At 45.3% G+C, this 144179-nt stretch overlaps 1 long non-coding RNA gene across 1 annotated transcript; it reads left to right on the top strand.

The window, feature by feature from the left end:
* Nucleotides 1–24688: 24688 nt before the first annotated feature.
* On the top strand, nt 24689–133421 carry LOC134935583 (uncharacterized). Its single transcript, XR_010180268.1, has 3 exons — nt 24689–24735; nt 56822–56933; nt 132700–133421. It is a non-coding gene; the product is annotated as an uncharacterized LOC134935583 (long non-coding RNA).
* Nucleotides 133422–144179: the final 10758 nt, after the last annotated feature.

The raw sequence follows: 144179 nt of genomic DNA, 5'->3' as shown, positions 1-144179 counted from the left end.
TAAAACACTCTAAGAGGTTAGGAGACACAGTACGCAATTGGCGCAAAAAGTACCGCAAGGGTACGCCCTTAGCGTAGCAGACGCTGTGCACAGGGTGTGAACACAGGCGTCGCAGATACTTACAGAATTAAACTTTAATAACTATACCTTAAGGAATGTACTTATACTGTAAACCTTTGTGCAGTGATAATGTGTAGATGTAATGCAGTGTAACCTTGTTAGCTTAAAAGCTGTATGAGCGTCTGTGACGCTCTGAGAACCCTTTAGCAATATAATAAACACTCAAATACCGGTCTAAGGTTCTAACACCTTTAAGGGAGAGAATGAACGTTCAATTGCAAAAGAATACACAATACAAGTTATACACTACCAAAATAACATAAAATACCTAACCGAATTACTACACATAAAATACAATAACGACACGATTACATTTAAGGGGAAGGAGAGAGAGAATGGCTTACAACATTAATAAGAGACAAAATGTCTGCAGAGAATTTACACATGTGGGAATGATCGCTGCGCAGTTAGTCAATGCTGAGAACCTTTGTGTTGAGAAACTTGAGCTCACCCAGGCTGGCTGTCCCTATATACACATCATACAGCAACAACACAATGGTCCCTACAATACCGCATGGGACAGAAGCTAGACTCCATTTTGGGAAAAACTCCCATGATTCCAAAGTCTGTAACATATGGTTCAAAAAGGGAATGCCAGCAGCCATTTTAGATTTGCAAGTCCAAACACATGGCATTCTTTGCTACACCATAATCACATAGCAGAAGACATAAGACTCCACTATATTCCAAAATGTCTAAGCTTCAATATAATGCATATGTGCTGATTTTACAATTCCAAACCATCTAACTCACCTTTCACAATTTCAAGCCAACACAGTATCAGCCTGCTATTGCTACAAGCACATGACTACAGTAACAAAAGGAAGTATGTTTTGACTTCTAACCTTCAGCAAGATGCATCATGTAAAACTACTATAATCTGTTATAAATCACCATCCATAAATGTATACCAGAGATGCTATGCTACAGATTGTCTACTGTTCCAATTCATTACAGATTTCATAGAGTATCATCACAAACACCCAACAATCACACAACTGCACAAGCATCATTAACCTTAAGCCATTTGTATCTCCAAACTAACTATTCTATGCCAATCATTTCACAACTACTTTACCACAAACACATATTTAAACTATTCTATGCCATTAAGCCATGTGTATACAATACTTAGCCTTCGTAAGGAGATCAGTCCTGGTGACGAGCCAGCCATGCTTCTGGGTGCTAGGTAGCTGTGTGCAGCTACAGTACATCTGCCATCTGTGGTTTTGGGAGAGTGAGCTCTGATATTTCCAGTGGATATATCATACCTGCTTTCCAGCTGTGGGGGTGTGTGTTCCACAGGAAGTGTGTGTCTTTCACAGCATGTGGGCTAGCTGTATCAGTGAGCTGAGCTGGCCATGTGATCTTGGTTATGACACTTGTTTCAAATTCCTGTCTTGTGGGAAGCTATTGTTTGGCGAATACTGTCTCACTGTCCACTTTCAGTTGAGACAATGACATCTCAGCAATCATTCTTCTGGAGACAAACCCAGCCCCATTCGTAAACAAAGTGCCAGCCCTCTTCATTGAGTCTCAAAGCTTAGTGTAATTAAAGGCTATTGTATTCCGTCTGCGGGAAAGAAACTGACTGGTCTTAGGTGTAATTTATTCGGAATACAATTAATCTTCAATTACTATTCCTGTGCTTAACTATGCATAAGAACATGTGAAGCCCTCCCAACATGAAAGCTATTGTTTGGGGAATCTCTAAGGTCAAAGAGCCATTTTAAATATACCATACTTTGCTGAACTCAGGGGAATATTAACTTATAAAATACATTATTTTGATTAGATATGTAGCGATCGTGTTGCATGCTAGATGCGCACAAACTCTACCGTAAATGCGCACACCGTGCGCCTGTGACGGCGAGTGTGCGCACGCATGGGAGGGTCTGTGCACGTGCAGCGGGCACACGCATGAGGTGCATATATGGCAATGTGCAGCGTGATATTTTTCTGACTTTGACAGTCCACCCTTTGGCAGTCACCAATAACTGCCACTTCCTAAAACAGTTCAAAAAGAGAAAAATATATGTCATATGTAAATACATTTCTATGATTGGGTAAGGGAGGAGAGAAGAAGGTAGGAAAAGGGTATGACCTAGTGAGATAGCAGAAGCATGTGTGTATGAATCCATGTTTGGGGGGTCATGTATCATCGTGCCGTACGTGTTTTAAATCAAGCTTTGAGGTATTGCGAAGTATACATTTGAATTCCTTCTTATCCCGTATTAAGGGTCTGTGGATGGGATGTCAAACTTTACCGAGCTCTTTTCGGCTTTTGGTTGCAACAAAATGGGGGAGCACATTTTAGTTGATGATACATGAATGGGGGGGATATGTGAGTGCTGATATCTGTGCCTGTATTCCCTATCGACTATGTGTGTTATTACCTGAAGGTTGTAGAAATGAAGATAAAGAGCAATTATGGTAAATGCAGTCATAAACTATGTGAGTTTAATATACATTTGCCGATTGAGGTCTTGTCTTGTGTCTTGTCTTGTCTCGATGTACATGTTGACTGTAGTCTCCCGATGCTTTTGCTATAAACGGTGTGCAAAAAGCTTTTTCAATGTCCATAGACTTACAAAAAATGTTGGGCTAGCGTGAAGTTAAAGTTACTAGGGATATGGGGGGTCTATGGCATAGTCCATCAGTTGTCTGTGTAAAAGGTTGTCAAATTCTTCTTCCAAGCAGATGTCTTTGTACCTTGGAGGAAAACAAAGGAGAAACGGGTGAAAGAAACAGGTCGTGGAATCACCTTTTATCACAGCGTGGTTTCAATGGTTGGGTCGTAAATCAAATCAATTTTGTTATGCTATACAGTCATTACTTCAGGCGGTACTTTTTCAATATAACATAATCCCTCTGAGTTTGGGGCAAGCCGCTCATATGCCTTTCTCCCGCATATGAAATATGCATCATCGGGGAGAACATATGGGACTGAATATGTCATTACCATGTTACACATTTTCCATGTGAACTCTCCTAACCCTAATTCTCCCATCTGTTTAGTACACCTATCAGTTTGTACGATCTGTGCACAGTATCCTGGTGATACTTCTCCAACTCCCATGGTCCTACTTCTTAGGGTATACCTATATCGGAAATATTTTCCACTATCGGCTATGTGGCGTATGAGCTCTGTATCTGTAGGCATTCTATCGGCTCTATATGAAAAGGTCATGGTTTTGTTATTCCATGACACTTCCCAATTTCCCGGCTTTCGGGGATTGGAAATGTTAAAACACACTAAGGACCTATCCACATGGTATTGGTGGAGCTTCAAACTAGGAGGACTAGAGATATTAAACCTCTTGTCCACCGGTCTCCCACCACTTAACTCAAGTACCTCCCCTATCGTTAAAGGAAATGGTACTAGTCCTGGCTTGCTGTGACCTTGAGGTACTTGAGAGCATACCCAACAGTCTGTTTGGTTTAACACCTTAACCACCAATGAGTGATAGTCACCCAATGGATGCCGGTCCATGTTAATGTTAAAACTGGACTGACATTTCTTGATGCACCCATCCTCGACTAAGTTATCACAATGCCTACAGATGCAATTTTCTTCAGCTAACAATCCTTCACAATTCCTTCTATGGTCAATGCTACCAGATCGTTTTCTGATACTCGCCTTTGCTTGGTGATTATGTTGTTCTTGGAAATCTACGCCTCCATCTCTGTCATCAGAACCTTTCTGGATCCTTTCTCGACCTCACTGGTACTCTCACCGAAACAGACTGCTCTGGTCAACATCAGGGTCAACATGAAAACACGGATCACAGTCTCTTGAGGCGAGTCCATCTTACAGGAGGAGAAAGGAGAAATTTGTAATGGGGGTACAGGAAAACAGTTTGAGGGGGAGAGAAACTTGTTACGATAATTAGTTCTCTAGTCTTGTTGTTCTTCTTGTTCTGCTGTCATCTCAAAGGTGCTGTCTCTCAGTCTTCTAAACATTCTGGTGAAACAATATTTCTTCTAGCTCAGCGCTCTTTCTGTAAGGAGAATAAATCTTGCATTACCATTTGTCCAACTAATGTGTGACATACCATCTGTAACGTTATGAGAACATGAGAAAGAAGAGAGATAGAGAAAAAAACAACGAGAGAGAGAACCGTTCATATATATATATGCATCACATAAATCAACAATAAACAACAGAAAAAAAAAAACATTTTTCAAACATTTTTCAGGAGAGAAAAAAACATTGTCAGATCTTCCATTCACCATCAGGCTGTCACATCTACATGTCCAATGGTATCCTTGCATAGTCTCTCCCACCAGTATTTCCATACTCCACTCTTTGTATCTGGCCAGGATACATCGATGCTGGTAGGTCATACTGGGGTTAGGTAGACTTCTGCAAGGACCAAATAGCTATGTGATATTTGGGTCCTGCCGATGAACGTCAGAGATGGGGAAAAGAACATTTACAGGTAAATTACAACGTCTACCCGGCCGTCCTTGTGCCTGCAAGGAACTGACCTCCCATTTCATTAACTGTAACCTCAGGCTTACTATCAGTCCTAATGATCACCTTTCCTGATTGCATGTTACAGGTGCGGCCCAAACTCCTTCCTATGTGATCCCTGATTACAATTTGGTGTGTCATAACTTTGCTCATATCTTTGTCTAGGGGGTTTATATGAATTTGGTCTACTTCTTGATCTACAATCTCTTGCAAAATGACCTTCCTTCTGGCAATTATAACACCTTTTCACCTTTGACTTACCCACAGGGATCTGGGGCTTCTTTGTTTCCCTGTGCTTGATGATGTTTTGCTCATGCCCAACAGCGGAGTTCCTTAATGCAGTTACTGAGTTATTTCTCCAGTTAGGTAGAGAGGCTTGTATACTCGTTCTTAATACTTCCTTTAAACCATTTATTAACACATAAACTGCTACTTTCCTGTAGTGTACATTTGTTTTAATATATTGTGTTCACCCTGACAGGATTTTGTTCCATTATGCTATTTTGTGTTAACTCTTTGGTGTAAGATGCATTTGTCTGTGAGTACCATACAATACCGTACTTACCTGTTGACACGACCTCACCTGACCCTCCGTTAGGGGGTTCTGCTATTGCCTTTACCAACTTGGCCGTGTCCCTCTGGGTGTCTCGTATGATGACTGCTGGGTAGAGTGTTGACATCGTGTTGGTTTCACCTTCTCGCTGGTAATCCTGAGGGGAGTTTAACATGGGGTGCGTCTTGCACAGGTTAACATTTGTAATTTTGACACTTTCATTTTTATAAACATTATTACATTTGTTACTTTCATTCTTAATACAGTTACTAAGTGCATTTTTATCGTACACCATCGCGCCATTCTCTGCAGCCATAATCCTCTCCATTGCCATGTCTCTCCTCCCAGGATGAGAGTCAGATATGCAAGTTAAATTTCTTTGCATTTCACTTTCCTGTTGCCACAATGTTAAATAATCATAATGTCTAATACGCCTTTTTGAAGATTTAATCAGGCAAACTCTTCTCTTTAAATTTTGTAACACTTCTGGGTTAAAAGTACCTACCCGGGAAAACTTCTCCCCGTCATGCACAGTCATCCTTTCCCATTCATTGCATAACATTTCTGTGTGATGACCATCCTGGTCTGATTTCTCACACATGACCTTGCCGACCTGATTGATCGGTTTCAAATCAACCTGAACCTCGGTTGATCGCCCCTTACCTGAACAAATGGCCCCCATCTCTGCAGGTGCTGCTTTCACTACCTCTGACTTCAAATCAGGGTCTTCGGCAACCCTTACAGAAAACCAAGATGTCCGGGGTAAGGCTGCGGTGGGGGTTTTGCAACGAGGTCCGCCCACTTAACTCCGCCCACGCTGGCCAATACGGCGACCAAAGTTCCCAGAGGTTCCGTACCCAACCTAGGGCACCTAAGTACGTCTACTTGCTCGGGCGTGTGGGAGTGTCTTACCCTCCCCAGCAAGTGTCAGTCGCTGGAATGTCCCTGAGTGATCAGGCTACTTCCCTTAAAATAAAAAAAATTACACAAATCACATTAACAATGTGCAAGTAGCGTTCTTCTGAATTCAAGACACGCTAATGCACACAATCACATGCGGTACAATCGTATCTGCACACAAGCAACTAATCTTATGTGCGGAACGATCAACGGAATTGAAAATTTCGACTGCAAATTCCTTCAGCAATGAGCTTCTTTGGCCTATATGGGTCTCGCACCAACCCTCTTCGGTTGTGCTCTCTACTTCTAGTCTGCTGTACCTGAACCTCCTGTTCTGTGACCTCCTGGTCTGTTATGTACAGCAGACTCTACTGCTCATTAATATGTCGAGACTAACAAGGGACGCCTCCCAAGCCACCCCACGATATCACTCTCGCTGGTGTACCTCCTTCTACTGGCCTATGGTTCCCACTTCCGTAATAAAAGAGTAATCTTATATATACACACTCTTACATTCGAACACTCTTATTTCTGTACAGAATTCCTTTCATTCGGTATTAGCCTAACCCAGAAGAATTGCAATAGAGAAGGTTTTTTTCTTTTAACTTTAAACTTTTGGATTTGAGATAGATCTGTGTTATTATCGCGTTATTTCCTTATCGCCTACTAAACAATACTATCGTGCGGTTTGTATTATGTGGGTGTATCCGTACGCTCCGTTGCGTAATATACGCTCCTTGCGTCGACCCTTGTTGCGTACGCCCTGCCCTTGTAAGGACACGTGTACACAGACCAAGTACGTCCACAGTAACACACTACACGTTTATCAATGTGAATTATTTTTTAACAGTAATCATTCACTGAACACCACCCAAATCTCCCTTGTTTTCTAGGCGAGACTGTGTGCGTGCCTTTTACAATTATTCCCTTAAATATTACTTTTTATCTTTTAACTATTAATAACAACAAATGTCTCAGCACGTTATCACTAGTATGTGGCAATCAGGAGAATGATATGTGAAAATACACAGATGAAAATGCAATTCTAAATTTAATCTAATAACATACATTGATGTAAGCATACACATATAGATATTACATATATGTACCAATCACTATTCCTTATGTGAGACCTTATTCAGTGCTTTTTTTTTTTTAACTAACTCTGTAAAGGCGATTTCTTTCACTGCTGGGAGACAAAAAAAAAATCCAAAGGTTAATTTGCACTTCAATGGTTATCCTACACCAAGCAGAGTTAAAGCTCTTGAAGAGAGACAGTGACAAAACAAAAACAAAAACAAAAAAAACCACTACGTTTTATTTGTGTATTTCCTAAATCAAATATTTAATTTATTATTAACTTTTATTAAACTGTATCTGAACCACTTATGATTGACTATGATGTAGATTAAATAAATGCATTAAAAAAACTCATTAAATGATGATTTCTTTTTGACAATGGATGGCTGATTATTTCCTAAGTCAACTGAAAATCAGCCGCTTAGGGGAAAAAAAATTTTTTCCCCTTCCCAAGATGGCCGCTGCTCCTCCCCCTTCCACCTCCATGAGGTTTACACAAAATGGGGGACAGACCTTTTGTCACAAAGAAAATCATCATGCCAGCTCCTTTTAGTTATCACGCTATGCAGAGCGATTAAAAATAATTTTAAACCTATTTAAACAGACAAACCATCCAATCTGCGTGTGTAGTTGGCACCAAATAGAAATAAGAAATAATAAAACCAGATTTACAAAGACAATAGCTTAATGTTCCTACCTCTGGTTCCGGATTCCTTCAGCACTCCTTACTAAGTGAAGCAGACGCTTATCTGGTCAGCACTACGAGGGATAACACCTCCCGCCCTTTGCTGACCGATAATGTCTGCTAAAATTACCTAGTGCAGATATGTGAAGAGCGGACGAGTTCCCCAATTGATAAAGCCTATATATTTATCCTATTTAAAACACTCTAAAAGGTTAGGAGACACAGTACGCAATTGGCGCAAAAAGTACCGCAAGGGTACGCCCTTAGCGTAGCAGACGCTGTGCACAGGGTGTGAACACAGGCGTCGCAGATACTTACAGAATTAAACTTTAATAACTATACCTTAAGGAATGTACTTATACTGTAAACCTTTGTGCAGTGATAATGTGTAGATGTAATGCAGTGTAACCTTGTTAGCTTAAAAGCTGTATGAGCGTCTGTGACGCTCTGAGAACCCTTTAGCAATATAATAAACACTCAAATACCGGTCTAAGGTTCTAACACCTTTAAGGGAGAGAATGAACGTTCAATTGCAAAAGAATACACAATACAAGTTATACACTACCAAAATAACATAAAATACCTAACCGAATTACTACACATAAAATACAATAACGACACGATTACATTTAAGGGGAAGGAGAGAGAGAATGGCTTACAACATTAATAAGAGACAAAATGTCTGCAGAGAATTTACACATGTGGGAATGATCGCTGCGCAGTTAGTCAATGCTGAGAACCTTTGTGTTGAGAAACTTGAGCTCACCCAGGCTGGCTGTCCCTATATACACATCATACAGCAACAACACAATGGTCCCTACAATACCGCATGGGACAGAAGCTAGACTCCATTTTGGGAAAAACTCCCATGATTCCAAAGTCTGTAACATATGGTTCAAAAAGGGAATGCCAGCAGCCATTTTAGATTTGCAAGTCCAAACACATGGCATTCTTTGCTACACCATAATCACATAGCAGAAGACATAAGACTCCACTATATTCCAAAATGTCTAAGCTTCAATATAATGCATATGTGCTGATTTTACAATTCCAAACCATCTAACTCACCTTTCACAATTTCAAGCCAACACAGTATCAGCCTGCTATTGCTACAAGCACATGACTACAGTAACAAAAGGAAGTATGTTTTGACTTCTAACCTTCAGCAAGATGCATCATGTAAAACTACTATAATCTGTTATAAATCACCATCCATAAATGTATACCAGAGATGCTATGCTACAGATTGTCTACTGTTCCAATTCATTACAGATTTCATAGAGTATCATCACAAACACCCAACAATCACACAACTGCACAAGCATCATTAACCTTAAGCCATTTGTATCTCCAAACTAAATATTCTATGCCAATCACTTCACAACTACTTTACCACAAACACATATTTAAACTATTCTATGCCATTAAGCCATGTGTATACAATACTTAGCCTTCGTAAGGAGATCAGTCCTGGTGACGAGCCAGCCATGCTTCTGGGTGCTAGGTAGCTGTGTGCAGCTACAGTACATCTGCCATCTGTGGTTTTGGGAGAGTGAGCTCTGATATTTCCAGTGGATATATCATACCTGCGTTCCAGCTGTGGGGGTGTGTGTTCCACAGGAAGTGTGTGCCTTTCACAACATGTGGGCTAGCTGTATCAGTGAGCTGAGCTGGCCATGTGATCTTGGTTATGACACTTGTTTCAAATTCCTGTCTTGTGGGAAGCTATTGTTTGGCGAATACTGTCTCACTGTCCACTTTCAGTTGAGACAATGACATCTCAGCAATCATTCTTCTGGAGACAAACCCAGCCCCATTCGTAAACAAAGTGCCAGCCCTCTTCATTGAGTCTCAAAGCTTAGTGTAATTAAAGGCTATTGTATTCCGTCTGCGGGAAAGAAACTGACTGGTCTTAGGTGTAATTTATTCGGAATACAATTAATCTTCAATTACTATTCCTGTGCTTAACTATGCATAAGAACATGTGAAGCCCTCCCAACATGAAAGCTATTGTTTGGGGAATCTCTAAGGTCAAAGAGCCATTTTAAATATACCATACTTTGCTGAACTCAGGGGAATATTAACTTATAAAATACATTATTTTGATTAGATATGTAGCGATCGTGTCGCATGCTAGATGCGCACAAACTCTACTGTAAATGCGCACACCGTGCGCCCGTGACTGCGAGTGTGCGCACGCACGGGAGGGTCTGTGCACGTGCAGCGGGCACACGCATGAGGTGCATATATGGCAATGTGCAGCGTGATATTTTTCTGACTTTGACATTAAGTACCGGGCTGGAACTTTTAACACCAAGGCTGATGCCCTATCCCGTTCCTTAACGGCTTCGGATGAGGAGAATTCCGTTGAAAAGGCTTTGATTCTCAGTCCAGTTTCTATTTCAGCGGCTCCCACCGCGTTGGGCCCTCCTCCTGGAAGAATGTCTGTGCCAGCTAAATTTCGACCAAGATTGTTGCAGTGGGCTCACATTTCCAAGTTTTCCGGTCATCCTGGAGTTCAAAAGATGTGGGAATTTCTACGAAGATCTTACTGGTGGGACACTATGAAGAAAGATGTTCAAGATTATGTCAACTCGTGCCCTCAATGTGCTCAGCACAAAACTCTTCGTCTGCCTCCTGCGGGGTTGCTGCACCCATTGTCCATTCCTAAGAGGCCTTGGACCCATATCTCTATGGACTTTGTTACTGAACTGCCCCTCTCTAAGGGTCATAACACCGTCTGGGTAATTATTGACTGTTTCTCTAAGATGGCACATTTTGTTCCATTGACCGGGTTACCATCAGCTTCTAAGTTGGCCTTGTTATTTATCCGGGAACACTTCCGCCTGCACGGGTTACCTCTGGAAATAGTCTCTGACCGGGGGGTACAGTTCACTGCAAGATTCTGGAGAGCCCTCTGTACGGCCTTACAAATAAAACTCAAGTTTTCATCCGCTTACCATCCACAAACCAAAGGGCAAACTGGACGCGTCAATCAAGATTTAGAGACTTTTCTCCGTGTTTATCTCTCCCCCTCGCAAGATGATTGGGTGGTACTGTTGCCATGGGCCGAGTTTGCCCATAATCATCTGTACCACTCTTCGACTGGTGAGTCCCCATTTTTTATTAATTATGGATTTCATCCCCAAGTTCCAGAATTACCCATTTGTCCTCCGGAAGAAGTTCCTGCTGCAGCCTCTACTCTCCGGCACTACAGTCAAATCTGGAGTCGAGTTCATGCTAACCTCAAGAGAGTCTCCGGCCGCTATAAGTTCTTTGCGGATAGGAAGCAACGGGCAGCTCCTCAATACAAGGTTGGTGACAGGGTATGGCTCTCTACCCGCAATCTCAGTTTAATGGTGCCCACTATGAAGTTCGCTCCAAGGTTCATTGGTCCTTACCCAGTGTTACAAGTCCTAAATCCGGTTGTTTGCAAATTGGGATTGCCTACCCATCTCCGGATACCAGATTCCTTTCATGTCTCTCTTCTTCGCCCTCTTATTTTGAACTGGTTTCATTCCAAGTCCCCAAGGCCAACTTCTGCAGAGGCTGAAGATGGTACGGACTTTGAAATCAAAGCTATTCTTGACTCTCGCTATCTTCACAAGAATCTCCATACCTTTGAAAAAGTCACGTGATCGTGACGAAACGCGTCAGGACTCCGCCTCTAAAAGTACACCTGGTCCAGGTGATATACTGCAGTGCAAATCCAAATTGGTTTCCACTTCCATCTGTTTACCGGCTCATCACCACATAGGCTGCTGCCTACCTCACCGCCGCAACTGGTGACTATTACCGGACCTTTCTGTCCTCCGGCTGGAGGTTGTTGTTCATTTCCTTGCTGTGACGAGTGATTATCATCAGGCAGTCTGCAGATCTTCCCTCCGCTGTGCAGTACTTTGGGCAAAGCAGGATTGTTTTAGCTGGGGACGCTCGGCTAAATCTTTACCAGCCTATTCGGAGAGGTACCATACACTTCCAACGACTTGCCAGGTGACGTATACGAGATAACCATTTTGGGGATTGCACTATACTGAATTTTCTTCTGAACTGTAGAATCTGAACTTTTCCTACAAATATTTTTTCAACTATCAGCTCATTATCCTTGAGACAGTTACAGGTGTGTTTACATCAATTTTATGTCTATATTTTATAATTTCATGTAATTTTTATTAAACTTATTATATATACAGTACACGTTTGCTCTCTTCTATACTCAACTACTGACACACAGCGCAGCCATTTTCGTTGTTTTCTTCACAAGAATCTACAGTATTTGGTGGAATGGAAAGGTTTTGGCCCCGAGGAAAGGAGCTGGGTCAAGGATACTGAAGTTACGGCTCCCCGACTGGTGCGGATCTTCCATTCCAGACATCCAACAAAACCTGGAAAGTGTCCAGGGGCCACTCCTGGAGGAGGTGGTACTGTCACACGCCAGAGGCGGCGTTCGCCGCACTTACCCCTGCGTGCCTGCTGGTCTGTGTTGCGGCCTCCGCCTTCGGTGGGCCACGGGCTTCTGCATCTGGCTGGCGCGGCTCCCGGCGGTTCTCCAAGGCAGGGGCGCCGCCATGACACCCGGCATCACGTGGGCGGGGAGCAGGTGACGTCATCAGACTGTTCCGCCAATCCAGCGGTGGCGGGAGATTCAAAGTCAGACGCCGGACAGAGCCTCGGCGCCTGAGTATCGTCTTTTCCCCTGAAGTGGATGCCAGCGCTCTTGTTCCCGGCGAGAATCTCTGAAGTTGTACTCCAGTGTCTCCGGCATTTCCAGGTGCCAGTTCGCTGCATAGGTTCCAGCGTTCCCAGCGGCTGGTGTGTCTCTCTGCGGTCCAGTCACCAGTGCTCCTAGGAGTCAGCATGGGCTGCAGGCCCTAATCACCGTTCTCAAGTTCTACAAATTATCAGCGTCTAAAACCACTGCACTTAAGTTCTTCAAATCATCAGCGTCTCAATCACCGCTCTCAAGTTCTACAAATCATCAGCGTCTTAAGCCACTGCACTTAAGTTCTTCAAATCACCAGCGTCTTAATCACCGTTCTCAAGTTCTGCAAATCATCAGCGTCTTAAACCTCTGCACTTAAGTTCTTCAAATCATCAGCGTCTCAATCGCTGCTCTCAAATTCTACAAATCATCAGCGTCTTAAACCACTGCACTCAAGTTCTTCAAACCATCAGCGTCTCAATCACCGCTCTCAAGTTCTACAAATCATCAGCGTCTTAAACCACTGCACTTAAGTTCTTCAAATCACCAGCGTCTTAATCACCGTTCTCAAGTTCTGCAAATCTTCAGCGTCTTAAATCACTGCACTCAAGTTCTTCAAATCATCAGCGTCTTAAACCACTGCTCACAAGTTCTTCAAGTCATCCGTGTCTTTAATCATCGCTCACCAGTTCTTTAAATCATCTGTGTCTTTAACCACCGTTTACCAGTTCTTCAAATCATCAGTATCTTTAACATTGCTCACAAACCCTTCAATAGGCCTGGACATTCCCTCATAAGTTCCCTTTCTGCTATATGACATTGAGTTGCTCTTTTCCTGCAATAAAACTCTTCAATATTTCACCAAACCTTACTGTCAGAGTCCTGTATGAGGAAATCCTATATCAGGTCACCCCTGTTCCGGCCCAGTTGTGGTTCCATCGGAAGAATCCCCGAGTTCACAGCACCCCCAATCTAGGTCAGTGACAGCTTTCTGTCTTCCTGGCTGTTACTGGCCATCCTGCCTCTTTAAAATGCAGCTTACCTTGAGGAACGTGGTGCAGCTCTCACGGATGGCTTGCTGTGCCCCCAGATCATTCATTGGGGTTACCTTTCACTGGTCCCACCATGGGGAAACTCCTCTGCACTCCCCTCGGCTCCATTGCTGGTCAGAGTTGCTAGGCAGTGGTCCACCACACTGCCACCATTCAGCCTCCCGCTGTTCGTCTCACAACGCTGATGGAGCGGCACAGTTTTCCTCTCGCAGTGCAGCTCCTGTCACAGCCTATCCGGCTCTCCCTCTCTCACACATAAGCCGGCTCCTTGGCAGCACACACCTCTCACCTCAGAGCCATCTCCTCTCTCTTCCAACATGCTCCTCTGCTTCAAGTCCACAGGTCAGCCTGTTGCTGGGTCTCTTGATTTCACTGCTCTCTGAGTGCCTCCATTGAAATCCCCTGGGTCCTAATGCTCCCCTGGTAACTGCTGACATCACTAGGTAGGGGAAACAGTTGACCCCTGCAGTACTCAAGCTCGCACAGTTGACCCAGGCAGCGTTTACATCATAATGCAGGCAGCAGTCTCTTCAATAACAGACCTTGTTGTATCCAACTGACCCCTAGTTGAGCATAGTGTTTATAAGGAGCACACATGCAGGAATTACACCTACAGTAAAATAGGGCCCATTAAATTAAATGGTGCCAAAAACTATGCTACATGGAAGTTTGCTATGGAAATGCACCTAAAGCGGGAAAAGACTTTGGAAAGTAACAGGTGACAGTCCAAGCCCAGATGTTGTAGAGAGCCATGAATACCATAGACTTGATTGTGAAGCAACATGTATACTCCATAATTCTAGGGAAAATAACAGCTAGAGGCATGTGGACATCACTGCAAGAAGCATATTAGGATGGAGGTCTCATGAGGAAAATACATTTAAGGCATGCATTACGTAATACAAAGTTACATGAATGCAGAAGTATGAGTGATTATATAGGCCCTCATTCCGAGTTGTTCGCTCTGTAAATTTCATCGCATCGCAGCGATTTTCCGCTTAGTGCGCATGCGCAATGTTCGCACTGCGACTGCGCCAAGTAAATTTGCTATGAAGTTAGGATTTTTACTCACGGCTTTTTCTTCGCTCAGGCGATCGTAGTGTGATTGACAGGAAATGGGTGTTACTGGGCAGAAACAGGCCGTTTTATGGGCGTGTGGGAAAAAACGCTACCGTTTCCGGAAAAAACGCAGGAGTGGCCGGAGAAACGGAGGAGTGTCTGGGCGAACGCTGGGTGTGTTTGTGACGTCAAACCAGGAACGACAAGCACTGAACTGATCGCAGATGCCGAGTAAGTCTGAAGCTACTCAGAAACTGCTACGAGGTGTGTAATCGCAATATTGCGATTACTTCGTTTGCAATTTTAAGATGCTAAGATTCACTCCCAGTAGGCGGCGGCTTAGCGTGAGCAACTCTGCTAAAATCGCCTTGCGAGCGAACAACTCGGAATGACCTCCATAGACAGGATGATGTCTGTCTCTCAGCAGGTAATGTCTGATGGTGTACAAATAGCTGATGTAGAAATAGCAACAGCCATGCTTCCAAATCTAACAACAGAGTTTGACTTTTTAGTTGTGGCTGTAGAGACAAACACAGCAAAGATGACAGCAGACACAGTAAGAGCAAAGCTATTATAGTTTCAAGAACATCTGTCCTGTGAATCAAATGCTGAGACAACTGCATTAGAAGCAAACAGTGAAATATGGAGAAAATTTCAGTTCAAGTGTTATAATTGTCTCAAGATAGGTCACAAGGAAACCAACTGCATGTAGATAAAACTGAATACTGTGCAGAGCCAGAAATGTAACAAGAAAGATGAGTCACCCGAGAGTGTTACAGACAGTCACAGATTGTTGGTATATTGATTCAGGCACAGCAAGACATTTTAGCTGCAATGAGGAGTAGTTCACCTAGCTGAGTGTGATCCTATCAGAATCAAAGGAATTGGCAATCATATGTTAACATCAACAAAAGTTGGGACAGTGAAAGCTTGCTTGACAATTGGATCAAGAACAAAAGTCACAGAAATCCCAAATTTATTCTGTGTACCAAATATGGGAACAAATCTTATCACCATCAGTGTCTTAAAACAGAGAGGCCACAGTGTAGTTTTGCTAAAGAAAAACATGGCTCCTCCGGTGATGATGCTTCATTCCCTTTCCAAGAAAGATGCTAGTATTACTATTACTACTATGCATGCATGGCGCCATCTTATTACTGTGTATGAGTGACATAGTAGGAGATGGACATTTCCCCTTTATCTCTAAGAGACATACAACAATTATCCCACTATACCACATCTTCATCCATGAGACAGTCATCAGCTGGTGAGCTGTCTGAACCCCGCTCCACTTCATGCCATCAACCAGATGTACGCTTTGGCTCATATATTGCGTGTAAATCAGTCTCTGGTTCTAACCAGTGCCTCCTGAGCTATTTAATGTGAGTACAGCTGAGCCATCACTTATCAATAATAATAAACAATATATGCCCAATCCATTTACATTGTTTATTCAGAACAGCGCAGTGGCCTAATCACAACAGTCATCCCAACAGATGAGGTACTTGGACTGGCAAATGAGTCTGGCAATTGAACTGCTGATGAGGCAGCAGTCTGATCATACGAGCTGCCCAGACATTCAGTCCTCAGTGTGAAAACACTACATCCTAAGAACCTGCCCGAGTCAATGTGTGTATTCCAGAGCCTAATCAGAGCATTGTGGGCCATATTCAGAGATGGACACAGAAGATACAGCAGCTGTGTCTTTGGATATAGCTGCTGTGCGGAAATATGCTAGTGATACAGGAGGCATCTGAAAACCAGTGATGTGCGGTGGGGTGAGGCAGAGCCTTTCCTGTCATACTAACGTTTGTGCCAGAGTTTTGACTGTATAACGTATATGAAAAATACAAAGAATATGTTTGAAATATCTTCTTTGCATTATTCTAATGGAGTAAAAAGTCTATGGCAGGTGGGGCAGTGCCTCACCTGTGTATCCTTTCCACACATCTCTGATCAAAACTCACCAAATTTCCAGGAGTTTATACTGCTGCACCTGTGTATAATGCCCAGATGTACGCTTTGGCTCATATATTGCGTGTAAATCAGTCTCTGGTTCTAACCAGTGCCTCCTGAGCTATTTAGCTCACCGCACGTCCCTGCTGAAAACGCACCATCGGACATCAGTCAACTGGGTAAACCTCAGGTTACTGAGGACGTTCAAAGATGCAGCCACTGGCCTCGGATCGTCCAGAAAACGTGGCCAACATGCACCTGTGTTCTGTGACAGTCGCGCCCCTTACCCATCCGGGTCATTGCCATCCATACGCAATCCATCGGAGTGTCATGGATGGCAATGACCCGACACTACTGGACCCAGTAACGGAGGCTATGACTCCAATGTGTGACAGTCATGTCTGATGCTGTATTCTCATGTATATTGTATACCCGACAATTTGTTCGCGCTATTCACACCAATATATTTATTATTCTGCTTAACTGTACCCATGTAGTTATTATTATGCCTACTGTTTTCATGTGTATTATTTATGTCAGGCGGTATGGAATCTGTGGCGCCATACACGTAAACATTAATGATGATTATAGGTATCAGAATAGGTGGTTTGCCAGAATGACACTGTATGTGCTCCTTAATTTATTGCAAAAAAAATTGACAATATTCATTTTAAGTGAATTAATCTAATACACTGTTTAAAGAGATGATTTACAAGGCACCCGGCCACACCCTTGTGATTCACACAAAACTTGTCAGAGGTAAATGATGCTTAGGAGTTTGGCAGAAGACATAGACTTTGGCTGAGGTGGATTGAACAAATTCTCACAATACTTCAACACTTTTCATGTGGGGACAAAGTTTAGGAAGGAAGGTCAGTTACAGTTTACTTTACACCCACGCTCATGGCAGTGAGATTATCATTACTGTGCTTATCCGATGAGTTTTTATTTTGTAAATTGAGGGGTTGGATAGTGAAACAACAGGGTATTTATATTTTGGGTATAGTATGAGTTTCCGGCGGCCGGATCCCAACAACCGGTATACTGAATACCACCCTATATTTCTTCTGGCAGAATTGTCTAATTCTCATTTCTAACAATGATCATGTCTTTGGCAAAACATAACCACTGTTTTTCTCTTGTGGCATATAACTGTTCTTGATTTCTTTTAATAAATGATTGGAGTATTTAGATCATGGCAATTTCTACAATTAGATAAGCAATTAGATAAGCATGTGGCGTCATGTATAAGAATGTAGAAAAAGGCAGGGATTTTTTTCTGATGGTATTCAGTAGTATGAACTAACAGAACTTTTTTTGTTGTTTTTTGTGTAATTCCAAATATGTCCTGGAAACAGGAAACAATCATTAAAAGAATTAGTTGAATTTACATCTGCCTAATTATCCTAAGTTTTGAAGGTATAATCTACATACAGTATGTAGTGTTAGGTGAATAACGACATGTGCTAAATGAATACCAATATTTTTTTTGTAGAAAAAGAAGCAGCATTGCAGACCTATGTGGTAATTCAGACCTCATCGTAGCAGCAAATTTGTTATCAGTTGGGCAAAACCATGGGGGTCATTCCAACCCGATCGCACGCTGCACTTCTTCACAGCAGTGCGATCGGGTCGGAACTGCGCATGCGCGCGTGTAGTTGCCCGGCGACGGCTGTCACCGGGCAACGACGCCGGGAATGAGGATAGCAGTCGCAGCGGCGACGGCAAGAAGATTGACAGGAGGAAGGCGTGTCGGGGCATCAAATCCGGGACCTGCAACGCTGGATCCGTCACAAATGGTAAGTAGGTATAGGGCTGGTCCTTTTTACGTGAAACTTTTTTAGCACAGCAGGGTTGCACAAGCGTTCGCAGCCCTGCTATGCTAAAATACACTCCCCCATACCATAGGTGGCGTCAGGTTGATCGCACGAGCAGCAAAAAGTAGCTACGTGCGATCAACTCGGAATGACCCCCCCATGTGCACTGCAGGGTGGGGCAGATATAACATGTGCAGAGAGAGTTAGATTTGGGTGGGGTGTGTTCAAACTGAAATCTAAATGACAGTGTAAAAATAAAGCAGCCAGTATTTACCCTGCACAGAAACAATATAACCCATACAAATCTAACGCTCTCTGCAAATGTTATATCTGCCCCCCCTGCAGTGCACATGGCTTTGCCCAACTGCTAACAAATTTGCTGCTATGATGAGATCTGAATTACCCCCCTAAATAAGCTTCATCAGGAGTTGTGGTGCACTGGACTTCTTCTGAAGATAGCCCCATGTACAGTTTATAGTCTTGTTTATGTCGTATAGGGAAAAGCAATCCTATAAGAGTATTTGCATGAATTTACAAAGCAAAGAGATGCTCATATAATCACCATAATGTAGTTTGGACAATTAACACTCTTCACAAATCTTACAGAATAGCCCAGTTGAGTGTGAATGACCACAATGGAAGCTGAAGTGCCTAGCGCTGAATTACTATATATTGTGGACAAAAAGTAAATAATTTTTAGTAAGAGATTGAAAACTCCTTTTATGTTTTCTCATGAGGAATTAAAGCTCTAGGACTGGGATCTATCAAAAATCAATTTTTTTCATGGGGTTTGATGTATATTTTGCAAATGGTAAAAGGACAGATTAATAGTGAAGCAAATATGCCAATGACCATTTAATAAGTCATCTCATTACTAATCCACTCAGGAGCACAGTTTACAGCTTACCCAAGAAATGCCATGTATTTCAGCTCTAAATTAACTGTTTGGGGAAGTGTATTACATATACTGTGATATTTTTTGTTGTTGTTGTTGGTCTTGAAACCACAGCACATAAACTGCATAGAATGATCCAGCAGTTTGGTGGGTCACAGCGTAAGTCACTACCAATTTTCACCGATGTGTGACAGTTACAAAATTACTAAATTGTATGCGGCCCTGGCCCAAATTGTACGCGGTCTAGGGGAAGAAGCCATTATCAACAGGTTTATACCTTCTCCTTCCTTGTGTTAGACATATTTATCATCATATACTAATCAATCATACTATAGTACACTAAAAGGGTTATTCAGGTTGGATTGCAGGATCTGCAATCCTTTGTATCGCATGCTGAGGGCCACCCATCACAGGGCAAGGCCACCCAGAATGCTGAATGTCCTGCCCAGCGCCTGCGACCACAATTTAATTGCGGTCACAGTAACTGTGGACGACCCCCTTCCTCCGCAGCCCAGAAACGAAGACAAGTGGCCCGCCACCATTTTTTTCTCGGAGCAGCTGCATGTGACGTCACGCAGCTGCCCCAGAAACGCCACCGTCTCGCCCCCGTTTTCCTCGTCGCAGCCCGCCCTGCAAGTACATCTGTCTGTCAATCATGTAGAGGCGTTCACAGCCAATGCGATCGCATTGGCCAGGCCGCGCATGACGAGACCTGCGCATGTGCATCAGCTTGGGGAAAGGGGAAAATGACCTGAATAACCCCATATGTCCTAGTCAAGGGAATTACAGTTATACAAACAATGGGGGTAATTCCAAGTTGATCGCAGCAGGAAATTTTTTAGCAATTGGGCAAAACCATGTGCACTGCAGGGGGAGCAGATATAACATTTGCAGTGAGAGTTAGATTTGGGTGGGTTATTTTGTTTCTGTGCAGGGTAAATACTGGCTGCTTTATTTTTACACTGCAAATTAGATTGCAGATTGAACACACCACACCCAAATCTAACTCTCTCTGCACATGTTATATCTGCCTCCCCTGCAGTGTACATGGTTTTGCCCAACTGCTATCAAAATTCCTGCTGCGATCAACTTGGAATTACCCCCAATATGCATAATTTCCTTCCATCCACTTGCACACAGACTTTGCTCCAGTATATGTTTATACAGTACAAACCGCTATATACACATGATATAGCATAGGAACAATGATACTTATATCTGGAAGGCTTACACACAGATGTATCTTCATTAGAGATGTTTTATATATATTCTTGCTAAAAAAAAAATCTTCCATATCAAACTTCTGCATAATATAATAGTGTAGCACACGTTGTACAAAACATCATCTAGTTTCTGGTGTCCTAGGTTCCATACACATACAGTATCAATAGCTACTCATTCTTATATACTGCATCGATAACCTAACAATATATACATTTTATATAGGTATAAAAGCCCAGCACTGTTAGTGCTGGTTCAGCCAGGAGCAGGTCAAGATAAAGATAGTTAGTCTGTATAAACTGGAAACATTTATAAAGAACACAGTGCAATATTTTATATCATAAAAAAAGTTTGTTTCATTTGATTCTATCACACACAATGTACACATATATATAAAAAGAACAAACAAAATAAATTTGATAATATTGTTGCAACAGATAATAAAACTTCACAGCACTACTTGCACAGGTAATTAATCAAATAAAGTGGCTTGACTCCTGTGTTAGGACTGTGCACTTAAATTGGATCCAAATCCTGGGAGCAGTAGTTCACCTTATACATGATTACTGGCTTGGTGGTCAGTAGTAGGCATAGGCGTGCGCAGGACATTTTATTAGGGGGTGCACGATTAGAAGGGTGTGTTTAAGCACTGCCTATTGGGCATGTCTAGCGCCACCTATCAGGCGTGTCTACCACCACATATTGGCACTCAATGCAAACTAAATAATAAAGAGAATTGATGCACAGATATAGATAGATAGATAGATAGATAGATAGATAGAATCTGTTTAATATGTGTTAAATTTGTATATTTTATTACCATAGATTATATCCTAATCTCTCAAAATATATATTAATATTGAATTTGAACTTTTCCTCCTCCAACAAGAACGCTGTATTCTGTGGCGTTGGCACATGATGAGGAGAGAGAGCGTGGGTGGGAGCATGCATGCGGCATGACATCATCACGACACATCCCACAGGTTAGAGGAACTGGGAGTAGGATTACATCAGTGATGCTGCACCCATACAAATGAATGACAGCCAGACTGAGCGGAGGGGGTGGCGGGCGCTATGGGTGGGAGAACAGAAATGAGCACACTCGCGATCGCCGATACTGCAGCAGCAGCAGCCGTGTGTGAGGGGGTGACAGACATTAGGGGGTGCCTGTGCGCACCCCCCAGAGCCCCCCCCCCCCTCTGCGCACGCCTATGGTTGTAGGGACCCTTCCAATGGGCTTGTTTAGCACAGATGGCACAGTCCAATTTAAAGCTCTGGTCCTCCTCCACACTTTCGGCTCTTTCACTGCGGTGAGTTGCTCCTCTGAGCCATAATAGGTGTAAAGACCAAAGTCCAGTGTCACGGTTTTAAATGCCAAGCTCCTCCACCAACATGTCTCGCTGCATGTGTGTTGATAAAGTTGCGCACATGCAGCGAAACACCACCAATACCCACTTCCCAGCCCTTCAGATGAAAGTGTGACTTAGAAGTTCCGCAGCAACCACTTGCATTAAGTGCAACTAGGATGTTTCTTTGTTGTCATAGCATATCTGTATGTTGTTTCCATATTCCCATACGCTTCATGCAGCCAATTAACCCTTGGAAACATTTTACCCTTAATATGCATTCATGGGTAAAATCGGCAGCTAGTTATCCCTTTAATAGGATGTACTGTACTACTTCTCTTTTTCATGCTACACTAAAGGTGCATACACACTGGGCGTTTTTGCCCAGCGTGTAAGCAGTGATGATTGCTGACATCGCTGGGCTGAAAATCGCTCAGTGCACACACACTGAGAGATTTTCCCCTCTGCTCAGCGATGTCAGCAGGGGTGAGCAGCTTTCCACAGCAGGATGCTATGGAAAGCCGCTCACCCCGCCGTTCATCTACTGGTAATACCAGCAGATGAACAGCATCTGCCGACGATAAAGTGGGTCACGCATCAGCGCTCATCACTCATCGCCGGGCATACACACTGGGCGGTTTTGAGCTGAAAGCAGCTCAAAACACCAAAAGTGACCTGCTCTCAGCTCAAAATCGCCCAGTGTGTATGGGCCTTAAGAGGAAGAGGAGGGATTTTAATGCTGGGTATTATCTCACCTAATAATAAATAGTGTAACAAAACATTTTACACAAATAACATTTTTACAAGTTCCACATAGTTGCACTACATAATGAGCCTAATTCAGCAAGGATCGCAAAGCAGCAAAAATCGCAGAAAATGCGGAAAATCACAAAATCTGCACCATATACCACAAAAACTGACAAAAAAAAAATGCAAATTCTGAGACGAAGCAAAAACTGCATATGAAAAGTAGGCGTGTAGGGGGCGTACTAAAGGAATGGACTTGCAAAATCTACGAGCAGTGGCGTGTTGTGGGGTGTATGCTGATGTTCGGTGGGCGGTGCATACGCAATTTTTACAACTGATCGCACATTTATGGTGTGCAGTTTCTGAGTGACTACAGGTTTACTTTAAAATCTGCACAAGCTGACCTCAGTTGTAGACTATTGTATACTGCAATCATTGCTTCATTACACCCAGCTGAAGAAGCTCACACTGCTGAGCACAATTCACTTTATTCAGCTGTATTGGAACTTCTAAACATGTAAGGGAGCTTTAAACTCTGTAACATGTTTCTTTATAAAATATATGTTAGTAACCTAATTTTTTTTACACTTACTAACAATCGAGGTTTGACAACCACACTATTTTTTAAAAGCAAACGTTAATTAACATTTCCAAACATTTTGTTTTGTAGGATCTGCTTAATGTCTTTTAGCTTCCTAACAGGTTTTTAATGCTTTTTAAGCAACCAACACGTTTTTTTGTTGACAAAACATCCCCACATACTTTTTTTTTTCTTTATATATACAGGTATATATATATCGCTACACACGAACAGCAACACCATTTTTTTTTTTTGGCCCGGAAAGTAGGTAGTGCAATATTTGAGGTTAAAACACAGTTGTTTGTAAAAATTGCAAAAAATGCGTAAAATTGTAAATTTATACGCAAATAATGCGTAATTTTTTAGGTCTTCACAATATTTGCACATTTCACAAGCCCACCTTATTCTTGTAACATTAGTGTTGCTGTTTTTCCGTTTGGGCATGCTTTCGCAATTTTGCGAATGGTCGCAATTTTTGAAAATTTTTAATTTTTACAATCCTTACTGAATTGGCCCCTATATTCTTTTTCTGCCATCTCAGTTTTATACTGCTAAAAAAAGAAAAAAGGTTAATTTATTTCAACTGCAAGGCACATGCCTCACTCATTGGGGTAAATTTAGTATAGGTTTTAAAAATGAAAAGTGGTGATGTTGCCCATAGGAACCAACCAGATTCTATATATAATTTTACAGTATGCAATAGAGAAATGATAGACAGAATGCAGATACACTACGGGCAACACCACCAATTTTAATTCTTAGAATCTATAGTAAATTTACCCCATTGAGTGGTAATATTGCACTCTTTCAAAAAGCACTGGTGAACTCACTAATTGTCATTATAACGATCATAATGTTTAATATTTATCTTTATTGGGTGATTCTGCAACTCAGTGCTTTGCTATAAAGATATGCCTACCTACCAACTGGTGCTACTTCAAGATTTGGCTTGAAGTAGAGGACAAGAGCTGTTTTAAAAAAAAAAAAAATTCCCAGAGCAGCACACTGAAACCAAATGTATTATTATTTTTTTTCAAAACTATCCAAATGATGGAAAGCAAATAGTTTCAAACATACTAATGTTCTTTTATTTCAAACTACTTCTGATGCATATGAATTTCATTTTGCACAAGTGCACCTAGATTTCTGCTGAGCACATACTGTAGGTTTAAGGGTTAAGAGGGCCAAGACTGCAAAGCAGGCACACAATTTGTGATGCAAATGTATTATCATATCATGGAGGCATGATATAATTAGACTTCAGCGTTAAAATCGCCATGGCATAATTACTCCAAAATACTGCTTCCTGCTTTTTAAGAGCTGTACAGTAGTTTTTAATTACATCAAACAGAGCATATTGTTCTCATGGAAAACAATAAGGCTTTAGTTAAACTAAAAACTGATGCTCTCTAATTTAATTCCTTCCCCACCTGGAGCTAAGACAGCCTGTTCCAGCCCGTTTTTATATGCATTGGCTTTTTGGGATATGATTCTATTAAGACAGACATTCCCCGGGGACGCAAATGTGGCTGTTAACTCGCACAGGTAAATGGTAATACGGAGAAAATAATTATCTCTGCTAGAAAGTGTTCTAACTGAAGGACAAGCACTTGTGAATACTTTGCAGACTTCAGCTGGCTGTCTATGGAGTATATATACAGTATTTTCCATTGTGTATGTAAGTTTTGGACCTTTGTAACATGAAGCTGAAGATGTTCTCCATTAAGGAAGTTGTACATTTTATTCAGTACACTGCATATCAGATCAGATTGAAGCTCGTTGCCGAAGAGAGGGTCGTCTGATGGTTGAATCAGCTTTTCTTGTTGTCTACTTGTATATATATATAGGCTTACCATACTATCTCTTTAAACTGGGAGACTCATAAATTACAGAGATTCTGTGGATGGCTTACTTCAAGCCTAAATTTTAGCTTGTTTTAATCAACCACAGAACGTGTATATATACAGTGGTCGAAGTGGAAATTTTGAAGTGGGTGTATGGAAAGGGTGTGGTATTGAAAGTCGACAGTAACTAGGTCGACAATGTCTAGGTCGACCACTATTTGTCGACAGTAACTAGGTCGACATGTTCTAGGTCGACAGGTCAAAAGGTCGACATGAGTTTTTAATGTTATTTTGGTGTCGTTTTCTTCGTAGAGTGACCGGGAACCCCAATTAGTGCTTCGCTCGCCATGCTTCGGGCATGGTGCCTTCGCTCCGCTACCGCTTCGCTCGGCACAGATTACCGTTCCAATCGTAGTCCACGTGGATCGTTAAGTATGAAAAGGTTAAAAAAAAGAAAAAAATTGTGAAAAACTAATGTCGACCTTTTGACCTGTCGACCTAGAACATGTCGACCTAAAGACCCTGTCGACCTAGACACCCTGTCGACCTAGTTACTGTCGACCAATAGTGGTCGACCTAGACATTGTCGACCTAGTTACTGTCGACTTTCAGTTCGGATCCCGTATGGAAAAGTGAAGGCTGTAATTATGAGGTATGTGGCCACTCAAAAGGGGCATGTCCTTAAGTGTAGTGTAGCACACCATATACCCCTTATACACATTATGCACCACAATAGTAGGACCCCTTATACTATCTAGTTAGAGATGAGCGGGTTCGGTTCTCCGAGAACCAACCCCCCCCCCGAACTCACGTGTTTTACACGGGTCCGAGGCAGGCTCGGTTGTTCCCGCCTGACTCGGAAAACCTGAACGAGGCAAAATGTCATCATCCCGCTACCGGATTCTCGCGAGATTTGGATTCCATATAAAGAGCCACGCATCGCCGCCATTTTCACTCGTGCATTGTAGAGGGTACAGAGAGGACATGGCTATGTTCTCTCAGTGGCAAATCTCAATATCAGTGCTCAGTATCAGTGCTTATTGCTGCTCAGTAATACTAGTACAGTGTCTCTCTTGTGCTTCATCTTGCTGCTGTAGGGTGCTGTGTTAGTAGTGTCCTGTGACTGTGGATCGTTCATCATCATTCCAGTCACAGTGGTATCTGGGGGGTGACAATTCCAGAGTGCTTTTGTGCTGCTCCCTAATACTAGTACAGTGTCTTGTGCTGCATCTTGCTGCTGTAGGGTGCTGTGTTAGTAGTGTCCTGTGACTGTGTATCGTTCATCATCATCATTCCATTCACAGTGGGGTGACAATTCCAGAGTGCTTTTGTGCTGCTCAGTAATACTAGTACAGTGTGATAGAGTCAAATATTACCTTTGAACATAAGCTATATACTTATTATGGACTAAGTACGCAATTGGCGCACGGAGTACCGTAAGGGTACGCACTTAGCGTAGCAGACGCTTATCGTGGGTGCGACGCACGAGCGGCACGTACGCTCACTGACTGACACACTGTAAACCTTGTTAACAACGCACTGTAAGGGTATTCTTATACTGTAAACCTTAGTACTGTAATATTACCACAATGTAACACTTATTGACCTTGATAATATGAAAGCTGTTTGAGCGATTGAGACGCTCAGAAACCCTATTCAATAACTGGTGAAACACACAAGACCTGTTAAGGTTCCAACACCTTCGTAGAAGATACTTTAGTATAAAAAGGGGAAAAACAGTTACAGCTTATACACTACAGACCTAACATCAATATCTAAACAGAATAACAAGGAATAAATGTGGACAATAGCGAACGATCGCAAACAGAACAAACACAAAGAGAATAAAATGGCAAACACTTAAAGGATAACAAAATGAGAACGAATGGCGTACATAAAGAATAACAAAATGGCTACAGAGAAACTTACACACGTGGGAATGATTCACAAGCGCGTCCTGGACCAGCCCTCAGCCTTCAGTGTGAAAACCTTTGTAGAGAGAGTGAGTGCTGGTCCAGCAATGGTGGCCTTTATATACACAACATACAGTAACAATACAATGGTCCCTATAATCTTATAGTTCATTGGACACAGGAATGTGTCTCCGCATTATAACAAAAGGTCATAGGTGGGTTCGAACAGGTGGGCTGTGTCTGTTTCCAACTGCTCAGGTGGGAGGTATCCTCAGGATTCCCGCCGCATGGGTAATGAACAGCAAATACAGTAAATGTCTAGAAACTACTTTTAAACATAACTATATGCAGGAGCGAACAATCTCTTCCTAACCAACACCGAAATGTTACATTTAAAATACTCTACAGCTGGATACTAGACATCACCATTCTACCTTTGTCTGACCCTTCATATCATGCAAAGAGGAATTTCTCTGTCCAAGAACCGTTTACACTAAACATACTTTCTGACATTGTTAAGGGAAATACTATCTATAAAACACGCTGAGGTATATTTACTAAGGTCCCGATTTTGACCGAGATGCCGTTTTTTCATCAAAGTGTCATCTCGGTAATTTACTAAGCAAAAATCACGGCAGTGATGAGGGCATTCGTAATATTTTGGAAGTCCTAGGAAAAAATCACGAATCAATACGTCATCGGTCAAATACGCCTGCAATTTGCTAGAAATCGGGAATTTACTAAAAAGTGCAAAACACAAACACTGCCGACAATAGCCAAACACTGCCGTGCTAAAATACAAATCGTAAAAAAGTGCAAAAAAAAACCAGACCTGCTTTTTTATCCCGTGTTTGTATAGGCATGCACGGATCCATGAGATCCGTGCATGTTTTTCAGTGGGAGGGGGGGGGGGGGAAATGTTCTAAATTTTCTGAAAAAAAATTGCGTGGGGTCCCCCCTCCTAAGGCAAACCAGCCTCGGGCTCTTTGAGCCGATCCTGGTTGCAGAAATATGGGGGGAAAATGGACAGGGGTTCCCCCATATTTAAGCAACCAGCATCGGGCTCTGCGCCTGGTCCTGGTTCCAAAAATACAGGGAACAAAAAGAGTAGGGGTCCCCCGTATTTTTGAAACCAGCACCGGGCTCCACTAGCTGGACAGATAATGCCACAGCCGGGGGTCACTTTTATACAGTGCCTTGCGGCCGTGGCATCAAATATCCAACTAGTCACCCCTGGCCGGGGTACCCTGGGGGAGTGGGGACCCCTTCAATCAAGGGGTCCCCCCCCCAGCCACCCAAGGGCCAGGGGTGAAGCCCGAGGCTGCCCCCCCCATCCAATGGGCTGCGGATGGGGGACTGATAGCCTTTGTGATAAGTGTTTGATATTGTTTTTAGTAGCAGTACTACAAGGCCCAGCAAGCCTCCCCCGCAAGCTGGTACTTGGAGAACCACAAGTACCAGCATGTGGCGGAAAAATGGGCCCGCTGGTACCTGTAGTACTACTACTAAAAAAATACCACAATAAAGACATTACACACACACCTTGACAGTATAACTTTAATACATCCATCCACACCTCCATATACACATACTTACCTTATGTTCCCACGCAGGTCGGTCCTCTTCTCCAGTAGAATCCATGGTGTACCTGTTGAAAAAATTATACTCACATAATCCATGGTTGAAGGCTCCTCGGTAACTCCTTTTGTAATCCACGTACTTGAAAAAATAAAAAAACGGATACCCGACCACGAACTGAAAGGGGACCCATGTTTTCACATGGGCCCCCTTTCCCCGAATGCCAGAAACCCACTCTGACTGATGTCTAAGTGGGTTTCTTCAGCCAATCAGGGAGCGCCACGTTGTGGCACCCTCCTGATCGGCTGTGTGCTCCTGTACTGTCTGACAGGCGGCACACGGCAGTGTTACAATATAGCGCCTATGCGTTCCATTGTAACCAATGGTGGGAACTTTCAGGTCAGCGGTGAGGTCACTTTCGGTCAACCGCTGACCTGAAAGTTCCCACCATTGGTTACAATGGAGCGCATAGGCGCTACATTGTAACACTGCCGTGTGCCGCCTGTCATACAGTACAGGAGCACACAGCCGATCAGGAGGGTGCCACAACGTGGCGCTCCCTGATTGGCTGAAGAAACCCACTTAGACATCAGTCAGAGTGGGTTTCTGGCATTCGGGGAAAGGGGGCCCATGTGAAAACATGGGTCCCCTTTCAGTTCGTGGTCGGGTATTCGTTTTTTAATTTTTTCAAGTACGTGGATTACAAAAGGATTTACCGAGGAGCCGAAAACACTGGATTATGTGAGTATAATTTTTTCTACAGGTACACCATGGATTCTACTGGAGAAGAGGACCGACCTGCGTGGGAACATAAGGTAAGTATGTGTATATGGAGGTGTGGATGGATGTATTAAAGTTATACTGTCAAGGTGTGTGTGTAATGTCTTTATTGTGGTATTTTTTTAGTAGTAGTACTACAGGTACCAGCGGGCCCATTTTTCCGCCACATGCTAGTACTTGTGGTTCTCCAAGTACCAGCTTGCGGGGGAGGCTTGCTGGGCCTTGTAGTACTGCTACTAAAAACAATATCAAACACTTATCACAAAGGCTATCAGCCCCCCATCCGCAGCCCATTGGATGGGGGGGACAGCCTCGGGCTTCACCCCTGGCCCTTGGGTGGCTGGGGGGGACCCCTTGATTGAAGGGGTCCCCACTCCCCCAGGGTACCCCGGCCAGGGGTGACTAGTTGGATATTTGATGCCACGGCCGCAAGGCACTGTATAAAAGTGACCCCCGGCTGTGGCATTATCTGTCCAGCTAGTGGAGCCCGGTGCTGGTTTCAAAAATACGGGGGACCCCTACTCTTTTTGTCCCCCATATTTTTGGAACCAGGACCAGGCGCAGAGCCCGATGCTGGTTGCTTAAATATGGGGGAACCCCTGTCCATTTTTTCCCCATATTTCTGCAACCAGGATCGGCTCAAAGAGCCCGAGGCTGGTTTGCCTTAGGAGGGGGGACCCCACACAATTTTTTTTTAACATTTAAACTTTATTTATTTTTTTAACAAAGTGCACAATGAAGCCCAGCACGGATCTCTCAGATCCGGCCGAGATTCATTGTATTAAAGTCGGCAGTGTTTTACAAGTCACTCACGTAAAACACTGCCTAAAAAAAACGAATGACATCGACATCGGAAAACCCGAAAATGCAGAATACGGCAGCTTAGTAAATTAGTCGTAATCAATTCAAAAAGTTGCATATTTACACTTTCGATGTCATTCGTGATTGAACTTTGACCTCAAACGGGAAAACACGAATCTTAGTAAATTTACCCCGCTATGTGGGTAAAATATGTTATGATCGAGTCACCCGCTAGACGCTTACAAACTCTACCGTAAATGCGCATACACCACGCGTGATCGCCGGGGCGATCTTACGCAATTTGCGGATATGTGCACGCACGGCAGAGCTCATGCACGTGCAGCGGGCATGTGCATGAGGGGTTAGTACAAGGCATATGAATCAGGATATTTTTCGACTTTGACAGTCCACCCTTTGACAGTCAACAATAACTGCCATTTTCTAAACAATTCAAGCAGAAAAATATATATTACCATGAAATACCTCATTATGATTGGGAGTAGGGAGGAGAGGAGGAGGTGGGAAATGTATGACCTAGTGGGATAGTAAAAGCATGTGTGTATGAAATCCATGTCTGAGGGGTCATGTATCATCGTGCCGTACGTGTTTTAAACCAAGCTTCGAGGTATTGCGAAGTATACATTGAATCCTTCTCATCCCGTATTAAGGGTCTGTAAGTGGGCTAACAAACTCTACCGAGCTCTTTTCGGCTTTTAGTTCCAACAAATGGGGGTGCACATTAGTTGATGATACATGAAGCGGGAGAATATGTGAGTGCTAATATATGTGCCTATATTACCTGTCGACTATGTGTGTCACTACCTGAAGATAGTAGAGATGAAGATAAGAAACATGCGTTATAAATGCAGTCGTATGATTATGTATGTTGTCGTCTTTGGGTGTCTTGTTGACGTCTTGTCTGATGTCTTGTCTGATGTTTGTCTCTTTACTGTATCTTTGCTGTAAGTGGCAAGCAAAGCTCTTCAAGTGTCCATAAAAATTTACAGTCTCTAAAAGCTCATTAGGTGTCTGTGACACAGTTCATCAGTGGTCTGTATAAAGGGTCATCAAATTCTTCTTCCAGGTGGATGTCTTTGTACCTTGGAGGAAACCAAAGGAGAAACGGGTGAAAGAAACGGACTGAGGAATCACATTTTATCACAACATTGTCTCGATTGACGGGTCATAAATTAAACTAGTTGTTGTTACAATGCCCTCGCTCCTCAAACTCATCAATTTGGTTCTACGCTTGCAATTCATTAAAATCCGAACACATCTGAATATCAGACCAATCATTATGACAACTCCTAGGATACATAAGAGGAACTTCCCTACAGTAACGACAACATTTTGAGCCCATTCTCCTAAACCTGAGAACCAATTACGTGGGTTCAACCATGATACCCAGCCGGTTAGTTCATTACCCACAGAAGCAAGGGTAAGGTTGTGTCTCCTTCGGAACTCCTACTTCAATTGCAAGATATCGTCCATCTTTTGATCTATGACCTCTGTTGGGTCCTCAGTGCTGTTTGTGATATACGTACAACACTTCACTCCATACTGAGTTGCTAGGGTGACACAATACCCTCCTGCCACTGCTGTGAGGTAATTTAGAACCATCTTGTGCTGGATCAGTTCCGTTTTGTAAGCTTGCAATTCTCTCCCTGTATACCTGAAGGTGTCATCATACATCTCGGTGATATTGTCTATCAGGTTTGCTAGCGCGGTAATATACCTAAAATTTATAACTCCTCTGGCGGTACGGGTGATATCTAGCGCGAGTAGGAATTGAATCCCGGTGGATTCGTGGATCAAATCAGAGGCTGCATGCTCTGTCCTATCTATAAGGTGTCTCTTTACAATGTGTTCGTAGTGGGTGTGAGTGTAAGGAGCTTGAGCATTGCGGTGAACATCTTTCATCTTTTCATGGGTAATGGTCATTACTTCCGGTAACACTCTTCCAATGTAACACAATCCCTCTGAGTTTGGGGCAAGCCACTTATACGCCTACCTCCCACATATGAAATATGCATCATCGGGGAGGACATATGGGACAGAATATGACATCACCATATTACAAACCTTCCAGGTGAAAACTCCTATCCCTAACTCTCTCATCTGACTAGTACACGTATCAGGTTGTATGATATGCGCACAGTATCCTGGTGATACTTCTCCAACTCGTATGGGCCTACTTCCTAGAGTGTACCTATATTGGAAATATCTTCCACTGTTGGCTATTTGGCGTATAAGCTCTGAGTCGATGGGCATTCTATCGGCTCTGTGTGAGAATGTCATGGTTCGGTTGTTCCATGTCACTTCCCAATTTCCGGCTTTCGGGAATTGGAAATGTTAAAACATATTAGGGACTTATCTACATGGTATTGGTGGAGCTTCAAACTAGGAGGGAAAGAAATATTACATTTCTTGTCCACCGGTCTCCCACCCCTTAATTCAAGTACCTCATCTATCATTAAAGAGTATGGCACTAGTCCTGACTTTCTATGACCTTGAGGTACTTGTGAGCACACCCAGCATTCCGTTTGGTTTAAAACCTTACCCACTAATGAGTGATAGTCACTCAATGGATGACGGTCCATATTGATATTAATGCTGGACTGACATCTCTGGATGCACCCGTCCTCAACTATGTTGTCACAATTTCTACATATACAATTCTCTTCAGCTAACAATCCTTCACAATGTCTATTAATGTCATGGCTAACAGATCGTTTTCTGATACTCGCCTTTGCTCGGTGATTGTGTTGCTCTTGGAATTCTACGAATCCATTCTGATAATCAGAACCCATTCCAGATCCTTTCTCGACCTCACTGGTACTCTCACCGAAACAGACTGCTCTGGTCAACAACAGGGTCAACAGGAAAACACGAACTGCAGTCTCTTGGGGCGAGTCCATCTTACAGGAGGAGAAAGAGAAAGTTGTAATGGGGGAGAGAAAACAACTATGAGGGAAAGAAAACTTGGCGCGACAACCGCCTCCGATCTTGTAATTTTCTGTGCTCAGGTGCCGTGACAACAGTCCTGCCTCTCAGCCTTCCCGGAACAGACACTCCAATGATATGGTTTCCTCCACACTCTGTTCTATGTCACGGGCTTTCTCTGGGTCAGCGACCTTCTTACAGTAGGACGAGTGGACCCAAGTCTCTCTTTCGGCAACCTTCAATGCTGTCGTGCTGGTCAATAAGACTTGGTACGGTCCTTCCCAACGGTCAATCAGGCAACCTGAGCGTAGAAAATTCCGAATCATTACATAATCCCCAGGTTCAATGTCATGACAATTACTGTCTGGCAGATCAGGAATCACCAGCTTTAGATTGCTATTCTGATTCCTCAACTGCTTGCTTACCTTAACCAGATACTTTACGGTTACTTCATTGTTACATTTCAAATCATCCTGGGGGTCAATCATTACATGGGGTTGTCGACCAAAAAGAATTTAAAAAGGGGACAGATTAAGAGGGGACCTGGGAGTGGTTCTGATGCTGTACAATACAAGTGGCAAAGCTTCTGGCCACAACAATCCAGTTTCAGCCATTACTTTGCTCAACTTGTTCTTAATAGTGCTGTTTACTCTTTCCACTTTTGCACTCGCCTGTGGGCGGTACGGAGTATGCAGCTTACTATTAATTCCCATTAATTTGCACATTACCTGAAAGACTTCACCTGTAAAATGGGTACCCCTATCACTTTCAATTATCCTAGGGATACCATACCTGCACACAAATTCCTGCACAATTTTCTTTGCGGTAAACGTAGCGGTATTTGTGGCAGCGGGGAACGCTTCAACCCAATTTGAAAACACATCAATACAAACCAATACATACTTCAAATTTCTACAAGGTGGCAATTGTATGAAATCAATCTGTATTACCTGAAAAGGGCCGTCCGTTGGCGGAATATGGGATGGTTCTGTTGGTATTGCCTTTCCAATGTTCTTCCTCAAACAGGTAAGGCATGTCATTGCCCTCTTGCTCGCATGAGAAGAAAATCCTGGTGCGCACCAGTAGGCTCTTACCAACTTGCACATACCTTCTTTACCTAGATGAGTCAGCCCATGTGCCGCCTCCGCTAAACTCGGAAGGTATGCTCTGGGTGCCACTGGCTTACCCTGTCCATCTGTCCAGAGTCCTGAGGACTCCTGGCCATATCGTTTTGACCTCCAGACTGCCTTTTCCTGTGGCAAACACAAATTTTGCATTTCACTCAATTTCTGTGTGTTGACGGTATTGAATACCATCAGTTGTGTGATGTCTGTCTGTCTGGGGGTATTGGCTGCTGATTTAGCAGCTTCGTCTGCTCGGCTGTTACCAAGTGACACTGGGTCTTGACTGTACGTGTGGGCTTTACACTTGATAACAGCCACTCTGTCAGGTTCCTGTATCGCTGCTAAAAGTCTTTTGATGTGGGTTGCATGTGCCACAGGTGTGCCAGCTGCCGTCATGAAATTTCTGAGGCGCCATAGGGCCCCGAAATCATGCACTACTCCAAAGGCATACCTAGAATCCGTGTAGATATTGGCTGACTTTCCTTTTAGCCAATTCACACGCTCTGGTTAGGGCAACCAGCTCAGCAACTTGTGCTGAGTGAGGTGGGCCCAGGGGTTCCGCTTCTATGGTGCCTTTGTCATCTACGACTGCGTATCCAGTACACAAGTCTCCCGAGTCCGTCTGTCTGTGGCAGCTACCGTCAGTGTAGAAAGTAAAATCTACACCGTCCAGTGGGTTGTCACTGATGTCAGGCCTTGCAGTGAAATTTTGGGTCAAATATTCCATACAATCATGTGTGTCAGTGTCTGTACTAAATCCTCCTTCACCATTACTCTCATCCCCCACCCTTTGTGCCTGTCCAGGCACACCTGGGAGATACGTTGCAGGATTTAGTGCGCTGCATCTCCTTATGGTGATGTTTACAGGGGTCATTAGTGCTAATTCCTACCTTGTAAACCGTGCGGATGAGACGTGTCTGGTTTGGGCAGAATTCAGTAAGGCTGACACTGCATGAGGTGTGTGTATGGTCAGATTGTGTCCTAGCACTACTTCTTCGCTTTTACTCACTAGCAGTGCTATCGCTGCAACACTTCGCAAGCATGTGGGGAGGGATCGTGCTACCGTGTCTAGCTGAGCGCTGTAGTAGGCTACCGGCCTGCTGGCATCACCATGCTTCTGGGTTAAGACACCTGCCGCACATCCAGCACTTTCCGTACCGTACAGTTCAAAGGGTTTCCCATAATCTGGCATACCTAATGCTGGTGCCTGCGTTAGGCACTGTTTTAGTCTCTCAAATGCCAGTTCGGACTCATCTTTGTGCGAAATCCGATCTGGTTTGTTTGATGAGACCATCTCTTGCAAAGGTAAGGCCAGTATGGAAAATCCTGGGATCCAGTTACGACAGTACCCACACATTCCTAGGAACGTGCGAATCTGTTGCTGAGTCTGTGGCAGAGTCATGTTGCGAATTGCCTGTACTCTATCAGTGGTGAGGTGTCTCAGTCCTTGTGTCAAACAATGCCCCAAATATTTTACCTTGGTCTGGCATAATTGCAACTTATCCTTTGAAACCTTGTGTCCCGTATCGGAAAGATGAAACAGAAGCTGTTTCGTGTCTCTCAAGGACGATTCGAGTGAATCAGAACACAGCAGTAAGTCGTCTACATACTGTATTAATATTGATCCGCTCTCAGGTTGAAAGGATTGTAAACAATCATGCAAAGCCTGCGAGAAAATACTTGGGCTGTCAATGAAACCTTGTGGTAAGCGAGTCCAGGTGTACTGTACTCCTCTGTATGTGAATGCAAACAAATATTGACTGTCAGGGTGCAGGGGTACCGAGAAGAAGGCGGAGCAGAGGTCAATTACAGTGAAAAATTTCGCAGTGGGAGGGATTTGCATAAGGATGACAGCTGGATTTGGCACTACGGGGAATTGGCTCTCAACTATTTTGTTGATCCCCTTAGATCCTGCACTAGCCTGTTACCCCTCCCCCCGCTCTTCTTTACAGGGAAGATGGGACTATTGGCAGTGCTGGACGTCCTAACCAGAATGCCCTGTTGTAGCAAGCGCTCTATGACTGGGTAAACTCCTAACTTCACCTCTGGCATCAGAGGATACTGTGGGAGTTTTGGAGCTATCCTACCGTCTTTTACTTGGACTACTACAGGAGCTACATTTGCCATTAATCCAGTGTCTTGTCCATCCTTGGTCCAAAGTGACTCCGGTATCTGGGAAATCATTTTCTCTACCTTGGACGGACACCTATCTGTAACAGCAGTGTGTAACATTAACCTTTGTGGGGAATCTAGCATATCCTATACTTCCTGAGCGTGATTCTCGGGTATATCTAAGAACACACCTTCAGGAGTACAATATATGACACACCCCATCTTGCACAGTAAATCTCTCCCAAGTAGATTAGTCGGAGCCGATGCAGCTAGCAAAAAGGAATGCTTGGTCTGCAAAGGCCCTATCGTAATCTCTGCTGGTTTGCTTAAAGGGTAGTGTTGTACTACTCCTGTTACTCCCATGGCTGGAATTGTTCTACCAGTGGTCTTCATACCCACTGTTGAATTTATCACTGACTTGGCCGCCCCTGTATCTACAAGGAAAGGTAGAGATCTACCAGCTACATCAATTGTGACCTCGGGTTCATTTCCAAGGCTCGCAATTAATTTCACTGGCTGCAGACTACAGGTGTGGCCCCACCCCTATTGTGTGTGGTGACCTCCCCGCAGCGCGCTGGCAGCTACTACATGTGAAGGGGGTAACTGGGAATTATCAGAACCTTGCCAGTCTCTTCTTGGTGGGTACCTTTTTGTTTCCCCTGCATGTGGCTCATAACTCCGTCTCTGTGGTCCCTGATCCCAATTACGTGTGTCTTGTCGTTGTCTAGGGGGTTGGTATACCTTATATGGGTCGTTAAACATACAATTCCGTGCAATATGTCCTTCTCTGCTACAGTTATAACATTTTATTACATTTGACTTACCCACAGGGGTCTGGGGCTTTGGCTGAGGTGGCTTTGTTGTAAGGGCTTGTATACTTACTGCCATCAGCTTATCGCCCTGTGACTCCCTGTGTCTCATGATGTTCCGATCATGTTCAATAGCGGTCTCTCTCAAAGCAGCCACCGACAGACCTCGCCAACTTGGTTGAGTGGTCTGTACTCTTGTCCTTAACACTTCCTTTAAACCAGGGGTGGGGAACCTCAGGCCCGAGGGCCGTATAAGGCCCGCAGAGCCACTTGATCCGGCCCGGCCAGGCTTACCTAGCCGGGTGCCCGCTGAGATTTTGTTACTAGTAGACACCTGGCTTCCTACCCTCAGTAGCAGCCGGAGGCAGGAGCTGACTCCTGAGCTCCGGCTCTGGCAGTGTGCGTGTGCTGCTGTGCGGTGTTATGGGAGAGATGTCATGACTTCTCGACCATAGTTCTGAGGAGCGAGTGGCCAGGCGGAGGGCAACGGTCCGGAAGCAGGAGCGGGGATGGTGAGTATTGTGGTTTTTTTTTCTTTTAATGTGTGTGTAAGCGTCGCTACTAGGGGGCATATCTAATGGGGCATAACTGACTGGTGGCATATCTAATGGGGCATAACAAGTGACGGGGCATATCTAATGGGGCATAACAAGTGACTGGGGGCATAGCTACTGGGGCATAACAACTGACTGGGGGGTATATCTACTGGGGGCATAACTACTGATTGGGGGTATATCTACTGGGGCATAACTAATGGGGGCAAGCTCATTTTTAAGTTGATAATTTTTGTATGGCCCCAGAAGGATTTTATAAATATCCAAATGGCCCTTGGTAGAAAAAAGGTTCCCCAACCCTGCTTTAAACCATCCATTAACACAGAAACTGCTACTTCCCTATGATGCACATTTGTCTTAATGTCTTCTATTCCCGTATACTTAGCCATTTCCTGCAGTGCCCGATGGAAATACTCAGAAGCAGTTTCACCCTCTTTTTGTCTTATGGAGAAGATTTTGTTCCACTTGACAACAGCTGGGAAATATACTCCTAATTGCATGTTGATCTGCTTAACATTTTCCTGATTGTATGCATCTGTGAGAGGCATCTCTTCATCTAACCTACAATCAGTGATAAATCTCGCAGAGTCGATATTGGGGGGCAAACATGCCCTCAGCACTGTCCGCCAATCTTTGTTATTGGGTTCTGCGGAGTTACCTAGTTCTCTAACGAACCTTTGGCTTGCAACTAGATCTTGCCTAGGATCAGGGAATTCAGACATAATTGCTCTTAATTCTGTCCGGGAAAAGGGACAATGCATTGCAATGTTCCTGACGGGAGTGACTCCCGAAGTGTCAGTTTTCCCATTTGGGACCGCAATTACCCTGACAGGATTAAGTTCAATGACATCACTCTGGGTTGATTCTACAATATGCGGTGTAATTGTTTCTGCGTAGTGTACAGTGCCGTACTTACCTGCCGACACGACCTCACCTGTCCCTCCACTAGGGGCCTTTGCTACTCCTCTTACTGGTTGGGCCGTGCCCACTGTAGTCTCTGCTATGGTGGCTGCTAGAGAGAGTGCCGATATTGTGGTAGGCTCATCTTCCTGCTCGCAATCCTGGGGGAAGTTTAAGACGGGATACAACTTGCACGGGTTAGTATTAACATCAATACACTTATCTACTTTATTCTTATCACTAGTACATTTATTAAGTGCATTTTTATCATATACCAGTGTGCCATTCTCTGCAGCCATTTTCTCTCCTGTTATGTATGGTGGTGGTGGTGCGGTAGCTATCAGTTTCCTGATAGGATTGGAACTATCTGCTTGAGCTAATCCTCTTTGTATCTCGCCTTCCTGTTGCCATAACTGTAAATAATCATAATGTCTTATCCGTTGCTTGCCGGACTTTATTAGACATATCCTTCTCCTTAAATTTTGCAAAACCTCAGGATTAAAACTGCCTACCCTGGGAAATTTCTCCCCATCGTTCAGAGTCATACGTTCCCACTCATTGCATAAAACCTCGGCGTGTGATCCATATTTCTCACACATTATATACCTGGACGACCTAACTGGTCGCTGTACTAAATCAACCTGAACCTTGGTTGATCGCCCCTTACTTGAGCAACTGGCCCCCATTATTTGCGGGTATTGCTTTCTCAGCGAATTCCTACAAAAAACCAAGTTTCCAGAGGTAAGGCGACGGTGAAAGTTCAACGAGTGCCTTCACTCACTCTCGCCCACGTCGACCAATACGCCCACACACTGCCTTAGTGCTGGCGTACTCAACCCAGGGCCCCTGCAACCTGAACCTCTATTTACTGGGGCGTGTGGGAGTATGCTACCCTCCCCAGTAAGTATCAGTTGCTGGAGAATTCCTGAGTGATCAGCGAACCTCCTTAAAATAAAAAAACCTACACAAATCACGTTAGAATGTACAAATAGCGTTTATGATCCCGCAAAGCGTACGCAAATTGCGTAGTGGGTATCAAGGTAACAAACTAATGCACACAATTACATGCGGTACAGTCGCAATGCGTATAAGTAACTATTACTTATCCGCAGAACGACCAGTGGAATCGGTTGTTTAGGCTGCGAAACCTTCAGCCGGAGCGTATTCTCAAAACGGGCCTATATGGGTACTGCGCCAACTCCCCTGGGTTGCGCTCACTACCTCTGACCTTTCTTAAGTCAGGGTTTTCAGAACTTCATATATGTACTTTTAACGGATTTCTGACTTTTGCGGACCTCCTGGTCTGCTGTAACACTAATTGCTCCTCTTACCTTATGGACTTTTAACGTGAGATGGCCTTCTCCCACGCCACCACGTGTTCACTTCACGGGTATCCTTCTACGAGATCTCGATTTTTCTCAAGGTTCACACCAAAAAAACTTTACTTGCATACACACGCTCTTTCACTTCATATATACTTTGATTTTTCTGTACAGAAAATTTCTTTCATTCAGGTAACACAGGCTAATCCCAGAGGTAATGCAACGAGAGAAGGACCTTTTTTCCTTTAAACTAAATCTTGGAAACTGAACAAATTTGTGCTATTATCTTGTGGCTTCCGTATCTCCTACTAAAACAAATGCTATCGTGTGATTTGTATTTAGTGGGCGTATCCGTACGCACGTTGCGTAATTACGCCACGTGTGTAGGCCTTTGCGTTGTGTACACTGTCTCGCACTCGGTCAGAGACGTGTACACAGGCCAGATACGTCCGCAGTAACACAAATAACACGCTTCTATAAATGTAAACGATATTTAACTATAATCATTTACTAAACACCACACAGTTTCATCTGTATCAACCTTTTCAACTAGGCCAGGCTGTGTGCGTGCTTTACAATTACTCCCTTAAGTATTACTCTTTACTTTTAACTAAAATAGGAACAAATTTTCTCAGCACGTTATCAATGCAAATGGCAAACAGGAAAGTTAGATATGTGAAAGTGCACAAATGAAAATACAGGTGCGTTGCGTGGTTTGCGTGCGCAATGTGCGCCAAACAGAAATTAAAACAGTTTTAAAAGACAATAGCTTAACGTTCTTACCTTTCGGTTCCGGATCCCACCAGCATCCCTACAAACCAAGCGGAGCAGACGCTTATCTAATCAGCACTACCGTATCCCCAACCATAAACACGGATACAGGGGATACTACCTTCCCGCCCTTTGCTGATGGATAAAAGTCTGCCTGGTTCCGCTTGGCTGCGGATATGAGGAGGCCCGGATGATGCCCCCAATTGATAAAGTCAAATATTACCTTTGAACATAAGCTATATACTTATTATGGACTAAGTACGCAATTGGCGCACGGAGTACCGTAAGGGTACGCACTTAGCGTAGCAGACACTTATCGTGGGTGCGACGCACGAGCGGCACGTACGCTCACTGACTGAAACACTGTAAACCTTGTTAACAACGCACTGTAAGGGTATTCTTATACTGTAAACCTTAGTACTGTAATATTACCACAATGTAACACTTATTGACCTTGATAATATGAAAGCTGTTTGAGCAATTGAGACGCTCAGAAACCCTATTCAATAACTGGTGTAACACACAAGACCTGTTAAGGTTCCAACACCTTCGTAGAAGATACTTTAGTATAAAAAGGGGAAAAACAGTTACAGCTTATACACTACAGACCTAACATCAATATCTAAACAGAATAACAAGGAATAAATGTGGACAATAGCGAACGATCGCAAACAGAACAAACACAAAGAGAATAAAATGGCAAACACTTAAAGGATAATAAAATGAGAACGAATGGCGTACATAAAGAATAACAAAATGGCTACAGAGAAACTTACACACGTGGGAATGATTCGCAAGCGCGTCCTGGACCAGCCCTCAGACTTCAGTGTGAAAACCTTTGTAGAGAGAGTGAGTGCTGGTCCAGCAATGGTGGCCTTTATATACACAACATACAGTAACAATACAATGGTCCCTATAATCTTATAGTTCATTGGACACAGGAATGTGTCTCCGCATTATAACAAAAGGTCATAGGTGGGTTCGAACAGGTGGGCTGTGTCTGTTTCCAACTGCTCAGGTGGGAGGTATCCTCAGGATTCCCGCCGCATGGGTAATGAATAGCAAATACAGTAAATGTCTAGAAACTACTTTTAAACATAACTATACGCAGGAGCGAACAATCTCTTCCTAACCAACACCGAAATGTTACATTTAAAATACTCTACAGCTGGATACTAGACATCACTGTTCTACCTTTGTCTGACCCTTCATATCATGCAAAGAGGAATTTCTCTGTCCAAGAACCGTTTACACTAAACATACTTTCTGACATTGTTAAGGGAAATACTATCTATAAAACACGCTATGTGGGTAAAATATGTTATGATCGAGTCGCCCGCTAGACGCTCACAAACTCTACCATAAATGCGCATACACCACGCGTGATCGCCGGTGCGATCTTACGCAATTTGCGGATATATGCACGCACGGCAGAGCTCATGCACGTGCAGCGGGCATGTGCATGAGGGGTTAGTACAAGGCATATGAATCAGGATATTTTTCGACTTTGACAAGTGTCAGTTTTCCATAGTATCATCAGTGCTCAGTATCATCAGTGCTCAGTATCACTGCTCATTGTCTTGTGGTGCTCAGTAATACTACATAACTAATACTAGTACAGTGTCTTGTGCTAATCGTGCTGCTCAGTGTCAGTTCTCCGTAGTATCATCAGTGCTCAGTATAATCAGTGCTCAGTATCATCAGTGCTCAGTATCATCAGTGCCCAGTATCATCAGTGCTCAGTATCATCAGTGCTCAGCATCAGTGCTCAGTATCATCAGTGCTCAGTATAATCAGTGCTCAGTATCATCAGTGCTCAGTATCAGTGTTCAGTATCATCAGTGCTCAGTATCAGGCTCAGTATCATCATTGCTCAGTATCATCTCAGTATCATCAGTGCTCAGTATCATCAGTGCTCAGTATAATCAGTGTTCAGTATAATCAGTGCTCAGTATAATCAGTGCTCAGTATCATCAGTGCTCAGTATAATCAGTGCTCAGTATAATCAGTGCTCAGTATAATCAGTGCTCAGTGTCTTGTGGTGCTCAGTAATACTACATTACTAATAGAGATGAGCGGGTTCGGTTCCTCGGAAACCGAACCCCCCCGAACTTCACCCATTTTACACGGGTCCGAGGCATACTCAGATTCTCCCGTATGGCTCGGTTAACCCGAGCGCGCCCAAACGTCATCATCCCGCTGTCGGATTTTTGCGAGATTCGGATTCTATATAAGGAGCCGCGCGTCGCCGCCATTTTTCACTCGTGCATTGGAAAGGATAGTGAGAGGACGTGGCTGGCGTCCTCTCACTTTGTTTCAGGGGGCTGCATATCTTTATTCTGGGGACCAGCAGTATTATAAGAGGAGTACAGTGCAGAGTTTTGCTGACCAGTGACCACCAGTATTATACGTTGTCTGCCTGAAAAACGCTCCATATCTGTGCTCAGTGTGCTGCATATATCTGTGCTCACACTGCTTTATTGTGGGGACTGGGGACCAGCAGTGTTATATAGGAGGAATACAGTGCAGAGTTTTGCTGACCAGTGACCACCAGTATACGTTGTCTGCCTGAAAAACGCTCCATATCTGTGCTCAGTGTGCTGCATATATCTGTGCTCACACTGCTTTATTGTGGGGACTGGGGGCCAGCAGTATTATATAGGAGGAGTACAGTGCAGAGTTTTGCTGACCAGTGACCACCAGTATACGTTGTCTGCCTGAAAAACGCTCCATATCTGTGCTCAGTGTGCTGCATATATCTGTGCTCACACTGCTTTATTGTGGGGACTGGGGGCCAGCAGTATTATATAGGAGGAGTACAGTGCAGAGTTTTGCTGACCAGTGACCACCAGTATACGTTGTCTGCCTGAAAAACGCTCCATATCTGTGCTCAGTGTGCTGCATATATCTGTGCTCACACTGCTTTATTGTGGGGACTGGGGACCAGCAGTATTATATAGGAGGAGTACAGTGCAGAGTTTTGCTGACCAGTGACCACCAGTATACGTTGTCTGCCTGAAAAACGCTCCATATCTGTGCTCAGTGTGCTGCATATATCTGTGCTCACACTGCTTTATTGTGGGGACTGGGGACCAGCAGTATTATATAGGAGGAGTACAGTGCAGAGTTTTGCTGACCAGTGACCACCAGTATTATACGTTCTCTGCCTGAAAAACGCTCCATATCTGTGCTGCATTGTAGTATATAGTAGGAATACAGTGCATAATTTTGCTGACTACCAGTATATACTATATAGGAGTACGGTACAGAAGGCTACTGCTGTACCTACCTCTGTGTCGTCAAGTATACTATCCATCCATACCTGTGGTGCATTTCAGTTTTGCAGTTTGCTGACCACCAGTATATAATATATAGCAGTACGGTACAGTAGGCCACTGCTCTACCTACCTCTGTGTCGTCAAGTATACTATCCATCCATACCTGTGGTGCATTTCAGTTTTGCACAGTTTGCTGACCACCAGTATATAATATATAGCAGTACGGTACAGTAGGCCACTGCTCTACCTACCTCTGTGTCGTCAAGTATACTATCCATCCATACCTGTGGTGCATTTGAGTTTTGCACAGTTTGCTGACCACCAGTTTATAATATATAGCAGTACGGTACAGTAGGCTACTGGTCTACCTACCTCTGTGTCGTCAAGTATACTATCAATCCATACCTGTGGTGCATTTCAGTTTTGCACAGTTTGCTGACCACCAGTATATAATATATAGCAGTACGGTACCGTAGGCCACTGCTCTACCTACCTCTGTGTCGTCAAGTATACTATCCATCCATACCTGTGGTACATTTCAGTTTTGCACAGTTTGCTGACCACCAGTATATAATATATAGCAGTACGGTACAGTAGGCCACTGCTCTACCTACCTCTGTGTCGTCAAGTATACTATCCATCCATACCTGTGGTGCATTTCAGTTTTGCACAGTTTGCTGACCACCAGTATATAATATATAGCATTACGGTACAGTAGGCCACTGCTCTACTTACCTCTGTGTCGTCAAGTATACTATCCATCCATACCTGTGGTGCATTTCAGTTGTGCGCAGTATATATAGTAGTAGGCCATTGCTATTGATACTGGCATATAATTCCACACATTAAAAAATGGAGAACAAAAATGTGGAGGGTAAAATAGGGAAAGATCAAGATCCACTTCCACCTCGTGCTGAAGCTGCTGCCACTAGTCATGGCCGAGACGATGAAATGCCATCAACGTCGTCTGCCAAGGCTGATGCCCAATGTTATAGTAGAGAGCATGTAAAATCCAAAACACAAAAGTTCAGTAAAATGACCCAAAAATCAAAATTAAAAGCGTCTGAGGAGAAGCATAAACTTGCCAATATGCCATTTACGACACGGAGTGGCAAGGAACGGCTGAGGCCCTGGCCTATGTTCATGGCTAGTGGTTCAGATTCACATGAGGATGGAAGCACTCATCCTCTCGCTAGAAAACTGCAGTGCCACTCCTAGATGGGCCAGGTGTTTGTGTCGGCCACATGGGTCGCTTAGCTTAGTCACACAGCTATCTCATTGCGCCTCTTTTTTTCTTTGCATCATGTGCTGTTTGGGGACTATTTTTTTGAAGTGCCATCCTGTCTGACACTGCAGAGCCACTCCTAGATGGGCCAGGTGTTTGTGTCGGCCACTTGGGTCGCTTAGCTTAGTCACACAGCTACCTCATTGCGCCTCTTTTTTTCTTTGCATCATGTGCTGTTTGGGGACTATTTTTTTGAAGTGCCATCCTGTCTGACACTGCAGTGCCACTCCTAGATGGGCCAGGTGTTTGTGTCGGCCACTTGGGTCGCTTAGCTTAGTCACACAGCTACCTCATTGCGCCTCTTTTTTTCTTTGCATCATGTGCTGTTTGGGGACTATTTTTTTGAAGTGCCATCCTGTCTGACACTGCAGTGCCACTCCTAGATGGGCCAGGTGTTTGTGTCGGCCACTTGGGTCGCTTAGCTTAGTCACACAGCTACCTCATTGCGCCTCTTTTTTTCTTTGCATCATGTGCTGTTTGGGGACTATTTTTTTGAAGTGCCATCCTGTCTGACACTGCAGTGCCACTCCTAGATGGGCCAGGTGTTTGTGTCGGCCACTTGGGTCGCTTAGCTTAGTCACACAGCTACCTCATTGCGCCTCTTTTTTTCTTTGCATCATGTGCTGTTTGGGGACTATTTTTTTGAAGTGCCATCCTGTCTGACACTGCAGTGCCACTCCTAGATGGGCCAGGTGTTTGTGTCGGCCACTTGGGTCGCTTAGCTTAGCCATCCAGTGACCTTGGTGCACCTCTTTTTTTCTTTGCATCATGTGCTGTTTGGGGACTATTTTTTAAATCTGCCATCCTGTCTGACACTGCAGTGCCACTCCTAGATGGGCCAGGTGTTTGTGTCGGCCACTTGGGTCGCTTAGCTTAGCCATCCAGCGACCTCGGTGCAAATTTTAGGACTAAAAATAATATTGTGAGGTGTTCAGAATAGATTGGAAATGACTGGAAATTATGGTTATTGAGGTTAATAATACTATGGGATCAAAATGACCCCTAAATTCTATGATTTAAGCTGTTTTTGAGGGTTTTTTGTAAAAAAAAACCCGACTCCAAAACACACCCGAATCCGACAAAAAAATTTCTGAGAGCTTTTGCCAAAACGCGTCCGAATCCAAAACACGGCCGCGGAACCGAATCCAAAACCAAAACACAAAACCCGAAAAATGTCCGGTGCACATTACTAATACTAGTACAGTGTCTTGTGCTGCATCTTTAACGACAAATGTAAGCAACCGTGCGCACCCTCTTGGTAACCTGGTGACAAAAGATGGCAGATTTAAATACCACAATATTACACTATTCCCTTCTTCTGCTGGGATTTCTAGTGTTTTAGTCCAAATATAGTCTCAACAGATGGACTCAAATGTCAGTAATCTTGTTCCTCTAATCTTGATTTTCTCTTTTCTCCCGATGGGAAACCAATTCCATATGGACCCAAAAAAAATTTGAAAAGAGAGGAGAATATAGAGTAGTATTGTTTTTATTCAATAAATTCACAAAAGTATTATTAAGTGTTTCCCACAAAAATTATAATAAAAAAACTGAGTCTCATATACAGTATCCACCACAGACTAGGCTAAAATGCGTACCGGATTTCGTGGGGTGTCATGCAATGTCCACCCAAAAAGGCATATTCATACACCAAGGATTCCCCTCGATCTCTCCAGGTGCTGTATCCGTCTCTGGATCTGCAGTATCCAGGAAGTTCAATACCGGTTCAATGCAGTCTCCCCAATCAGATCACCAGGTGATCTGATTGGGGAGACTGCATTGAACCGGTATTGAACTTCCTGGATACTGCAGATCCAGAGACGGATACAGCACCTGGAGAGATCGAGGGGAATCCTTGGTGTACGAATATGCCTTTTTGGGTGGACATTGCATGACACCCCACGAAATCCGGTACGCATTCTAGCCTAGTCTGTGGTGGATACTGTATATGAGACTCAGTTTTTTTATTATAATTTTTGTGGGAAACACTTAATAATACTTTTGTGAATTTATTGAATAAAAACAATACTACTCTATATTCTCCTCTCTTTTCAAATTTTTTTTGGGTCCACATGGAATTGGTTTCCCATCGGGAGAAAAGAGAAAATCAAGATTAGAGGAACAAGATTACTGACATTTGAGTCCATCTGTTGAGACTATATTTGGTCTAAAACACTAGAAATCCCAGCAGAAGAAGGGAATAGTGTAATATTGTGGTATTTAAATCTGCCATCTTTTGTCACCAGGTTACCAAGAGGGTGCGCACGGTTGCTTACATTTGTCGTTATTGTCTTGTAATTTTTGGTGGTTGGGATCACCTTAGCCACTGTTGCTGCACTTTTGAGTTGGGGCGCTGTTTTTTGCAAACTTGTATTCTATTGTGCTGCATCTTGCTGCTGTAGGGTGCTGTGGTAGTATCCTGTCACTGTGCATAGGTCATCATCATTCCAGTCACAGTGGTATCTGGTATCTATCTAGTGGTATCTAATTCCAGACATTACTGCCGTCTAATTCCAGATATGTTACTGGCACATATTTCCACACATTAAAAAATGGAGAACAAAAATTTGGAGGGTAAAATAGGGAAAGATCAAGATTTACTTCCATCTAGTGCTGAAGCTGCTGCCACTAGTCATGGCAGAGACGATGAAATGCCATCAACGTCGTCTGCCAAGGCCGATGTCCAGTGTCATAGTAGAGAGCATGTAAAATCCAAAAAGCAAAAGTTCAGTAAAATGACACAAAAATCTAAATTAAAAGCATCTGAGGAGAAGCGTAAACTTGCCAATATGCCATTTACGACACGGAGTGGCAAGGAACGGCTGAGGCCCTGGCCTATGTTCATGGCTAGTGGTTCAGCTTCACATGACGATGGAAGCACTCATCCTCCCGCTAGAAAAATGAAAAGAGTTAAGCTGGCAAAAGCAAAGAACTGTGCGTTCTAAATCACAAATCCCCAAGGAGAGTCCAATTGTGTCGGTTGCAATGCCTGACCTTCCCAACACTGGATGGGAAGAGGTGCTCCTTCCACCATTTGCACACCCCCTGCAAGTGCTGGAAGGAGCACCCACAGTCCAGTTCCTGATATTCAAATTGAAGATGTCACTGTTGAAGTACACCAGGATGAGGATATGGGTGTTGCTGGCGCTGAGGAGGAAATTGACGAGGAGTATTCTGATGGTGAGGTGGTTTGTTTAAGTCAGACACCTGGGGAGACACCTGTTGTCCGTGGGACGAATAAGGCCATTGACATGCCTGGTCAAAATACAAAAAAAAAATCACCTCTTCGGTGTGGAATTATTTCAACAGAAATGCGGACAACAGGTGTCAAACCGTGTGTTGCCTTTGTCAAGCTGTAATAAGTAGGGGTAACGACGTTAACCACCAAGGAACATCCTCCCTTATACGTCACCTGGAGCACATTCATCAGAAGTCATTGACAAGTTCAAAAACTGTGGGTGACAGCGGAAGCAGTCCACTGACAACTAAATCCCTTCTTCCTCTTGTACCCAAGCTCCTGCAAACCACACCACCAACTCCCTCAGTGTCAATTTCCTCCTTAGACAGGAACACCAATAGTCCTACAGGCCATGTCACTGGCAAGTGTGACAACTCCTCTCCTAACTAGGATTCCTCCGATGGATCCTTGAGTGTAACGTCTACTGCTGCTGGTGCTGCTGTTGTTGCTGCTGGGAGTCGATCGTCATCCCAGAGGGGAAGTCGGAAGACCACTTGTACTACTTCCAGTAAGCAACTGACTGTCCAACAGTCCTTTGCGAGGAAGATGAAATATCACAGCAGTCATCCTGTTGCAAAGCAGATAACTCAGGCCTTGACAACTATGTTGGTGTTAGACGTGCGTCCGGTATCCACCGTTAGTTCACAGGGACTTAGAGAATTGCTTGAGGTAGTGTGTCCCCGGTACCAAATCCCATCTAGGTTCCACTTCTCTAGGCAGGCGATGCCGAGAATGTACACAGACGTCAGAAAAAGTGTCCTCAGTGTCCTTTAAAATGCAGTTGTACCCATTGTCCACTTAACCACGGACATGTGGACAAGTGGAGCAGGGCAGACTAAGGATTATATGACTGTGACAGCCCACTGGGTAGATGTATTGCCTCCCGCAGCAACAACAGCGGTGGCACCAGTAGCAGCATCTCACAAACGCTAACTCGTTCCTAGGCAGGCTACTCTTTGTATAACCGCTTTCCATAAGAGGCACACAGCTGACAACCTCTTACGGAAACTGAGGAACATCATCGCAGATTGGCTTACCCCAATTGGACTCTACTGGGGATTTGTGATATCGGACAACGCCACCAATATTGTGCGTGCATTACATGTGGGCAAATTCCAGCACGTCCCATGTTTTGCACCTACAATTCATTTGGTGGTGCATAATTTTTTTTAAAATGACAGGGGCGTGCAGGAGATGCTGTCGGTGGCCCGAAGAATTGTGGGCAACTTTCAGCATTCAGCCACCACGTGCTGAAGACTGGAGCACCAGCAAACAGTCATGAACATGCCCTGCCATCAGCTGAAGCAAGAGGTGGTAACGAGGTGGAATTCAACACTCTATATGCTTCAGAGGATGGAGGAGCAGCAAAAAGCCATTCAAGCCTATACATCTGCCTACGATATAGGCAAAGGAGGGGGAATGCACCTGACTCAAGCGCAGTGGAGAATGATTTCCATGTTGTGCAAGGTTCTCCAACCCTTTGAACTTGCCACACGTGAAGTCAGTTCAGACACTGCTAGCCTAAGTCAGGTCATTCCCCTCATCAGGCTTTTGCAGAAGCAGCTGTAGAGATTGAAAGAGGAGCTAAAATGGAGTGATTCCGCTAGGCATGTGGGACTTGTGGATGGAGCCCTTCATTCGCTTAACCAGGATTCACGGGTAGTCAATCTGTTGAAATCAGAGCACTACATTTTGGCCACCGTGCTTGATCCTAGGTTTAAAGCCTACGTTGTATCTCTCTTTCCGGCAGACACAAGTCTGCAGATGTTTAAAGACCTGCTGGTGAGACAATTGTCAAGTTAAGTGGAATGTGACCCGCCAACAGCTCCTCCTTCATTTTCTACCGCCACTGGAGTTGCCAGGAAAAGGATAAAATTTCCAAAACCACCCACTTGCGGTGATGCAGAGCAGTCAGGAGCAAGTGCTGACATCTGGTCCGGACTGATGGACCTGCCAACGATTACTGACATGTCGTCTACGTTCACTGCATATGATTCTGTCACCATTGAAAGAATGATGGAGGATTATATGAGTGACAGCATCACTGTAGGCATGTCAGACAGTCCGTACGTATACTGGCAGGAAAAAGAGGCAATTTGGAGGCCCTTGCACAAACTGGCTTTATTTTACCTAAGTTGCCCCCCCTCCAGTGTGTACTCCGAAAGAGTGTTTAGTGCAGCCGGTCACCTTGTCAGCGATCGGCGTAGGAGGTTACTTCCAGAAAATGTGGAGAAGATGATGTTCATCAAAATTAATTATAAATTCCTCTGTGGAGACATTTACCAGCAATTGCCTCCAGAAAGTACACAGGGACCTGTGATGGTGGATTCCAGTGGGGACGAATTAATACTCTGTGTGGAGGAGGATGTACACAGTGAAAGGGGGGAGGAATCGGACGATGAGGATGAGGTGGACATCTTGCCTCTGTAGAGCCAGTTTGTGCAAGGAGAGATTGATAGCTTCTTTTTTGGTGGGGGCCCAAACCAACCAGTCATTTCAGCCACAGTCGTGTGGCAGACCCTGTCGCTGAAATGATTGGTTTGTTAAAGTGTGCATGTCCTGTTTATACAACATAAGGGTGGATGGGAGGGCCCAAGGACAATTCCATCTTGCACCTCTTTTTTTATTTATCTTTGCATCATATGCTGTTTGGGGACTATTTTTTTAAGTGCCATCCTGTCTGACACTGCAGTGCCACTCCTAGATGGGCTATGTGTTTGTGCCGCCCACTTGGGTTGCTTAGCTTAGTCATCCAGCGACCTCGGTGTAAATTTTAGGACTAAAAATAATATTGTGAGGTGTGAGGTGTTCAGAATAGACTGGAAATGAGTGGAAATTATGGTTATTGAGGTTAATAATACTATAGGATCAAAATTACCCCCAAATTCTATGATTTAAGCTGTTTTTGAGGTTTTTTTAAAAAAAAACACTGACTCCAAAACGCATCCGAATCCGACAAAAATCCGAAAGGATGGTTTTGCCACAACGCGTCCGAATCCAAAACACGACCGTTGAACCGAAACCAAAACACGAAAAATGCCCGCTGCACATCTCTATATCTAGTACTGATGAACCTTACACATTATACTACATGGAATGATCCAAAATTCACATTATGCCACACACTGTGAGCCAAAATTCACATGGAATAAGCCAAAATTCACATTATGCCACATGGAATGAGCCAAAATTCTTACGGAATGAGACAAAATTCACATTATGCCATACAGAATCAGGCAAAATTTACATTATGCCACACAGTATGTGCCAACATTCAGGGACAGGGAGAGTGACAGCAGGGACATAGGGACAGGGAGACTGACAGAGGGACATAGGGACAGGGAGACTGACAGAGGGACATACAGTAGGGACAGGGAGAATGACAGAGAGACATAGGGACAGGAAGAGTGACAGCAGGGACAGGGAGTGTGACAGAGGGACATTGGGACAGTGAGAGTGGCAGCAGGGACATAGGGACAGAGAGAGTGACAGAGGGACAGGGAGTGACAGCAGGGACAGGGAGAGTGACAGAGAGAAAGACAGCAAGAACACACAGTAGGGAGAGAGAAAGGCAGCAGGGTAAGATTACCTAATGAGCAGCGGCGGTGCGGAGGAGGCTGTGGTCGTCAACGGCAGTGCGGTTGCTGAAGAGGCTGTGGTTGGCGGCAGTGAGGAGGAGGGGGCTGTGGGCAGCGGCGGTGCGGAAGAGGAAGCTGTGGGCGGTTATGCGGAGGAGGCTGTGGTCCGCCTATGACCACCACTATTTTAAATCTTCCGCAGACTGGCAGCCAAGAGAGCTCCAACTGGCCGAATTTGAAATGATTTATATATATATATATATATATATATATATGAGAACAAGCAGTATGAGCGCAAATACCAAGGTAAAAGTTTTTTAAAAAGTCCCGTGGAACTACAAGTCCAAGGCTGGACAAGAAACAATGTTCCTCAAAATCACTGACAGCCAATATTATTTGGTAGAAGAAACCTGTCAGTGCGCACTTCTGGGACTTCCACCCGAACGGGTGGTAGTCCTGCCAAGAAATTGAAGAAGCAGGTAGCGCCAATAGTGCATTAAAAGAGTACAGCAATTTTATTTAAAAATCCAAATCGGTAACAAGTGTGAACCCGTACCATGGATTATTTGTAATCAGAGTCCTAACCGCCATTAGCCCTTGTTCATGGGGTATAGAAGTATATAGATTGCTGACATCTATAGTGGCCAGTATGCAATTCAAAGGAACTTCTGTAATCCTTCCCAATTGAATTAATAAATCTGTTGTGTCCTTAAGGCAAGATGCTCTGGCTTGAATGCACGGTTGTAAATGAAAGTCCAGGAAAATGGAAATACTTTGATAGAGAGAACCACGTGCAGAGATGATGGGTCGTGCTGGTGGATGGCGACTGTCTTTATGGATCTTCGGTAAGGAATAAAGGACCGGTGTTACAGGGAATGGAGTGGTTAATGCTGCCCTTGCTGGAAAACATGTCTGTCTGTGAGCACCCACATCTGACTTTCTTATTCTAAAGGAACATACCTTTTACTGGATTTTTTTCACTTCTTATGGTGCACGTCTCGTTTTATTCCCCGCTGAGGGAGCCGTGAGTGCCGCAGACTGTATGCTATGTTTGGAGACATCCTTGCTGGGGATGTTATACGGAGGGCACCGGCCTTATTTATTTGTATTGCCTAGTATGGAGTGCTGCTGACTACTGCAAATACTATTATGACATGCTGCCCTTGCTGGAAAACATGTCTGTCTGTGAGCACCCACATCTGACTTTCTTATTCTAAAGGAACATACCTTTTACTGGATTTTTTTCATTTTTTCACTTCTTATGGTGCACACCTGTTTATTTTGCACATTGGCACTTTAAATATATGTGAATCTCTTTGGAAGCAACTTTTGACATATATTCTGGGATGGCCACTTCTAGCAATGCAGGAGTGGATGCCCTCATTGCGGCAATTGAACTGTCACAGGGAGAGACGTTCAGCTACTCTGACACCGATGCTGCCAAGATATACTTTAAGGATAACCTAATTCCATCTGGGGAAAGTGTGGATAATATCCAATTATACAGAGAATTATTGAAGCTCAAACGCAAAGAACAAGACTACCATTATCATGGAGTCACTCTATCCGATTACCACAGGGAGGGTAAAATCCCTCGGGGCTTTCGCATTAAAAATGTCCCCACTATTGGGCGCTTCAATATCCAATTCTGCAAAAAATGGATATCCATTTTAAATAAATGCTCATATGATTTGATTCTTCTAGTGATAGAGGAGGTCACTCGGGAGTTAAATACCATACGATCAAAGATTGAAACATTTGAATACTCACATAAAGTTACCTTAGAGGCGGATACCGCGAATGATTGGTATACCAAGATTAATGTACAGATAGAAAAATACCGTAAGGATTTAATTCAGTACAAACGCAATAAGCTTGAAAAGGTGAATAATGATTACCTCAAACGTCAAGTATACCCATGGATTTCTGGCACCCAACTTAATCGGGGTCCACCACGCAGGCGACCATATAACCGCTATAGGGTTACACAATTAGATACTGAAACATCTACAGATGGATCTGCCTCCCAGAGTGAAAATGATCTCCAAGATAACTTCCCAGGTCGACCCCCTTTAGGGGCACGCAACCGCGCACAGTTGGCAGATCCCGACGGCGCTACACGAGGAGGGGTGGGCAAAGGCAGAGGCAAAGGGATAGGTCGAACCCCTTACACCCGACGGAAATAATGTTCAACCTGTCAGACAGAACCTTCTCTCCGATGGAGAAAAAAATCTTATCCAAAGGTCTTAATTTCGTTCCTACGAATAGAATCTATCCCTTCGAATGGAAGGTGGAACAGTTCAAACTGGGTCGTCAACTTAGGGTTAAAGAATACTTTAACTCTAACTTGCCTGTGAACAACACGACTACACCGTTACCCTCTGCCCTACGTAAAAGGTCCAAATTTGACCCATCTTCACAAAATCAAGCTATACGCACCTACTGTAAAACTGTGGACCATCAAGTACAGCATGATATTAAAAATGAAACACCAGGTTATTCAAACCTTTCTAAAAAGGAATGGGAGACGTTACTGCAAATGAGTAAGTACGATGATGTCGTATTTCGCCCGGCTGACAAGGGGGGAGCCCTTGTAGTCCAGAACACTGCGGACTATGTGGCCGAACTAGATCATCAATTAAAGGACACTCTAACTTATCAGAAAATTACTCATGATCCAACTGCCCGCTATAAGCGAGAATTAGATCCTATTTTAGTGAGAGCACTCAATGATGGCTTACTAACAAAAGAAGAATGTGAAGCATTAACCACTCCATTCCCTGTAACACCGGTCCTTTATTCCTTACCGAAGATCCATAAAGACAGTCGCCATCCACCAGCACGACCCATCATCTCTGCACGTGGTTCTCTCTATCAAAGTATTTCCATTTTCCTGGACTTTCATTTACAACCGTGCATTCAAGCCAGAGCATCTTGCCTTAAGGACACAACAGATTTATTAATTCAATTGGGAAGGATTACAGAAGTTCCTTTGAATTGCATACTGGCCACTATAGATGTCAGCAATCTATATACTTCTATACCCCATGAACAAGGGCTAATGGCGGTTAGGACTCTGATTACAAATAATCCTGCCTATAAAGGTCCGGATATTGATCTCTTCATGGAATTATTAAAACTTACTTTACAGCGCAATTATTTTTTATTTAACAATCAATATTTCCTTCAATTGCAAGGTTGTTCCATGGGCAGTAATGTTTCCCCTTCTGTCGCTAACAGTTTTATGTTTCAGGTGGAGGATCAATTATTCTTTTCAGAAGAAACAGTTCGTTTAAATGTTTTGTTATATTTAAGGTTTATAGATGACCTGCTGGTCCTTTGGACGGGCACTCGGGAGTCCCTTTCTGCCTTAATTGACACACACAATCATTCCACTACTCCGATTAAGCTAACTTACAATATTGACTCTGAGAGTGTCAATTATCTAGATGTACAGATTAAGATCTGTGATGGCAAAATTACCACCAATATGTTTGTGAAACCCACAGACCGCAATAACATCTTACTCCCTTCCAGCCACCATCCTAAAGCATTACTTAGTGGTCTCCCTTACTCACAGATGCTTAGAGTGAGAAGAATTGTGAGTGATGAATCTAAGGTTGAGGCATCCCTCGATACTATGATTGCTAAATTTATTGAACAAGGGTACCATCTAGCTGAGTTAAATATTTTAAAAACCCGGGTTCTAAATACACCATGTTCACAATTATTGGAGCCAGGAAAGAAAAAAACCCATCAGGATAAATTCATCTGGGTCAATAAATGTAACACCCTTAGTAATAAAATTAATCGAACGAGCAAAAATTTTTGGCCCATAATCCAATCCGATCAACAAACACCCGCTTAATGCCAGCTTACAAACGCGGGCGTAACCTGCGTGATCATTTGGTGAAAACTAATATTCAGTTTCCCCCACATTCCTCATTTACATCTAATCCCTCGTCCTCCTTTCTGAACCCTTTGAAGGTTGGATGCTTTAAATGTCTTGGCTGCACCACCTGCAACCATATGATTGTTGGCAATAGTTTTTGCCATCCATACACTGGAAAACGGTATAAAATCCGCCATAGATTAACGTGTTCCACAAAGTTTGTCATATATATGTTAAGTTGCCCTTGCGGCTTACATTATATTGGCAAAACTGAATGTACATTTAAAGAAAGGATGGCAGGCCACCGGGCTTCTATAAGAGCTGCCCTGTCCACTGGCAAAAGCGACCAGCCGGTCGCTCGACATTTTCTAACCGCCAATCATTCTTTAGCGGTTTTGAGACATCAAATTATTGATCACATTCCCCCCCTTAAACGTGGAGGTGATAGGGGGTTAATTCTCTTGAAAGCAGAGGCCCGTTGGATTTTTTTGCTGGACACCCTTTCACCCAGAGGTTTAAATGAACACTCTGGGCTACATTGTTTTCTTTAAGACCTACAAATTAGCCATTATGTCTCCATCTAATGTATCCCATGTTATAGATGTTACATCATTACAGTACAGTATTTATTTACTAATATGGGCTTGTTATTATACATTTATTTTGATATATTTAGGATAACATCGGATTAATCTGCAGATGTCACCTATATAAATATGAAGAACAGTGATGGTCAACAAACATGGATATATATCTTAAATTACTGCCTTTGACACATATGTGTATAGTCTTGCTGCATTAATTGATAGTATCCTCTAGGAGTTACTTCTCAGTCACATGATTTTTAATGCCGATTGTATGTCTTGTTTCTTTCACTTTAACAGCTCATTATGCTGTTTTCACTTACAGGTGTAACGGGGCTCTCCGTGACGCAGCGTCTGGCGCGGCACTGTGACGTCATTGTTGATGGACGTGAAGCGGGCGGACGGCGGGCGCCATGGACGGCCTCGATGGTATATAGGTATGTTATGTAAGCATTGTGTTATATGTCCTGATGAAAATGTTTTATTCACAACATTGAAACGTTGACTCTCTCCGTGACTTCGTCTCGTTTTATTCCCCGCTGAGGGAGCCGTGAGTGCCGCCGACTGTATGATATAGATAGATATATATATATATATATATATATATATATTAGTGATGAGCGGATTCGGTTTTACTCGGTTCTCAAAACAGAATCTTATTGGCTATCCGAAACACGTGACATCCGTGAGCCAATAAGATGCCGTTTTGAGAACCGAGTAAAACCGAATCCGATCATCACTAATATATATATATATATATATATATATATATATAATCCATCTTCATCTGCTACTATGTGCTGAGTTGTAGCTGTGGCGGGGTATATATATATATGGTGCTACTGTGCGGCGTAATTTGAATAATGGAGACTACTGTGCACCATTATATGAATTGGTGTTATTTTGTGGCCACACCCCTTCCCCATGAAGCCACGCCCCTATATATTTTTGCAAGCGCCGGTGGCGCGCACTGCCGCCGTTTTACATTAAGGGGGGGGCGCCGATTCCCTTTCTTGCTCACAATGCTAAAATGTCTAGTTACGGCACTGGTTGTAGCTAAGTGAGCATTGTAACGTTCTTATTTAGTCCTGGGGGTTCTGGATCTGCAAAGTTGTAATAGTCTTCTTAGCTACTGTTTGGTCTTATAATACCTTGCTATAATGCTGTTCTAATGCTACAGGTTCGGTCTAACACACCCAACATTCTAATATTCAGATGGTATGTTGGTAACCTTTGAACTTTGGAAAGCTCGGACATGCATCGACTTGATGAAGCCCTGTGGATGTCCTAGTTCTAAAGCTCTAATTGACCATAGGTAGGCCTAATCCTGTAAACACTGTAATGCTTTGATTGCATAGCCATAGAAATCAGAATGAATACTTGTGAAAACACTCATAAGGCAGGAGACATATAGGGACAAATTCAATTAGGCTCAAAAACACATTTTCGCGCTAAAAACCACAAATTTACTACAAATCACGAAATGCGCCTATCCAATTGTCCGCAAAAATGGATTCACAGTAATTTTACCGCAAATTTCAATTCACCACCTCTGAGCAAGTGATATACTTGGGAAAAATCCCTATTTTAAGTTAAAAAGTCGGGATTTAATTATTTTTAATTGGAAAATAATGACATTTCCTTTTTGGGGTGAAAACACGCAAAATTATAGAAATCGGGTTACAAGGTATGGGACAGATATATTGGGGTGATTTATCAGTGGGACAAGTGTTTATAGACTTGCAGTTGGGAGTAATCGGTCTGTTTTCACTTTTTTTTTTAAAAAGTCCTTAAAATGGCCCAAATATATACTTATACCCATTTTTATGTAACCCAAATTAATTTGTATCACCTTTTTTGCTGGAATTTTTTTTTTTTTTAGCTTTCTATCATTTCTTTACATTTTTTAAAATATTTATAAAACAGCCATTTGACCCAATTTAAGTACCTGAAATTCTTTAATTCTAACCAATAATAAACTTCTATATTGTTATCCGATGTCAGTTCAGCTTTTTTTGGAGGGTGCGGTACAGGCAAATTTACCCATTTTTCACTGCTGGCCCCAATTTTCATGGTAATCCCGTTCTTGCGAATTTGCAATTGAATAGACAAATCGCAGGAGCGCACATTCCCACAAAAAGCCCATTCTTGCAGTAAACATGCAGTGACAGCTGCGAAAATGGCAATTTTGCGTCAAATTGAATTCGACCCATAATAGGCTATTTTGAAACATGACATCTATGGGCCTAATTCAGACCTGATCGTAGCAGCAAACTTGTTAGCAGACGGGCAAAACCACGTGCACTACGGGGGGGGGGGGGGGAGATATAATATGTGCAGAGAGAGTTAGATTTGGGTGGGGTGTGTTAAAACTGTTCGCTCGTTGACGATTTTTGCTATGCTGTTAAATGCCCATGCGCATGGTACGCAGCGCGCATGCGCTTAGTTATTTCGTGCGGTGCTTTTCAGTCGCACTGCTGATCGGTGAGTGATTGACAGGAAAGGGGCGTTTCTGAGTGGTAACGGAGCATTTTCCGGGAGTGTACTAAAAAACGCAGGCGTGTCAGGCAAAAACGCGGGAGTGTCTGGAGAAACGGGGGAGTGGCTGGCCGAACGCAGGGCGTGTTTGTGACGTCAAACCAGGAACTAAACGGACTGAGCTGATCGCAATCTAGGAGTAGGTCTGGAGCTACTCAGAAACTGCAAGGAATTATTTATTAGCAGTTCTGCTAATCTTTCGTTCGCTATTCTGCTATGCTAAGATACACTCCCAGGGGGCGGCGGCCTAGCGTTTGCAATGCTGCTAAAAGCAGCTAGCGAGCGAACAACTCGGAATGACCACCACAGTTTTGCCCATCTGCTAACAAATTTGCTGCTACGATCAAGTCTGAATTAGGCCCTATGTACCAAACTTAACATAAGTATAATAGGGGTGCACCTTGAAAACCTGTGGAACTCTCCTTTCATATACTTTAATCTACCACAACGGTGGCAAGTGCTTTGGGTCCACAGCTGCATCTCATTCTGCTTTCCTCTATTGCATGTGGTATTGAATCCTACTCCATTTGTCCGGCACCCAACATCTGCAACAATACGGTAAACTATTTGATGCCTCCTTCTGGATGGGGCTGCATGGGCTGCTGTGAAATGGGCACTACAGGTGCTATTTTTGTAGGAAAATCGGTTCAGGGACTGTGGGCGGGGCAGTGGTGGGTGGTTATGTGGGTGGGGCTACAAAAGAGGTGGGGCATCAATTGGTGGATGAACTTTTTTTAAACACATAATGTGCTATATATACACATACTGCCCCCATTAGTGCCACATATACACATAATGCCCCCAGTAGTGCCAGATACACAATGCCCCCAGCAGTGCCAGATACATACTTCCCCCAGCAGTTCCTGTTACACAATGCCCCCATCAGTGGCAGTTACACAATGTCCCCGGCAGTTCCAGTTACACAATGCCCTCGGCAGTGCCAGATACATAATGCTCCCAGCAATGGCAGTTATACAGTGCCCCCAGTAGTGCCAGATACACAATGCCCCCAGTTGTGCCAGTTACAAGATGCACCCCAGTGCCAGATCCATAATGACCCCAGCAGTGCCAGTTACACAATGACCCCAGTAGTGCCAGATACACAATAACCCAAGTAGTACCAGTTACACAATGCCACCAGCAGTGCCAGATCCATAATGACCCCAGCAGTGTCAGTTACACAATGGCCCCAGTAGTGCCAGATACACAATGCCCCCAGTAGTGCCAGTTATACAATGCCCCCAGTAGTGCCGGATACACAATAGCCCAAGTAGTACCAGTTACACAATGCCCCAAGGAGTGCCAGTTACACAGTGCCCACAGTAGTGCCAGATACACAATGCCCCCAGTAGTGCCAGTTACACAATGCCCCCAGTAGTGCCAGTTACACAATGCCTCCAGTAGTGCCAGTTACACAATGCCTCCAGTAGTGCCAGTTACACAATGCCTCCAGTAGTGCCAGTTACACAATGCCTCCAGTAGTGCCAGTTACACAATGCTCCCAGTAGTGCCAGTTACACAATGCCTCCAGTAGTGCCAGATACACAATTCTACCGGTATAGTGCTAACCTCTGTTGTTGTTGTTGTTGCTGCTGTCACCGATTCCCGTGTCTGAGGGGAGGGGAGGTGAACACAGTGCAGCGCGCATCTCTCCTGCCCCTCACTGTGTCCCATCTCTGGTGGCCATATTAAGCAGCCCGCATCGTCACTGCCATGAGTATCACAGCCAGGGCCGTTTCTAGACAATTTGGCTCCCTGTGCGAGATTTCAAAATGCGCCCCCCCCCCCCCCCCCCATTGGTATTAAAAAAAAATGCGTGCCCCCCCCCCATATAGCCAGAAAAAAAGCATGCGCGCGCCGAAGGCGCGCACTCCCGACAAGGCTGTGTGGCCTGATTAAAATGGGCGTGGTCTCATTTCAGTGGGCGTGGCCTCGTCTGATATCACACCCACCACAGGGAGAAAAAATAAAAATAAAAAAGTCCCCTTTTTACACATTACACCAGGCAAGTGTCCCCATATTACACAGCGCGGCAGGCAGGTGTCCCCATTTACAAAGTGCGGCAGGCAGGTGTCCCCATTTTACAAAGTGCGGCAGGCAGGTGTCCCCATTTAACAAAGTGCGGCAGGCAGGTGTCCCCATTTTACACAGTACGGTAAGCAGATATCCCCATTTTACACAGTACGCAGGCAGGTGTCCCCATTTTACACAGTACGCAGGCACGTGCCCCCATTATACACAGTACGCAGGCACGTGCCCCCATTTTACACAGTGCGGCAGGTATCCCCATTTTACACAGTGCGGTAGGTATCCCCATTTTATACAGTGCGGCAGGTGCCCCCATTTTACACAGTGCGGCAGGTATCCCCATTTTATACAGTGCGGCAGGTATCCCCATTTTATACAGTGCGGAAGGTATCCCCATTTTATACAGTGCGGCAGGTATCCCCATTTTATACAGTGCGGCAGGTGCCCCCATTTTACACAGTGCGGCAGGTATCCCCATTTTATACAGTGCGGCAGGTATCCCCATTTTATACAGTGCGGCAGGTATCCCCATTTTATACAGTGCGGCAGGTATCCCCATTTTACACAGTGCGGAAGGTGCCCCCATTTTACACAGTGCGGCAGGTGCCCCCATTTTATACAGTGCGGCAGGTGCCCCCATTTTACACAGTGCAGCAGGTATCCCCATTTTATACAGTGCGGCAGGTGCCCCCATTTTACCATTTTACACAGTGCGGCAGGTGCCCCCATTTTACACAGTGCGGCAGGTATCCCCATTTTACACAGTGCGGCAGGTGTCAAGTGGGGAGAGAGGGAGAGAGAGAGAGAGAGAATACTTACAACTTGCCGCTCTTCGGGTCCCGCGCGCCGGCCGCCTCCTCCGTCGATGGTTATCTTCTCCAGTCCTCTCCTCCCTCTCTCTTCCACCCGAGCGCTCCTGCTCGGGGGGCGGGGCTTCGCGGAATGACGCGTTTGCGTCGTGACGTCACGACGCAAACGCGTCATTCCGCAAAGCCCCGCCCCCCGAGCAGGAGCGCTCGGGGGGAGAGAGAGGGAGGAGAGGAGTAGTCACGAAGTGCCGCGGCGGGCGCCCCGTGCGGTTGCACGGCTCGCCCGCCGCTAGAAACGGCACTGATCACAGCCTATACCAGGGCTGGGGAACCTTTTTTCTACCGAGGGCCATTTGGATATTTATAAAATCCTTCGGGGGCCATACAAGTCTGCCCCCGCGCGCGCCAAAAAATGGGGGTGGCCAGTTAAAATGGGACATGATACACATATGCCCCCAATAGTGCAGTGCCAGATCCACAATTGCCCCCACAGTGCCAGGTATACAAATGCCCCTCACAGTGCCAGGTATACAAATGCCCCCACAGTGCCAGGCATACAAATGCCCCTCACAGTGCCAAGCATACAAATGCCCCCACAGTGCCAGGTATACAAATGCCCCTCACAGTGCCAGGTATACAGATGCCCCCACAGTGCCAGGTATACAAATGCCCCCACAGTGCCAGGTATACAAATGCCCCTCACAGTGCCAGGTATACAGATGCCCCCACAGTGCCAGGTATACAGATGCCCCTACAGTGCCAGGTATACAGATGTCCCCACAGTGCCAGGTATGCAGATGTCCCCACAGTGCCAGGTATACAAATGCCCCTCACAGTGCCAGGTATACAAATGCCCCTCACAGTGCCAGGTATACAAATGCCCCTCACAGTGCCAGGTATACAGATGTCCCCACAGTGCCAGGTATACAGATGACCCCCACAGTGCCAGGTATACAGATGCCCCCCCCCCCGTCCCACTTACCGCTCCTTTCGGCGGGTACACGGAGGAGAGCGCGGCTATGTTGGGCGGTGGTGTGTAAGACTTGAAACCAGCCGCCGGTTTGAGAGCCAATCAGAGCTCGCGGACCGGCAGCCGCGGCTCCTGATTGGCTGCTGGTCCGCGAGCTCTGATTGGCTCTCGAACCGGCGGCTGGTTTCAAGTCCTACACGCTGCCGCCGCTGCCCGACAGTGACAGCTGAGACACGCTGCCGCCGGACTGTGCGGCGGCGTGTCTCACTGAGAGGAGCGGGTGGGCCGGACCAAATGGCTTCGCGGGCCGGAGGTTCCCCACCCCTGGCCTATACAATCACTGGTGCACCCGCTTCCTCTGTAAGTGATCGTGGTGGCTTGCCCCTTCTCCAAGACCAGCCACCTGTGTGCTGCAGCTGAACCATCCAAAGAAGTCATTCTCTTCTGCTGGACTTGGCCAGCAAAATTGCCCCAAAAGCATTCCCCCCACCCCCCAACCTATCCCCTTGCTCCTTCCCCTCTAACCCTTTCAAACTGAGCGGAGAACCCGAGTTATTGCTGGGGCATGCCGGCGTGGGTGATGTAGTATAGCGAATAAGCGGATGTAGTGTAGTGATGTAGTGCAGTGTATAGGGGGATGTAGTGTAGTGTTGTAATGCGGCATATAGGTATATATACTGTAGTGATGTAGTGCGGCATATAGGGAACGTACAGTAGTGCAGCATATGGGGGCATACGTGGGCATGTCAAGTAGACGCTTTGGCATTTGGGGAACATGTTGCTGTGGAGGGGGCATGTCAGTAAGACACTGTGGGCATTTGGGGCACACAAGGGGGGATGTGGGGAAACTGCTACTGTGGAGGGGCACAGGTAATCATTACAACAAAGTACTGTCTCTTTTTTTTTTAGTGGGGCAGCCCAAAATCATATTGTTGCCCCTGGGCCCACTTCTAGCTAGTTCCACCACTGTTCACCACTCTTCAGATCCTCGGACATTTTTTTTTTTTTTTAAAGGGGTAATCACTTACAAGGCAAAATCATGTCTTGTAAGTGATGGCAACTTTAAAAAAAATTCTGAGATTAGCCAGCAGCCTGCACCTTCGGCGATCTCGGCATCCATTACATCCTGCCGTCAGTGTTTGAAATGTAATAGAAATGTACTGTAGTTGGTGCTCTTGGGCAGAGATGCTGCATCTTGTGGGAGTGCTGTGGCCATGATGCTGAAAGTGATTATAAACTGTACAAAGACGCTTTATCGCTCTGACTGAAGGCCATATTCAGACTGTGGGCCAGATGCATCATCGCTTGGAAAGTGATAAAATGGAGAGTGGAAAAGTACCAGCCGATCAGCTCCTCACAGCCATTTCTGCTGCGGGCTCCACTGGGCTCCACAAGGATAGACATTGGGGTGTAGAGTAGGATCTTGATCCGAGGCACCAACAGGTTCAAAGCTTTGATTGTTCCCAGAATGCACAGCGCCGCCTCCTCTATAACCCCGCCTCCCTGCACAGGAGCTCAGTTTTGTAGTTGGTGCTGCAGTAAGCAGGCACATAACAGAGGGGCTGCTCCAGGCAGCCCTAAGAAGAGCTTTTTTTTGAAGAAAAAAGTGAAGACTTCAAGGGCAGCAGTGGTGGTAAATGTCAGACGACATTCACTGCGGCAGCTCCAGCTCCAGCTCTCCCCAGCGGCGCTGTACACTCCCGAGCCCTGGTTGCCGGGTAACTACAGCAGGAGGCTCCGGTTTTCTTCACAGTCAGGCACACACGACTGGGGCTCTCCGGGATCGCATGGCCGCACTTCAGGAGGTGGTAAGTGGGTCCCGCTTGCGGGACCCAGTCTTTATCGCGATCCGGCGCGGTCAGTGGGAGGCGGGCCGCGCGCGCTGGCGGTGGGCACTGTGGCAGTACAGGCGATCCTATTAGCTCACCAGGGCATGGGTGTAGGTCAGGTTTTCTCTCTAAACCATTTTCAGTAGCCCACAGTACCCGGTGGTTCTGCCAGCAGGGGGATAAGGCTTAGACCTGAAGCCCCAGCCCCAGGGCGCCATTTCCCGCAAATGTTCCCGCCCTGGAGCTGCATATCTGTCTCTCCCTCAGACCCTGTCAGTGTCTGGGCGCCATTATCTCTCAGCTTCACTGTTCCTGGGACTGCTTGGGCAAATCCTCCTGTGTAAAGCCGCCTGGTTGTCAGTGCTGTGACTTTACATGACATTTAAGTATTCTACCTGCCTTTTTAGACAGTGCTAGTTAAGAAAGACTGCATTTAGTCAGGGTTTTCTAGTACAATTACCCTATGATATACATCCAGTTCTTACTGTGCAGTGTTATATCTATTGACTACATAGCTATATATAAGCTAGTCCAGTGCAGTATTATTGTTAGTAATAACCTCTGCATTGTACAAACTGTGACTATATGTGTGTGCATTAGATAGCTGAGTGGTGTCCATTTCGTGTCTTTCACTCAACTTGCTATCCCTATATTCTATAACCTGAGGGGGCTTGGTGCGCCAGGTTTTATATTGATATAGGATTTTCACAAAGAAATACTTTAATACGTATTTTTCTCTGTGATTTAGTCACCATATCTCTCCTTTATCTCTCCTTTATCTCTGCTGGTGCTGACTACACTGCGCAGGGGTTTGGGCTAGAGGTATTGTGCTGCTGATAATTGTACTGTGTTACCTGTTACTGCAAGTTATATCATGTCTGCTTCTGAGGGTAATGGTTCTGGGGCTGAACACACTACAGGTGTTGCTGAAGCCACAGACCCCTATGAGGAAAATATAGCAGCTGGGGGCTCTGGTTCTGGGGGCTCCTTGCCCCCAGTGGGACTGTGGCAATGGGGGTACATAATGACCCACCATGGGCCGCTTTTTCCATGCTTCTACATACGCTAGTTAATAAACTAACACCCCCTATGGGACCCCCTATGCCGGTACAGCCGTATGTGGTCCCTGCAGCTAACCCGCCGTGGGCGGACGATTTATCTGCTCAATTGAGGAAGTTGAACCAGTCCCTGACTACTAAAAAGTCTGACCATCACTTGCCTAAGCCCAAGGGGTCCTCTAAGCGAGCTCTTGTCTCCTCACAATCCACTTCTGTCACTGACACCTCGTCTGATGAAGACGGCACTTGCACTGACCCCACAGGTTCTGATTCGCCTCTCCTCTGCCTTGGTCACTGCTTCCCATGCACGAGTTCAGGATTTTGCCCGTGCTGCACCCCTTCATTGGAATGCGCTCCCCCGCTCCATTAGACTCTCCCCGACCTTGCAAAGCTTCAAACGGGCATTGAAAACCCACCTATTCATCAAAGCGTACCCCTCCAATGCATAACCTAGTCCTTAGGCTGCTCCTCCATCCCCCTGCCCCATGCCTTGGACATCTCTGCTTTGCTCGCATACCACCATCAGGCTTACCTGCTTGCACCTCATGTCATCTGTCTGTTGCCCCTCCCCACTAGATTGTTAGCTCTTCAGAGCAGGGCCCTCTTTCCTCTTGTCTAAACCCTCTTCTTGACACATTTCACTCAGCGACCATCTTTACCTGCTTTCTCTCCTGCTGGTAAAGGCTCATCTCTATCTATGGCCGCCAGCCCCAAGTAGTACAATGATTACTCCTTCGCTACTTACATCTAAGCTGTATTATGTTTTGAGAATTGTGTTGCTCTTTGTTACCTGCACTCCATTTTTGTTATTTATTTACTGTTATGCTAAGTTTTGTCTCCCTGTACTGTCCTTTGTACGGCGCTGCGAAACACTTGTGGCGCCCTATAAATAAAATGTAATAATAATAATGGGGAGGATAGTTCACATGTGGATGTTCCTGATCTTTTGGAGGCTATTAAGTTGATTCTGCAGATTACGGATGATCCCGAGCCATCCGTCCCTCCTAAGAAACCAGATAGGTTCAAGCGTCAGAAGGTGGTTAAACAAGTTTTACCTCACTCTGACCACCTAATTGATATACGTCAGGAACCCTGGGAAAACCCGGGTACGAAGTTTGTGCCTCAAAAGAAGATGCTGGCTCGCTATACCCTCGCACCAGAGCTGTCTAAGAATTGGGAAACGCCTCCTCCAGTAGACTCACATGTGGCTAGGATGGTGGTTTCCTCAGCTTTACCTGTCACTACCGTCACATCTCTAAAAGAGTCTACGGATAAACGTGTGGAGGGTTGTCTGAAAGCGATTTACACCCTCACGGGTGCTGCACAAAGGCCTACTATTGCAGCAACATGGGCTGCAGAGGCTAATGAAGCATGGGCCTTGGAGTTAGAAGCTGAAATCTCTTCTGACCATGCTAGACAATGCTTGTCATATATTGTCACAGCTTCTCGCTATATTAAAGAGGCGGCTTCTGATGCCGGTATCCTAGCAGCCAAGGCCTCTACTACATCAGTCCTGGCTCGCCGGATATTGTGGCTGAGATCCTGGTCTGTGGATCTGGACTCTAGAAAAATCCTGGAGGTACTCCCTTTCAAGGGAGATATTCTGTTTGGGGAGGACTTAAATAAGATGCCTGTCTGCCAAGTACCGCTCGATCTGTGTCGAAGGCTAAAGGTACTTCCTTTCGCCCCTTTCGTCCTTCAGGTAAAGCAAAAGGTCAGGCGTACAACAAGCAGGCCCGCACTTCCAAACCTGGTAAGCCAAAGCCAAAAAGAGCCTGGGCGGCCTGTCAGCCAGCTTCAAAAACCGATAAGCCTGCCGCATGATGGGGCGGGCCTCCCCCTGGAGGATCCCAGGGTGGGGGGCCGGCTTCTAGGGTATACCCAGGAATGGTTGAAGACTACTTCAGATGCCTGGGTACGGGAAGTCGTCACTCGAGGTTACGCCATAGCCTTCAAAAACCGACCCCCTCATAGATTTTGCCGAACAGACGTCCCGTTGGACCAGACAAAGGCAAACACTCTACATTCGGTGGTACAGACCCTCCTGGATACAGGAGTCGTAGTACAGGTGCCTCTTGCGCAGAGGGGCCAGGGGTACTATTCTCCGCTGTTTCTAGTCCCGAAACCGAATGGGTCCTCCCGGCCCATTCTCAACCTCAGGGCATTGAACAGGTTTGTGAAGATTTCCAAGTTCCGTATGGAAACCCTTAGCTCTATAGTTCTGGCCTTGGAACCTGCGGACTACATGGTCTTGCTGGACATACAGGATGCTTACCTGCATATTCCTATAGCAGAGTCACATCAGCAATACCTCAGGTTTGCGATTGGCAACCTCCATTACCAGTTTCGGGTGTTACCTTTTGGTTTAACTACGGCTCCACGAGTCTTCACCAAAGTTATGGCGGTGGTGACGGTGGTACTCCGCCGTCAAGGGGTCAGGATACTGCCGTATCTGGACGACTTGTTAATCCTGGCAGATTCCCCAGAAATTCTCCTGCGTCATCTGGATATGACTGTCCAGTTTCTACAAGCCCATTAGTGGCTCATCAACTGGAAGAAATCCTCCCTGGTCCCTGCTCAGAGCATGGTGCACCTGGGAGCGCTATTGGACACTCACAACCAGCGGTTGTTCTTGTCTCAGGAGAAAGTCCTGAAGCTTCAGGACAGGATTCGTTGCTTCCTTTCTTGTCCGCAAGTGTCAATACATTCGGCGATGCAGGTGCTGGGCCTCATGGTATCAGCATTCGACATGGTGGAGTATGCTCAATTCCATTCTCGCCCCCTCCAGAAGCTGATTCTAGCCAAGTGGGACGGCCTGCCTCACCAGATCAGGTCTCACATGATCTCATTGACTCCGGAGGTCCGTCTGTCACTGCTCTGGTGGCTCCAGGACCGACAACTGTGCAGGGGCCGTCCATTCTGGATATCCAGCTGGGTCCTGTTGACAACAGATGCCAGTCTAAGAGGTTGGGGTGCGGTGCTGGAGCAACACTCCCTTCAGAGTCGGTGGACCAAGGAGGAATCCCTCCTCTTGATCAACATTCTGGAATTGCGGGCGGTCTTCAATGCGTTAAACCTGGCCCAGCATTTAATTCAGAACCGTCCTGTTCAAGTACAGTCAGACAACGCCACCACAGTGGCTTACATAAATCATCAAGGCGGCACTCGAAGCCGTTTGGCAATGAAGGAAGTCTCATGGATTCTACATTGGGCGGAACGCCATCTACCGGCCATATCGGCAATATTCATTCCGGGAGTCCTGAATTTGGAAGCTGACTTTCTCAGTCGTCAGGACGTGCATGCCGGCGAGTGGGGCCTCCATCCAGACGTGTTTCAACTCCTAGTGGAAAAGTGGGGCCTTCCAGACGTAGATCTGATGGCGTCTCGACACAATCACAAGGTTCCGGTCTTCGGAGCAAGGACAAGGGATCCTCAAGCAGCATTCATGGATGCGCTGGTGGTGCCGTGGAGGTTTCGGCTACCGTATGTGTTCCCTCCGGTGTCACTCCTGCCCAGGGTAATTCGGTAGTTCAAGCAATAAAAAGGAAATCTGCGGGGGCGTGGCTTGTGGCCTGAATGAGAGGACGTGTCCCTGGGCAGCTCCTGTTGTATCGAGCCCCTATAACACAATAAAATAGCCCTCACGTTGCCTACACCACCTCTATATAATTCCATATTAATCCCTACGACTGTGGACACTTGGGGAGCGAGTTGCGGAGCCGGAGCACAGGCCTGCCCTGTGCTTGCAGGTTGCAGCCCTCCCTAGGAGATGAACCCGGGACCTCAATTTATCTCCTCCCCCGCCCGAAAGTGATCGATTCCGGCCGCTTTAAAAAACGTACAGGAGCTTACCCCGCTGCCCTGCTGTGTGCCCCTTGCCTGGGGAGACCTGGACGGGAGGCCGAGGTGAGCACGGGAGCCCCGGGAGCGGCAGGGCCGGAGACGAGCAGCGCTACGGAGGTCCGGTGGCGGCGGCCATATTGGATGTGGCGTCTGTCGGAAGTCAGGCGCTGCATCGCTGCGAACAGCCGGCGGGCCGCGAAAGTATCAGAGGCGGTCTGGCTTAGGGCGCTGAGGAGACCAGGAGCACCGGGCTAGCTTGGACGCACGGAGGCAAGGCTGTGAGAACCCGTGGGGAAACACACTGCACATTGCCGACGGCGGCCATCTTGGAGGTGGAAGGACAGGCCCCTCTTCTCTGACCTGTGCTGCCCCTGCTGGAGATATATGGAAATAAGCTCCTTGCTTTAACAGCTCTATCTCAATTGTTTTAGCAGTCCAGACCATTAACCCTGCAGAAGCTGTTATACCTTTCTATATACTCAAGGAAAGGGGTGTAATAAACCGGGACGCTCACCTGGGGATCCCTCTCACTGATTTCACAGATAAATAGGACCTAGGTCCTGTAAATGATGTAATATTACGGATGCCTGACTTCCCCCTCACCCGGACCAACTGTTGAACACGTAACATCCAAGTGGACCATTCTTGATACCAATCCTTAAACGGACGTTTTAATCCTACCAGATATTATGAGCAGAGCGAACACCAGAGCAAAAAAACCGGGAGCTTCACAAGATATCACGCAACACTTCTCACGCCGGGAAAAACTGTCTGAATCTTCGTCTCCATCCTCACCGATGCCTACCCCCAATATGGATCAGACAGATGCACCCTCAACCAAGGCGGACATTCAATCCCTTCAGAACATGATCTTAGACCTTAAGAACTCTTTCACGACAGCTCTCCAGTCAGCGATCGGGGAAATAAAATCGGATATGGCGGCTCTAGACTCCCGCACAACCGCGCTGGAATCACGGGAAGACCACCAACAAAATTTCCGCAAACAAGTGGGCGAGGACATGAGCTACCTATCCAGCGAGCTGGAACTCCTTAAGGATAAAGTTGAGGATAGCGAAAATCGCGAGAGACGGAATAATTTACGCGTCCGCAATATCCCCGAATCGGTCTCAGCATCCGAACTGGAACCATACCTTCGACGCTTGTTCCTTCACTTGGTCCCGTCGCTTACGGATTCTGCCATCTCGATAGAGAGAGCGCACCGCGCCCTGAGACCTAAACCGAAGGATTCGGATCCTCCCCGCGATGTTATCCTCCGGTTTCTGTCCTTCAAGATTAAAAATAGTATCACACTGGCGTGCAGGAATTCAACCACAATTTTATTCGAAGACTCCCGGATTCAGATCTACCAAGACTTGTCACCGGTGACCATTGCTAAATGGCGTGACCTGCGCCCCGTTACCTCCACACTGCGCGACAATGGTTACAAGTACCGCTGGGGTTTTCCTTTTCGCCTCATTGTGGAGATTGATGGCAAAGTTCACACCATCCGCTCTCCTGATGAAGGGGACAAGCTGCTTCGAAAGCTGCAGCTGTCCCCAGCTGCTACTTCATAGATGTGATGCTCCTTACGTTTACGTTTAAATTCTGTGTTTATGTAACGTTTAGTATACTTGATTTTGTCCTCAACTTTGCTCAACTGCCATGTAATCCATGTTTTAGATACCGTTTTTGTACACTAACGACCCTTTTACCTTTTTCACACAATGTTCCTGTTGGCGGATCTTTATACTTCACGTATTGCTGCGATGTTGTTTCGCTGGTCTGGTCGGCGGGACGGAGACACGGCCCTGTGGATGGGGTTCTGGATTGACTCCTCTTCCGACGCCATGGAGCCTGTCTCTGGCCGTCGACCTGCTCTGCGACTTTACTGTATGCTCTAATGTTATTATTCTATTGATACTAGCTGAAATATGATCATTTTTTCTTTAGCGCTTTGTATCTAGGATGTTCCGCCCCAGTGTTAAGTTTCAGTTAGCTACATGACGGCCCAGTCTTTTTATTTATTAATGGTTTCGGGTGGGGGACGTCAGTGCCCTGTCTTGATACATCCTCCCCCGACTCATAGGGATCAAAGGTACATTTAAACATAGTGGGTTAATACCCTCTTTTGCTACACTGCATTTGTATCCCGCAAGTGAGCTCTTTCTTTTTTCTAGAGCTCAACCTTGGCAGCCGAGTATCCTGCCTACTGGATACTACGTCTGCTCTTTTCTTATTTGTTTCTCTTTCTCCTATTTTCTTCCTCTCGTAGGTCCCCGTTACAGTACCATTGCAAGTTGACATCTCTGTATTCACAGACGGATAGACCTAATTATTAAATATTGTTCGTATATAGTAATATACATTTCCATTTTTCCCTTTCTATTTTTCCTCTCTGTTCTTCTCGTCCACCCTAGCAGAGTCCGAGTTCCTAAAGACTTCCAGCGAACCACTCCCTCTCTTGTTGCAACCATGCCATTAACATGCCTGTTCATTAACGTCAAGGGACTGAATACTCCCCAGAAGCGCTCTCATCTCCACAGATCTCTTAAAACATTAAAAGGTGACGTGATTTTCTTACAGGAGACACACTTGAAATCGGACTCCCACCCCTCCCTGACATCTAAACAATTTCCCATGGCCTGGTACTCCAATCACACAGCAAAAAGACATGGGGCGGCCATCTTAGTAAGAGGGTCAGTCCCTTTTCAATTCCTAGATTGTAAACGCGACAATGAAGGAAGTTATATAATGGTGAGAGGAAAAATTGGACACGAGGAGGTTACCTTGGCTAATCTGTACTCTCCAAACACTGCCCAATCTAAATTCTTCCGTAAGTTTTTTCACGACCTTTACTCATATAGACGAGGCAAAACACTTGTCGGAGGCGACTTCAATATGGCTCTCACAAACATGGACAGATCCGGCCCTTTGCGTAGTAGTCAAACCCTAAACTCCTCAGTATTACACAGGAGCATGGCCGAGGCTGGTTTGTTCGATGTATGGCGTTTCCTTAATCCGACCACCAGGGACTACACTTTTTATTCCAATCCACATGATGTGTACTCTCGGATTGATATGTTTTTAAGTTGTGCACCTCTTTCCCGGACCGCTTGCTCCTCCTCGATAACCCCCCTTACCTGGACTGATCACGCAGCATTAGTTGCGACATTTGACATTTTTGATATCCCTGACGGTAGACCGACATGGAGACTTAACGAGACGTTATTAAAGATCCCTAAGTTCCAAGACTTAATTAAAACTTAGCTTCGGGAATACTTCACGGTTAATGTAGAAAGTGATTGCAGTATAGCCACTATATGGGAAGCCCATAAGGCGGTTATCAGGGGATCCATTATCCAATTTGCATCCCGCCGTAAGAGGAACCGGGAAAACCAAATTGCTTTGTTAACAGATAACATTGCAACATTGGATCAGGAGCACAAACGCACACGCTCTAAAAAAACTCTAGCCGAACTTTCTAAAGCACGTGATGGCCTACAATCACTTTTGGCGGAAAATGTCGAGTGCTCACTTCGATGGGCTAACCAATCGTTTTACGACAAAAGTAACAAAGCACACACTTTGTTGGCTAATCGCTTACGTGCCAAAAAGGCTAACCAATGCATCCACTCTATTAGACAACCCTCAGGTAACATTACTTATGACCCCAAAAAAATTAATAGTGTCTTTTTTGATTATTATAAGACACTTCATAACCTTGATCCCCCGTCCGACCCCTTAGCACAAGCAAACCAGACACAACAATATCTAGACACGTGCGCTCTCCCTCGGTTAGACGAGGACGCTAACTCTGCTCTCAATGTTGATATCTCAGCTGAGGAAATTGAAGCTGCACTAAAAACCCAGAAGCCTTCTAAAGCACCTGGCCCGGATGGATATCCGATGGTGTACTATAAAACCTTTGCCCCTCAACTCATTCCTCACATGGTTTCCCTGTTTAATAAAATACTACAGGGTACATCTTTTCACACTGACTCCACGACGTCCCGCATTATAGTAATCCCAAAACCCGGAAAGGATCCGTCGCATTGCTCAAATTATAGACCCATATCTTTGATAAATACCGACCTCAAACTTTTTGCCAAAATACTGGCATCACGCCTAAACGCTGTGCTGCCATCATTAATAGATTCTGATCAAGTGGGATTTGTTCCTGGCCGCCAGGCCTCAGACAACACCAGACGTATTGTTAATTTGATTCATCAAATAAACTCGACGAAAACACCAGCGATTGCTTTGGCACTAGACGCCGAAAAGGCATTTGATCGCATCTCTTGGCCCTTTCTGTTTTCTACCTTATCCGCATTTGGCTTCCGGGGTCATTTCATCTCAGCAATAGCGGCTCTCTATTCTAACCCCTCATCAGCGGTCCTGACCAACGGCTTGAGCTCACCTCGAATTAGCCTGAAGAATGGTACTCGGCAGGTCTGCCCCCTCTCACCCCTACTGTTTGCTCTATGCATTGAACCTCTTGCGGCCCGAATTAGACTTAATACTGACGTTGGGGGCATTACAGTGGGACAGAACTCGTATAAAATATCTTTGTTTGCAGATGACGTGTTCTTGACTCTTTCTAACCCTCTGATTTCTCTCCCTAACCTACAGAAAGAATTACTCTTATATGGTTCTCTCTCTGGTTACAAAATAAACCACACCAAATCCGAGGCCCTTACATTTAATGTTCCATCCCATACCCACTTGATTTTAACTTCCTCTTTCCCCTTTCTTTGGAGACCTTCGGCTATCAAATACCTTGGCATATTTATTACTAAATCCTACACCAGCCTATATCAGGCTAACTATGTTCCCATGATTAAGACTCTCACTCAAGATCTAGATAAATGGGACCGTTTATTTGTTTCATGGATCGGACGGATCAATGCCCTAAAAATGAATCTCCTCCCTCGTATTCTTTACCTGTTTCAGACCATTCCAATAAGGGTGCCCCGAGTGACTTTGGCTTCCCTGCAATCACTGTGTAACAAATTTATTTGGGCTCATCGTAAATCTCGATTGCGACGAACACTGTTGACTAAGAGTACCACCACAGGCGGTTTGGGTTACCCTGATCTTCAGGCCTACTTTAACGCCTGTCACCTTAACCATATAGTGTCCTGGCATTCCCCCCAAGGGAACAGAAAATGGGTCGATATTGAGAATGCAATATATCAAGGTACCCCCCTCGACTCTCTTCCATGGATTCCCAGGTCATGCAGACCAGCCTCGGCCTATTCAGTCCCCACGATTAAATTCACCCTTGGACTGTGGGACAAACTCCGCAGCACCCACAATCTATCTTCATACCCCTCACCCTTATCACCCATTTGGGATCACCCTGCCTTCCCCCCAGGCTGCGAACGAAGAATAGCGGCCCCATGGCAATCCCAGGGTGTCACGAGATTTATCCATGTTAAAGGTCACTCAGCACCGACCTCGTTTGGGGTTTTTCAGGAACGCTTTGGTATCCCATCCTCGTGTCACTACCATTATGTCCAAATTCTTAGCTTCCTCAAATCTCAGCTTAAAACTACCCCTTTGAAACCACCCACCTCCTTTGAACATATGTGTTTACTTTCAACTGGCAAAAAGGGGAATATCTCAACAATATACAACTCAATTTTGGCTCCAGACACCCCTATCCGTGAATCCCATGAATTAGCTTGGGAATCAGATCTCTCCCATCCGTTGGAAGATGATCAATGGGAGGAAATCAGAATGCGCATCGCTAAAGCCTCTATTAGTGTGGCACTTAGGGAAACATGTTATAAGGTCTACACCAGGTGGTATCTGGTTCGCACCGAGTTTCGCTAACATCTACATGGGTGACCTCGAACAGGCTCTGATCTGGGAGGGCCCATACTCTGCGAACCTGGTCCTTTATTGTCGCTATATCGACGACCTGTTTTTTATTTGGAAAGGTGATGATAACACAGTTATGAATTTTGTTGATTTTTTAAACACTAATGAATATGGTTTGTCATTCACTTGTACACATCACTCCTCACGAATCAATTTTTTGGACGTAACAGTGGAGGCGGTAGAGGAGAAACTCATAGTATCATCCTATAAAAAATCGGTTGACATCTGTAGCTATATTCCGTATACGAGCAACCATAAGAAAGGTTGGCTTAACAACGTACCTAAAAGTCAACTGTTCAGGATTAGACGTAACTGTACATTAGATTGTACCTTTGCTGAGCATGCGGAGAACTTGATTACCTCCTTGAGAGAACGTGATTATCCTGAGGATATATTAGAAGAGGCCATAGCCTATTCACAAACATTAGATAGGAGAAATATCTTTAAAACTACTAATACACAATTATCTCATATGAACCCAAATGAGAAAGAAGGTTCACGTATTACTATAGCATGTGATCCTCCTTCATTCATTGAAACAGCTCCTGAGGAATCTAGATCTATTAGCAACAATAATAACAAAAACCAAAATAATAATAAAAAAGATAATAGTGAGAATAAAACTCAAAAAATTAATCACTATAATCTGGCTTTCAAATCAAAATTTAATGTAAAAGCAAACAAAATTTCTTGCATAATTAAACGTAATTACAAACTATTGTTGACCGATCCAATATTAAATACAACTCTCCCTGCAAACCCTACGATTATTTTTAAAAAAGCTAAAAATCTTAGGAACATATTAGCTCCGAGTTTCTTTAAGAGATCTTCTGTTAATATTGAAAGGAGTGAACAACTCACACTAGTGGGCCCAAAAGTTGTGGGCTTCTTTAGATGTAATCATAATAGATGTACCACATGTACTCATGTGGTCAATAAAATTAAACACATTTCTCCGTTTGGATCAAGTACAGACTTTAAGATACAATCCTTCATAAATTGCAATACACATTTTGTAGTTTATTTGTTACGCTGCTCATGTCAGATGCACTATGTAGGGCGAACCACTATGGCACTGAAGCTGCGCTTTATGGAACATAGAAGGAATATCCTTAAGGGATATATGAATCATAGTGTTTCACGTCACTATGCAGAAATTCATTCCAGTAATCCAGCTTGCCTCCAACTCATTGGCCTTGAACAGATTAAAATCACCCCTAGAGGTGGAGATAGATTTAGAACTCTATGTCGTCAGGAAGCTGCATGGATCTGGAAATTACAGACTCTGAAACCCCAAGGGTTGAATGAAACCATAGATCTTGAATTAATTTAGCTATATTTAGCGGGTTCAGTTTATTTCATCTTTTTCTGTTGAAGTAAAGAATCATACATGAAGATTGGTCCATATTCCTTTCTCTCTTATTATTTAAAAATTTTTTTTTTTTTTTACCATTATTTTTTATTTTTTATTTTTTATATATATATATTTTTTTGTTGTTCGTATTTATTATATTGGTTACCCATTTATTGCTATCTACCATACTGATGGAGAGGATCTGCGGGGTCTGAGACCATGACTGCGAGCAGACCTGGCGCTGCCGCTATACTGCTAGTGACGCGCCAGATTTTTTCTGCACGCTAGTCTGGCCACTGACCCATGCAGCCAGTCCTACTTTAGTTAATAGATTACAGGTGTAATTACAATAGCTTAGATGTTGATATGATGAAGATACTATCCTCTAAAACTATAAAACTATATAGCTATAAAACTATAAAAACAACATTATATATATTTCTTTTTCTACATGTTTATATGTGTGAAGTGTCTTTAATTCACATTTTCCCATGCTATAATACTAAGACTTGAGCTTATAAAGATAGCAATATGAAGAGATGTGTTGTGTAGATATTTCTTTACACTTGGTATTTCACATGATTTATGATAGGCTTTTTTAGTATAAACATTTATAAATAAATAATAAAATTGAGACCTAATAAACGTATTGTCTACTATAATATGCTATTAACAACATATAGCACTTAATTTACCATATGTGTATATATGCTTGTATATTCCTTTTCCCCACTCATAAGTGGGAGACTATTAATGGATAAATGCTGCAGCTGCTGAAAGATCTTTTAATATAGCTGCAGCCTCATGGGATTAAAATGATTCTATCCGCATAACAGAAATATATTTATATTTTTATTTATGTTGTTTTTATTTATGACAAACTGATAGCCATAGGATTGATTTTAAAATATATATTTTTTGAATTAAATGTCTAATTAAAAACCCTGTGACACGTTATCTGTGTATGAAGACTCTGATTTCAGAGCACCTGTTGAGCCTTCACACTCACCTGTTTCTAATGATTTTAATGGGACAAGGTATAAAACAACCACAATTGTGCTCAGAGAAGAACACTCTGCCTCTTGAAGAAGCCGCCTGAGGTGCGGAGAAACGCGTTGAGGGTACAGAAGTAAGGGCCACACTTGACCATTAAGTGTCCCACGGAGCACGACATCCATCACTTTCAGCCGTTTGTTACAAGTTACCGGTGAATGATCCAGCCTGTGATTCAATCACTCCACTCTAACTCTCCTTGCATTTGGAACATTGTTACCTCCTGCCCGGCCGGGCGTCGCTCAGCAAGCTGGAGGATCTGTATAGTGATCTAATACAGGCAACTGGTGCTGCACAGAAAGAAGTGGCTTTCATCTGAATATACCGCTGACGGATGTCTCACCCATGCACAGGGTGATAACAAGCGGTTTCTTAACCATTTATCCCGTACAGCAAGAGATCATTACGTCTCAGTGAGTAACATTAATCGGCTGGTTTATTTTGCTCCAAGGAAACACTATTTAAATCTGGACACCTTTATGGTCACAAACGCTAATTACATCAGTTTACAGGACTTCCTTTTCATTTAAACTGTCTGATATGAAATTAATGTGAGAGATTAACCCTATCTTACAGAGACGGGTTCTCCTGCATATTAGTGTCCCTTTCACTTATTTATACACTTTATGTGTGAACTATAAGGTATAATACCTCAGTTATATGCTCTGTGTAGTGTTGTGTCTTTTAATCAGTTTGTTATTGGTTTTATGTTAATAAATTGTGTTTTTATCAACATCACTGGTACCGTGCGCCTACTTGGTGATTTTGTTTTAGTTCCCTCCAGACTTCACTCCATCTTCCCCACGACATCAAACCTGTGTTGGAGACTTTGTGGAGAGGAGGGCACCTTTTTTCACATATGGTGGACTTGCCCCTCTATCCGCCCCTTTTGGAACACGGTTGGAGCACTTATTGCTCAAACCTGCGGGCATAACCTAGATCTCTCCCCTGAAATTGCTTTGCTTCACGCCCCCATACCGTCACTACCCAAAACCCAGGACAAGCTTACCATGCAACTTTGCATGGCGGCTAAATCACTGATCGCTAAATGCTGGAAAGATCATAAACCACCCTCCAGGGCTGTACTGTTGACCAAGATTAACTACATAGCCAATATGGAATACATTACAAGCCTAAGGAATAACACTGTGGCTCAGTTCCACAACACCTGGTCTCCTTGGTACCTCGCACGCTCTTTAATGATGCCCGGACTCTGCTAATACTGCTTACATTACTATTACCTCTAGCACTTCATTTATCCCTCCCTCAGTTATCAATAAAGAGGACTGTTCCCAACCTCTTGCTTCCCTTTAAGTAACTTTCTCAACGTTCCTCCTCTATTAACTTTCGTTTTCTTGTTTCTTCTCTCCTTTCCTCCTCTTTTTTCTCTCTTGCTCCCACTCTCCATAGGATTATACTCTGTTTTGATATAGAATTGATCCGATAAATGAAAAATAAGATGAGACTGATCAAGTACACACTCGGACTTACACAGGGCACATATTGCTAATACCGGATAGCCTATATCACCATAGAACTGTCTTTATTAAGCTGGTATAATGTGTACACCTGTTATCTTCATGTTCATTACCTCACCCTGTACAACTTTGTTATTGATACTGTTTTGATTATCGATCATTCTCAATAAAAATTCTAACTTTAAAAAAAAAAAGGAAATCTGCTTCTCATAGCTCCAGCGTGGCCCAGACAGCACTGGTTCTCAGACCTGCAAGGCCTATCGTCAGAGTGTCCAATTCTACTTCCACAACGCCCAGACCTCCTCGTTCAGGACCCCTGTGTCTACCAGGACCTATCCCGGCTGACTTTGACGGCGTGGCGCTTGAAGCTTCCGTCTTAAGGGCTAAAGGGTTTTCTGAGGCGGTCATTCAAACCCGAAAAACTTTACTATAGGGTCTGGCATTCTTACTTGTTTGGTGCGCATCTAACAATTATGACGCTTCCAAGTTTAGTATAGCCAAGTTGTTGGCTTTTCATCAGCAGGGCCTGGACTTAGGCCTGCGTCTGGCCTCCCTCAAGGTTCAAATATCTGCCTTGTCGGTGTGGTTTCAGAGAAAAATTGCGACCTTACCTGATGTGCATACCTTTACTCAGGGTGTGTTGCGTATCCAACCTCCATATGCCCCGCCTGTGGCTCCTTGGGACTTGTCGGTGGTTTTGGAGGCGTTACAAGAGTCTCAGTTTGAACCTCTTGGTTCAGCTGATCTTAAGTGGCTTTCCCTTAAGGTGATGTTTCTGCTGGCTATTGCCTCAGCTAGAAGAGTGTCGGATTTGGGTGCCTTGTCCTGTAGTTCCCCATATCTGATATTTAACCGCGACCGGGCGGTTCTTAGGACTCGTCCCGGATACTTACCTAAGGTGGTTTCTTCGTTCCACCTTAACCAGGAGATTGTAGTTCCGGCACTTGTTTCTCCTGATCTGTCTTCCATAGAGAGGTCTTTGGATGTGGTACGGGCTCTCCGTATCTATGTGAAGAGAAATGATTCTCTCTTTGTGCTGTTTGGATTTCACAAACGGGGCTGGCCTGCTCACAAGCAAACTTTGGCAAGATGGATTAGAATGGTGATTGCACATGCTTATGTGAGGGCTGGCCTATCGGCTCCTGCTCACATTATGGCCCATTCTACTCGGTCTGTGGGACCTTCTTGGGCTGCCCCCCGTTGTGCGACCCTTGAACAATTGTGCAAGGCGGCTACGTGGTCATCTGTGAACACATTCATAAGGTTCTATGCCCTCGATACTGCTGCTTCCCAGGATGCTTCCTTTGGACGCAGGGTTCTTGAGCCCGCTACAGTGCGTCCCCTCCCATAAGGAACTGCTTTAGGACATCCCCAATGTCTATCCTTGTGTACCCCGCAGCAGAAAACGAGATTTATGGTAAGAACTTACCTTTGTTAAATCTCTTTCTGCGAGGTACACTGGGCTCCACCAGGTGCCCACCCTGACGCACTTAGCTTCTTTGGGTTGGTATGTCATTAGCCGCTGACACTTCTCTTGTCGTGAGAGTGTGGTGTATGTGGCTACTAACCGTTGTCGTCTCTTTTCCTGCTACTGCATTGGGCTGGTTAACTAAAAACTGAGCTCCTGTGCAGGGAGGCAGGGTTATAGAGGAGGCGTTGCTGTGCATTCTGGGAACAGTCAAAGCTTTGAGCCTGTTGGTGCCTCGGATCAAGATCCTACTCTACACCCCAATGTCTATCCTTGTGGAGCCCAGTGTACCTCGCAGAAAGACAAAGGTAAGTTCTTACCATAAATCTCGTTTTTTCAAACACAGCATGTAACATGGCAGTTAGGAGCTGATTGGCTGGCACTTTTTCACTCTCCATTTTATCACTTTCCAAGCGATGATGCATCTAGCCCAGAGAATCTGCACCTAGCATAGGACCTAAGTGTGGTCAGTAATATGGATAGTGACAGGGCCGGCTCTACCATTAGGCAGCTTTAGGCGGCTGCCTAGGGGTGCCGGCCACTGAAGGGCACCACTGAATTCATCTTGCAAAAAAATGAAGGATGTCTCTGTATGCGGTTCAGTACTGAACTTTCAGATGAAGGCATGGAACACAATAAGGAGCATACAAATATATGACGCCAGAATCCCGACAGCTGAGATCCAGAATGAATGCTTGGGAGGGTTAGGGTTAGACTGCAGGGAGGGTTAGGATAAGGATTAGGGGAAAGGTTAACTAATGTCAATCAGAATGTCCGTATTATAATGGTCGGAATGCCACTGTTGGTATTCTGACCGGCGGCATCGCATACCCAACCCCAATTTCTCTAACGTCCTAAGAGGATGCTGGGGACTCCGTAAGGACCATGGGGAATAGCGGTTCCGCAGGAGACTGGGCACAAAAGTAAAGCTTTAGAACTACCTGGTGTGCACTGGCTCCTCCCCCTATGACCCTCCTCCAAGCCTCAGTTAGATTTTTGTGCCCGAACGAGAAGGGTGCACACTAGGTGGCTCTCCTGAGCTGCTTAGTGAAAAGTTTAGTTTTAGTTTTTTTATTTTCAGTGAGACCTGCTGGCAACAGGCTCACTGCATCGAGGGACTAAGGGGAGAAGAAGCGAACTCACCTGCGTGCAGAGTGGATTGGGCTTCTTAGGCTACTGGACATTAGCTCCAGAGGGACGATCACAGGCCCAGCCATGGATGGGTCCCAGAGCCGCGCCGCCGGCCCCCTTACAGAGCCAGAAGACAGAAGAGGTCCGGAAAATCGGCGGCAGAAGACGTCAGTCTTCAACAAGGTAGCGCACAGCACTGCAGCTGTGCGCCATTGCTCTCAGCACACTTCACACTCCGGTCACTGAGGGTGCAGGGCGCTGTGGGGGGCGCCCTGAGACGCAATAAAAACACCTTGGATGGCAAAAAAAATGCATCACATATAGCTCCTGGGCTATATGGATGCATTTAACCCCTGCCAGAATACATAGAAAAACGGGAGATAAGGCCGCCGATAAGGGGGCGGAGCCTATCTCCTCAGCACACTGGCGCCATTTTCCCTCACAGCTCCGTTGGAGGGAAGCTCCCTGGCTCTCCCCTGCAGTCACTACACTACAGAAAGGGGTTAAAAAAGAGAGGGGGGGCACTAATTACGCGCAGTATTAGATACAGCAGCTATAAGGGGAAAAACACTTATATAAGGTTATCCCTGTATATATATAGCGCTCTGGTGTGTGCTGGCAAACTCTCCCTCTGTCTCCCCAAAGGGCTAGTGGGGTCCTGTCCTCTATCAGAGCATTCCCTGTGTGTGTGCTGTATGTCGGTACGTTTGTGTCGACATGTATGAGGAGAAAAATGATGTGGAGACGGAGCAGATTGCCTGTAATAGTGATGTCACCCCCTAGGGGGTCGACACCTGAGTGGATGAACTGTTGGAACAGTGTCAGCTCTGTATAAAAGACAGTGGTTGACATGAGACAGCCGGCTACTCAGCTTGTGCCTGTCCAGACGTCTCATAGGCCGTCAGGGGCTCTAAAGCGCCCGTTACCTCAGATGGCAGATATAGACGCCGACACGGATACTGACTCCAGTGTCGACGGTGAAGAGACAAATGTGACTTCCAGTAGGGCCACACGTTACATGATGGAGGCAATGAAAAATGTTTTACACATTTCTGATAATACGAGTACCACCAAAAAGGGGTATTATGTTCGGTGAGGAAAAACTACCTGTAGTTTTCCTGAATCTGAGAAATTAAATGAGGTGTGTGATGATGCGTGGGTTTCCCCCGATAACAACTGATAATTTCTAAAATGTTATTGGCATTATATCCTTTCCCGCCAGAGGTTAGGGTGCGTTGGGAAACACCCCCTAGGGTGGATAAAGCGCTCACACGCTTGTAAGGGCTCTACCCTCTCCTGAGATGGCCGCCCTTAAGGATCCTGCTGATAGAAAGCAGGAGGGTATCCTAAAATGTATTTACACACATACTGGTGTTATACTGCGACCAGCAATCGCCTCAGCCTGGATGTGCAGTGCTGGGTTGGCGTGGTCGGATTCCCTGACTGAAAATATTGATACCCTAGATAGGGACAGTATATTTTTGCCTATAGAGCATTTAAAAGATGCATTTCTATATATGCGTGATGCACAGCGGAATATTTGCCGACTGGCATCAAGTCTAAGTGCGTTGTCCATTTCTACCAGTAGAGGGTTATGGACACGACAGTGGTCAGGTGATGCGGATTTCAAACGGCATTTGGAAGTATTGCCTTATTAAGGGGAGGAGTTATTTGGGGTCGGTCTTTCAGACCTGGTGGCCACGGCAACAGCTGGGAAATCCACGTTTGTACCCCAGGTCGCCTCTCAACATGAGAAGACGCCGTATTATCAGGCGCAGTCTTTTCGTGGACAAGCGGGCAAAAGGTTCCTCATTTCTGCCCCGTGACAGAGGGAGAGGAAAAAGGCTGCAGAAATCAGCCAGTTCCCAGGAACAGAAACCCTCTCCCGCATCTGCCAAGCCCTCAGTATGACGCTGGGGCTTTACAAGCAGAATCAGGCACGGTGGGGGGCCCGTCTCAATGAATTTCAGCGCGCAGTGGGCTCACTCGCAAGTAGACCCCTGGATCCGTCAGGTGATATCTCAGGGGTACAAATTGGAATTCGAGACGTCTCCCCCTCGCCGTTTCCTAAAGTCGGCTTTACCGATGTCTCCTTCTGACAGGGAGACAGTTTTGGAAGCCATTCACAAGCTGTATTCCCAGCAGGTGATAATCAAGGTACCCCTCCTGCAACAGGGAACGGGGTATTATTCCACACTGTTGTGGTACCGAAGCCGGACGGCTCGGTGAGACCGATTCTAAATCTAAAATCTTTGAACACTTACATACAGAGGTTCAAATTCAAGATTGAGTCACTCAGAGCAGTGATTGCGAACCTGGAAGAAGGGGACTACATGATGTCTCGGGACATCAAGGATGCTTACCTTCATGTCCAAATTTACCCTTCTCACCAAGGGTACCTCAGGTTTATGGTACAGAACTGTCACTATCAGTTCAGACGCTGCCGTATGGATGGTCCACGGCACCCCGGGTCTTTACCAAGGTAATGGCCGAAATGACGATATTCCTTCGAAGGAAGGGAATTTTAGTTATCCCTTACTTGGACGATTCCCTGATAAGGGTAAGATCCAGGGAACAGTTGGAGGTCGGTGTAGCACTATCTCAGGTAGTGTTGCGGCAGCACGATTGGATTCTCAATATTCCAAAATCGCAGCTGGTTCCGACGACTCGTCTTCTGTTCCTAGGGATGATCCTGGACACAGTCCAGAAAAAGGTGTTTCTCCCGGAGGAGGAAGCCAGGGAGTTATCCGAGCTAGTCAGGAACCTCCTAAAACCGAGCCAAGTCTCAGTGCATCAATGCACAAGGGTTCTGGGTAAAATGGTGGCTTCCTACAAAGCAATCCCATTCGGCAGATTCCACGCAAGAACTTTCCAGTGGGACCTGCTGGACAAATGGTCCGGGTCGCATCTTCAGATGCATCAGTGGATAACCCTGTCACCAAGAACAAGGGTGTCCCTCCTGTGTTGGTTGCAGAGTGCTCATCTTCTAGAGGGCCGCAGATTCGGCATTCAGGACTGGGTCCTGGTGACCACGGATGCCAGCCTGCGAGGCTGGGGAGCAGTCACACAGGGAAGGAATTTCCAGGGCTTATGGTCAAGCCTGGAGACATCACTTCACATAAATATCCTGAAGCTAAGGGCCATTTACAATGCTCTAAGCTTAGCAAGACCTCTGCTTCAAGGTCAGCCGGTGTTGATCCAGTCGGACAACATCACGGCAGTCACCCACGTAAACAGACAGGGTGGCACAAGAAGCAGGAGGGCAATGGCAGATGCTGCAAGGATTCTTCGCTGGGCGGAAAATCATGTGATAGCACTGTCAGCAATTCCGGGAGTGGACAACTGGGAAGCAGACTTCCTCAGCAGACACGACCTCCACCCGGGAGAGTGGGGACTTCACCCAGAAGTCTTCCACATGATTATAAACCGTTGGGAAAAACTCGACAGGTATTGCGCCAGGTCAAGGGACCTTCAGGCAATAGCTGTAGATGCTCTGGTAACACCGTGGGTGTACCAGTCAGTGTATGTGTTCCCTCATCTGCCTCTCATACCCAAGGTACTGAGATTGATAAGATGGAGAGGAGTAAGCACTATATTCGTGGCTCCGGATTGGCCAAGAAGGACTTGGTAACCGGAACTTCAAGAGATGCTCACGGAGGATCCGTGGCCTCTACCTCTAAGAAGGGACCTGCTCCAGCAAGGACCCTGTCTGTTCCAAGACTTACCGCGGCTGCGTTTGACGGCATGGCGGTTGAACGCCGGATCCTGAAGGAAAAAAGGCATTCCGGATGAAGTCATCCCTATCCTGATCAAAGCCAGGAAGGATGTAACCGCAAAACATTATCACCGCATTTGGCGAAAATATGTTGCGTGGTGCGAGGCCAGTAAGGCCCGACGGAGGAAATTCAACTGGGTCGATTCCTACATTTCCTGCAAACAGGAGTGTCTATGGGCCTGAAATTGGGGTCCATTAAGGTTCAAATTTCGGCCCTGTCAATTTTCTTCCAAAAAGAACTAGCTTCAGTCCCTGAAGTTCAGACGTTGTAAAAGGGGTACTGCATATACAGCCTCCTTTTGTGCCTCCAGTGGCACCTTGGGATCTCAATGTAGTTTTTGGGTTCCAAAAGTCACATTGGTTTGAACCACTTAAATCTGTGGAGTTAAAATATCTCACATGGAAAGTGGTCATGCTGTTGGCCCTGGCCTGGGCCAGGCGCGTGTCAGAATTGGCGGCTTTATCCTGTAAAAGCCCTTATCTGATTTTCCATTCGGACAGGGCGGAATTGAGGACTCGTCCTCAGTTTCTCCCTAAGGTGGTTTCAGCGTTTCACCTGAACCAACCTATTGTGGTGCCTGCGGCTACTAGGGACTTGGAGGACTCCAAGTTGCTAGATGTTGTCAGGGCCCTGAAAATATATGTTTCCAGGACGGCTGGAGTCAGAAAATCTGACTCGCTGTTTATCCTGTATGCACCCAACAAGCTGGGTGCTCCTGCTTCTAAGCAGACTATTGCTCGTTGGATTTGTAGTACAATTCAGCTTGCACATTCTGTGGCAGGCCTGCCACAGCCAAAATCTGTAAATGCCCACTCCACAAGGAAGATGGGCTCATCTTGGGCGGCTGCCCGAGGGGTCTCGGCTTTACAACTTTGCCGAGCAGCTACTTGGTCAGGAGCAAATACGTTTGTAAAATTCTACAAAATTGATACCCTGGCTGAGGAGGACCTGGAGTTCTCTCATTTGGTGCTGCAGAGTCATCCGCACTCTCCCGCCCGTTTGGGAGCTTTGGTATAATCCCCATGGTCCTTACGGAGTCCCCAGCATCCACTTAGGACGTTAGAGAAAATAAGAATTTACTTACCGATAATTCTATTTCTCGTAGTCCGTAGTGGATGCTGGGCGCCCATCCCAGGTGCGGATTGTCTGCAATACTGGTACATAGTTATTGTTACCAAAAAATCGGGTTATTGCTGTAGTGAGCCATCTTTTCTAGAGGCTCCTCTGTTATCATGCTGTTAACTGGGTTTAGATCACGAGTTGTACGGTGTGATTGGTGTGGCTGGTATGAGTCTTACCCGGGATTCAAAATCCTTCCTTATTGTGTACGCTCGTCCGGGCACAGTATCCTAACTGAGGCTTGGAGGAGGGTCATAGGGGGAGGAGCCAGTGCACACCAGGTAGTTCTAAAGCTTTACTTTTGTGCCCAGTCTCCTGCGGAGCCGCTATTCCCCATGGTCCTTACGGAGTCCCCAGCATCCACTACGGACTACGAGAAATAGAATTATCGGTAAGTAAATTCTTATTTAAATATCCCTACCAGACCCCATATACAGTATTATACAGTATATAAAGAATAGACAGCACTCAAGGGCTTTTACAGTGAAAGTATATTGTGAACCAAGTCACAAAATTTTGTGACCGTATGTGACCTTATATTGTGACAATATATTTATCACTTTAAAAGTCCTTGAGTGCTATCCCTTTTCTCTGTATATGTATAATGATGCAATTCACCCCAGTCCACTTAGTGGCCACCTGCATCTCTCATCCGAGAGGTGGTGGTGGTGGGGTTTGTAGGCTAACGGGTGCTATGCTGAAGCGTTGCCTAGGGTGCAGAGAGACCTTGCACCGGCCCTGGATAGTGAAACATGCACACAGGTTTTTATCAAGATTCTGGCCCTCATTCCGAGTTGTTCGCTCGCTAGCTGCTTTTAGCAGCATTGCACACGCTAGGCCGCCGCCCTCTGGGAGTGTATCTTAGCTTAGCAGAATTGCTAACGAAAGATTAGCAGAATTGCTACTAAATAATTCTTTGCAGTTTCTGAGTAGCTCCAGACCTACTCACAGATTGCGATCAGCTCAGTCCGTTTAGTTCGTGGTTTGACGTCACAAACACGCCCTGCATTCGGCCAGCCACTCCTCAGTTTTTCCAGACATTCCCGCATTTTTCCCTGACACGCCTGCGTTTTTTAGCCAACGCCGTGAAAACGCTGAGTTGCCGCCCAGAAACGCCCCTTTCCTGTCAATCATTTACCGAACAGCAGTGCGACTGAAAAGCGTTGTACGAACACCAGCAAATCTACTAAGTTTTGTGTTAAATAACTTAGCGCATGCGCGCTGCGTACCATGCGCATGCGCATTTAGCAACAAATCGCAGCATAGCGAAAATCTGCAACGATCGAACAACTTGGAATGACCCCCTCTAATTTAAATACTAAAGAACAGTAAAATTAACTAATCTCGGGAAACGTTATAGAAACTAGTTATTACTTGGTATGTACAGTACAAATTAAATTGGGATTCTGTTGTTAAATCATATCCTTATCTAGCTCTTCAGTTGTACATTACCTTTCCACTTCAGTCTTAGAAGAAAATCATTACTTAAAGTGTGTTATAATTGATCATCGTTATTTTACACACAAAAAAAGTAATATACGACCCATTTTGGCCCTTGAAAACAGTCTTCAGCAGAGTCGCTGTTCCCACACAGGCACAGGTCTGGAAACCTGATAAAGATATATCTGGTATGGTGCATTAAGCGTGGAATTTAAATGGTTCTTACATATGCCAAGTCATTTTCTCTGGAACTTGCAAAGGGACAATGATGTTTAATAGTCTCCAGAGATAGGCTTTGGCTTGTGCGAGTGAAGGGTTTGCTCAGTGTGGCTGCTTCTGCTGCTAATGGAGGTCTGCTCCGACACTGAAAAGGTGCATTGTATTCCAGGTGATTTATATTGTAATTCTGAGATGGATATAAGGCGTCCACCTGATAAAGACCTAAAGTAACAGACGGGGAGCGGGCAGACAGGGGAAGATGAGATGACAGAGCCACAGATGATCTGAAAGCAAGTTAAACTTCACCATGGCACTTCGAAAGGTTACACATATCCAATTGAAAAAAATAAAAAAACAGAACTTAAACAATGGAAGATCAATTACAAAGTGGTCACACAACTTAACACAATCTATAAAGCTTTAAATTGCAAATTAAAGCAGTGCTGTCCAAGAATACACATGTATAGGCAATTAAAGCAGTGCTGTCAGTATACACATGTAAAGGCACATTTCTAACTATGGGCTGTTTAAAAAATATTGTCATGCAACCAAGCCTGCTAAGGTGTACAGGAAGTTGGCGGTCATCAAAACATTGTGTAGGTGCTCATGCATACTTGCCTACTCTCCCGGAATGGCCGGGAGGCTCCCGAAAATCGGGTGACCCTCCCGGCCCCCCGGAAGAGCAGGCAAGTCTCCCGGAATCAGGGGTCCCCCTGCCCGTCCGCCCACTTGGTGTGTAAAGTGGGCGGTCCGGGCAGTTGATGACGCGATTCTTGCTGAATCGCGTCATCATAGCCACGCCCCCTGCAGTGTAATGCCGGGGATCGCGGCATTACAGAGCGGGGGCGTGGCTTAAAGGATGTGCCACTGTAACCCCGCCCCCATCCCACCCCTGCTCCACCCCCGTCCCGCCTCCGGTCCACCTCCCCACCTCCTCCCCACGTCACAGCCCTCACCTGCCCCCATGCTGAGCCGACCTGGCTGCTCTCTCCCGCAGAGAGCAGCCAGAATGTCGGCATGTATGTGCTCATGAGGCTGCCCTGAGTCTATACCAATCGGGGCTATACCTAGGGCACCAGCACCCTGCAGCCAGCCGCACCAGGCACCTGCAGCTTCTGGAATAGGGATGGCCATTGACCATAGATGATTTAAAATCATCAATGGTTTATGGCCGATGTAGAATACTTTTGCCATCAATGGGGGAGACCCAGATGGTTGCCCTCCAACGATGGTAAGACATAACCAAGTTTTATTTTTTTTAAATGAGGTGCTGGGACACAGAGCATAGCTTCGCCTCTGACACATTAGAAGCAACGCCCCTTGTTCTGATTGGCCCAAGGGCCAGTCAGTGAAAGAACAGGGAAGACCATCAATTGTGGAAATCATTGATAGTCATCAACTGCATAGTTGGCAGCCATCGATGGTTACCTGTCATATCATCATCAATGGCAGCAACACACCGATGGCCATCCCTACTGTGGAACTGCCCCGACCCTCCTAAGAACGCTCCGGGCAGTGCTCTACTTCCTAGAGCTGGTGGCCCCGCCCACTAGGTGTGACATCAGGGGTGTTGTTACTGCATTTAACAAAAATCTGTCGATATGATCAGTACAAGCTGCCCCAGAGTGATAGTGGCATACTTGTTGACATTTTTATTATGTCCTAATTGGGTGGTTAAGAGGCTGCATCAGCCTTGTGTTATGTGTATTGGTTTCTATACTTCCTGCAAAGCTAAACCTCGGTATTATGTTAATAATTTCTGTAAAATGCCTAGAGTCCTTGTGGAGAAAAGGGCTATAAATAAAATTATTATTATTATTACTCTCCCAGGAGTCGAGGAGAGCTCACCGAAATTTCTGAGTCTCCCAGAGATTCTGGGTAAAGTGGTCAGGTATGGGAAAGGATTAACAAACCAATTGACCAGGCCAAATTCTGCAGTTGTGCGCATGCAATTTATTCCTGCCAGGATTTGCTATGACCAGTATATTAACATGCTATTTATTAAATGATCTGGAAATTAATAAAGAGGTGGACAAGGGAAAGTAGGAATATATATTTTAAATATAGTATATTTTTTTATGGTGTATGTGTTTTTTTAACACTAGTTTTCTATGTGACACTACAGGTACTTATAGACCCTGTATGTCAGGGCATGCTAATGCATGTAGTTCTCCAAGCACCAGTAATCTCTGGCAAACAAAGGTTTGCTGGCACTTGCTACTGTTGGACTAGTAGTGCCACATATAAAGAAAAATTAGATTAACTTTTCTCACATTATTGCATCAATATCTACCGGTCAGGGGTGTTTGATGGAACTCAGTGGTTCAAGCATGGGGCTGTTTTTTTTTTTTTTAATAAGGGTTTGGGAGGGCACATATTTTTAATGAACATTGATTTTAACCCCAGGGGTTAAGCACCCACAAGAGCAGAGGTTCTCAAACTCGGTCCTCGGGGGCACACACAGTGCATGTTTTGCAGGTAACCCAGCCGGTGCACAGGTGTATTAATTACTCACTGACACATTTTAAAAGGTCCACAGGTGGAGCTAATTATTTCACTTGCGATTCTGTGAGGAGACCTGCAAAACATGCACTGTGTGTGCCCCCGAGGACCGAGTTTGAGAACCTCTGCACAAGAGAGAGACAGCATTACTCTACTAGGCCATAGCATGCTCCAGCTTTCCCACATTCCACCTCTTGAGGTGTATAGGGATGTGAGTCAGGGATATGCAGAAAACCTAATATGGACAGGACATATGCAAAAACAAAAAACAGCCCCAAATACAACACTACAATCTATAAAGTTGTTAGCAATTTTGGACCTAATTCAAGGTTGATTGCAAAATCAAAATCTTCCTCTAATGGGCAAAACCATGGGGGTAAATCCGAGTTGATCACTCGCTGGCAACTTTTTGCAGCGCTGCAATCAGATAGTCGCCACCTATGGGGGAGTGTATTTTCGCATTTGCAAGGGTGCGAACGCTGTTGCAGCCGACGGCACAATAAAGTTTTTTGCATTTTCTGAGTAGCTCTGGACTTACTCAGCCACTGCAATCACTTCAGTCTTTTGGGTCCCGGAATTTACGTCAGACACCCGCCCTGCAAACGCTTGGACACGCCTGCGTTTTTGCAAACACTCCCAGAAAACGTTCAGTTGACACCCACAAATGTCCTCTTTCTGTCAATCACCTTGCAATCGGCTGTGCGAATGGATTCTTCGTTAAATCCATCGCCCAGCACTGATCCTCTTTGTACCCATACGATGCGCCTGCACATTGCGGTGCATACGCATGCGCAGTTTTGCCGATATTTAACCTGATCCCAGCGCTGCAAAAAGTTGCTAGCGAGCGATCAACTCGGAATGACCCCCCATGTGCAGTGCAGGTGGGGCAGATAGAGTTAGATTTGGGTGGGGTGTGTTCAAACTGAAATCTATATTGTAGTGTAAAAATAAAGCAGCCAGTATTTACAGAAACAATATTATAACCCACCCAAATCTAACTCTCTGCACATGTTACATCTGCCCCACCTGCAGTGCACATGGTTTTGCCCATTAGAAGAAGATTTTGCTTTTGCAATCAAGCTTAAATTAGGCCCTTTGTCACATAGATTTGTACACACATCTGTTTTGTGTTCCATTCTTGGGAAAAGGTCCCGCCATATTACTCATCTGATCCCTGGCAATTAATGTGCCCACTTCATTGCATTCTAACACCACAAATTTTATATGCTCTTGTTTTACTGTAATCTCACCTCTAATCCTTTAATAAGAGCAACAGAGTTTACAGTATAGTGACGTGTCTCTACAGAGAAAGTTTTATAGTATCATCTCAAGCATCTTAACCTTCTTATGGCTGGAGGGGATCTGGACAAAATGACATCTCCGTACTCATGGTTGGCTGGGCTTAATTTATCAGTAGCCCCTAAATTTGTATCATCAGAAGGAAGGTTTTGGGTGATATCCAATTACCTGCGGTACATTACTGGGGGTAATGATATCGTCCGGGGCTATCCTATTAGCCCCGATAAACCAGCACAAGCGTGGCTTATTGGGGATTGTCACCTGCCCCAGAGTGGTTTCCCTGCGCCTGCTTTTCGGGTCCTCAGCGGTGAAAACAAACAGGTTTCCCTGAACCTGTGTGTTTTCGCACAAAAAACTATATTTTTTTTATGGGAGATCTACTTGGATACCACGTAAAAAAAATATCGGTGAAGCATCAGAAAACCCCCGGTTTTCACTCCTGATGCTTCATGGCAGGTAATAAGATAATGCTCTTTATATTGAAATAGAATAATTGAGAACATCGCTGCAGTTAAAGAGTGACTACAATCACAAAGCACCTACTTCCCACCTGAGGATTACAAGATTTACTGTATAACACCAACCTGTAGCCAATAAGAGCCTAAGGGTACGTACACACTAGGCGATATGCACCTGCTATATTGTCCGAACCTGCGGATTGGACGATATATCGTTCACATCGTCCAGTGTGTATTAAGTATATAATTAACGATGCGCGCTCCCGTGTGTCGTTAGCAGTTCTTAAAGATATTGTACAAGACGGCATGCCCCTGGATGTGGGTGCATGCCGTCACTGACGAGAAGCAAACAATATTGTTCAGTGTGTATAAACGATATAGGTTGCGCGGGGGATCTTGCACAATGGGGGTAATTCCAAGTTGATCGCAGCAGGAATTTTGTTAGCAGTTCGGCAAAACCATGTGCACTGCAGGGGAGGCAGATTTAACATGTGCAGACAGAGTTAGATTTGGGTGTGGTGTGTTCAATTTGCAATCTAATTTGCAGTGTAAAAATAAAGCAGTCACTATTTACCCTGCACAGAAATAAAATAACCCACCCAAATCTAACTCTTTCTGTACATGTTATATCTGCCTCCCCTGCAGTGCACATGGTTTTGCCCAACTGCTAACAAAATTCCTGCTGCGATCAACTTGGAATTACCCCAAATGTCACATCTTATGTGACATCGGCAAGTGTGTACCCAGCCTAAGACTGCACACAAGGCTAGATTAATCAGTAACCTGATAAAGTATATGTTTACAAAGGTAGAGCAATCGGCAGCCTATAAGAGAATTGCAAGATCACCATCCTACTTCCAATGAGAGTATAACCTATAAGCAGTTGGAACAATAGAAACTTGTAAATGTAATTAGGCTAAACAATAGAGATGAGCGGGTTTGGTTTTACTCGGCTTTACTCGGTTCTCAAAGCGGCATCTTATTGGCTCACGGATGTCACTTGTTTTGGATAGCCAAAAGAAAAAATCCGGATAAAACCGAACTGGCGTTAATTCTGGCGTTAAATCCGAACCCGCTCATCTCTACTAAACAGTAGCCAATTGGAGCTGAAATGAGCATGTAAAGTTATCGACATGCCGGCACCTGTATTCCAGGATCGACATATCCATTGTGCAACTTGGTTGGGTTTGTTGGAATTCAGTGAGTCCAGTTGCTATAAAAATATAGTAACATAGTATTTGAGGTTGAATAGAGGCAAATTGCCCATCGTGTTCAACCTGTTTTAAGTTGTGATGATTCTACATACTTGCTAAATAATGTTTTATGACTAGTTAGCTACTATAACTCATGTTACCCCCGGATTAACCACGTTGATATTTTAAGTATTTAAGTATTATAACCTTGGATAGCTTTTTCATTCAGAAATTTATCCATTCCTTTTTTAAATCCAATTACAGAGTCCGCCATTACCACCTTCCCTGGCAGGGAATTCCACATCCTGATTGCCCTAACAGTGAAGAACCCTTTCCTCCGTTGCGTTCGGAACTTTCTCTCCTCCAGTCACAGCGAGTGCCCACGTGTCCTAAACTGTGTTCTTTTAATAAATAATTCCTCTGATAACTCTTTGTGATGTCCCTTTACATATTTGAAGATACACTGTATTAATAATATCTCCTCTTAGGCGCTTCTTTTCTAGTGTATACTAGAGATGAGCGGGTTCGGTTCCTCTGAATCCGAACCCGCCCGAACTTCAGGTTTTTTACACGGGTCCGAGCAGGCTCGGATCTTCCCGCCTTGCTCGGCTAACCCGAGCGCGCCCGAACGTCATCATCACGCTGTCGGATTCTCGCGAGGCTCGGATTCTATCGCGAGACTCGGATTCTATATAAGGAGCCGCGCGTCGCCGCCATTTTCACACGTGCATTGAGAGTCATAGGGAGAGGACGTGGCTGGCGTCCTCTCCGTTTAGAGAAGAGAGAGACACAGTATTTTGGGGAGCATTATTAGGAGGAGTACTACTATACTGTATACTACTATACTTACTACTTGCTGAAGTGATATTTATAGATTAGATAGTGTGACTGTAAGTGTATTATCTGACTTGTGGGGGAGACACTGACAGTGGGGAGCAGTTAGAGTCTGAGAGCAGGACTCAGGAGTACATATAACGTACAGTGCACACTTTTGCTGCCAGAGTCAGTGCCACACTGCCATTGTTGTGACCACACTGACCACCAGTATAATAATATATTTTGTGATTGTCTGCTTAGGCCTCGGAGTACTAGTTGCAAGTTGCAACGTGACCTGAAGTGACCACCAGTTTAATAATCAATCACCACCAGTTTAATATATATATATATATATATATATATATATAATTGTATATAATATATATATATATATAATATTGTATACCACCTACCCGTGGTTTTTTTTTTTTCATTCTTCTTTATACATACTACTATAGTAGCTTACTGTAGCAGTCTGCGGTGTTGTGCTGACCTGACAGTGTCCAGCAGGTCCGTCATCGGTCATTACATAATAAATATATATAGTACCTGTCCGGCTGCAGTACTAGTGATATTATATTGATTTCATCTCATTATCAATAATTTATCATCCAGTCTAGACTCTATATTAGCAGCAGACACAGTACGTTAGTCCACGGCTGTAGCTACCTCTGTGTCGGCACTCGGCAGTCCATCCATAATTGTATACCACCTACCCGTGGTTTTTTTTTTCTTTCTTCTTTGTACATACTACTATAGTATAGTAGCTTACTGTAGCAGTCTGCGGTGCTGCTGAGCTGACAGTGTCCAGCAGGTCCGTCATCAGTCATCATTACCTAATAAATATATTATCTACCTGTCCGGCTGCAGTACTAGTGATATTATATATACATACATATATATATTGATTTCATCTCATTATCAATCATCCAGTCTATATTAGCAGCAGACACAGTACGTTAGTCCACGGCTGTAGCTACCTCTGTGTCGGCACTCGGCAGTCCATCCATAATTGTATACCACCTACCCGTGGTTTTTTTTTTCTTTCTTCTTTGTACATACTACTATAGAGTATAGTAGCTTACTGTAGCAGTCTGCGGTGCTGCTGAGCTGACAGTGTCCAGCAGGTCCGTCATCAGTCATCATTACCTAATAAATATATTATCTACCTGTCCGGCTGCAGTACTAGTGATATTATATATACATACATATATATATTGATTTCATCTCATTATCAATCATCCAGTCTATATTAGCAGCAGACACAGTACGTTAGTCCATGGCTGTAGCTACCTCTGTGTCGGCACTCGGCAGTCCATCCATAATTGTATACCACCTACCCGTGGTTTTTTTTTTTCTTTCTTCTTTGTACATACTACTATAGTATAGTAGCTTACTGTAGCAGTCTGCGGTGCTGCTGAGCTGACAGTGTCCAGCAGGTCCGTCATCAGTCATCATTACCTAATAAATATATTATCTACCTGTCCGGCTGCAGTACTAGTGATATTATATATACATACATATATATATATTGATTTCATCTCATTATCATCCAGTCTATATTAGCAGCAGACACAGTACGGTAGTCCACGGCTGTAGCTACCTCTGTGTCGGCACTCGGCAGTCCATCCATAAGTATACTAGTATCCATCCATCTCCATTGTTTACCTGAGGTGCCTTTTAGTTGTGCCTATTAAAATATGGAGAACAAAAATGTTGAGGTTCCAAAATTAGGGAAAGATCAAGATCCACTTCCACCTCGTGCTGAAGCTGCTGCCACTAGTCATGGCCGAGACGATGAAATGCCAGCAACGTCGTCTGCCAAGGCCGATGCCCAATGTCATAGTACAGAGCATGTCAAATCCAAAACACCAAATATCAGTAAAAAAAAGGACTCCAAAACCTAAAATAAAATTGTCGGAGGAGAAGCGTAAACTTGCCAATATGCCATTTACCACACGGAGTGGCAAGGAACGGCTGAGGCCCTGGCCTATGTTCATGGCTAGTGGTTCAGCTTCACATGAGGATGGAAGCACTCAGCCTCTCGCTAGAAAACTGAAAAGACTCAAGCTGGCAAAAGCACCGCAAAGAACTGTGCGTTCTTCGAAATCCCAAATCCACAAGGAGAGTCCAATTGTGTCGGTTGCGATGCCTGACCTTCCCAACACTGGACGTGAAGAGCATGCGCCTTCCACCATTTGCACGCCCCCTGCAAGTGCTGGAAGGAGCACCCGCAGTCCAGTTCCTGATAGTCAGATTGAAGATGTCAGTGTTGAAGTACACCAGGATGAGGAGGATATGGGTGTTGCTGGCGCTGGGGAGGAAATTGACCAGGAGGATTCTGATGGTGAGGTGGTTTGTTTAAGTCAGGCACCCGGGGAGACACCTGTTGTCCGTGGGAGGAATATGGCCGTTGACATGCCTGGTGAAAATACCAAAAAAATCATCTCTTCAGTGTGGAGGTATTTCAACAGAAAAGCGGACAACAGGTGTCAAGCCGTGTGTTGCCTTTGTCAAGCTGTAATAAGTAGGGGTAAGGACGTTAACCACCTCGGAACATCCTCCCTTATACGTCACCTGCAGCACATTCATAATAAGTCAGTGACAAGTTCAAAAACTTTGGGTGACAGCGGAAGCAGTCCACTGACCAGTAAATCCCTTCCTCTGGTAACCAAGCTCACGCAAACCACCCCACCAACTCCCTCAGTGTCAATTTCCTCCTTCCCCAGGAATGCCAATAGTCCTGCAGGCCATGTCACTGGCAATTCTGACGATTCCTCTCCTGCCTGGGATTCCTCCGATGCATCCTTGCGTGTAACGCCTACTGCTGCTGGCGCTGCTGTTGTTGCTGCTGGGAGTCGATGGTCATCCCAGAGGGGAAGTCGGAAGACCACTTGTACTACTTCCAGTAAGCAATTGACTGTCCAACAGTCCTTTGCGAGGAAGATGAAATATCACAGCAGTCATCCTGCTGCAAAGCGGATAACTGAGGCCTTGACAACTATGTTGGTGTTAGACGTGCGTCCGGTATCCGCCGTTAGTTCACAGGGAACTACACAATTTCTTGAGGTAGTGTGCCCCCGTTACCAAATACCATCTAGGTTCCACTTCTCTAGGCAGGCGATACCGAAAATGTACACAGACCTCAGAAAAAGACTCACCAGTGTCCTAAAAAATGCAGCTGTACCCAATGTCCACTTAACCACGGACATGTGGACAAGTGGAGCAGGGCAGGGTCCGGACTATATGACTGTGACAGCCCACTGGGTAGATGTATGGACTCCCGCCGCAAGAACAGCAGCGGCGGCACCAGTAGCAGCATCTCGCAAACGCCAACTCTTTCCTAGGCAGGCTACGCTTTGTATCACCGCTTTCCAGAATACGCACACAGCTGAAAACCTCTTACGGCAACTGAGGAAGATCATCGCGGAATGGCTTACCCCAATTGGACTCTCCTGTGGATTTGTGGCATCGGACAACGCCAGCAATATTGTGTGTGCATTAAATATGGGCAAATTCCAGCACGTCCCATGTTTTGCACATACCTTGAATTTGGTGGTGCAGAATTTTTTAAAAAACGACAGGGGCGTGCAAGAGATGCTGTCGGTGGCCAGAAGAATTGCGGGACACTTTCGGCGTACAGGCACCACGTACAGAAGACTGGAGCACCACCAAAAACTACTGAACCTGCCCTGCCATCATCTGAAGCAAGAAGTGGTAACGAGGTGGAATTCAACCCTCTATATGCTTCAGAGGTTGGAGGAGCAGCAAAAGGCCATTCAAGCCTATACAATTGAGCACGATATAGGAGGTGGAATGCACCTGTCTCAAGCGCAGTGGAGAATGATTTCAACGTTGTGCAAGGTTCTGATGCCCTTTGAACTTGCCACACGTGAAGTCAGTTCAGACACTGCCAGCCTGAGTCAGGTCATTCCCCTCATCAGGCTTTTGCAGAAGAAGCTGGAGACATTGAAGGAGGAGCTAACACGGAGCGATTCCGCTAGGCATGTGGGACTTGTGGATGGAGCCCTTAATTCGCTTAACAAGGATTCACGGGTGGTCAATCTGTTGAAATCAGAGCACTACATTTTGGCCACCGTGCTCGATCCTAGATTTAAAGCCTACCTTGGATCTCTCTTTCCGGCAGACACAAGTCTGCTGGGGTTGAAAGACCTGCTAGTGAGAAAATTGTCAAGTCAAGCGGAATGCGACCTGTCAACATCTCCTCCTTCACATTCTCCCGCAACTGGGGGTGCGAGGAAAAGGCTCAGAATTCCGAGCCCACCCGCTGGCGGTGATGCAGGGCAGTCTGGAGCGACTGCTGATGCTGACATCTGGTCCGGACTGAAGGACCTGACAACGATTACGGACATGTCGTCTACTGTCACTGCATATGATTCTCTCACCATTGAAAGAATGGTGGAGGATTATATGAGTGACCGCATCCAAGTAGGCACGTCACACAGTCCGTACTTATACTGGCAGGAAAAAGAGGCAATTTGGAGGCCCTTGCACAAACTGGCTTTATTCTACCTAAGTTGCCCTCCCACAAGTGTGTACTCCGAAAGAGTGTTTAGTGCCGCCGCTCACCTTGTCAGCAATCGGCGTACGAGGTTACATCCAGAAAATGTGGAGAAGATGATGTTCATTAAAATGAATTATAATCAATTCCTCCGTGGAGACATTGACCAGCAGCAATTGCCTCCACAAAGTACACAGGGAGCTGAGTTGGTGGATTCCAGTGGGGACGAATTGATAATCTGTGAGGAGGGGGATGTACACGGTGATATATCGGAGGATGATGATGAGGTGGACATCTTGCCTCTGTAGAGCCAGTTTGTGCAAGGAGAGATTAATTGCTTCTTTTTTGGTGGGGGTCCAAACCAACCCGTCATTTCAGTCACAGTCGTGTGGCAGACCCTGTCACTGAAACGATGGGTTGGTTAAAGTGTGCATGTCCTGTTTATACAACATAAGGGTGGGTGGGAGGGCCCAAGGACAATTCCATCTTGCACCTCTTTTTTCTTTAATTTTTCTTTGCGTCATGTGCTGTTTGGGGAGGGTTTTTTGGAAGGGACATCCTGCGTGACACTGCAGTGCCACTTCTAGATGGGCCCGGTGTTTGTGTCGGCCACTAGGGTCGCTTATCTTACTCACACAGCTACCTCATTGCGCCTCTTTTTTTCTTTGTGTCATGTGCTGTTTGGGGAGGTTTTTTTTGGAAGTGACATCCTGCGTGACACTGCAGTGACACTCCTAGATGGGCCCGGTGTTTGTGTCGGCCACTAGGGTCGCTTATCTTACTCACACAGCTACCTCATTGCGCCTCTTTTTTTCTTTGCGTCATGTGCTGTTTGGGGAGGGTTTTTAGGAAGGGACATCCTGCGTGACACTGCAGTGACACTCCTAGATGGGCCCGGTGTTTGTGTCGGCCACTAGGGTCGCTTATCTTACTCACACAGCTACCTCATTGCGCCTCTTTTTTTCTTTGCGTCATGTGCTGTTTGGGGAGGGTTTTTTGGAAGGGACATCCTGCGTGACACTGCAGTGACACTCCTAGATGGGCCCGGTGTTTGTGTCGGCCACTAGGGTCGCTTATCTTACTCACACAGCTACCTCATTGCGCCTCTTTTTTTCTTTGCGTCATGTGCTGTTTGGGGAGGGTTTTTTGGAAGGGACATCCTGCGTGACACTGCAGTGACACTCCTAGATGGGCCCGGTGTTTGTGTCGGCCACTAGGGTCGCTTATCTTACTCACACAGCTACCTCATTGCGCCTCTTTTTTTCTTTGCGTCATGTGCTGTTTGGGGAGGGTTTTTTGGAAGGGACATCCTGCGTGACACTGCAGTGACACTCCTAGATGGGCCCGGTGTTTGTGTCGGCCACTAGGGTCGCTTATCTTACTCACACAGCTACCTCATTGCGCCTCTTTTTTTCTTCGCGTCATGTGCTGTTTGGGGAGGGTTTTTTGGAAGGGACATCCTGCGTGACACTGCAGTGACACTCCTAGATGGGCCCGGTGTTTGTGTCGGCCACTAGGGTCGCTTATCTTACTCACACAGCTACCTCATTGCGCCTCTTTTTTTCTTTGCGTCATGTGCTGTTTGGGGAGGGTTTTTTGGAAGGGACATCCTGCGTGACACTGCAGTGACACTCCTAGATGGGCCCGGTGTTTGTGTCGGCCACTAGGGTCGCTTATCTTACTCACACAGCTACCTCATTGCGCCTCTTTTTTTCTTTGCGTCATGTGCTGTTTGGGGAGGGTTTTTTGGAAGGGACATCCTGCGTGACACTGCAGTGACACTCCTAGATGGGCCCGGTGTTTGTGTCGGCCACTAGGGTCGCTTATCTTACTCACACAGCTACCTCATTGCGCCTCTTTTTTTCTTTGCGTCATGTGCTGTTTGGGGAGGGTTTTTTGGAAGGGACATCCTGCGTGACACTGCAGTGACACTCCTAGATGGGCCCGGTGTTTGTGTCGGCCACTAGGGTCGCTTATCTTACTCACACAGCTACCTCATTGCGCCTCTTTTTTTCTTTGCGTCATGTGCTGTTTGGGGAGGGTTTTTTGGAAGGGACATCCTGCGTGACACTGCAGTGACACTCCTAGATGGGCCCGGTGTTTGTGTCGGCCACTAGGGTCGCTTATCTTACTCACACAGCTACCTCATTGCGCCTCTTTTTTTCTTTGCGTCATGTGCTGTTTGGGGAGGGTTTTTTGGAAGGGACATCCTGCGTGACACTGCAGTGACACTCCTAGATGGGCCCGGTGTTTGTGTCGGCCACTAGGGTCGCTTATCTTACTCACACAGCTACCTCATTGCGCCTCTTTTTTTCTTTGCGTCATGTGCTGTTTGGGGAGGGTTTTTTGGAAGGGACATCCTGCGTGACACTGCAGTGACACTCCTAGATGGGCCCGGTGTTTGTGTCGGCCACTAGGGTCGCTTATCTTACTCACACAGCTACCTCATTGCGCCTCTTTTTTTCTTTGCGTCATGTGCTGTTTGGGGAGGGTTTTTTGGAAGGGACATCCTGCGTGACACTGCAGTGACACTCCTAGATGGGCCCGGTGTTTGTGTCGGCCACTAGGGTCGCTTATCTTACTCACACAGCTACCTCATTGCGCCTCTTTTTTTCTTTGCGTCATGTGCTGTTTGGGGAGGGTTTTTTGGAAGGGACATCCTGCGTGACACTGCAGTGACACTCCTAGATGGGCCCGGTGTTTGTGTCGGCCACTAAGGTCGCTTATCTTACTCACACAGCTACCTCATTGCGCCTCTTTTTTTCTTTGCATCATGTGCTGTTTGGGGAGGGTTTTTTGGAAGGGACATCCTGCGTGACACTGCAGTGACACTCCTAGATGGGCCCGGTGTTTGTGTCGGCCACTAGGGTCGCTTATCCTACTCACACAGCTACCTCATTGCGCCTTTTTTTTTTCTTTGCGTCATGTGCTGTTTGGGGAGGGTTTTTTGGAAGGGACATCCTGCGTGACACTGCAGTGACACTCCTAGATGGGCCCGGTGTTTGTGTCGGCCACTAGGGTCGCTTATCTTACTCACACAGCTACCTCATTGCGCCTCTTTTTTTCTTTGCGTCATGTGCTGTTTGGGGAGGGTTTTTTGGAAGGGACTTCCTGCGTGACACTGCAGTGACACTCCTAGATGGGCCCGGTGTTTGTGTCGGCCACTAGGGTCGCTTATCTTACTCACACAGCTACCTCATTGCGCCTCTTTTTTTCTTTGCGTCATGTGCTGTTTGGGGAGGGTTTTTTGGAAGGGACATCCTGCGTGACACTGCAGTGACACTCCTAGATGGGCCCGGTGTTTGTGTCGGCCACTAGGGTCGCTTAGCTTAGTCATCCAGCGACCTAGGTGCAAATTTTAGGACTAAAAATAATATTGTGAGGTGTGAGGTATTCAGAATAGACTGAAAATGAGTGTAAATTATGGTTTTTGAGGTTAATAATACTTTGGGATCAAAATGACCCCCAAATTCTATGATTTAAGCTGTTTTTTTAGTGTTTTTTGAAAAAAACACCCGAATCCAAAACACACCCGAATCCGACAAAAAAAATTCGGTGAGGTTTTGCCAAAACGCGGTCGAACCCAAAACACGGCCGCGGAACCGAACCCAAAACCAAAACACAAAACCCGAAAAATTTCCGGCGCTCATCTCTAGTGTATACATATTCAGCCTAGTAAGTCTTTCCTTATAGTCCAGTCCTTCTAGGCCTCTAATCAATTTAGTAGCTCGCCTTTGAACACTTTTGAGTTCACTGATGTCTTTTTTATACAATGGTGCCCAAAACTGAACACAATATTCCAGGTGCGGACGTACCAATGCCTTATACAGCGGCATGATTACATCAGAGTCCCTTGTCTCAATTCCCCTTTTTATGCACGCTAGCACCTTACTTGCCTTCTTTACTGCGTTTTGACATTGTGTACGGTTTTTAAGCCTTTTATCAATTTAATATGTAGGATGCCAGTATGTTTTTAGTCCCAAAATGCATAACCTTGCATTTGTCTGTATTGAAGCTCATTTTCCATTTAGACGCCCAGAGTTCAAGTTTAGATAGATCATTCTGCAAGGACTCCACATCCAATTATGAATTAATTACCTTACACAGTTTAGTATCATCTGCAAAGATTGACACTGTGCTTTCCAGGCCTATTTCTAGGTCATTGATAAATATGTTGAACAGTAGTGGTCCGAATACGGACCCTTGTGGTATTCCGCTGACTACTGGGGACCAGGTTGAGGACTTCCCGTTGACCACTACTCACTGTACCCTGCTATCCAACCAGCTGCTTATCCATGTGCAAATAGTTTTTCCTAGGCCAGTCTCCTTTAATTTGATCATCAGTCTCCTGTGAGGAACTGTATCGAAGGCTTTTGCAAAATCTAGGAAGACCACATCCACTGCTTTTCCTTGATCAAGATTATTGCTCACTTCCTCGTAGAAGCTAATTTAGTCTGATATGACCTGTCCCTCACAAACCCATGCTGGTTCTTGCTAATAATCCTAGCGGACTTTAGATACTCCTGTATGACGTCCCTTAGAATTCCTTCCAATATTTTCCCCACTATAGATGTTAAACTAACTGGTCTGTAGTTTCCCGGAAGATTTTTGGATCCCTTTTTAAATAATGGCACTACCTCAGCTATATGCCAATCCTTCGGTACCATGCCTGATCTAATTGAACTATTAAAAATCAAGTATAGGGGTCGTGCTAGTTGTGAACTAAGCTCCATAAGAACCCTCGGGTGAAGTCCATCAGGACCAGGTGATTTATTAATCTTAATTTTGCTTAGTCTCTCCCGGACTACTTCTTTGCTTAAACAAGTATCTAACCATGAATCATTACTGTCACAATTGTTATGCTCTACTCCCACCATCAGTACTTCACTGGTGAATACTGATGAAAAGAATATGTTCAGTATTTCTGCTTTTATTTCGTCATCATTTATCAATTCTCCTAATTCATCTTTTAATGGACCTATAGTCTCCTTTTTTAACCTTTTACTGTTTATGTATTTAAAAATCTTTTTAGGATTGGTTTTACTCTCCATAGCGATTTGCTTTTCATTTTCCATTTTAGCTGCTCTTATTGCTTTTTTGTGTTTCTTATTACACTCCTTGTAATACTTGAAAGACTCCTCCTTTTCATTAGATTTAAATGCTTTGAAAGCCCGCTTTTTTTTTTAATCCATTTCTGCCTTAACCTTCTTGTTAAGCCACATCGGTTTGAGTTTAATACTCCTACGTTTACTGCCCATGGGAATAAAGTTATGAATATTGCTATCCAGCAACCCTTTTAAAACATCCCACATTTCCGAAGTGTTCTTGTTATTAAACAGAACCTCCCACTCTATGTCGTTAAGTGCACATCTAAGCATACTGAAATTAGCCTTCCTAAAGTTAAAAGTTTTGGTGGAACCCCTGTAGCTTTGTTTCCTGAAACTGATGTTGAATGTGATCATAAAGTGATCACTGTTACCCAAAGTCTCCCCAACTTTAGTGTTTGATATAATGTCCACATTGACAATTACATTGAGTTCCACATCTTAGACCTACTTGATCTACCATATAATTTTCTGATATGTTCAGGTATCTGTACATGCGCTGCCCCCTCCTATCCTTGCATCACAGATCTCTCAGTACGTCATACCTATTTGTCTCCTCTCCCCTTCCCATAACTGCAAATCTTATTTCCACCTTTAATAACTGAGACAGTGTCACATTATCCTTGTCAAAATACCTCCCTCTTCTCTCATCTTCTTCAGACATTGGAGCGTCTCTTATTCTTAGCTAGTGTCTTTTCATTCATGGCTGCCTTTTCTCTGTGAGAGCTATTATGTAACCCCTCTATCATAGCAAAGTGTTTCATGGCATTAGGTTCTGTTTGTGATTTATCACTGTATTTTATATACTGAGAAAATGTTTAAAAGAAACAGTAACAAATTAAAATAGGAATACTAATTCCCTGGATCAAAGCACACTAATTACTCATTCTAATTATATGAAATGTAAATGCAATCTCTTGTCATCTACTCCACCCTGGGATCTGGATGATAGGTCAACAGTACTAAGGTTGACAGTCAATAGGTCAACCACTATTGGTCGGCATGCATTAGGTTGACATAGACAAAAGGTCGACATTGTCAAAAGGTTTATACAGGACAAGCCATGCAAGGGGACGCGGGTGTACCAATTGGGGTTCCTGGTTATTTTACGGCGAAAAAGAATACTCCCAAAAAAATACATTTTGACCTTTTCCTGTGTCGACCTTTTCCGCGTCAACCTTTTACCATGTCGACCGTGGGCATGTTGACCTTTTGGGTTCGATCTAGACACTTTTTCAGGTCGATTTAATGAGCCACAACCCTCCAACCAAGTTGATTGTCTATTTGTTCTGTATACTGTAACCTTTCTATTACTTTCGTTAATAAAACTGAATAAAATCTCTGAACCTTCTACCCATCTTAAAGACAGGTGTCAAAAACTGTACCTCATGTTTAAGATGTGGTCTGACTTATACTGTAGAAGGGAATTCATTATGATGAGCAGTAATGATGTGCACCTACATACATGTACAAAATTACAGTAGGGCATATGTTTCTGTGCACCTCTATGGTGTGTGAGGGAGCATGTGCAATATTGGTGGCCACAAGATACTGCTGTTACCACTGTAACCCCATAAAGTTGTCAGAATCACAGGGATTTGTGTTCCCGGACTAATACTCTGGGTAAGAGTAGGCTGAGTGTAAGAAACTAAATGGTCTTATGAAATTCCTACACATGAGAGGGTCACCAAACTGGAGAAATTAGATTTTAAGAGCTGGGAACCAGACTGTGACTAGTAAAACTGAATGCTGGACTAGAATTGGGTTCTCTGATTATCTGGCTGGGACCAGTTGAGCTGGAAGATGGACTTGGACTGATTATGCTGGATGATGGGCTGGGACTGGCTAAAATGGGTGCTGAGCTGGGACTGGCTAACATGGATGCTGGGCTGGGACAGGCTAAGTTGGGTGCTGAGCTGGGACCAGGTAAGCTGGGCACTGGGCTGGGACTAGCTAAGTTGGGTGCTGGGCTGGGATCGGCTAAGCTCGATGCCGGGCTGGGACTGGCTAAGCTGGGTACCGGGCTTGGACTGGCTAAACTGGGTGTCGGGCTGGGACTAGCTAAGCTGAGTGCCAGTCTGTGATCCAGCTATGCTGGTTACCAGGCTGGGACCAGCTAAGCTGGTTTGCCAGGCTAGAAATGGTATCATTAGTAACTAGGCTGGAACCAGTATGGAAGACAGTTGAGCTGCAACCATAATTGCTTGAATCAGTAGTTCTATAAGACTGACAGGAACTGATGACTGAGCTAATTAGGCTGGAACTGGAAATTCAGTAGTGCTGCAGGACATATTAGAACTGATAACTGTACAGACCAAGCTTGAACTGGTATTGCTGGGAACAGTTGTACTGCTGAGCAGGTCAGAGATCATAACTGATTCATCCAGGCTGGAACTGGTATTGTTGGGAACACTGGTGCCGCAGAACACGTCAGAGTTGGTGACTCAACCAATCAGGCTGGAACTGGTATTGCTGGAAGCAGTAGTGCTGCAGAACAGGTCAGACAGCAGGAAGACAGTGGGCACCCTGTGATCCCCAGAAGAGGCTTATGGAACAGGGGAGAGGTAAGTGGAGAGGTAAGTGCCTTGGAGCTGGGGCCTGACAACATTGTCCCCTTTCTATACGTGGGATCAACAGTGACTATGTTGGGCCCGGAATGCAGGCACCAGCATGTCGACAAGGTTGACATGCTACTTAGTATGTTAGCAGGTTAACCAGATCGGCATTACAGCTGTAAACATTCTGGTACAGTTGTATTACTAATACCTTTTCTATCTGAGATTTCCCCAGTAGAATCTGATTTTCCTACCAAGGTTTTCAATTGGTTGAAATCCTTTTGCAGCTTGATACTGTACTTGTTTGGGTATTGGTATGCGATCCCGGCAGACAGTACAGATTGTATGCGATCCCGGCAGACAGTACAGATTGTATGCGATCCCGGCAGACAGTACAGATTGTATGCGATCCCGGCGGTCACAGTACAGATTGTCACAATCCCGACAGGGGTGAGGTAAGTATTCTACCCCACCCCACTAACCCTCCCTTACTGCAGCCTAACCCATAGTTGCCTACCCTCCCTTATTCTGCAAGAGACTACCTGAAATAGTGACAATCTCCCTGACTCCCTGAATAGACCAGCAATCTCCCTGATTGCATCTTACCCCAATTATATAGCTGTTACATTCTTGAGGGAAATAAAAGGAAACCAGAGCTACATACATTCAAATGGGACCATCAGTGCCATTTCCCTGCATTGGTTGTAAGGCACAATGGCCCTCATTCCGAGTTGATCGCTCGCTAGCTGCTTTTAGCAGCATTGCACACGCTAGGCCACCGCCCTCTGGGAGTGTATCTTAGCTTAGCAGAAGTGCGAACGAAAGATTAGCAGAATTGCTACTAAAAAATGTCATGCCGTTTCTGAGTAGCTCCAGACCTACTCCTATCTTGGGATGCCTGCAGTCTGGTTTGACGTCACAAGCACGCCCTGCATTCGGCCAGCCACTCCCCCGTTTCTCCAGCCACTCCTGCGTTTTTACCTGGCACGCCTGCATTTTTTAGCACACTCCCTGAAAACGCTGTGTTGCCGCCCAGAAATACCCACTTCCTGTCAATCATACTACGAACACTCGAGCGACTGAAAAACATCGCTCGAGCTTCTGTAAAACTGCAAACTTTTGTGTGAAAGTACTTCGTGCATGCGCGCTGCGTACCATGCGCATGTGCATAAATGCCATTTTTTCACCTGATTGCTGCGCTTCGAAAAACGGCAGCGAGCGATCAACTCTGAATGAGGGCCAATGATCCCTATGGCTACATGCATTTTAAATAAGTTTTCTCCTGGCCTGCCTTGTCCACACATCTCTGATCAAAACTAACCAAATTTCCAGCAGTATATACTGTTGCACCTTTGTATAATTCCCACATGAAGACTTTGGCTCATATATTGTGTGTAAATCTGTCTCGGCTGATATTAGCCAATGCCTCCCCAGCCATTTACCTCACTGCAAGCCCCTGATTGATGGGTAACCTCAATGGTGTGAAACCATCTGTAAGGGAACCATTGTTAATTTCACCCACCGATGGTCAACCCTGCTTTACAATTCAATAATCTGTGGGCTAATGAGAGCATGGGAGTGGAACTTCGTGGAAGTTTCAGGGGTGGAGCTAATCGCCATGTACCGAAACTTTGTAAACTCTGAGAAAACTCTTATATTGCGCTATAAAGGAGCAGCACAAAGGATAGAACCTCTGTTAGTGAGGGTTCTAATTAACAAATATATGCAAAAAAAATATCATGGTGCGCTAGTGTATACAATACTGTAGATTCAGCATAAAAACAATTCTGGGTGGTTCACACCAACCGGGCCAATAGACTCATTCAGTAGAGTGCGGACTTTCCTTATAGAGGGATCGGTACAGAGTATCCTGAAAAGAACTGTCTCACCAAAGAAATATCACCCAAAAAATAGACAGCCGTTAGTATTCCAATTTTAGATATAAAGAATATCATTTATTCACAATGTATAAAAGTAATAAAACACATTGTACATATAAAATATATATATACAACACCAATTTTAACATGTTCATGCCAGTATTGAGGAGTTGGAAAGCTGTACACCCTCACCTTAATAGGTGTGAGCTCAGGGTATAATTCTCATATACACGTACATGATCAATGCAGATTGGTGATCCCTACGCGTTTCGTCTCAATGACTTCTTCAGGGGGTGAAAAAAGTAGTTTATAGTTTGGAGATGGAGATTTGGAGAGGTGAGTGTAGAAGAAAATGTAACAATGTTGAGATTACATACCAGATATGAACACGAATGCTCATGCTGGGGATTTGTGAAGATGTTATTCCTTCAAAGAATCTTACTAGAGGTATTCAAAACCTACAATAAGTTTATGCAAATTAGAGTCAGCCGAAGCTAAACTCTAGATCAATACGAGTAAATATATGACGTACATACCAATAGTAAACTCACAGATTTCTTTCGATTCTGCGACAGAAATTATTTTTCCACCGGATGCTAAAAAGTGACGTCATAATATGTCCCAAAAAGGTCAAATGATATCCATATAAATACTGAGACCAATATCTCGTACCAATGACGGGTGGGCTTCTCCTTCTACAGCAGTGTAGAACCTTAAACAGACTCTATACAGAATTCTATCACCTACAGACAGAATTAAAAACACAGTTGTAGCACTATAAAATTCAGAAATATATATTGGCATTCTCAAGGATATATTCAATACTGAAATGTAATCCAACATTAGAGTGAACCTGATTTATAAACATTATGGTAAATCCAATATCTATTACATTTTATTACATTATATCTATTAACATTAATAGCAGAGGACATGGACTAACCCATTGAATGAGTATTACTTACAATCTCACAGGAGTATGTGTGCATCAGTCACCAGTCAGAAGAGAATGACTGGGATCCAGTCTAGAGGTATTTATACCTCCCTAGCTGTGACATCACATCCTCTTTAGTTAGTGTGTTAAAAATTCCAATATAGCTTTTACCATTCTAATTAGTTTTAAAGACTAGATAGTATTTATCTGCGCTACCTGGGTAATCTATATGACCCAAGTAAAAGCTTGAAAGCTGTGATTACAAGCTTTACGGGGCATTAATAGGACAAAATCCCATGATGCTGTGTGTTCCCTCGAAGTGCAGGGCACTCCCCCTGTGCATTCCAATAAATCAATGGAACGCAGGAGGGATTCATCCCTCTGATCAAACAAAATGTTTTATAAGTTAGCCCACTACTCACCTAGCACTAAGCGGTTTATCCAGACTTTAGAGCGGCTTTTGACACTGTACTACATCGCAGACTGCAAAATAAACTTGAAAGTTTGGGATTGGATATTAGGATTATTGAATGAATAAGATCTTGGTTGCAGGATAGAAAACAGAAAGTTGTGGTAAATGGAGTGCATTCACAGGAGGGAAATGTTACCAGTGGAGTACCCCAGGGATCTGTATTTGGACCAGTGCTTTTTAATACCTTTATTGGTGACATTGCAAACAAATGGCATTAAAGGGAAAGTTTGCCTCTTTGCAGATGATACAAAGGTATGCAACAGAGTAGACACACCAGGAGGGGTAAAACAAATGATTGAGGATCTAGGTAGAGGAATGGTCAAGAGTGTGGCTATTACAGTTTAATGCCAAAAAATGCAAAATCATGCACTTGGGTCTCAAAAATCCAAAGGCTAAATATAGTATTAATGGCACTATACTGGAAACTACTGAGGAGGAAAGGGATCTAGGAGTCACTATTTCAGGTGACTTAAAGGCAGGTAAGCAATGTAACAAAGCAACAAAGCAATGAGGAAGGCAAGTCAGATGCTTGGCTGCATTGGGAGAGGAATCAGAAGCAGAAAGAAAGAAGTAATAATTGGTACGGCCTCATCTAGAATACTGTGTTCCATTTTGGAGGCCATATCTTCAAAAGGACATTAATACATTAGAAACTGTACAAAGAAGGGCAACTAAAATGGTGCATGACCTACATCACAAAACTTACCCAGAAAGACTAAGATATCTCAATATGTATAGTTTGGAGCAGAGAAGGGAAAGTGGGGACATGATAGAAACTTTCAAATATATCAACGGTTTTAAACAAGGTCCAGGAGGGAAACATTCTCCAAATGAAGAGAAGCAATAGGACACGAGGACATGCACTGAAACTGGAGGGAAGCAGGTTCAGGGGAAATTTAAGAAAAAATGACATCACAGAAAGGGTAGTGGACAAGTGGAATAGCCTCCCATCAGAGGTGGCAGAGGCTAAGACAGTAGAGCAATTTAAACATGCATGGGATAGACATAAGGCAGAGGTTCCCAAACTGTGTGCCGTGGCTCCCTGGGGTGCCTCGGGACACTTGCAGGGGTGCCCTGGGTTGGTGGTCCAGGACCAATTCAAATTATTCATGGTCAATGTAATAGGCAAAACCAGTGCTGGTGGCTGCCAGTCATAAAATATGTGGCCAAACAGAAGCAAATCTTGTCCCTCACCACACAACTGACCCTAAGGATGACATATAAATGCAATCTACGTAATGTAAGATTTCTTTCTAAATTTCTCAATAAGAAATGTTTGGCCTAGGGGTGCCGTGAGAGAAATTCTGATATTCTAGGGCGCCGTGATTCAAAAAAGTTTGGAAACCACTGACATAAGGATATCTTTACAAAGAAGTAAGGATCAAATAAGGGTTGTGAAAAAAATATGGTAAAAAAAGGGGGCAGACTAGATGGACCAAGTGGTTCTTATCTGCCGTCAAATTCTATGTTCCTATGTTTCTATGACTGTTATGCAGAGCCGGCCATAGCTATAGGCAAACTAGGCAATTGCCTAGGGCATTTGATATGCCCAGGGGCATCAGCAGCTTCTGCTGATTAAAATGATATGCAGCATGCCTATATTCTGTGTGTAACATTTCATATGCAGATACAGCCACAGTCTCACACAGTATAAAGGCATGCTGTATATCATTTTAATCAGCAGAAGCTGCTTGTGCATCCTAGCCACATAACAATGCAAATAAGATGCATTTTCATTAAAAAATGTGCCCGACGTTAGCACTGAGGCAAGATTTATGAGGACACATCTGTATCCAAGCAGAGGCAGAGGTCACAGTGTTAGCGGTAGTGTGAGTGCTGTGTGCATGTGAGTGGGTTGGTTGTGCAGTAGTGTTCGGAATATGTGTAAGGAGCATTATGTGTGTCATGTAAAAATGCATTAATGTGCAACAGATGTATAAGGGGCACTATGTGTCATTATGTGTATAAGGGCATTAATAATGTGTGGCATACAGTATGTGTAACAGGGTACTACTGTATTTGTCATTATGTGTATAGGGGCACTAACAATGTGCAGCAAATGTGTAGGGGGCACTGTGTGTGTCATTATGTGTATTAGGGCATTAATAATGTGCGGCATATGTGTAAGGGACATTCTGTGTAAAAGGGCATTAATAAAGGTTGTCATAATGTGTAAGCACATTATGTTTAGAAGGACATTAATAATGTGTCTCATATGTGTTAGGGGCATTACTGTGTGGAATTATGTGTTTAAGGTGCTCTTCTATGTGGTGTTGCGTATAGAAAGGGTACTACTGTGTCGTCTAATGTGAATAAAGAGCAATAGGGTGTAGTGTAATGTGAATAAGGAGCAATTCAGTGTGATGTAATGTGAATAAGGGGCTCTACTGTGAGGAGTAACGTTTATAAGGTAAAGTGATACTACTGTGGGATGTAATATTAATTATGGAAACTATCGCATGATCAAATGTGAATAAAGTGCAGTACTGTGTGGCGTATTTGGAATTGGGGTTACTATTGTGTGGCCATGCCCCTTGCCAGCAAAAACACACCCCTTTTTGGGCTGTGTGCCAAATGTGCGAACTGTTCCTATTTAAAATATAGGGGGTACAAACACCAAAATAAGGACTGTTATGGCTGAGGGGTGATGGTTCTGGTAAAGAAGTGCAAGGTCAGAGGCGGAACCAGGGGTGGTGCTAGGGGGCACCAGCCAAAATCTTGCCTAGGGCATCATATTGGTTAGGGCCGGCTCTGCTGTTATGAGTTGTATCTTTTACATCAAATATAGTGGTCTATTCAGACCCGCACGCAGCTGCGAGTCTGTATGCAGCGGCTGCATTCAGAGAGTCTGAGCATGTGCTCGGTCACAGTTCGCATGCTCAATCCTTCACCTTGCAGCTGCATCCTGGAAAGATGCGTCCACAAGTTGATTGACTGTGGCGGCCGTCAAGAGGGGGGAATTGACACAGCTTTTTGCGGGCGTGGTGGGAGAAACGGGTGTTTTGGGACAGTTTTTTTACATTACATGCAGCCACTCCTAGGAACAAAATGTCACCAGACTGCCTGCCAGTGCAGCCAGGGCTCAACATCTAATCGATGTTTTCGCAATTGAATTGCAAACGCATCGCAGGGCGGCACCACTCACATGCTGGTCGGCCTTGCCCTGTGCTGAGCGGCCCCCAGCATGTGAGTAGATGGACGCAGATCTTGCTGGGGGAAGCAAGCTCTGCGTCTGTCTCTGAATAACCCCATAGTGTAGGTGGTAGTGTGCATGGGCGTAACTAGGGGTGTTAAGGCTGCAGGACCCTCGGGTCAGCACTGTAACTCGACCGCACCTGCATTTGGATTGCATGGAGTCTGGAGTGTGCCAGGACCCAACAGCCCGGCCCTGTCGCACAACATCATATGTTCGGTGTGGTGCAGGTACAGGGAGGCACAGAGCCCTGCTTCGGCACTTACAGTGCACAGAGATGATGGGCATTAGACCAAGCCTGTTCATAAGTAGAGATGTGCACGGACACTTGTGTAGTGGTTGAGGACTGTTTCTAATTCATCATCGTGTTTTGGTGCAACCACCCTCAAGTGTTTTGGTTCAAGTTCGGTTTTTGGTTCGGTTTTGGATTCATTTAAAATCAATACAAATGGATACACAGTGATAAGAAAATCTATAAAACAGCTTAAATCATGTAATTTGCACCTGTTTACATGCAATCCATGTTCAGTTTTTAAATCCAAGTTCCAAACTGACAACAGAGTCAGGACTCTGGGGCCGATTCAGACCTGAACGCTAGGCTTCTTTTTCTCACAGCCTGCGATCAGATCTGAACTGCGCATGTGTATGCACCGCAATCTGCAGATGCGATGGACTGCAGCAATGGGGATCGCTAGTCAACAAGGGGATGGTGTGAAAATTCCAAACGCATCGGCGATCTCAAGGAGATTGACAGGAAGAGGGCGTTTGTGGGTGGCAACTGACTGTTTTCAGGGAGTGTCTGGAAAAACCCAGGCGTGTCCAAGCGTTTGAAGGGAGGGTGTCTGACGTCAAATCCGGTTCCGAACAGGCTGATGTGATCGCAGCGGCTGAGAAAGTCCTGGGCTGTACAGAGACTGCACAAAATCAGTCTGTGTTTGCACATTTGCACAGCTAAAATACCCCCCCCCGTAGGCGGCGACTATCTGATCATAGCAGTGCAAAAATCGCTGCCTAGCGATCAAGTCTGAATTACCCCCTAAGCACAGACCAGCTGAGAAAGTAGTTTTGCATCTGGAACAAACCATGTTGCACTGCAAGAAGAGCAAATACACATATTTATTTTTCATGCAGGGTAAATACTCAGGGCCGTAACTAGGTGTGTGCCGATGATGCCTTGCCCACAGCGCAAATGCACTGAAGGCGCACCATCTGGCATCACACTCCCCGTACAGCCGTTTACGCCAGTCAGTCACTACTTTAAGTCCTGCCGCCACCGCTTGTGTCCCGCTTCTGCAAGGGAGTGGGACCGCTGTCGTTGCCACCATCTGGCAGCACACACCTTCACCCTGTCCCGCTGCCGTCCCTGAGTCCCGCTGTGTCTGCAAGGGACAGGGAGGTCTGGCGCAGCCGATATCTGAGAACAGTCATCCCCCAACTTCGTGCCTGAGTCCTACTGGCACCAACGGCTGTCTCCTGCTGCCGCTGGACAGAACAGCGGAGCATCGCCGCTCCCCCCACTCCATCCCTGAGCCAAGCTTGCGCCGCCGGCTGTCCTTTGCTGCCACTGTACAGGGCTCCGGACCGTGGCCACAGCTGCCGGGCCCTTGGTGAAAGCTAAAACAGTTTGCACACAACCCATCCTGAACCAGATCCTGAGAGGTTAACCCAGCTTTACATGACAAACATGATATGAGTGTTGGTGTTGCTGTGAGTGTATTTTCCTCACCTTTGCCACTCTTAGACATGATAAATAATCAGACACTTTAAAATTGTAATACACAATTTGTGACTGTAATCACTTTAAAATGTGTTAAAGTGACATACAATCCGACCCTACCCTGCTTAGCACCAGCATTGAGGATCGGAGTTATCAGAGAAAACTGACATAATTTATAGCAAAGTCAGCAATCACACTAGCAGTCAATCACAGGTTATACATTAGTATAATAAGCAATTTGAGCACATATTCAACTACAGATACTGTTTAAGTATGTAGGAGAAACATATTACTGCATTACTTTATAAAAGTTTTAACCGTATTCAGACAAATAGCGAAAGAAACCATAGTAATAATAAGAATTTACTCACCGGTAATTCTATTTCTCGCAGTCCGTAGTGGATGCTGGGAACTCCGTAAGGACCATGGGAATAGACGGGCTCCGCAGGAGACTGGGCACTCTAAAGAAAAGATTAGGTACTATCTGGTGTGCACTGGCTCCTCCCTCTATGCCCCTCCTCCAGACCTCAGTTAGGGAAACTGTGCCCGGAAGAGCTGACATTACAAGGAAAGGATTTTTGGAATCCAGGGTAAGACTCATACCAGCCACACCAATCACACCGTACAACTTGTGATAACCTTACCCAGTTAACAGTATGGACAACAACTGAGCCTCACTCAATGGATGGCTCATAACAATAACCCTTATTTAAGCAATAACTATATACACCTATTGCAGAAAGTCCGCACTTGGGACGGGCGCCCAGCATCCACTACGGACTACGAGAAATAGAATTACCGGTGAGTAAATTCTTATTTTCTCTGACGTCCTAGTGGATGCTGGGAACTCCGTAAGGACCATGGGGATTATACCAAAGCTCCCAAACGGGTGGGAGAGTGCGGATGACTCTGCAGCACCGAATGAGCAAACACAAGGTCCTCCTCAGCCAGGGTATCAAACTTGTAGAACTTTGCAAAGGTGTTTGAACCCGACCAAGTAGCCGCTCGGCAAAGCTGTAAAGCCGAGACCCATCGGGCAGCCGCCCAAGAAGAGCCCACCTTCCTTGTGGAATGGGCTTTTACTGATTTTGGATGCAGCAATCCAGCCGCAGAATGAGCCAGCTGAATCGTGCTACAGATCCAGCGAGCAATAGTTTGCTTTGAAGCAGGAGCACCCAGCTTGTTGGGTGCATGCAGGATAAACAGCGAGTCAGTCTTCCTGACTCCAGCCGTTCTGGAAACATATATTTTCAAAGCCCTGACTACGTCCAGCAACTTGGAGTCCTCCAAGTCCCGAGTAGCCGCAGGCACCACAATAGGTTGGTTCAAATGAAACGATGATACCACCTTTGGGAGAAATTGGGGACGAGTCCTCAATTCTGCCCTGTCCATATGGAAGATCAGATATGGGCTTTTACATGACAAAGCCGCCAATTCCGACACACGCCTAGCCGATGCTAAGGCCAACAGCATGACCACTTTCCACGTGAGATACTTTAGTTCCACGGTCTTAAGTGGCTCAAACCAGTGGGATTTCAGGAAATCCAACACAACGTTAAGATCCCAGGGTGCCACTGGTGGCACAAAAGGGGGCTGAATATGCAGCACTCCCTTAACAAACGTTTGAACCTCAGGCAGTGAAGCCAGTTCTTTTTGAAAGAAAATGGATAGGGCCGAAATCTGGACCTTTATGGACCCCAATTTTAAGCCCATAGTCACCCCTGACTGTAGGAAATGCAGGAATCGACCCAGCTGGAATTCCTCTGTAGGGCCGTCCTGGCCTCACACCAAGCAACATATTTTCGCCATATACGGTGATAATGCTTTGCTGTCACGTCCTTCCTAGCCTTTATCAGCGTAGGAATAACTTCATCCGGAATGCCTTTTTCCGCTAGGATCCGGCGTTCAACCGCCATGCCGTCAAACACAGCCGCGGTAAGTCTTGGAACAGACAGGGCCCTTGTTGCAGCAGGTCCTGTCTGAGAGGCAGAGGCCATGGGTCCTCTGTGCGCATTTCTTGCAGTTCCGGGTACCAAGTCCTTCTTGGCCAATCCGGAACAATGAGTATTGTTCTTATTCCTCTCTTTCTTACTATTCTCAGTACCTTGGGTATGAGAGGAAGAGGAGGAAACACATATACCGACTGGTACACCCACGGTGTCACTAGGGCGTCCACAGCTATCGCCTGAGGGTCCCTTGATCTGGCGCAATATCTTTTTAGCTTTTTGTTGAGGCGGGACGCCATCATGTCCACCTGTGGCAGTTCCCATCGCTTTGCAATCTGTGTGAAGACTTCTTGATGAAGTCCCCACTCTCCTGGGTGGAGGTCGTGTCTGCTGAGGAAGTCTGCTTCCCAGTTGTCCACTCCCGGAATGAACACTGCTGACAGTGCTTGCACGTGATTCTCCACCCACCGAAGAATCTTTAAGGCTTCCGCCATTGCCATCCTGCTTCTTGTGCCGCCCTGGCGGTTTACATGGGCGACCGCCGTGATGTTGTCTGACTGAATCAGCACTGGCCGGTTTCGAAGCAAGGGCTCTGCTTGACTCAGGGCGTTGTAAATGGCCCTTAGTTCCAGTATATTTATGTGTAGAGAAGTCTCCAGACTTGACCACAGCCCTTGGAAATTTCTTCCCTGAGTGACTGCCCCCCATCCTCGGAGGCTTGCATCCGTGGTCACCAGGACCCAGTCCTGTATGCCGAACCTGCGGCCCTCGAGAAGGTGAGCACTCTGCAGCCACCACAGAAGAGACACCCTGGCCCTTGGGGACAGGGTGATCAGCCGATGCATCTGAAGATGCGATCCGGACCACTTGTCCAACAGATCCCACTGAAAGATCCTTGCATGGAACCTGCCGAAGGGAATGGCTTCGTATGAAGCCACCATCTTTCCCAGGACTCGCGTGCAGTGATGCACCGATACCTGTTTTGGTTTCAGAAGGTCCCTGACCAGAGATGCTAATTCCTGGGCCTTCTCCACCGGGAGAAACACCTTCTTCTGTTCTGTGTCCAGAATCATGCCCAGGAAAAGCAGACGCGTCGTAGGAATCAGCTGCGACTTTGGAACATTCAGAATCCAGCCGTGCTGTTGCAACACTTCCTGAGAGAGTGCTACGCTGATCAACAACTGCTCTCTGGACCTCGCCTTTATGAGGAGATCGTCCAAGTACGGGATAACTATAACTCCCTTCTTCCGAAGGAGTATCATCATTTCGGCCATTACCTTGGTAAATATCCTCGGTGCTGTGGACAGGCCAAACGGCAACGTCTGGAACTGGTAATGACAGTCCTGTACCACAAACCTGAGGTACTCCTGGTGAAGTGGGTAAATGGGGACATGCAAGTAAGCATCCTTGATGTCCAGCGACACCATAAAATCCCCCTCTTCCAGGCTTGCAATAACCGCTCTGAGCGATTCCATTTTGAACTTGAATTTCTTTATATAAGTGTTCAAGGATTTTAAATTCAGAATGGGTCTCACCGAACCGTCCGGTTTCGGTACCACAAACATTGTGGAATAGTAACCCCTTCCCTGTTGAAGGAGGGGGACCCTGATAATCACTTGCTGGAGGTACAGCTTGTGAATTGCCGCCAGTACTACCTCCCTTTCCATGGGGGAAGCTGGCAAGGCTGATTTGAGGTAACGGCGGGGGGGAGTCGCTTCGAATTCCAGCTTGTATCCCTGAGATACAATTTGTACAGCCCAGAGATCCACCTGTGAGCGAACCCACTGGTTGCTGAAGTTTCGGAGACGCGCCCCCACCGCACCTGGCTCCGCCTGTGGAGTCCCAACGTCATGCGGTGGACTTTAGTGGAAGCAGGGGAGGACTTTTGTTCCTGGGAACTGGCTGCATGGTGCAGCTTCTTACCTCTACCCCTGCCTCTGGCAAGAAAGGATGCGCCCCTGACCCTCTTGCCTTTCTGAGAACGAAAGGACTGCATTTGATAATACGGTGCTTTCTTAGGCTGTGAGGAAACCTGAGGCAAGAAAGTCGACTTTCCAGCTGTCGCTGTGGACACGAGGTCCGATAGACCGTCCCCAAACAATTCCTCACCTGTAAGGAGTGATACAAAAATATAAGTTACACTCACCCTTATATGGCAAAACATCCATGTGTTTTTTAGAATCAGCATCTCCTGTCCATTGCCGAGTCCATAAGACCCTCCTGGCAGAAATGGACATCCCGCATATATAAGACGACGTCTTTTATATGGCCCAGGGTTAGCAAAACAGTATCCCTGTCGAGGGAATCTATGTCGTCTGACAGATTATCTGTCCATGCTGCTACAACACTACACATCCAGGCTGAAGCAATAGCAGGTCTCAGTAGAGTACCAGAGTGTGTATACACTGACTTCAGGATAGCTTCCTGCTTTCTATCCGCAGGCTCCTTTAGGGCGGCCGTATCCTGAGACGGCAGGGCCACCTTTTTAGATAAGCGTGTCAGCGCCTTGTCCACCCTAGGGGATGTTTCCCAACGTAACCTGTCCGTTGACGGGAAAGGGTACTAGAGATGAGCGCCTGAAATTTTTCGGGTTTTGTGTTTTGGTTTTGGGTTCGGTTCCGCGGCCGTGTTTTGGGTTCGAACGCGTTTTGGCAAAACCTCACCGAATTTTTTTTGTCGGATTCGGGTGTGTTTTGGATTCGGGTGTTTTTTTCAAAAAACACTAAAAAACAGCTTAAATCATAGAATTTGGGGGTCATTTTGATCCCAAAGTATTATTAACCTCAAAAACCATAATTTACACTCATTTTCAGTCTATTCTGAATACCTCACACCTCACAATATTATTTTTAGTCCTAAAATTTGCACCGAGGTCGCTGTGTGAGTAAGATAAGCGACCCTAGTGGCCGACACAAACACCGGGCCCATCTAGGAGTGGCACTGCAGTGTCACGCAGGATGTCCCTTCCAAAAAACCCTCCCCAAACAGCACATGACGCAAAGAAAAAAAGAGGCGCAATGAGGTAGCTGTGTGAGTAAGATTAGCGACCCTAGTGGCCGACACAAACACCGGGCCCATCTAGGAGTGGCACTGCAGTGTCATGCAGGATGGCCCTTCCAAAAAACCCTCCCCAAACAGCACATGACACAAAGAAAAAAAGAGGCGCAATGAGGTAGCTGTGTGAGTAAGATTAGCGACCCTAGTGGCCGACACAAACACCGGGCCCATCTAGGAGTGGCACTGCAGTGTCACGCAGGATGTCCCTTCCAAAAAACCCTCCCCAAACAGCACATGACGCAAAGAAAAAAAGAGGCGCAATGAGGTAGCTGTGTGAGTAAGATTAGCGACCCTAGTGGCCGACACAAACACCGGGCCCATCTAGGAGTGGCACTGCAGTGTCACGCAGGATGTCCCTTCCAAAAAACCCTCCCCAAACAGCACATGACGCAAAGAAAAAAAGAGGCGCAATGAGGTAGCTGACTGTGTGAGTAAGATTAGCGACCCTAGTGGCCGACACAAACACCGGGCCCATCTAGGAGTGGCACTGCAGTGTCACGCAGGATGTCCCTTCCAAAAAACCCTCCCCAATCAGCACATGATGCAAAGAAAAAGAAAAGAAAAAAGAGGTGCAAGATGGAATTGTCCTTGGGCCCTCCCACCCACCCTTATGTTGTATAAACAAAACAGGACATGCACACTTTAACCAACCCATCATTTCAGTGACAGGGTCTGCCACACGACTGTGACTGATATGACGGGTTGGTTTGGACCCCCCCAAAAAAGAAGCAATTAATCTCTCCTTGCACAAACTGGCTCTACAGAGGCAAGATGTCCACCTCATCTTCACCCTCCGATATATCACCGTGTACATCCCCCTCCTCACAGATTATCAATTCGTCCCCACTGGAATCCACCATCTCAGCTCCCTGTGTACTTTGTGGAGGCAATTGCTGCTGGTCATTGTCTCCGCGGAGGAATTGATTATAATTCATTTTAATGAACATCATCTTCTCCACATTTTCTGGATGTAACCTCGTACGCCGATTGCTGACAAGGTGAGCGGCGGCACTAAACACTCTTTCGGAGTACACACTTGTGGGAGGGCAACTTAGGTAGAATAAAGCCAGTTTGTGCAAGGGCCTCCAAATTGCCTCTTTTTCCTGCCAGTATAAGTACGGACTGTGTGACGTGCCTACTTGGATGCGGTCACTCATATAATCCTCCACCATTCTATCAATGTTGAGAGAATCATATGCAGTGACAGTAGACGACATGTCCGTAATCGTTGTCAGGTCCTTCAGTCCGGACCAGATGTCAGCATCAGCAGTCGCTCCAGACTGCCCTGCATCACCGCCAGCGGGTGGGCTCGGAATTCTGAGCCTTTTCCTCGCACCCCCAGTTGCGGGAGAATGTGAAGGAGGAGATGTTGACAGGTCGCGTTCCGCTTGACTTGACAATTTTGTCACCAGCAGGTCTTTCAACCCCAGCAGACCTGTGTCTGCCGGAAAGAGAGATCCAAGGTAGGCTTTAAATCTAGGATCGAGCACGGTGGCCAAAATGTAGTGCTCTGATTTCAACAGATTGACCACCCGTGAATCCTTGTTAAGCGAATTAAGGGCTGCATCCACAAGTCCCACATGCCTAGCGGAATCGCTCCCTTTTAGCTCCTTCTTCAATGCCTCCAGCTTCTTCTGCAAAAGCCTGATGAGGGGAATGACCTGACTCAGGCTGGCAGTGTCTGAACTGACTTCACGTGTGGCAAGTTCAAAGGGCATCAGAACCTTGCACAACGTTGAAATCATTCTCCACTGCACTTGAGACAGGTGCATTCCACCTACTATATCGTGCTCAATTGTATAGGCTTGAATGGCCTTTTGCTGCTCCTCCAACCTCTGAAGCATATAGAGGGTTGAATTCCACCTCGTTACCACTTCTTGCTTCAGATGATGGCAGGGCAGGTTCAGTAGTTTTTGGTGGTGCTCCAGTCTTCTGTACGTGGTGCCTGTACGCCGAAAGTGTCCCACAATTTTTCTGGCCACCGACAGCATCTCTTGCACGCCCCTGTCGTTTTTTAAAAAATTCTGCACCACCAAATTCAAGGTATGTGCAAAACATGGGACGTGCTGGAATTTGCCCATATTTAATGCACACACAATATTGCTGGCGTTGTCCGATGCCACAAATCCACAGGAGAGTCCAATTGGGGTAAGCCATTCCGCGATGATCTTCCTCAGTTGCCGTAAGAGGTTTTCAGCTGTGTGCGTATTCTGGAAAGCGGTGATACAAAGCGTAGCCTGCCTAGGAAAGAGTTGGCGTTTGCGAGATGCTGCTACTGGTGCCGCCGCTGCTGTTCTTGCGGCGGGAGTCCATACATCTACCCAGTGGGCTGTCACAGTCATATAGTCCTGACCCTGCCCTGCTCCACTTGTCCACATGTCCGTGGTTAAGTGGACATTGGGTACAACTGCATTTTTTAGGACACTGGTGAGTCTTTTTCTGACGTCCGTGTACATTCTCGGTATCGCCTGCCTAGAGAAGTGGAACCTAGATGGTATTTGGTAACGGGGGCACACTGCCTCAATAAATTGTCTAGTTCCCTGTGAACTAACGGCGGATACCGGACGCACGTCTAACACCAACATAGTTGTCAAGGACTCAGTTATCCGCTTTGCAGTAGGATGACTGCTGTGATATTTCATCTTCCTCGCAAAGGACTGTTGAACAGTCAATTGCTTACTGGAAGTAGTACAAGTGGGCTTACGACTTCCCCTCTGGGATGACCATCGACTCCCAGCGGCAACAACAGCAGCGCCAGCAGCAGTAGGCGTTACACGCAAGGATGCATCGGAGGATTCCCAGGCAGGAGAGGACTCGTCAGAATTGCCAGTGACATGGCCTGCAGGACTATTGGCATTCCTGGGGAAGGAGGAAATTGACACTGAGGGAGTTGGTGGGGTGGTTTGCGTGAGCTTGGTTACAAGAGGAAGGGATTTACTGGTCAGTGGACTGCTTCCGCTGTCACCCAAAGTTTTTGAACTTGTCACTGACTTATTATGAATGCGCTGCAGGTGACGTATAAGGGAGGATGTTCCGAGGTGGTTAACGTCCTTACCCCTACTTATTACAGCTTGACAAAGGGAACACACGGCTTGACACCTGTTGTCCGCATTTCTGGTGAAATACCTCCACACCGAAGAGCTGATTTTTTTGGTATTTTCACCTGGCATGTCAACGGCCATATTCCTCCCACGGACAACAGGTGTCTCCCCGGGTGCCTGACTTAAACAAACCACCTCACCATCAGAATCCTCCTGGTCACTTTCCTCCCCAGCGCCAGCAACACCCATATCCTCCTCATCCTGGTGTACTTCAACACTGACATCTTCAATCTGACTATCAGGAACTGGACTGCGGGTGCTCCTTCCAGCACTTGCAGGGGGCGTGCAAATGGTGGAAGGCGCATGCTCTTCACGTCCAGTGTTGGGAAGGTCAGGCATCGCAACCGACACAATTGGACTCTCCTTGTGGATTTGGGATTTCGAAGAATGCACAGTTCTTTGCTGTGCTGCTTTTGCCAGCTTGAGTCTTTTCATTTTTCTAGCGAGAGGCTGAGTGCTTCCATCCTCATGTGAAGCTGAACCACTAGCCATGAACATAGGCCAGGGCCTCAGCCGTTCCTTGCCACTCCGTGTGCTAAATGGCATATTGGCAAGTTTACGCTTCTCCTCCGACAATTTTATTTTAGGTTTTGGAGTCCTTTTTTTACTGATATTTGGTGTTTTGGATTTGACATGCTCTGTACTATGACATTGGGCATCGGCCTTGGCAGACGACGTTGCTGGCATTTCATCGTCTCGGCCATGACTAGTGGCAGCAGCTTCAGCACGAGGTGGAAGTGGATCTTGATCTTTCCCTAATTTTGGAACCTCAACATTTTTGTTCTCCATATTTTAATAGGCACAACTAAAAGGCACCTCAGGTAAACAATGGAGATGGATGGATTGGATACTAGTATACAATTATGGACGGGCTGCCGAGTGCCGACACAGAGGTAGCCACAGCCGTGAACTACCGCACTGTACTGTGTCTGCTGCTAATATATAGACTGGTTGATAAAGAGATAGTATACTCGTAACTAGTATGTATGTATAAAGAAAGAAAAAAAAACCACGGTTAGGTGGTATATACAATTATGGACGGGCTGCCGAGTGCCGACACAGAGGTAGCCACAGCCGTGAACTACCGCACTGTACTGTGTCTGCTGCTAATATATAGACTGGTTGATAAAGAGATAGTATACTCGTAACTAGTATGTATGTATAAAGAAAGAAAAAAAAACCACGGTTAGGTGGTATATACAATTATGGACGGGCTGCCGAGTGCCGACACAGAGGTAGCCACAGCCGTGAACTACCGCACTGTACTGTGTCTGCTGCTAATATAGACTGGTTGATAAAGAGATAGTATACTCGTAACTAGTATGTATGTATAAAGAAAGAAAAAAAAACCACGGTTAGGTGGTATATACAATTATGGACGGGCTGCCGAGTGCCGACACAGAGGTAGCCACAGCCGTGAACTACCGCACTGTACTGTATCTGCTGCTAATATATAGACTGGTTGATAAAGAGATAGTATACTCGTAACTAGTATGTATGTATAAAGAAAGAAAAAAAAACCACGGTTAGGTGGTATATACAATTATGGACGGGCTGCCGAGTGCCGACACAGAGGTAGCCACAGCCGTGAACTACCGCACTGTACTGTGTCTGCTGCTAATATAGACTGGTTGATAAAGAGATAGTATACTCGTAACTAGTATGTATGTATAAAGAAAGAAAAAAAAACCACGGTTAGGTGGTATATACAATTATGGACGGGCTGCCGAGTGCCGACACAGAGGTAGCCACAGCCGTGAACTACCGCACTGTACTGTGTCTGCTGCTAATATATAGACTGGTTGATAAAGAGATAGTATACTCGTAACTAGTATGTATGTATAAAGAAAGAAAAAAAAACCACGGTTAGGTGGTATATACAATTATGGACGGGCTGCCGAGTGCCGACACAGAGGTAGCCACAGCCGTGAACTACCGCACTGTACTGTGTCTGCTGCTAATATATAGACTGGTTGATAAAGAGATAGTATACTCGTAACTAGTATGTATGTATAAAGAAAGAAAAAAAAACCACGGTTAGGTGGTATATACAATTATGGACGGGCTGCCGAGTGCCGACACAGAGGTAGCCACAGCCGTGAACTACCGCACTGTACTGTGTCTGCTGCTAATATATAGACTGGTTGATAAAGAGATAGTATACTCGTAACTAGTATGTATGTATAAAGAAAGAAAAAAAAAACCACGGTTAGGTGGTATATACAATTATGGACGGGCTGCCGAGTGCCGACACAGAGGTAGCCACAGCCGTGAACTACCGCACTGTACTGTGTCTGCTGCTAATATATAGACTGGTTGATAAAGAGATAGTATACTCGTAACTAGTATGTATGTATAAAGAAAGAAAAAAAAAACACGGTTAGGTGGTATATACAATTATGGACGGGCTGCCGAGTGCCGACACAGAGGTAGCCACAGCCGTGAACTACCGCACTGTACTGTGTCTGCTGCTAATATATAGACTGGTTGATAAAGAGATAGTATACTCGTAACTAGTATGTATGTATAAAGAAAGAAAAAAAAACCACGGTTAGGTGGTATATACAATTATGGACGGGCTGCCGAGTGCCGACACAGAGGTAGCCACAGCCGTGAACTACCGCACTGTACTGTGTCTGCTGCTAATATATAGACTGGTTGATAAAGAGATAGTATACTCGTAACTAGTATGTATGTATAAAGAAAGAAAAAAAAACCACGGTTAGGTGGTATATACAATTATGGACGGGCTGCCGAGTGCCGACACAGAGGTAGCCACAGCCGTGAACTACCGCACTGTACTGTGTCTGCTGCTAATATATAGACTGGTTGATAAAGAGATAGTATACTCGTAACTAGTATGTATGTATAAAGAAAGAAAAAAAAACCACGGTTAGGTGGTATATACAATTATGGACGGGCTGCCGAGTGCCGACACAGAGGTAGCCACAGCCGTGAACTACCGCACTGTACTGTGTCTGCTGCTAATATAGACTGGTTGATAAAGAGATAGTATACTACTAATATTATATATACTGGTGGTCAGGTCACTGGTCACTAGTCACACTGGCAGTGGCACTCCTGCAGCAAAAGTGTGCACTGTTTAATTTTAATATAATATTATGTACTCCTGGCTCCTGCTATAACCTATAACTGGCACTGCAGTAGTGCTCCCCAGTCTCCCCCACAATTATAAGCTGTGTGAGCTGAGCAGTCAGACAGATATATAATATATATAGATGATGCAGCACACTGGCCTGAGCCTGAGCAGTGCACACAGATATGGTATGTGACTGACTGAGTCACTGTGTGTATCGCTTTTTTCAGGCAGAGAACGGATATATTAAATAAACTGCACTGTGTGTCTGGTGGTCACTCACTATATAATATATTATGTACTCCTGGCTCCTGCTATAACCTATAACTGGCACTGCAGTAGTGCTCCCCAGTCTCCCCCACAATTATAAGCTGTGTGAGCTGAGCAGTCAGACAGATATATATAATATTATTTATATATAGATAATAGATGATGCAGCACACTGGCCTGAGCCTGAGCAGTGCACACAGATATGGTATGTGACTGAGTCACTGTGTGCTGTGTATCGCTTTTTTCAGGCAGAGAACGGATTATAAATAAAACTGGTGGTCACTGGTCACTATCAGCAAAACTCTGCACTGTACTGAGTACTCCTAATGCTCCCCAAAATTAGTAAATCAAGTGTCTCTCTAATCTATTCTAAACGGAGAGGACGCCAGCCACGTCCTCTCCCTATCAATCTCAATGCACGTGTGAAAATGGCGGCGACGCGCGGCTCCTTATATAGAATCCGAGTCTCGCGATAGAATCCGAGCCTCGCGAGAATCCGACAGCGTCATGATGACGTTCGAGCGCGCTCGGGTTAACCGAGCAAGGCGGGAAGATCCGAGTCGCTCGGACCCGTGAAAAAAAACATGAAGTTCTGGCGGGTTCGGATTCAGAGAAACCGAACCCGCTCATCTCTAAAGGGTACGCCATCAGTAACCTCTTAGAGATCACTAGTTTCTTATCAGGGGAACTCCATGCTTCTTCACAAATTCATTTAATTCATCAGATGGGGGAAAAGTCACTGGCTGCTTTTTCTCCCCAAACATATAAACCCTCTTGGTATTAACAGGGTTAATCTCAGAAATGTGTAATACATCTTTCATTGCAATAATCATGTATCGGATGGCCTTGGTCATTTTAGACTGTAAATGTGCCTCATCATCGTCGACACTTGAGTCGGACTCCGTGTCGACATCTGTGTCAACCATCTGAGATAGAGGGCGTTTATGAGCCCCTGACGGTTTCTGAGTCGCCTGGGCAGGCGCGGGCTGAGACCCCGGCTGTCCCAAGGCTGCAGCGTCATCAAACCTTTTATGTAAGGAGCTTACATTGTCGTTTAAGACCTTCCACATATCCATCCAATCAGGTGTCGGCCCCGACGGGGGCGACACAACACTTATCTGCCCTTGCTCCGCCTCCACGTAACCCACCTCATCAAACATGTCGACACAGCCGTACCGACACACCGCACACACACAGGGAATGCTCAGACTGAGGACAGGACCCTACAAAGTCCTTTGGGGAGACAGAGAGAGAGTATGCCAGCACACACCACAGCGCTATATAACACAGGGATTTTCACTTATAATAAGTGATTACCCAATAGCTGCCTTATATGTTTTATTTGCGCCTAAATTTATGTGCCCCCCCTCTCTTTTTTACCCTTCTTGTACCTGGATACTGCAGGGGAGAGCCTGGGGAGCTGCTTCCAGCGGAGCTGTGAAGAGAAAATGGCGCTGGTGTGCTGAGGAAGAAGGCTCCGCCCCCTCAGTGGCGGGCTTCTGTCCCGCTTTCTGTGTAAAAAAATGGCGGGGTTTTTTACATATATACAGTGCCAGACTGTATATATGTATTTTTATTGCCAAAAGGTACTTCAATTGCTGCCCATGGCGCTCCCCCCCAGCGCCCTGCACCCTACAGTGACCGGAGTGTGTAAGTGTGCTGGGAGCAATGGCGCACAGCTGCGGTGCTGTGCGCTACCTTAAATGAAGACAGGAGTCTTCTGCCGCCGATTTCGTCGTCTTCAAGCTTCTGTTCTTCTGGCTCTGCGAGGGGGACGGCGGCGCGGCTCCGGGAACGGACGATCGAGGACAGGTGCCTGTGTTCGAACCCTCTGGAGCTAATGGTGTCCAGTAGCCTAAGAAGCACAAGCTAGCTGCAAGCAGGTAGGTTTGCTCAGTGCCAGATTAAGGACCACATGGGCCTGGAGCTGAAATTTATGAAGGGCCTATTGTGTACTGTCGCAGGGGGTGTGACCAGCAACAGCGGGGTTGTGACTAGGGGTTGTGTCACGCAGGGCCCACCACACATTGTCCCTTGCCTGAGTCAAAGCTGCCAATAATTTATAGCAGCCGCTCTCAAGCCAACAAGTAACTGCAAGTACTTTTTGCCTTTGAGAGTGACTGCTGTAATTGTTGGAGGTCTTGAAATTGGTCCGTAAGCGGACCGAAGCATTGACACTTCAGGTGACTATATGACTGACAGCCTTTACTATAGCATGTGATGCAGGTTATACTGTTTCTGGTGGTATTACATTTCCATTCTTTCTTCTCTCTCTCTCTCTCTCTCTCTCTCTCTCAATATATATATATATATATATATATATATATATACACACCGTATATAGTTTTAGTGGTGTGCATATGCGCTAAAGTGCATCTGAGTTGGAAGCTGCTAGGTTGGAGGTAACAGTGGTGGTGTGTGGTGAAGGGTAGAAGGACCACAGGGTAAAGAGGATGAGGCATACAAATTAGTTATAAATAAGCTTAATACAGTACAGTGTAGTCAGTGAAACCCAGGAGTGGGTAACAAATCATATCGTAAATAACTAATAAATCAAGTATATCAGTAAATGACTTACTGTTGGCCTAGGTGTCTGTGTCGGTGATTAATTAGTGGTGGCGTGCAGTTGGAAAAACACAGCTCAGTGAGGTTGTGATGCAGGTATATTTTATTAGTAATAAATCAATACAGTTCAATCAATGTATTCAAAGTGGCCCAGGGGAGAGTATTAAAACAATCTAAAAAAACTACTGTATTAAGGTTGGTGATGTAGGTGCTCGCCAGTGTCTAATAAAAGTGTGTAGAATGTAATGTGTGTACAACACATACAACATGAAATATTTGACAGTACTCAGGGTGGGTGTGTGAGGGAAGTATATGAAGACAGGTATGGATGTGGGGAGCACCAGCGGTCAGTAGACGTTCTCTAGGGGAACATTTGTATAGCAGTGACCTGGGAATAACAGCTAGCCTTCCGGCTTTGAGTATTGGCTTGTGGTATTGTGATGCCTTGCGCTCTGTCAGTTCAGTTATAGAGTATGACGGTTTGTACAACTTACAGTTGGTGGGAGATGTGTGCCTCTGTCTGCAGCAGCTATTTATCCCGGCTTTACTTAGCAATCAGCAGCAGCCAGATAACTCAGTCACGATCTCCCGGGCTGTCTTCCAGAAGCTAAGCTTGACTGCTGCCAAGGGCAGATTGGAAAACCAGCTGAGGAAACCTCTGTAAGCAGCCCCAGTGGAGGCGGGGTTTGCTGAGGGGGGCAGGATCCAGGGCTGGTTCTAGACCTTATGGCACCCAGGGTGAACGATTCCTTTGGTGCCCCCCTTTTCCCCATTTAAAACAGGGACAGTGCTCGCTGATGACGTGTGCAAATAATGTAGGGGAGGGACTTCATTGGGGAAGGGGCATGGCCACATAATAGTACCAATTCACATTATACCACACCGTAGTCTCCATCAGTCACATTACACCACACAGTAGTATCCCTTATACATGCCAGGTAGAGCCCCTTATACACAATATGCCAGGTAGAGCCTCTTTTATACATGTTGCGCTAGGTAGAGCATGTTATACAAACTGCACCAGGTAGTCCCTTATACACATTGCACAAAGTAGCCCCTTATACCCATTGCACCAGGCAGCCCCTTATACCCATTGCGCCAGGTAGCCCTTATACCCATTGCGCCAGGTAGCCCCTTACACCCATTACGCCAGGTAGCCCCTTATACTCATTGCGCCAGGTAGCCCCTTATACACATTGCACCAGGTAGCCCATTAAACACATTGCGCCAGGTAGCACATTACACACATTGCACCAGATAGCCCCTTATACACATTGTGCCAGGTAGCGCCTTATACAAATTGCACCAGCAAGCCGTCACTCACCATTCGGTGCCTGTGGTCCTCCAGCTCTATGTTCTTGTCATACTTCCGCGGTGGGGTGCGGGCAGCGTGAAGTGGCCAGGATGGGGGGCGGCTGGCCGGAGCAGGAAGTGGCAAGGGGCATTGTGGTGCAGGCAGCAGATGGGTGCTGATGGCGCTGGCGGAATGACTGCAGCCTCAGGCTGCAGCGTCTCGGGTGCCCGCCCTGATAGCCCGCACCTAAAACCGCCACTGACAGGATCCCCTGAGCTCCACGCCCCCACCCCCGCAGTCAACACTCCAACACTGCTAACAAAGCCCCTACCAGTGCACATAGTGCAGCCGAATGCACAAGGACCGAGCGTCCACAGACGTGCAGATCACCCACCTGAGCATAGCCTCCAATGTGACCAACCCAGAGTCTGTGCATGCAACTATTCCCAGTAACATGCCCATGTTACGACACACACACAAAGCCTGCCCCCCACTCCCTACACACACAGCCAGTTTCCCCAGTCCCTACACACACACACACACACACACACACACACACACACACACACACACACACAGCCTGTTTCCACCCCCACACAGCCTGCCCCTCCAGTCACCATACACACACACTCACCTTGTTCTCTGCACACACCTGTCCAGCCTGTCCCTTTCAACACACATACCTTGTTTCTCACAGCCCTCCCACTCTCCCCTGTTTCCCCCAGTCACTGCGCCTTGCGGACACAGCAGGAGCAGACTGGCCGACCAGGAAAAGGTGGGGGCGTGGCCTAATCACGGACCCGTGACCACGCCTCCTTTGGAGGGAAATAAACCTACCATTAAGTAAAAAAAAGAGGGACCCCTCTCGGGTAATAGGGATGGACTAGTGGGAATACGAAGTACCACGTAGTTTGGTCAGAGGGGATCCCTTTATATAAAAGGAGTAAGAAACCCAATAAAGGATAAAAGCTTCTTAAATGATTGTATCAGGAAAATGGCTATTTTTCCCTCTTTAAAGATGGCGGAGAGGGCCTCGGTTTGAGTGATGATCCACTCACTCTATTATGGACTTAATATACATTTGGAGTTAATGAAAAGAGGGATGCATCGTACATCGAATCAAGTGGGAGTAGTTAGAATTAGAACTGCTATGTTTATAATGTCAACGTCAAAATTGAATGCAAACTATCCCACTTCCGGCTAGCGCTGGAACGCACGGTGCGTCACTTCCGGTCGCGGCTGAAACGCAAACCGCGGCATTTCCGGGATAGAACGCCCGGTAACTATGGACCATTTACTAACAGGTGTAAATAATTGGAATCAGCTAAAGTGGTATAAATACACCCCCAGGAAGAGGAACCTCCATCCAATACTTGAAAAAGGTCATAGCTACATGACCGAAACGCGTTGTTCTTGGACGGAGGAGTTTTGTGACAAGGAGCAGTGAAGCAAGTGGAAGGACTTTTACGCTGAATAAAGCTTATTGCGGTGGTGCCGGGCTAATTTCAGCCTCGGACCCATATTGCTTTGTTTAAAGCTAGCCCACCGCAATTCCATTATATGGTGAGAGACCCTTGTTTTACCTACTGCAAGGTCACTTTACATTGGTCACTGCGATCAGGTTCACTATTGCACTTTATGTATGTTATATGTCAGTAAGTTCAGTTGTCAAAATAAACATATTCTTTTATGGAATAAATCCTCTGTTTTACTGATCCTGTTGGTACATACATCCCCAATTGATTTAAGGGATACATCTGTAAGTCGGAGCGCCAGTGCATGCTACATATCTTTTCCCATAACTTTTTCTACCATTGTTAATGTGTACATTTTAGGACACTATATTTGTTTAAGTTTTTGCCAGACCACTGACTGCCTTGAACAATGTATGAGTGTATTGGTAAACACATTTATTGTATTGTGTGTGTTGTTCCAAAGGAAGGTACATTCCCAATATGTAAATGTATTAATTTGTATTTGTTCGAGTTCTTCGTGGTTGCACATTAATTGTGGCTCAGAGTCCAACATTTTTTTTTAAAAACATCAACTGAGTAGTGAAGGATAGAAGCATCATATTTATACAAACAGATGAACAACATAGTCAAGTTTATGCCTCAAACTATTGATCAATTAAAACATGAATATTATGAAGAAATGCATGTTGACGTAAAGCTAGAGTAAGACCAATGCTAAAAAGTTACTAAATACTGGCTGTCTTCAACCCCATACAGAACCAGCCATCATGGCCGAGGATGCCCAGCAGGAAAGTGACCAGCAGGATACATGCACTCTTCACCTGCAACCCATAGATGATACCCAGACAACCACGCCGCAGGACATACCCCAAACATCCCACAACTGAGCACAACACCAGACCAGACACAAATGGAGACTGAGTTTTGGAGCGGATGGGCCAAACAACAAGAACTGAACTATGCGTGCCTTACCCAACAAAGCCAATACCTGGCAAGTCTGCCCCATCATCTGCCTAGACTGGCTCGAAACTCTGGCAGACTTATCGTTCAAGTGGGAAGAATAGCCAATACCATGGAACAGATGAGGGCAGACAACTGCCAAATGCAAGCAAATCTCGTCCGCATCATGGATGAGCAACAGCGCCAACAACAATCCCTAATTCAGGTCATCCAACACAACCAATTTATCAATGAAAACATGTCACGAATAATAGCAAGCCACACTGCAGCTAATACGCAACTCACTGCCAGCCTCAATATACTCAGCCAAAGCCTTAATGTTTTGGCATCACACCAAGTCAGCTCTAGCTCGGGGACAACTACACCAAACCAGACCCCAGTTCAATCCCCAGTAAGACGCTCCAGTAGAACCAGGAGCAACGAGCCAGCACAATCCTCGGCACCCAGCACACAACAAAGAAAAAAATAATGTGTCCTGCAGTTAATTTTTGGTCTATTATAATATTATGTTGATTTGTTGTGGCAAAAATACCTTTGTTGTAGGAAATAAATTGCTCACACGGAATATGTGTCTTGTTTAATTAGCTACAGAAACAACCTGTAAATTAGTGTCTAGGACCAGATGTGTATTGTTAGAAATATATTGCCTGCCCCTAGGTGTCCTCAGCTCAACGTGTGGCTAATCTCTGGCACCCAGAACATTGGCCATGGCCGCAAGATCAGATAAAGCTACCCTGACTGCATGCCACTGTGACTCCTGGGTAGGGAAGCAGAGAGAGGCATGTATGTAGGCATCCAAGACATCCAAAACCTGAGTGGACAATCCAAAATTAAAGGTGAGTGTCATGACCTGTAATCAATACAATACTGTGTTCTATTACATTACAGAAGCACGACTTAGACATACACATGTATGTATGTTTTAACTCACCTGAATTAAATATTTATAAAAGGTGGCCTGTGAGATACTAATTACATTGCCAGTCACAGGCTGGAAGCTGCCATTAGCCATAAAGTGCAACACAGCCAGGAGTTTGAGCAGGCCTGAGACAGAGCGAGAGTGTGCTGTCTCAGGGTCTATGTTCAGTTTGACAAGGTCATACAGACGGAAAATGTTATTTACATTTAGTCGGAGCATCTGTATAACATGGTCATCAGCAAATGTGTTATCGTTTAAACGCACACTACAAAAACAAGCCATGGCCAGCCTACGCGGAACATGTACAACCTGCTTACCCTGTAGTTTTTCCAGGCCTGGGTTTATTGTAGCCTCATGGAGCAGTGTCAGGTATCCCCCAGCAAACAAGACAGCAGTACTACACACAGTAGCAGCCATTTCAGATTGAGAGTGGTGAAAAATGTGTTGGGGCCCCTTTTAAAGGACCAAAAAATCAGGTGTGACTAATGTAGAATTGGCAACACATGTAAACACGCTTCTCAAAAGCAGGTCTGTTTTTTTTTAGGCTTTTTGTACGATTAGTATTTTTTCACGGACGCACATGCATTTTCACGGTAGAGATTTCAAATACGAATGTTTAGTAAATGACCGTGTTCCATACCTAAACAGCCGCGTTTGACCGATGGTGTATTCAATCGTATTTTTTTACTTGGACTTCCAAAAAAATACGAATGCCCTCATCACTGCAGTGATTTGAGTTTAGTAAATTCCCGAGATGACACTTTGAAGAAAAAACACCATCTCGGTCAAAATCGGGAGCTTAGTACATTTCCCCCCTGATGAGGTGGCGGATGGTCTCCTGAGGGATCTCCTCCCAGACCTGGACTAAAGCATCCGCCAACTCCTGGACAGTCTGTGGTGTGTGGTGTGGCGTTGGTGGATGAAGCGAGACATGATGTCCCAGATGTGCTCAATTGGATTCAGGTCTGGGGGACGGGCGGGCCAGTCCATAGCATCAATGCCTTCGTCTTGCAGGAACTGCTGACACACTCCAGCCACATGAGGTATAGCATTGTCTTGCATTAGGAGGAACCCAGGGCCAACCGCACCAGCATATGGTCTCACAAGGGGTCTGAGGATCTCATCTCGGTACCTAATGGCAGTCAGGCTACCTCTGGCGAGCACATGGAGGGCTGTGCGACCCCCCCAAAGAAATGCCACCCAACACCATTACTGACCCACTGCCAAACCGGTCATGCTGGAGGATGTTGCAGGCAGTAGAATGTTCTCCTTGGTGTCTCCAGACTCTGTCACGTCTGTCACATGTGCTCAGTGAGAACCTGCTTTCATCTGTGAAGAGCACAGGGCGCCAGTGGCGAATTTGCCAATCTTGGTGTTCTCTGGCAAATGCCAAACGTCCTGCATGGTGTTGGGCTGTAAGCACAACCCCCACCTGTGGACGTCGGGTCCTCATACCACCCTCATGGAGTCTGTTTCTGATCATTTGAGTAGACACATGCACATTTGTGGCTTGCTGGAGGTCATTTTGCAGGGTTCTGGCAGTGCTGCTCCTGTTCCTCCTTGCACAACGGCGGAGGTAGCGGTCCTGCTGCTGGGTTGTTGCCCTCCTACGGCCTCCTCCACGTCACCTGATGTACTGGCCTGTCTCCTGGTAGCGCCATGCTCTGGACGTAGTGTGACAGACAGACACAGCAAACCTTCTTGCCACAGCTCACATTGATGTGCCATCCTGGATGAGCTGCACTACCTGAGCCACTTGTGTGGGTTGTAGACTCAGTCTCATGCTACCTCTAGAGTGAAAGCACCACCAGCTTTCAAAAGTGACCAAAACATCAGCCAGAAAGCATAGGAGCTGAGAAGTTGTCTGTGGTCACCACCTGCAGAACAACTCCTTTATTGGGGGTGTCTTGCTAATTGCCTATAATTTCCACTTGTGTATTCCATTTGCACAACTGCATGTGAAATTGATTGTCAATCAGTGTTGCTTCCTAAGTGGACAGTTTGATTTCACAGAAGTGTGATTGACTTGGAGTTACATTGTGTTGTTTAAGTGTTCCCTTTATTTTTTTTTGAGCAGTGTAATATGGTGAAGGAAATAGCAAAAATACCAGAGGTATATAAGGAAGGGAAAAGTCTAAGTTAGTCTATGTTGGAGTGACCAGGTATTATTATCAAAGATTTGCATAATGCATGTATTGACATATTGTGACAGCATTTCTAGATTAAAACTACATTTTTTATAAAACGTCTCCACTCCTTTCTCAATGTTAGTCATAGCTGCTTTTCGGTCATAATAAAGGAAATTGAGAAGTTCAGTCTTCAGTAGTGTTATGGTAGGTATAGATTTGGAGATCCAGAAGGATAGTATGAGTTTTTTTATCTAATGTAACCAGTACTGTTAGAAAGGGAAGAATAGATCTATGCAAAAGGGAAGGTACCCAACCTGAAAAATCAGCTAGTGAAAAGGGATCCCAAGAGAATGGAAGTCTAACTTTAATAATCTGTTGGAGAAAATAATGAATTTTGTACCAGAACATTTTTACCTTAGTGCAAGTCCAGACATTATGCAAAAAACTAGCAACTGAGGCAGAACATTTCGGGCAAGTACTCAGCAGATCGGGGGCCATATGACTCCTTTGTGCCTGAGAAATGTAAACCCTGTTGAGAAACTTGAAATGTATTTCTTGCATTTGGGCCGAGCCCAATCATTTGTAAACAAACGAAAATTGTTTCACTATATGGCTTCAGTTAATAAAATCTGGGAAATCGCGAGATCATGTCTCCCAAACTGACTTCCATGGTTCATGAGGAGAAGAAATCACTAAATCATTATAAAGATACCGTATCTTAAACGAACTATGGGATATTAAGGTGAAAAGGGAGGATAAAGCTGATGGGTTAAGATAATCCATAAAGGAATCAAAGGTACCAGACAGCTTCTTACTGTTTACATAATGTCTGACTTGTAAAAACAGAAAAAACTGAGAATAAGGGATATCATACTTCTCTTTAAGGTGTTGAAACGAAAATAGGCCACCCCCGGGATCAAAAACATTGCAAATTGATGCTATACCTTTAGATTTCCATGACTGAAGGTATGGAGACATGAGGGAGGACAGAAAGTCTGGGTTACCCCATAAAGGCAAATATTTCATCAGGAATAGATTCGTACCCAGACGCTTGTGAATGAAGGACCACGCTCTATAGGTATCTCTAAATAAAATATTATGTTGGACCCCCGCTGGCAATTTGTTCAGCGGTAAGTGCAGCAATGCACTCGGGGAGTAAGGGCTAAATAGAGCTTCCTCCAGGGATAGATTAGTAAATTGGGAGTGGTTTAAACACCAGTTATATATCTGAACGCGGCTGCGCAGGAAAAAATAAGAATATCAGGGAGGTCAAGTCCACCTTTCTCTTTAGGCAGGAGCAATCTAGCGCTAGCTCTTCTCGGTTTCCTATTGTTCCACATAAATTTCTGAAACATAGCGGTGCATCTAAGTTGTTCTGATTTAGTTAAAAAGAAGGGTAACACTTGGAGTAGAAAAGACAGTTTCGGAAATAGTACACTCTTTATGACAGCCACCCTTCACATTAGTGATAAGGGCAACGGCATCCAGTTTTTAATAATGTGGGCTATGCGCATGATTTTGTGAGGAAAATTAGCCGAGTATATATGCTGAATGTGAGGGGTAATAAATATACCGAGGTATTTCAATTGTGATCAAACTATAGGAAATGAGGAAAGGACCGGGCAGGAGGATAGAATATCTGGCCTAGTCAAAGAAATAATCTCCGACTTCACTGTGTTTACTTTATAACCAGCAAAAGAGCTAAAAGTCGAAATTTCAAGTAAAATAGCTGGGATAGAAATGGAGGGCTGGGACACAAATAATAACATATCATCTGCGAACAGTGATAATTTAAGATCCGCTCTACCTAGTTTAATACCCGTAAACAAAGGGTTCGCTCGCAAGTGCAAACAGGAGGGGTGAAAGGGGGCAGCCTTGTCTTGTTCCTCTTTGAACACATATAGGTTACGAAATAAATTTATTAGCCAAGACTCTAGTGGTAGAGGCAGAGTTAAGCAACTGAATTAACGAGATCAATTGGGGTGGAAAACCAAAATTACGGAGTGTCTCATAGCGGTGATCCCAAACCACAAGGTCAAATGCTTTCTCAGCATCAAGCGATAATTGAAGATGGAGATCATTAACATGGATATCATCTAAATGTTGGAGGGCCTCCAGAATCTTCCTGATGTTAGTGGCCACTGACCACATTGCGGCCCCAAACAAAACCGGTTTGGTCTGGATGCACCAGGGATGGGACCACTTCCTTGAGCCGCTCCGCAATAATTTTAGTAAAAAGTTTGTAGTCTACGTTCAACTACGAAATGGGACGATAGGAACCCGGAAGACTGGGATCCCTGCCTGGCTTTGGTAAAACTTTAATAATAGCATCGTTGAAATAGGGAAGGGAGAGTGTAGATTGCAGGATTCTAAAGAATTCCCCGGTGTATCCATCCGGACCTGGAGATTTACCAAAATCACCTCAGTTTCAGAAATGGGATTAGTCAAAGCTGCTGATTGAGACGCTGATAATAATGGGAGAGAAATTTTACTACAAAATATATGTTTGTTACCAGTATCAATCGGCCTTGAGCATATAAGTCGGAGTAAAATGAATGTAATATTTTGATAATGGATTGCCCTGTTGTATGTGTTATACCTGTAGAATCTGTCAGGGATATAATAACAGAACTAGACCTGTCGGACCTCAAGAGGTTAGAAAGCAATTTACTATTTTTGTTGCCATATTTATGAAATAAGAATTTATTTGACCTAACTTGTGCATCCCCCACCTGCTGCATTAAATTATCAAAAACTAAGTTAGATTCATCATAGCGTGCTCTATGAGTAGGAAAGGGCGTGTGTCTCAAATCCCGATAAACCTGCGTTAGAGCGGTTTGAGAGTCAAGAATCAAGGATTGTCTATGTTTGTTATGGTGGGAAGCATAGGACAGGATCTGGCCACGGAGAACCACCTTGGCAGTTTGCCAATACAAAGCTGGGTCAGAAGCATGCGCAGAGTTCGCGAACTTAAAATCGTTCCAGGCTGACTGGAGCATGTCTTTAAATGGAGAAGAGGATGCTAGAGAGGAAGGAAAGCGCCAAAGCTTATATCCACCAGAGGGTACCAAAGGGGACAGAGTAAACCAGATAAGAGCGTGGTCCAACAATCCTAGAGTTTCTATGCCAGAGTTATTTATGCAAACCGCAAGTTCCGAAGCTGGCAGAAAATAATAAATTCTAGAGTACATAGTATGGGGAGCTGAATAATAGGTAAAATCTTTATGGGTGGTGAACCCGCCAGATATCAACCAAATGCAATGCACAAATCAGATAGGGGATTCCAAATCTGCAGGACGGGTAAGGCCAGAAAGCATTAGATTGTCTATCCATATAAGGATCTATAACCATATTTAAATTGCCACCCAGAATCAATGGGGAATCTAAATGAGGATATAATAGGTTAACAATAGCAGTAAAGAATTTGCTATCATAGGATGTGGGTGCATACAAGTTACAGAAAACATAATATATACCATAAATTTCAGCTTTCAGCAATAAATAGCAGCCATTCGGGTCCGATCTCTGCAGGGAGACATTGAAGGGTACATTCTTCCTTATCAAAATGGCCACACCTCTGGATTTTGAACTATAGGAAGCATAAGCCGCCACTCTGAATCCCAACATAGCAAGTTTTGGATGCTCTGAGTCCTTCAAATGTGTCTCCCTGCAAAAAGGCAATATCTATTTTATGGAAATAAGAAAGGAGTTTACGCCTTTTAGCTGGGGAGTGAACACCCTGTACATTCCAAGAGCAAATTTTAAGATTACTCGTGATATAAGAAAATCTAGAATAAACCTGCAGAGATCAGAACCCAAACCGTAGCAATAATATATAGTATCCAAAAATAATTTGCCACAATAATTAAATTTCCAAAATTCTGTCGCGACTCATAATGTAGTCCCACAAACATATAAAAAAAAGGGTACAAGGGGGAGGAGGAGAATACAAAAAGACAACGGGGAAAGAAAAGAGCTAGAAATAGAAAAAGGAGAGAGAAAGCGAGAACGCACTGCCAAAGGTCAGTCATACGCCAGCTGGCAAGGAAAAAAAACAATACATTAAACAAAAACAGTATGGCAACAAAGTACCACATAAAAGAACAAACAGAATCACTCAGATCCTAAGCCGGAAAACCCAGCCTCCAACAACAAACATCATAACTGAAAAACCATAATACCATATAAATTGTAAATCAGATACAGTATACATGAGGCATCATCATGGAAATAACTGTCTTAAAGGAGCAATAACAGTAGTAGAATGACCACCATCTAAACTTAAAAGAATATATGAAATATAGACCCACAGGCCTCTAAATCCAGGACAGTCAGGCAGCAGTAGAAACATCCAAAAGGCAACGTTGACATACAGTGGGGCAAAAAAGTATTTGGACTGCAACCGATTGTGCAAGTTGATCCACTTAAAAAGATGAAAGAAGCTCTTCTATCCTCCACCCATTACCTGTATTACTGGCACCTGTTTGAACTGGTTATCTGTATAAAAGACACCTGTCCACACCCTCAAACAGTCAGACTGCTACCTCTCCACCATGGCCAAGACCAGAGAGCTGTCTAAGGACACCAGGGACAAAATTGTAGAGCTGCACAAGGCTGGGATGAGCTACTCCATAATAGGAAAGCAGTTTGGTGAGAATCTCCAATCTCCCTCGACCTGGGGCTCTATGCAAGATCTCACCTCGTGGGGTATCAATGATCTTGAGAACGGTGAGGAATCAGCCCAGAACTGCACGGGGGGACCTGGTCAATGACCTCAAGAGAGCTGGGACCACAGTCACAAAGGTTACCATTAGTAACACACTAAGTCGTCATGGATTGAAATCCTGCAGCGCTTGAAAGTTCCCCCTGCTTAAGCCAGCACATGTCCAGGCCCGTCTAAAGCATAGTTGCCTACCCTCATTCTGCAGGAGTCTCCCTGAATTATAAGCAATCTCCCTGACTCCCTGAAAAGACCAGCAATCTCCCTGATTGCACATTACCCCCATTATTCAGCTGTTACATTCTTGGGGGGGGGGGGAAAAGAAATCAGAGCTAAATACATTCAAATGGGATCATCAGTGCCATTTCCCTGCTTTGGTTATAAGGCACAATTATCCCTTTGGCTACATGCAGTGGCGTATCTGTAATGGGTGCTGTGCACACGGGCCCCTTGGGTCCAGAGGGGGCACACACTGCACACATTTCTTGTATAATTACCTTTCTGGTGTCCGTGTGTGGGCCCCCTCCTCTCCCGTAGCCGACAGCACCGCTGTTAACGCTCTGAGCACTAGAGACTCTGGCACAGTGCCAGAGTCTACAGCACATTTGCAGTTCTTCAAAAAATAGCCGCCGCTCCATTTTCCCGGAGACCTGCGCATGCGCCGTTGACTCTGGCACTGTGCCAGAGTCTCTAGTGCTCAGAGCGCTAACAGCGGTGCTGTCAGCTACGGGAAAGGAGGGGGCCCACACATGGAGACAGCACATGGGTCCCCTGCTCTCTAGATACGCCCCTGGCATAACTCTGGGGCTCAATTACATCTGGATGTAAATCACTGTTATGACACGCCTCTAATATATAGCAGTACACGTCTGCGCTGATAGGTGTTACTTTCACAATCTCCCTGAAATGCTTTTTCAAAAGTAGGCAAGTATGGTCCAAAGTTTGCCAGTGACCATCTGGATGATCCAAAGGAGGATTGGGAGAATGTAATGTGGTCAGATGAGAGCAAAATCAAACTTTTTGGTATAAACTCCACTCGCCGTGTTAGGAGGGAGAAGAATGATGACTGGCATCCTAAGAACACCATACCCACTGTGAAGCATGGGGGTTGAAACATCATGCTTTGGGGCTGCTTTTCTTCAAAGAGGACAGGACGACTGATCCATATTAAGGAGAGGATGAATGGGGCCATGTATCGTGAGATTTTGGGCAAAAACCTCCTTCCCTCAGTAAGAGCATTGAAGATGGAACATGGCTGGGTCTTCCAGCATGACAATGACCCCAAACACACCACCCGGGCAACTTAGGAGTGGCTCTGTAAGAAGCATTTCAAGGTCCTGGAGTGGCCTAGCCAGTCTCCAGGCCTCAACCCAATAGAAAATCTGTGGAGGGAGTTGTGTTGCCCGGCGACAGCCCCAAAACATGACAGATCTAGAGAAGATCTGCATGGAAGAGTGGGCCAAAATACCTGCTACAGTGTGTGCAAACCTGGTCAAGAACTACAGGAAACGTTTGACCTCTGTAATTGCCAACCAAGGTTATATTACAAAGTATTGAGTTAAACTTTTTGATTGTCCAAATATTTATTTTCCGCAAGAATATACAAATAAATTGTTTAAAAATCATACAATGTGATTTCCTAGTTTTTTTTTCTTCAGATTCTGTCTCTCACAGTTGAAGTGTACCTATGATGGAAATTACAGACCTCTCTCTTTTTTTTTTTTTTACATATTTTTATTGTTTTTTTTCAGGATAACAACAATCATTACATGAAAGGAGAGACAAAGATAAAACACAAAAGAAGTAATTGGCACATATTGCATGTAGTCTTCACATTAATTTTGTCCAAATATCCGGCGACAGGATGCCACATATGCAAGATGCCATCAAACCTAGATAATATAGTAAATTATGGCATATTTGTACACAGAATAGATGACGAAAAATAAAGGCATTAGCCAGTGCCGTAACTAGGTATTTTGGCGCTGTGTGCAAGAAATGGCATTGGCGCCCCCCCCCCCCCCCACGCAAGACAGGAGCAGTGCGCGCAAAAATATATATAGGGGCGTGGCTTCATGGGGAAGGGGCGTGGCCACAAAATAATGCCAATTCATACTACGGTGCATAGTAGTCTCCATTATTCAAATTACGCTGCACAGTAGAGCCACTACACCGGGTAGAGGCCCTTGTTACAAATTACGGCAGAAGGCGTGCCTTTTTACACATTACGGCAGACAGCGTCCCCCTTTTTACACATTACGGCAGACAGCGTCCCCCTTTTTACACATTACGGCAGACAGTCCCCCTTATTACACATTACGGCAGACAGAGTCCCCCTTATTACACATTACGGCAGACAGCGTCCCCCTTATTACACATTACGACAGACAGCATCCCCCTTTTTACACATTACGGCAGACAGTCCCCCTTATTACACATTACGGCAGACGGCATCCCCTTTTTTACACATTACGGCAGACAACGTCCCCCTTATTACACATTACGGCAGACAGTCCCCCTTATTACACATTACGGCAGACGGCATCCCCTTTTTTACACATTACGGCAGACAACGTCCCCCTTATTACACATTACGGCAGACAGAGTCCCCCTTATTACACCTTACGGCAGACAGCGTCCCCTTTTTATACACATTATGGCAGACAGCGTCCCCCTTTTTACACCAGCCAGTCCCCCTTTTTACACATTGCGGCAGCCAGTCCCCCTTTTGACACATTACGGCAGACCGCATCCCCTTTTTACACATTACGGCAGCCAGTCCCCCTTTTTACACATTGCGGCAGCCAGTCCCCCTTTTTACACATTGCGGCAGACAGACACCAGAGAGAGAGAGAGAGAAAAAGAGAGATAGACAGAAGGGGAGAGAGAAAGAGAGACAGAGAGAGAGAGAGCTATATACTTACCATCTCTCAGGCTCCTCGTGCTGGCAGAGATCCCGGGCAGTCGCAGTGGAGAAGGTGGAGGAGGGAGGGGGACTTGAGCTGCAGCAGCGCTATGTCATTGGTAGCGGCGCTGCTGCAGCACTCCCCTCTCCTTCCGTATTGGCTGGCTGCTGCTGAGAATGCTGGGATGAGGGAACCGCATCCCAGCATTCACAGCAGCGCCGGGCAGCCAATACAGAAGGAGAGGGGAGTGCTGCAGCGGCGCCGCTATCAATGAAATAGCGCTGCTGCGGCTCAAGTCCCCCTCCCTCCTTCTCTGCCTCCGGCGCTGCTCTCCCTCCAGCGCGGCGCACGGCACCCAGCAAAGGCGGCATGTAATGAGTCAATTTGACTCATTACATGCCGCTCGCCGTGCGCCCTCAGTGTTACTGCGCTGTGTGCCAGGCACACCTGGCACATAGGTAGTTACGGCGCTGGCATTAGCTATTGAAGACTATGACCTTCTTTTCAGGTTTATACATATATCTCTGTTACAAAATAAATTTCTCATAAAAATATAGCATAAAGACTTAAGAACATGGGGTGGGAGGGGAATGTAATGTGCA

The sequence above is a fragment of the Pseudophryne corroboree genome, chromosome 6, assembly GCF_028390025.1.
Source record: "Pseudophryne corroboree isolate aPseCor3 chromosome 6, aPseCor3.hap2, whole genome shotgun sequence".
NCBI lineage: Eukaryota > Metazoa > Chordata > Amphibia > Anura > Myobatrachidae > Pseudophryne > Pseudophryne corroboree.
Note: the sequence above shows the minus strand (reverse complement) of the source record. Positions and strands in the feature narration are given on the sequence as shown.